This window comes from Phymastichus coffea, unplaced genomic scaffold (assembly GCF_024137745.1).
Source record: "Phymastichus coffea isolate CEN01 unplaced genomic scaffold, Cenicafe_Pcof_1.1 PCOF00142, whole genome shotgun sequence".
NCBI lineage: Eukaryota > Metazoa > Arthropoda > Insecta > Hymenoptera > Eulophidae > Phymastichus > Phymastichus coffea.
In genome coordinates, this window is record NW_026706953.1 from 1 (window position 1) to 131,632 (window position 131,632).

The 131,632-nt window shown below is 32.6% G+C and overlaps 9 protein-coding genes and 2 long non-coding RNA genes across 20 annotated transcripts; 8 read left to right on the forward strand and 3 right to left on the reverse strand.

Moving 5' to 3' along the window:
* Positions 1 to 21,929: 21,929 nt before the first annotated feature.
* Positions 21,930 to 23,395, forward strand: LOC131672095 (uncharacterized). The gene is made up of 3 exons (XR_009302596.1): positions 21,930 to 21,978; positions 22,322 to 22,567; positions 22,633 to 23,395. It is a non-coding gene; the product is annotated as an uncharacterized LOC131672095 (long non-coding RNA).
* Positions 23,396 to 23,606: 211 nt separating this feature from the next.
* LOC131672096 (uncharacterized) lies at positions 23,607 to 24,486 on the reverse strand. The gene is made up of 3 exons (XR_009302597.1): positions 24,438 to 24,486; positions 23,849 to 24,094; positions 23,607 to 23,783 (listed from the first exon to the last, which is right to left on the reverse strand). It is a non-coding gene; the product is annotated as an uncharacterized LOC131672096 (long non-coding RNA).
* Positions 24,487 to 36,935: 12,449 nt separating this feature from the next.
* LOC131672094 (uncharacterized) lies at positions 36,936 to 43,320 on the forward strand. 3 transcript variants are annotated; one of them, XM_058949048.1, is made up of 4 exons: positions 36,936 to 37,099; positions 39,532 to 39,802; positions 41,655 to 41,843; positions 42,244 to 43,320. In XM_058949048.1, the coding sequence occupies exons 1-4, from the start codon at positions 37,082 to 37,084 to the stop codon at positions 42,411 to 42,413; spliced, it is 648 nt and encodes a 215-aa protein (XP_058805031.1). In that variant the 5' UTR covers positions 36,936 to 37,081; the 3' UTR covers positions 42,414 to 43,320. The 3 variants fall into 3 exon arrangements, with proteins under 3 accessions (XP_058805031.1, XP_058805032.1, XP_058805033.1); XM_058949049.1 differs by having other exon boundaries at positions 41,661 to 41,843; XM_058949050.1 differs by having other exon boundaries at positions 41,655 to 41,827; positions 42,244 to 42,398.
* A 6,519-nt stretch (positions 43,321 to 49,839) lies between these two features.
* On the forward strand, positions 49,840 to 66,765 carry LOC131672079 (eukaryotic translation initiation factor 4E-binding protein). Its single transcript, XM_058949021.1, has 3 exons — positions 49,840 to 50,528; positions 64,155 to 64,301; positions 64,462 to 66,765. The coding sequence occupies exons 1-3, from the start codon at positions 50,387 to 50,389 to the stop codon at positions 64,509 to 64,511; spliced, it is 339 nt and encodes a 112-aa protein (XP_058805004.1). The 5' UTR covers positions 49,840 to 50,386; the 3' UTR covers positions 64,512 to 66,765.
* A 1,117-nt stretch (positions 66,766 to 67,882) lies between these two features.
* LOC131672085 (macoilin-1) lies at positions 67,883 to 78,245 on the forward strand. 2 transcript variants are annotated; one of them, XM_058949031.1, is made up of 13 exons: positions 67,885 to 68,968; positions 69,864 to 70,005; positions 70,096 to 70,222; positions 70,359 to 70,488; positions 70,554 to 70,620; positions 70,705 to 70,921; positions 71,056 to 71,290; positions 71,367 to 71,606; positions 71,694 to 71,870; positions 71,992 to 72,264; positions 72,552 to 72,745; positions 72,900 to 73,039; positions 74,195 to 78,245. In XM_058949031.1, the coding sequence occupies exons 1-13, from the start codon at positions 68,889 to 68,891 to the stop codon at positions 74,195 to 74,197; spliced, it is 2,025 nt and encodes a 674-aa protein (XP_058805014.1). In that variant the 5' UTR covers positions 67,885 to 68,888; the 3' UTR covers positions 74,198 to 78,245. The 2 variants fall into 2 exon arrangements, with proteins under 2 accessions (XP_058805013.1, XP_058805014.1); XM_058949030.1 differs by lacking the exon at positions 74,195 to 78,245 and having other exon boundaries at positions 67,883 to 68,968; positions 72,900 to 74,186.
* Positions 78,246 to 90,045: 11,800 nt separating this feature from the next.
* On the forward strand, positions 90,046 to 93,708 carry LOC131672089 (protein maelstrom-like). Of its 2 annotated transcripts, none has more exons than XM_058949038.1 (11): positions 90,046 to 90,375; positions 91,184 to 91,323; positions 91,416 to 91,611; positions 91,715 to 92,107; positions 92,185 to 92,348; positions 92,434 to 92,667; positions 92,744 to 92,863; positions 92,936 to 92,981; positions 93,037 to 93,132; positions 93,208 to 93,264; positions 93,335 to 93,705. In XM_058949038.1, exons 2-11 carry the CDS (start codon positions 91,189 to 91,191, stop codon positions 93,355 to 93,357), a joined length of 1,464 nt encoding a protein of 487 aa, XP_058805021.1. In that variant the 5' UTR covers positions 90,046 to 90,375; positions 91,184 to 91,188; the 3' UTR covers positions 93,358 to 93,705. The 2 variants fall into 2 exon arrangements, with proteins under 2 accessions (XP_058805021.1, XP_058805022.1); XM_058949039.1 differs by having other exon boundaries at positions 90,206 to 90,379; positions 93,335 to 93,708.
* Positions 93,709 to 96,092: 2,384 nt separating this feature from the next.
* LOC131672084 (protein maelstrom homolog) lies at positions 96,093 to 100,614 on the forward strand. Of its 5 annotated transcripts, XR_009302595.1 has the most exons (11): positions 96,093 to 96,456; positions 96,893 to 97,147; positions 97,225 to 97,420; positions 97,497 to 97,886; positions 97,955 to 98,115; positions 98,193 to 98,420; positions 99,045 to 99,210; positions 99,295 to 99,354; positions 99,482 to 99,534; positions 99,965 to 100,024; positions 100,322 to 100,381. XR_009302595.1 is itself a non-coding variant. In XM_058949029.1 (10 exons), the coding sequence occupies exons 2-9, from the start codon at positions 97,010 to 97,012 to the stop codon at positions 99,526 to 99,528; spliced, it is 1,386 nt and encodes a 461-aa protein (XP_058805012.1). In that variant the 5' UTR covers positions 96,093 to 96,456; positions 96,893 to 97,009; the 3' UTR covers positions 99,529 to 99,534; positions 100,398 to 100,614. The 5 variants fall into 5 exon arrangements, 3 of the variants coding, with proteins under 3 accessions (XP_058805012.1, XP_058805011.1, XP_058805009.1); XR_009302594.1 differs by having other exon boundaries at positions 99,482 to 100,024; positions 100,121 to 100,386; XM_058949029.1 differs by lacking the exons at positions 99,965 to 100,024; positions 100,322 to 100,381 and adding an exon at positions 100,398 to 100,614.
* A 452-nt stretch (positions 100,615 to 101,066) lies between these two features.
* Positions 101,067 to 105,857, forward strand: LOC131672108 (ras-like GTP-binding protein RhoL). Of its 2 annotated transcripts, none has more exons than XM_058949080.1 (7): positions 101,067 to 101,255; positions 103,510 to 103,773; positions 103,865 to 103,961; positions 104,581 to 104,704; positions 104,786 to 104,900; positions 104,977 to 105,094; positions 105,160 to 105,857. In XM_058949080.1, the coding sequence occupies exons 3-7, from the start codon at positions 103,937 to 103,939 to the stop codon at positions 105,357 to 105,359; spliced, it is 582 nt and encodes a 193-aa protein (XP_058805063.1). In that variant the 5' UTR covers positions 101,067 to 101,255; positions 103,510 to 103,773; positions 103,865 to 103,936; the 3' UTR covers positions 105,360 to 105,857. The 2 variants fall into 2 exon arrangements, with proteins under 2 accessions (XP_058805063.1, XP_058805064.1); XM_058949081.1 differs by lacking the exon at positions 101,067 to 101,255 and adding an exon at positions 101,851 to 103,058.
* A 211-nt stretch (positions 105,858 to 106,068) lies between these two features.
* On the reverse strand, positions 106,069 to 107,343 carry LOC131672109 (nuclear cap-binding protein subunit 2). The gene is made up of 3 exons (XM_058949082.1): positions 107,051 to 107,343; positions 106,607 to 106,927; positions 106,069 to 106,531 (listed from the first exon to the last, which is right to left on the reverse strand). Exons 1-3 carry the CDS (start codon positions 107,105 to 107,107, stop codon positions 106,433 to 106,435), a joined length of 477 nt encoding a protein of 158 aa, XP_058805065.1. The 5' UTR covers positions 107,108 to 107,343; the 3' UTR covers positions 106,069 to 106,432.
* A 7,919-nt stretch (positions 107,344 to 115,262) lies between these two features.
* On the forward strand, positions 115,263 to 121,813 carry LOC131672075 (exportin-2). Its single transcript, XM_058949016.1, has 16 exons — positions 115,263 to 115,599; positions 115,820 to 115,965; positions 116,109 to 116,456; positions 116,527 to 116,634; positions 116,704 to 116,796; positions 116,886 to 117,053; positions 117,398 to 117,527; positions 117,619 to 117,782; positions 117,861 to 118,050; positions 118,162 to 118,360; positions 118,433 to 118,693; positions 118,774 to 118,865; positions 118,929 to 119,232; positions 119,312 to 119,479; positions 119,602 to 119,912; positions 119,985 to 121,813. Exons 1-16 carry the CDS (start codon positions 115,515 to 115,517, stop codon positions 120,128 to 120,130), a joined length of 2,913 nt encoding a protein of 970 aa, XP_058804999.1. The 5' UTR covers positions 115,263 to 115,514; the 3' UTR covers positions 120,131 to 121,813.
* Positions 121,814 to 124,405: 2,592 nt separating this feature from the next.
* On the reverse strand, positions 124,406 to 128,146 carry LOC131672076 (ras-related protein Rab-35). The gene is made up of 3 exons (XM_058949017.1): positions 127,101 to 128,146; positions 126,362 to 126,789; positions 124,406 to 126,288 (listed from the first exon to the last, which is right to left on the reverse strand). Exons 1-3 carry the CDS (start codon positions 127,150 to 127,152, stop codon positions 126,160 to 126,162), a joined length of 609 nt encoding a protein of 202 aa, XP_058805000.1. The 5' UTR covers positions 127,153 to 128,146; the 3' UTR covers positions 124,406 to 126,159.
* Positions 128,147 to 131,632: the final 3,486 nt, after the last annotated feature.

The window sequence follows — 131,632 nt, forward strand, 5'->3', positions numbered from 1 at the left end:
CTTAAAATTTTTTTTTATGAAATATCGTTAATTTAAATTTCTAATTTAAAAAAAATATTAATATATTTATATTTCTAATGATATGCCTGATTAAAGGATTATTTTGATAGAATAAATTATATAATTTTATATTATTATCATTAAAAAAATGACAAATTTAATTTCGACTTAAATAAAGATAATGAATTACCATTTTTATATTATAATAGTTTAATAAAAATATTAAATTGCAAATTTAAAGTTGATAATAATCTTAAATATTATATAATTTGATATAATATTAATAATATAATAAAGTTCAATTAAAAAATATTAATTTAAAATTTAAATTAATATTTAAATTTAATATTTTAAAAATATTTTTATTAATAATATAATAATTTATTATTATATTAAATATAATTCGAAAATAAAAATATAATCTAATTAATGAATTAATAATATAAATTAAAATATAAATAAATTTAATTTTTATTAAAATTAATAATTGAATATTAATTCATTTTATTAAAAAATCCCATAAAAGGAGGAATTCCTGATAATGATATAAATATTATTATTATAATTATTAATAAATTAATATTTTTTAATTTAAAAAAATTAAAATTATAAATATAATTAATATTAAACTTATATAAAAATATATAAATAATTAAAGAAATATAATTATAAATTATAAAATAAATTGATATAATTAATTCATTTAAATTTATTATAATAATTAATCAACATAATTGAATTATTGAAGAATAACATATTAATAATTTTATATTTATTTGATTAATTCCTAAAATTGAAGAAAAATTTATTGATAATATTATTAAAATATAATTTAAAATATATATTAAAATTTATAATATTTATAATATTATTAATAATAAATAAGGGAATAATTTTATTAAAACTGAAAAATATAAATATTTATCCAATTTAAATTTATCATAATTTTTAAATATCAATAATGGAAAGGTATAATTCTTAATTTTATTAATATTCTAATATTTATAATAATTAATCTTATATTTATTATATTATAATAATTTATATTAATTGTATTAAATAAAAATAAATAAGAATTTAATGTTTGAAATATAAAATAATTTATTAATAATTCCAATTTTAATTAATTTATCAAATATTATTATTATTAATATACTTAATATTCTTAATTCTATAATTATTCATATAGAAATTCAAGAATTAGAAATTAAATAATTAAATTAGAAATAATAAATATTGGTAAAAATAAAATATAAATATAATAATTTATATAAATAGTTAAATGTCTGAAAAAAGTAATAAATTGTAAATTTATTTATAGAATTGTATTCTTTTAACTAAAAAAGGATTTTTCCTTTAATATATTTTAGAAATATCTAAAATATATATGACTTTAGGGTCAAATATAATGAAAGAGGTAAGGTAACTTCATTTCACAGCTTGTGAAGAAGTATGTTCCGTCGTGACGAACCGATAGAGCGCGCGTGTGCCGCGGAACGAGTGTGCTTGGACTTACGTTGATGAGCACGAAAATACAGGTTGCAGCAATGCACTTCGCGTTGCTCGTGCGAATTACGCCAAAAGTCAGCACCCGTGCTGATACCAGCTTGAATGCACGTGTATAATTTTTGTTAAAATTTCGTCTTAACAGTTTTCCCCAGTGGCAACAAAAAAAAAAGACGCAGGAAAACGTACTGCACAATCCTCCATTATTTCCTCGTTGCAATCGATAATGAGTGAGTGAGTTGGTGAACCACTTTTGTGTATGCATTGGGTGTGCGTTGTACGTGTATCGAGTGCATATTAAGAGAGGTTTTTCAACCTCTTTTTGCCCCACTGCCCAGTGTAGTTTGCCTATGCCTTTCCGAGTCGTTTATTCTACTATTGTTTTTCCGAACAATTTAAAGCGATCTCCTCAATGGTGCGCTTATCAACTCCGTGTTGGTTTCTTGTATGATCGCTTCAACGGTGCGCCTTCGATATCCTTTTATTTGTGATAAAGTGTGTCTCCTATGCGCTATCAATAAATATGTGTGAGTATGTCGTGCGCGTCCATCTCTATGCGAGCGTAATTCCTTTTTCTCTTTTCATTCTATTTATTTTTATTACATTAACTTATAAATTCTCCTTTTCATTTTTATAACATGGTTTTTATGCCGCAATGCTTTTTTTTATTAAATAGTATTTGTTTTTAATTATCCTACTTTCTATTAATTTTAATAACCAACAACGGATGCTATGAATGTTTTTCTGCACTACCGCATTTATAACTATTCAGGATGATAATAACTTACATACCGTTTCAATTAGCTTCGCGCATTAAAATGATTCCGAAATTGCGTGTATCGAATCGCCTCTCTGTCTCAGATATTTGATGTATTTTGTACATTTGGCTCGAATCATCCGACAACGCTGGTTTACGACCGGCCGCCTTCAATTGCGAGGTAAGATAAACAGAACAATCAACCGCGTCCGGATGCTTGATGACGAGATCAAGTAACGTTTCAGAAATCGGCTACCGTGCGCTCGGCCTCGTGTATGAAATTGATAACTTAAATGTAAGCTAGATTAAGAATAAACATGTATACGGAATGCGAACGTTGATAAGTGTAGGCTTTAATAAATAGAAATTTGAATAAGATGAACGGAAGAAATAAAATGTAATGTGGCTGATGGAGCGATCAGCGTGCGTAATAATTATAAATTCAGTAAGATACATTGTATAATGCGAAGGGAGTATGTCCGTTTTTCGCCATTACATGAGTCTGCCTCACGCTTGGACAAATGTGACCAAAAATTCGCATAGCCTTGAAGCCGTGGAGCGCGGGTGAAATAAATTTAGTTGGTGTGAGAATATTCGTTTTATTAATCCAAACTTGGACTTACAAATATAGCGCGACTCGGCAGAACGTAAACCGCGAAGCTGGCAGAAGGCCGAGCTGTTAGCTGGGTCTCGAGTTCGCGGCTAGAGTGTCTAAAACTCGCCGCAGCTACTTGGCGCTTCTCGAAAAATCCTGTGAAAAAGGCAAGTCCCTCCACGAGGTCCCGTGAAAAGGTAGCTGGGACCGCGGGTTAAGATTAATAAAACGAAGTTGGGGTGTACGTTTTCCCTTAAACAAACTCATCAACGCGGACGCGCGACCATCGACCGTTGAATGTGTTTATTGCAAATGGCCATAAAATCTCCGGCAATTCGTTCAAGAATTATGAAGTTTTTTTTGTACGGTAAACTTCTGGCCAACACGTGGAGGGAAAGGGCACGCCACAGTCTGTTCCGTCTTTCAAGTTTGCCTCACGCGCATAGGCATGAAAAACATATCAGGTGTTTCCAAGTTAATAGTGATCGAATCGAGAGGTATAGTAGGAGGCAATTATGTCTCACTACTATAGAAACTACGGGGCGGGGGCCAGAAAGGCCTCACGGAACCAAATCGGAAAAGAGAGCGAGGACGGACACAAAAAAGTGGCCTGTTAATGTTCCAGGGCAAGGAAAGTGACGCCCACGGCTCTTGGGCTTGGAGTGGGGTATTATCAGTAAGGGCAAGAAAAATCAGGTGACTGGACTCCACGGCAAAAAAGAAGAAGTCAGAACGTCTTTAGCGATCAAAAAGGCAAGTTCAATTGCATTTTACAACGCGCATTCCGAATCTCTCTGTTCGCCGTAATTACGTGGTTTGTCGAGCGATATTTAAGTTTACTAATAATTAAAGAATTTTGTACACTTCTCGCGATTACTTTGTCATTTTTAGTTAATCAATTATATTGTTCGTTTAAATTAATTTAGTGTCTCAGCCTAAGTTCACCATTGCGCTTAATTTAAGTCGTCATTGTTTTTACAGAAATTCGAATAAAATACAAGTTCGTCTCGAATCTAACCCTCACGACTAACACTCACTTCCCCTTACCTCAACGATAACATTAATATTTTCATGGCTCACTCACGCAGTGCAGTTTTAGAACTGGGCTAGACTAAAAATATGACCGACATCAATTTTCACATTCTTAAAATTCGCATTATTGAAATTTCGTATATTTTAAATATAGTAACCATTAGAGAGAGAGAGAGAGAGAGAGAGAGAGAGAGAGAGAGAGAGAGAGAGAGGGAGAGAGAGAGGAGAGAGAGAGAGAGAGGAGAGAGAGAGGGAGAGGAGAGAGAGGAGAGAGAGAGAGAGAGAGAGAGAGAGAGGAGAGAGAGAGAGGAGGGAGAGGAGAGAGGAGAGAGAGAGAGAGAGAGAGAGAGAGAGAGGAGAGAGAGAGAGAGAGAGAGAGAGAGAGAGGAGGAGAGAGAGAGAGAGAGAGAGAAGAGAGAGAGAGAGAGATGAGATGAGAGAGAGAGAGAGAGAGAGAAGAGAGAGAGAGAGAGAGAGAGAGAGAGAGAGAGAGAGAGGAGAGAGAAGAGAGAATTGAAAGTTAAGTGCATATAAAATTTATTTTTATACAGGATATTTAATTTACAATTTGCTGTTTTGTATTAATACGTGTAGTCATTTCTTTATTGATTGACATAAAACTTTGATGAAAAGTCAATATCATTTAATTTAACTTGATCGTCAATACCCAATATTGTGCTATGGTGATAGAAAATTAAATGTGAGCAAGACCAAACTAAAGTATATACCTCTCAAAAGATATCAATATTTTTTCTTCGAACATGTGTGTGTCTGGTAAAAATATGGTATGTCCTTTTATTATATATCTTTATTGATAGTCTACTGATTTGAAAATAAATTTATTTGAATTCTGTAGCTTTGTTTAGTTACAATATTAACCTATGCAAATCTAAATAATTAATTTTAAATGTTCTTTAATATCTACAGATATTATCAACAAAAAATAAACAGATTTATTAGACCTAGATAATATTTCTTAGATTTCATTATATGAAGTTCTTTCCAAGACTGATTCTGCTAAATAAAGAGAGCGCAACATCCCGGCCTTCGAACAGTAAGCGTGACAATATGATAATACCTCCACACGGTCTCAACTATCCGTGTATGGCACGAGATATAAGTTTACCGTATATTAATATCCCCTTATTTCGATTATACGACTTACTTTAATCGGGATAATTTACGAAGCCCTACAGTTCCACATCTAATTGATATATCCAAATTGATAGTCAAATAATATTGCTTAAAATATCATGACCGCCAGAACGGGACTCACTTTCAGTCACAGATTGCATACCTATACATGTTGGTCGCTTAAGGCCCCCCCTGACCACTGGATGGCATATAAAAATATATATAGTAAACGGGGAATCCTTTGCGCGGTCTTTTCTCTCCGGTGAAGTAACGTAGCGGTCTGAAAAAATTATTAGCGATAGATTTTGATATCCTGTTTGCGCTAAAGTAGTTTTGGACGATTCCATCTAGTCGTTTTATCAGAAAAAAATTATAAAATTTTCGTTGAATCCGCCTGTCATTGCCGCTATAAAAACAAATGATAACGCCTGCTCCAAAACGAATGAGTGTCTCTCAAACCTCAAAATATTGACAATTTTACTTTAAATATGTTATCAAGCGTAATTCCGTTTGGCTTATTCCATTGGTAATGATGAATGACTTCACTTGAGCAAAATGATGATGTCGACGAAGAGAAAAAAAAGGAAAAAAACAATCAACGAAAAAAGAGACGTAACAAAAATAAAAACTATTGGAGTGGTAGTAAAGCGCCTTCCCGCAAAGCAAAATATAAAAAAAAGTAATTTATGTTAATTTTTCATTCCCCATAAACGTACTACTTTGACCGTGAAAATTATTTTGATTTATTTTTGATGAATTTTCTCCCCTCGAGATGAGATATCTATGCAATGATATAGCGTATATGAGTACATAGAAAACATGACTTGCAGGCGCCTTGCTAGAGCATGCGAAACAGAGAGTCTTTCACGTGTCGATGACAGCTTCGAAATACAAAAAGAAAATTCCCTCTTCTTAAACCTGCTTTATTTGAGAACTTTTACTTTGGATGTACTAAATAACGCGTAAATCGTTGTTGGAAGTTTCCCTTTCTGAGTAGTTTGTAATTAGCAATATTCATAATACATAATATTCATAATATTCATAATACTCCATAATGTGCAGCCAGCCGACCAGTCTGACGAATTTACCACATGCTATGGTAGATACACACATGTATACACACATGTATTACCTAACCCTACCACAACCTCCTCTCCGACTCTACGTGCCGATCCACCAATGCGAAAACAGCCCGACACAAATAACATTTTATTAAAAAAAATGATCACATCTCACGTATATATAATTGTACTTCTCGAAAAAATAATTATTTGTTATTGTACCATTATATTTCTCCTAAAAAATAAAAAATATCGTTATCGATAATTCACCTCCTATTTATTCACATAAAAGACATAATTAAGCAAAAATAAATTCACAGAAAAATTGTACCTTCTGTAGTCTAAATTGTACAATCAGTACAGTTCTATAAATTTGTTTCTAAAAGAAATAATAGGACAATTACAAAGCTCTACGCCTGCGCAAAGTGCATTTCCGGATGACATCCTTGTAAGTTGTAACAATTAGTGGTAATTTTCAATTGTCCTATCATTTCTTTTAGAAACAAATTTATAGAATTGTACTGATGGTACAATTTAGACTACAGGAGGTACAATTTTTCTGTGAATTTATTTTTGCTTAATTATGTCTTTTATGTGAATAAATAACAATTATTATCGATAACGATGTTTTTTATTTTTTCTCAGAAATATAATGGTACAATAACAAATAATTATTTTTTCGAGAAGTACAATTAGACATACGTGAGATGTGATTATTTTTTTTTATAAAATGTTATTTGTGTCGAGCTGTTTTCGCATCGGTTGCCGATCCTAATATCTAATATCTCTATTCGGTACACGAACTGTAGCGCGAAAAATAAAAACTTATTATAAGATATTGCATACAAGTCTTATCTTTTATAGTATTAATTAAACTGGGACATCAAAAATGTCTCTACTTGTTAGCATCATATTTACAACATTTTTTCTCTTCGTCGACATCATCATTTTGCTCAAGTGAAGTCATTCATCATTACCAATGGAATAAGCCAAACGGAATTACGCTTGATAACATATTTAAAGTAAAATTGTCAATATTTTGAGGTTTGAGAGACACTCATCCGCTTTGGAGCAGGCGTTATCATTTGTTTTCATAGCGGCAATAACAGGCGGATTCAACGAAAATTTTATAATTTTTTTCTGATAAAACGACTGGATGGAATCGTCCAAAACTACTTTAGCGCAAACAGGATATCAAAATCTATCGCTAATAATTTTTTCAGACCGCTACGTTACTTCACCGGAGAGAAAAGACCGCGCAAAGGATTCCCCGTTTACTATATATATTTTTATATGCTATGCAGTGGTCAGGGGGGGCCTTAAAACATTCACCATTCATTTATCATAAATACATCTTCATGCACGCTCGCATAACCCACACTCGTATAAGTGCTTTAAAATCGCTATTTTTACCTAATATTCACTATGAAATCACAATTCTAGGATGACTAAATCTGATATATTCACACTCTCATCTTAGACAAGTATATCCTTATACTATCATAATCTTATTAAACATATATACTCGTATAATTTTGTTTGACATTCATTCGTCAGCATTTTTTATACTTTTAAAGAAGTCATAGTTTTGACACGTTGAACTGTCTATGCTCACATATTATGTAACCAAATACATGTTTACATTTGTTCGCGTGCCTTGCGCTCCGTGTACTATTGTACACTGACAAAAAAATGTAGGCAAAACAATGTACCCGGAACGATAAATACGTTCAACCCACCCAGGAGTGTTAAATTGACTGAAAACTGTATCGAAACAATTGCTTGCTTATTGAAACAAGACAGCGTTTGTTGAAATAATAAATATTTTAGTTAATTTATTATTTTTACGAATGTTGAAGTAAGAAATGGGAAGTTCATTGGGTGAACGAAAAAAATTATTGCAATAACAGGTTTTTCTATTGAAACAACAATGTTATAGTTGGAATAATAAGTATTCTAGATTAATTTATCAAATGTCAATGTCGAAATAATTAATACAACCGTAATTGATTTAATATACGACTATTTCTTCAAATTAATAATAAATTTGTTGAAATAACAAATTAATACGTCATTGTAACAGAATTTTTTATTGAAGCAACGCATGAAACAGAGGCAACTGTTCAAAAATGTTGAGTAACGCAATGTCGTATTTAATATCTACTAATAATCAATTTCACGATGGAATTACTTTTTTAACTTAGTTAATTAATTCATCTGTCGTTAGCGTTATTGCATATATCGTCATTTTATTACTCGGACAATAAAACAGTATCCTACACGTGCAGCGGCATGCGCTTGCGCTACGCACGATCACGGCTAGTCTGTATTTGTTTGTAGTCGGTTCAGCGCGTATATTCTACAGCCTGCTTGTAGAAAAGCTATAATTTTACGGGACGTGTGGTTGATAATAATCGGCATAAAGTTCTTTCACTGGTCGCTAGAGGTCCTGTTACTTACTCGCGAGTGGTGGAAAACAACATCGTTTAGTATATAAGGCCAATGCAGTCTTTCTTTTTTAATAATGTGTGCGAGCGAATGGTCTATCTGCGTGCGATAGGCAGTGTCGAAAAATGCGAGCAAAATTATAAGTTTAGGTTAATATAGAAAAATGGTATATGTGATTGCGATTTATTAATAAGATTCAAATTAACCCTCTCGATAAGTACATAATTGCTTCTGTTACAGATTACACAAAAAAAAACTGTCTTTCCTTTCGGTATTCAAATGCATTAGCGGAATAAAATATTTCATTTTAATTTTTATTTGAAAACTTTCATCGCTATGGTTGAATTAATAAATTTCGTGTTTACATTGACAATTTTTAATCCATTATTCCAAACCTTGATTATGTCGATTCAATAACCATTTGAATGGATTCAATAATGCATTCCATTGTTTCAACATATTTAATGATGGTTCAGTTAATGGCCCTGGACAGTTAATTTGACGCTAAATCCTAATTGGTATATACATATGTTTCGGGACAGTTGTTCTAACTGAATTTTGATTCCAGTGTAAGCATGCGCGCGCGCGTGCGTTCTATTTAATCTTAGCAAAGAGCCTTCGAACATGTACGTAACGTTTGTTGGAAGGAAACACTAGCTTCTCTGAATCTCAATTCCTTTTTTCTTTGTCTGGATGTCGTCATTAAAAATTCCCAATGTTGTTCATTTTGTACCGAATGAAAAACCGGATTAGTCGCGGGATCAAGTAGACCAACTCATGCATTAGGAAACCTACCGGCCGGCCATTGGCTTGCTACGCTTCATCGCTTAGAGAAAAGCAACTGAGTGCACTGGATGAGCAGTTAGTCTCTTGAAACAATCCGTCTCCTGCAGACGTAGAATCAAATACTAATAAATTACTAGTGTAACTTCTCTAGTCGCGAATTCACATGTATGGTGTTTTATTCCGTTTATGTAGTCGTATTGACTCCTCTCTTTAAGTGACATGTGGATCACAGCGATACTCACATAGAAAAAAAGGGTTAATGTCAGATGTGCCTGCTACACTTGCTGAGGGCTTCGTCTCCTCTGAGGTGTTACTGAAAAACCGCTGCCTTCAATCCGGCAAATTTAGACGCATCATAGTGAGGGCTGTTCCATCTCCGAGATGTCGGAACTACTTGTGTCACAGTTGTCACCGGAACTACCTTCCTTCTCAATCATAATTATGCAAGCGTCGCCTACAAAGATTCATCAACGGCAGATGCATCAGTGAGAAAAAAGCAAACTCTATTGCCTGATATTTTAGAAATAAATTTAATGTTGCTAGAACTGATGAAACTTTCGAGACCATCAATGTAGTCATCAATGATAGAACCTACGATGGGATCAATAACAATAGCATATTTTCTTACGTCAATGTTAATTAAGTAGTGACATTGGCGTAGCTTGTGCTATTCTGTGAGGGAGATTTACTTTTCATTAGGTCTTAAGTTAAGGCGTTGGTGCAACCGCAGCTTGGAGCTTCATCGGATTAGTAGAAGAGGAGAGAAAAAAAAAGAAAAAAAACCTGACACTTGTCGCTTGAATTAATATTATTTGTACGCCCACACGCTATTCTAATCACCTCATAAATCGTAAGTCCAAATCATATGATTTTGTTGTAGCAATTCATCTTTAACAACTAACCGTTAAAACAACATTATTATCACATTTTATTCACTATTCCTAAAGATATTTTTGAAGGTTTAAGCAGTTGTAAATGCTAACATTATTTTCAATCATTAGGATTACTCAAGATGAACGCATTTTTATCAATTCTACCAGTTATCATGTAAAGACCTTTAAACAGATCAAAGAACTCTTGCATTTCTCTCGTCTCTCCCTATAGGCCTCAAAAACTGCCGAGCGCCGCCACCTACACACACATGTGCGAATTATACTAGGCAACATCTCTTTTCTCTCTCTCTTGTTCTCACTTGTAGCCCTCTTCTCGCTCCAGCCGCTCCGACCACCGACGCCGATCAAGAATTATACCTGAAACAAAGCCACATCGAGCGTCGATACTCGGTTCGAATGACCAAGACACCGATGCGACAGCGGTGAAGGGGAAGGCACGCGGAAGAGAGAGATAGGCGATCCCAACAATCACTTCACCCATTACAAGTAAAGGTAATTTAAATGATAGAAGCGCGAGTAATATTTATTAGAGATACACGAAAGTTCGGTAACAATTCACGCAAATTGAAGTTTTAAAAAAATTTTGCAAGTTAAAATTAAAGTTAATAATCGACCAAAACAATAATAAAAGAATATTAAATTTCTAAATCGCTATGAAAAATTCACGCGTCTTAGGGACATGACACTTGGCTGTTTGAGCGCTGAAACTGAACTGGATGAACGAACTGCTAAGTTAGCAGAGCCACTGAAAAATTTCTTTTACATTTCTTTTCTCACCAGGCCCAAAGGCCCTAGGTGTTGCCATTTGACTTATCACTGGCAGCAAGTTCAAACCTGCTACACTTCTCCATACTTTAGGTTATTATTGTTTTGAGATAATGCCGATGTATGTATGGCCCAATAGATTAGCTTCGGTCGTGGTCTATATAGCTCTTATCGAATACATTGATTGCGTCAATGTCTGGCCCATATATAGGTTTATTTTGATCGTGACGATATATGGCGCAAAAAGATAGATTGACGAAAGCTCAGTATCTATGGACAGTAGTCAGCTTCGGAAACTAATCTCCTAATCAGTCGGACTATCACAGCGTACTTAAACGTCAAGTTGTAGCGACGTAAGTGTATTTTGCGAGCTTGGAAAAGTGATAGCGCTTTAACCGCTAGTTGATATTTAAGATTTAAAATAATAAATTTCATTTAAAAAATCAGATTAGATATCATTTTAAGTTATTCTGTTATTACTAAGTTTATTCAAATTAATCAATTTAAAAAAGAGTTAAAGGCTTAGTTAGTTTCAACACTAACGCTTCCCATACACGTTTAAATGCTTATTTCGATGATTTGATTTACTTAAAACGCACAGACGTCTTACTATATCAATTTGTAATTTTGGGCATTACATTTTCGAAGAAGCCGATAAAATCCGAGATAAAACAAAGAAAAGAAAACGTTTGATTGCACGTGACATTTCTGCACAAGCGCGTAAGCGGTAAATCTTTCTAAACCCCTATAGGCGTCAACAGTGGCACTTGGCCGCACGGCTTTGAAATGAGAAATATCTAATTACTCGTCGATACTTGCGCCCCAAGAAACACTAATCCGTGTTAACGTCCAGAACAGATAACAACGAATATATTTTTCTTATCCTAATAAAATAATACATTTTGTTTACGCATACAATTATTACATTTGTTTTCATATAGAGAAATATAAAATATTTTGTCTTGCCATCACAATAGAATATAACTGCTTTTTCGAGATAACTTTTTTCGACGCATGTTATTTCTAGTTTTTCATCAACATCTATAGGTTTATTGGAAAAACTTACTTTGTAAAAAAAGTAACGTTGCATTTCATGTATTTCTGTTAAGTAAATATAACAGCAGTTTTTTATACTCGTACATCACAAGTAGCAATAGTATAGTGCATATTTTAATAATCCAGTCAAATATTATTATAAATTATAAATATTAAAAATGGGCACATATAAAAATCATTATAAAAATCATCAGTATAAAAATCGGATTAAAAAATTTGTTACTTGACAAGCCAAATGGATTCTATGTTCTAATAACTTTTCTTATATATAAGAATAATAAAATTTAAGAGACGCATCGTGCCAACTGTAATTTTTCAAAGCTGAAATTTCTTAAGTAAATAAACAACATCTGCATAATTGAGAATCGAGGGTGCATGTTCAATTCATTATATATAGGGCAGACACCGACTGATCAGCTAATTGTCATATACGCATTGTTTACCATCGGTGTTACGTATTTATGAGGTTGCTGATTTTCACAGCAACTCTGCATGGTGACTGTTTATTTTTCTTGGATAAAATTGTTGATTCCATTTTCTGTTAGAAATATATTTTTTCGATTTCGTCAACGAGTCGACCATACTTCTCTTTATTACCTAACAATAAAATATTTTCCTATTATGGACGTTTTCCGCCATAGACTTTTCTATAATTTTTAAACAATAATTTATCTACAGCTAGGAGCAGAAGCTCGTTCTCTACAAATAACAACTCTTCGTGCGGGTCTTCGTCAGATTCATCGAATGTTTTACACGTTCGGTCGCAAACCGTCACTACCAACTTAAGAGGGTGCCATACCTCTGTTTTACTGACTTATTTTTTTTTAAAGGTGGAGAGGACGTATTTTCTATCAAAGTACCGAACAGATCACGTAGAAACTTTTACGAAAGCTTCATTTTTAAAAAAGAGAGCGAAGTACGGGCATTATGTTGGTGAAATTATAAAAAAATTTTCCAATAAAAAAATTTGATCAATAATTCAGTCCGATGAAAAAAAAAAGCGTCACGACGCTGCGTTGATATGCGTGATCAACAAACTGTATGATCATTGCACTGGTAAACGATGCGTACGACGACCAGTTGATCGATCGATGCCTACTCGTCTCTAATAATCATGCCTACTTCTTGTTCAATAATAAACAAAATGCAGATTTTTTTTTCAAAAGTTGAATAGGTGTGTATAAATATATTAATTACCGACAAGTACATGTGTATCGTATTTATTTTACACGATATAATCATGTAAGCTCGAATACGTTTCTGGTAATATTGATTTATTTGAAAATATTTCCATGAATAAGCGCATCATTCATTGTGATGTAATAATACATATACAGTCTAAAAACAATATATAGTTGACATACTATATAGAAAATACGGTAGAAGTTTTATTGGCCAAAAAATAATTAAACGTAATGTTCTATTTTGTTTTGTTTCCATAAAGTAATCATTTTCGCATGTTGTCGTTATGAATTAGAGATATTATGCGTCGTAGAAAGTTATCAAAAAAGTAGCTTATATTGAGCTGTGAAGGTACGACAAAATGTTTTACATTTCTTAAAAAATCAATTCATTTTTTGGTTACAATATATTAAATATTTTCATTTATTTTTGTATTTCCATTGATCTTCGAATAATCAAGCTTGCAAAATAACGTCTATGGAGTTTTTTTTCGATTTTTTTTATTTTACGTAACTCTGTGAAACTAACAATTTTGAATATTTTCTAAACATAAAACCAAAGGAGAATTGGTGAACAACAGCTTATATGATGCGCGAGTTGACAGAGCAGGTCGACGGACACAATCCTTGTTTGAAGTGTTCATTAACACATCTTGTTAAATTGAACAAAGATCAATAATTGTTACCATGAATTTAGTTTCATGACGGTAAAGTTTATAGACTCGCGAATGGAATTAACCGAAGGATATGTATTGGAAGCAAATAGTGCTGATATAGGAAACTCGTGGGTAAATCAATTTTTGGCTTCGATGGCTCTTCATGGCATAGCTGAAACGTCTTATTCAAAGGCCGAATCGGTTATCCAAGATGAAGTAGAGGAAACAGCTGATCTAGAATTAAAAAACGCAGCTGGAAGATCTAGATAATCGGCTACTAGAAAGGGATACTATGTCATATACAAAGGGGAGAAAATAGGTATTATCGGTGTGACAGGGGATGCCATATGAAGCAAACGGACATATCAAAATGAGCTATATAACTCACTGTCAGGCACTATAACTCTTATTGATCTTGATAACAAATTAGTTAACGATAGCGATCTTCGGAATAAAATATGTGTTTTATGTGACTGATATCCAAGACACAATTTACCAGCTCGACTACATAAATGCTATAAAAATTTTGATCGGGCAGCATCTTTTACTGCTATATAAAAAAATATTATTGTCGAATTATTCAAAAGAAGCATTGAAAGTAACAAATTAATTTATGCGACTTTCGTTGCGGACGACGACAGTAGCGTATACAAGGCGATTCTTGAAAGTGACCCTTACAAAGAATTAGGAATTAAAGTTCAAAAATAATTTGTTACAATCACTTATATCGGAATTTGACAAGAAGAATAAAAGAAATCTCGAAAACTACGCCTCGAAAAATAGACAGAAAAAAGAAATTAGTCAAGCGTAGCCCTTATAGTATCAGAGAATTCGTTGAACGCGCTATAGCTTTCCATCGTGAGCAGTTGAACGAGTCTACAAGTAAAATGATAGATCAAGTACAAGAATTGAGAAACGATATTTCACATGCTCTCTACCATATCTTCGGGGATCATGCACATTGTAATTGTAAGATTTGTAATGAGAATATTAGTTATGAAAATTGGAAATTCGTACCTTGTTCAAAACGGGCCGGACTTTTCGTTATTCTACAAGATGTGATGATTTATTTCGTAAATTTTTCTTATAGCTTCATAAAACTTCTTTCAACCAAATTTTAAAATGATCTAAAATAAAAAAATGTCAACATTTTTTTGTCATTGCATTATAATAAACAAAAATATACTAACTTGTCGTTAATTTTCCAGATTTAGATGCTTCCACATGCACATTTTCTGATCTAAATAATGAAGATTCCACTATGGGACCGAATTGACCACTTTTTTCTTTTAATACTATAAAAAGTGGTGATAAAAGTTTCCCGGTTGCTGATATAGTTGGTTGAATTGTATAACTGTGCGTTGTCGATGAAACCGACTGTACCAGACATTGCACCTCCTTTTCTCCTTCAACTACTAAAGTTCTTCCCGAGTGCACTTCTAATTGGAAACCACTCTGATCTCAAATATAAAAGTTTGCAATGCCGATTTCTGGTATACATGATTTACATTTACATCAGCTACAAAAGCATCAGTATTAGTTTGTAGTTCTTCTTTACTTTTTAATGTTTTTTTGGTGATAAATTTATTTATTTTTCTATATACTATTCTATAAGCTTTTTTAAATTTTAGTAACCAATTTTGAGAAGCCTTAAATCTTATATCTTCATGGCCAACAATTTTTTGAGCTTGCAATGCCCATTTCCGTATATCTCGATTATGCACTATCGTACCAGCTGCAATAGCGACTTTTAAATTATCAAACGTGTATTGGCAAATTTGCGCAATTTTTTCTCGGTAAGTTCCTTTTTTATTAATTGTTTTCGCCCAACGTTTAAGTTAACTTATAGATGAAACTTTTTTGAATCTATGTTGTACAGTATCCAGTTTTAAGTTTTTGTTTTTTTCGCTCCTCCAAAATTCTACGGCTCTGTTTATAATCAAATGTGATTTCTTTATCATCATTTGTGCACTGATTTGTTGGTGCAAAATCAGGATCAGGAAAGTGATGTTGAACTTCATCTTCTATTATTTTAGCATCAGTATCTTTATAATTTTCATAAAAATCTAACGTCTCTTCAACAATCATATCAATATCATTAAACTCATACACGGCATCTATTAATATTTCTTTCAACTTTTCTGGCAATTTAATTTCTTTGAAATTAATCTCGCTATCTGGTATTTGTAAACTTTGAAAATATGCTAATAATAAATTGACTACGTTCAAAGGATTGATCTTCATATTTTAATCTAAAACAAAATCAAGATATAAATACTCTTTTTTGCAGTTGAATAATTTTACAAAAGATAAAAGAAAACCTAGTCTATAGATAGAATTCGATCATACGTTTTTAACAGTTATATTTCACATGTTTACAAATCAAAATATTTGAATAAAATTATATATGATAAGTGACAAATACTTACATAGTAGACAAAAACTTTTCTTCTTGTTATGTACTATATTTTCGTGTTCGGGAAATTTGTATGTAAATATAGAAATAAGTTTATTTATAAATCCAGCACTATAAAAAAAACTTTAACTTTTTAAATACTTGACTTTTCTTCAACTACTATGAATAATGAAATATATATATCGGATGTCTTATTATCGTGAGGGGCGTAGATTTTATATAACTAATCTTCTTCGAGCCATTGATAAGACAAAATTGTAAATAAGATAAAGTGTACAGCAAAGTAAAGTACCAACAAAAAGTAAACTAAACCACAAGTGAAAATTGAAAAAAGTAAACAGTTTATAAGTATAGGAATTGAGACTATAATAACTATTTATAACTATTAATATAATCAAAAATTTGTTATAATTTCTTTTCTCATTGACAAATTGTAAATGATTAAAAAAGAAATAATAACTATATTAAACTTCCACTTTTGAAATTAATAATTTTTAACTGTTATTATTTGTTATTTTTCTTTATTATGAATTAACTTTACGTTTAAAAAATAATAACTATTATTATTACTCTTTTATACACAGCTATATGTAATACAATGCAAATAATATTTTTAAAAAAACTGATACTATAACTATTATTAATTTCGAAAAAACAAAATAGTTAATAATTATTTATAATTTATTTTAGTCTCAAATCTTATATTTATAAGCCGTTATTAATTATTTTTATCCTTTTTGTATTTATAACGAAAAGAAAATAATAATTATTACATAAAATTTATAATACTTGGGGCATATTGTTATGCAACATGAATGTTATTTAAGAAATACATTTACTTTTACGCTATTTATATAAGGTTAGCCCGCATGTGGTTCGGTAAGGGTGGTTTATAAGGGTGGGGGTTAGATAGGTTAGGGGTAGGTGAATAAGAGGTATGTGATTCAGCTGGGATAATTCGTTTATGGTGTAAAATTCAATTATTTCAAGAAATAACAAACGACTAAACTTGTTTATCTCAGGGTTAGGTGGATTAACCTGCTGATAGTTTGACGGGGGTGGTTTCTAGGGAGTGAAACACCCCTTAAACATATTTTTTTTTAAATCCGGAAACACGTCAATTTAATTTTGGTATTTTCTCATTATCAGTGCGATTTTTAAATCATTCGAGCTGATTTACTATATTACATGTCGTAAAACAGTATAAAAAATAGTGTATTTACCCCTATTAAAAAGGGGGTTGCAACCCTTCGGTATAAATGTTATGTCCTTAAAAGCTCCTTTTTATAAGAAATTTTTTAACGTTGAGTTTACTGAAGAATATTCATTTGATGCTGAGAAATATTAAAAAACTAATTTTAGGGGTTGATTTTCAGGGTGGATTTCACCCCTTAAAAGCCCTTATAGGCAGATAAAAAAAACACGTATCTAATTTTTTTTCAAGTACTACAACATATCCCAAAATCATTCAAATCGGTGAGGTCGGGTTGGGGTGGTTTCCTTGTAAGGCAAATGCTAGTGTTTACAGGATGAGAGAGCGCGACGCACATATAACGTACCAACCTAACGTTAGATCGGCCACGTCGATAAGAATCGAAAAGACTACATATTTGATCATTTCGGAAAAGGCGCTTATACAATTATGATAGAACTTTACTCACAGGTTCATTTAATCATGTAATTTTTATTATTTTCTTTTATTCGGCAGTATAACAACAGTATAAATAATTATTTTTCTAATGTGATGTAGGGCCAACAAATAATGACAAAATAGTAACGTTATTATAGTTATATAGTTATGTGACTAGTATTGGAAATACACTGTTTTTGCTCAAAAGCAGTGTTGCTGCATTCATTTCATTTATAATTGCTCTACTTGTAGAAACGTTACTTGCATACGTAGTGGTGGTATAAGTCCGAACTTGCTTAACAATTATGTGACGGGGGAGGCATCGAGGAAAATAATTCATTGAGTTTCTCCTTCCTTGCGGCTGTCACCAGTAGAGCAGCCAGTTAGTTTGCGGCTTTTCATTTTGTTGTTAAGCGCCAGCTACCGACTTTGCACGAGGAAGGCGGTTAGCGCCGCGAACCGACTGGTGCTGGGTTACTGTAAGCGGGAGGGCGGCTGCCTTGTTCAGTTTGCACTAGCCTCGCTGGCTACCTGTAAACATGGAAGGAGCGCAAAACCCCTAATCCATTCAGGAACAGGTAGTAAGAAAAGGGAGCTCCTCAGGCCTCCCTGGACAGTGAACGGTTGCGAAACGATTCCAGTAATCAAAGTGCTCGGCTTACGAACAAGATGGCACCGACGTTTCGACGAGCGCTAGCCTGCCCTTTGTGATCCGATCGCGATAGCTACGGAGGATGTGTAGGTTGTAGGTTACGTCAAAGAAGAGACTATTAATTGACTATTAATTAATAGTCTAATTGGTCATTAATGATTAATAGACTATTTATTAAGCCAAGAAAAAGGAAATTCAAACTTTCCACGGTCTGCCCAGGTCAATTTCCATCGCTATATGGAATTATTCGCTATCGGTCTGCGCTACTAATCCTTAAATCTTCAGCCACAATTTGTCTCACAATCCATATCACGCCTATTTGGTCAACGTATCAGCTATTTATTTGCGGTTTGCACGAGTTAATCGTGTCGACGCCATTCCCCATTGCGCAGCACACAAGCCATTTTTCTCTATAGGTGCATCGCGACGCGATCGCAACCCGCACTTGTGATAACTACAGGTCAGGTCGGCCGGTCGGCCTAGGAGCACTTGAGAACAAAAGGCGGGCCACGTACCACGCACCATTGATTAGTCGCGGGTCAATCGGTTTAGGTCGTGGGTTCACGAGGCTTATGCTGATTCGCGTACTCCCGACTACGATATAAACATAATGCGGTACTCACAGGTGATGTGTTATCGTCCGGTCCGACGGGGCTCTTCTTCTCTCTCTCTTCTTCACCGTGGCACACAAAAGAAAAAATATGACTTCTTTGGTCGCTTGTTTAAAGGTCCGATCCGGGCTTGGCTGCGACTTCCAGAATAGGCCGCGGCTAAAACGGTGTCGCGTCGCGTCTCTTTCGCTTCCCTTTCTTTTCGGTCGCGAATTCTTATCTTATTGGCCCTAGTGGTATTACTTCGATTATCAGCACCGTCTATTTCACTATTTTGTCCCGCGTAATTTTACTAGGTGATTAATTGGCGCCTAATTATTCTATTTGTCGGTCTACCCTTATCCTATTGGTAATTAGTCGGTCAAGGTGCGCGCGTCGGTCAATCTACTCGTTATTAGTTGCCTATCATCCGTCCTTTCCCTACCGATCGCTTCTACTAGTGTATCGGTATCCCCTCTCACGCCTCCTCTATCTGTTATCTCACTCGCACGCACACTCTCTCTTAGTTCCCGTTCGCGCCTATTCATGCGCCTACTCGGTCGTCTCGCTCTCGCTCCCTCCCCGCGCTCTTGTGCTCACGTTCGTCGCCGATCGTGTCACAACATGGCCCCGCATCGATGTCGCGTCTTAGACCCCGGTCCCATAGCTACGTATGAATGGCTGATCCACATAAACGAGCCCGATCGGACCTGACCCGACTTAGGGTCTGTCTCCATGAGTTCCCTCCCGGTCCTAGATTTTGTATGCGGACGCCATCTCTATCATTTCGAGTTCAATGGCGAGTTTCATACGGAATGCGAGAAACGCATCTATGAAGTTGCTGTATCCGTGGTTTGAAGTTTCCTGTGCTCAGTGCTCATGAAATGACTACATGTTCCCGCTCCAATTTTATTCAACGCATACGTGCAATTCGGTAAGTTGATAATTACAACTAATTCCTACATTTATTTGTAGAAAATTGCAAATTACAAAATGCCCAAAAAAGGTACGCTATCATAGTTATAATTGTTATATTCTTTGTATAGTCATAGTTATATTTCTTTGTGCTCGCTACAATGCTATTCTGAGACGCAGTTACTCCAAAATGGACGGCCATATTAAATAGTTTGTTCATTAATGCAAACTGTAACGTCTACATTAAAAATTTATGATAAAAAAATTTTGTGTGTATATATATAAATATTTTACATTTTGTGAATAAAACAGTTATGATTATAAATATATAAAACATAATTATTATTTCATTTTGTTTGCAGAACAATCATCGTTAACAAATGTATCACAGGCAATGGTTGCCATGTGAAAGAAAGCAAAGCTAGCTAGGAACTTCTGGCCAGGAAACTTACGAGCAACTTGGTTATATCTATTCAAAGCAAAAGACTTTAGAGATGCTACAAAGAGTTTACAATGAGGATGTCGTGGATGATATTCTGACCAAGATACTGCGGAATGCTGATGAGGATTATGATTACAAAGTGGATCTTGACTCAGACGTTGAAAACATACTAATAATGAAAATTTTGGACTTCATAAAATGCTCGTAAAGTTTGGCCGAGCCGAATCAGTTCGAATTGGTGAACTCTCGAGGCGAACCTCCGAATGGTACAGGAATCCTCTTCCAGCAAGAGGACAAGAACGGTTAGCTGATTAACGACCTTAGCTCACACGCTTATATTAGTATCGACTCGTGACCTCGCGAAAATCATCTCAAGCACTGTTTGACCTACACGTACTAGCCTCATACCGACACACTCACTCCCATACTCAGAAACACGGATCGATGTTTTTCCAGGACGCCAAACGACGTGGTAGACTGCGGCCGATATCAGCTGATCCGGATAGCTGGCCAATGGGGAACACCGCATACATTGGTACTAAATAGCGTTCAATCAACGCATTACAAAAACAGTCCCAATACACAAACACGCGCAGACCGACCTCGCGAGCACCAGGAGGGGACCAGGGAGAGCGGCTATAAGGCCCCGGTCCCATAGCTACGTATGAATACGGACGGATACGGACGCGAATCGCAACTCTAGTAACATCACTAAAAATATCTAGTTCGATTATTTAGTACCAACACTACCGGTAGTGAGCAAAAGTAACCGTTGTTTAAAACTGTAGCGCCGAACGTACCACATTTAATGTAACGCCTATCTAACCTTATACATTATTGCCGTCTATAAGATGGCAAATGATAGAGAATTGATAGACTTTCAACTACAATTAGTGGAATTAGGCCTTAATTTTATGGAAGTACTTGAATATATGAGAAGAAGAAGAAAAAATATATAAATGATATGTATTAATCACCCCAAAAGCTTTTTTACATTAGCATACTCATCAATAAGCAATATTCATGAGAATTTGAAAAGTAAATTGTAGACCTGACATTTGAACATTAATTGTGGTACGTTCGGCGCTACAGTTTTAAACAACAGTTACTTTTGCTCACTACCGGTAGTGTTGGTACTAAATAATCGAACTAGATATGTTTAGTGATGTTACTAGAGTTGCAATTCGCGTCCGTATCCGTCCGCATTGGCTGCGTCCACATAAACGAGCCCGATCGGACCTGACCCGACTTAGGGTCTGTCTCCATGAGTTCCCTCCCGGTCCTAGATTTTGTATGCGGACGCCATCTCTATCATTTCGAGTTCAATGGCGAGTTTCATACGGAATGCGAGAAACGCATCTATGAAGTTGCTGTATCCGTGGTTTGAAGTTTCCTGTGCTCAGTGCTCATGAAATGACTACATGTTCCCGCTCCAATTTTATTCAACGCATACGTGCAATTCGGTAAGTTGATAATTACAACTAATTCCTACATTTATTTGTAGAAAATTGCAAATTACAAAATGCCCAAAAAAGGTACGCTATCATAGTTATAATTGTTATATTCTTTGTATAGTCATAGTTATATTTCTTTGTGCTCGCTACAATGCTATTCTGAGACGCAGTTACTCCAAAATGGACGGCCATATTAAATAGTTTGTTCATTAATGCAAACTGTAACGTCTACATTAAAAATTTATGATAAAAAAATTTTGTGTATATATATATAAATATTTTACATTTTGTGAATAAAACAGTTATGATTATAAATATATAAAACATAATTATTATTTCATTTTGTTTGCAGAACAATCATCGTTAACAAATGTATCACAGGCAATGGTTGCCATGTGAAAGAAAGCAAAGCCAGCTAGGAACTTCTGGCCAGGGAACTTACGAGCAACTTGGTTATATCTATTCAAAGCAAAAGACTTTAGAGATGCTACAAAGAGTTTACAATGAGGATGTCGAGGATGATATTCTGACCAAGATACTGCGGAATGCTGATGAGGATTATGAGTACAAAGTGGATCTTGACTCAGACGATGAAAATGTACATTGACTGAGATTGTATGTAATAGTTTTGAACAAAGCTCATCTGTTCTTTTTTTATTGCAGCTGCGACTTCTTTAGGAAAACGTCTGAAAAACATCAACTTGGATAATGCTGATGAATTGCGGTCTGCACTAACACCATCAGAGAGACAAGACTTTGAAGCAATGATCAGTAGTGGAGAGGCTTTAAAGTTACTTCCTCAGTGGAATCCTTGGTGGAGGTACACTACTAAAGAAAAGCTGTTTCAAGATTTAACCAACAACGATCAGGACCAAACCTTTTCAGGTAAATTGAATACTATTTAAATGAGATTTCATGAAATATTTTCTTTAGTGCCTCTTTATAGGTGATGTTCATTTTAACATTTATCAGTCCTTCAGTTTCATTAGAGAACCACATTATGCATTTCGAAAAATTATTGCTGTCTACATTTTCTATGTTTAGACGGACAATACGAAACGCTACCGGCACGTAGCGACGAAAATCGTTTTTCATGATATACTTAATGTTGAATTTCATGTTTTCATTCAATACTTTATCCTGAATCTCATCAATTGGAGGAAGCGGGTGTACAGCATTGGGAACAATGGAGGACAACAATGCTATCACTAACAACTATAGCATTAACAAATGGTCTTTATGGCAAACATATTTGTTTCGCAGTGTCTGGCCAACAAAGAAGAATTTTATCAACGTATCTCTGAAGAAATTGAAAATATCGCTGGAAAAACGTTCGTCTCAGGTCATTGACACCAAGGACCTGCTTGACGAATGGCATGCTGCTTGCGTAACCAGTAGACACCTGTGGAAAGACGCCAAAGATGAAATACGGGATATTATTTTGTCATCCGATTGAGTAATTTAATCTCTGTCAAAGATGTATCAAATAAAATTAAAATAAAATAATATGTATTGCAGTTAGTTATTTAAAATTCCCATTCATTGAGATTGAGGTTATAAAAACGCGTTTTTTTAAATAGTATTCAATTTACCTGAAAAGGTTTGGTCCTGATCGTTGTTGGTTAAATCTTGAAACAGCTTTTCTTTAGTAGTGTACCTCCACCAAGGATTCCACTGAGGAAGTAACTTTAAAGCCTCTCCACTACTGATCATTGCTTCAAAGTCTTGTCTCTCTGATGGTGTTAGTGCAGACCGCAATTCATCAGCATTATCCAAGTTGATGTTTTTCAGACGTTTTCCTAAAGAAGTCGCAGCTGCAATAAAAAAAGAACAGATGAGCTTTGTTCAAAACTATTACATACAATCTCAGTCAATGTACATTTTCATCGTCTGAGTCAAGATCCACTTTGTACTCATAATCCTCATCAGCATTCCGCAGTATCTTGGTCAGAATATCATCCTCGACATCCTCATTGTAAACTCTTTGTAGCATCTCTAAAGTCTTTTGCTTTGAATAGATATAACCAAGTTGCTCGTAAGTTCCCTGGCCAGAAGTTCCTAGCTGGCTTTGCTTTCTTTCACATGGCAACCATTGCCTGTGATACATTTGTTAACGATGATTGTTCTGCAAACAAAATGAAATAATAATTATGTTTTATATATTTATAATCATAACTGTTTTATTCACAAAATGTAAAATATTTATATATATACACACAAAATTTTTTTATCATAAATTTTTAATGTAGACGTTACAGTTTGCATTAATGAACAAACTATTTAATATGGCCGTCCATTTTGGAGTAACTGCGTCTCAGAATAGCATTGTAGCGAGCACAAAGAAATATAACTATGACTATACAAAGAATATAACAATTATAACTATGATAGCGTACCTTTTTTGGGCATTTTGTAATTTGCAATTTTCTACAAATAAATGTAGGAATTAGTTGTAATTATCAACTTACCGAATTGCACGTATGCGTTGAATAAAATTGGAGCGGGAACATGTAGTCATTTCATGAGCACTGAGCACAGGAAACTTCAAACCACGGATACAGCAACTTCATAGATGCGTTTCTCGCATTCCGTATGAAACTCGCCATTGAACTCGAAATGATAGAGATGGCGTCCGCATACAAAATCTAGGACCGGGAGGGAACTCATGGAGACAGACCCTAAGTCGGGTCAGGTCCGATCGGGCTCGTTTATGTGGACGCAGCCAATGCGGACGGATACGGACGCGAATCGCAACTTTAGTAACATCACTAAAAATATCTAGTTCGATTATTTAGTACCAACACTACCGGTAGTGAGCAAAAGTAACTGTTGTTTAAAACTGTAGCGCCGAACGTACCACAATTAATGTTCAAATGTCAGGTCTACAATTTACTTTTCAAATTCTCATGAATATTGCTTATTGATGATTATGCTAATGTAAAAAAGCTTTTGGGGTGATTAATACATATCATTTATATATTTTTTCTTCTTCTTCTCATATATTCAAGTACTTCCATAAAATTAAGGCCTAATTCCACTAATTGTAGTTGAAAGTCTATCAATTCTCTATCATTTGCCATCTTATAGACGGCAATAATGTATAAGGTTAGATAGGCGTTACATTAAATGTGGTACGTTCGGCGCTACAGTTTTAAACAACAGTTACTTTTGCTCACTACCGGTAGTGTTGGTACTAAATAATCGAACTAGATATTTTTAGTGATGTTACTAGAGTTGCGATTCGTGTCCGTATCCGTCCGTATTCATACGTAGCTATGGGACCGGGGCCTTATAGCCGCTCTCCCTGGTCCCCTCCTGGTGCTCGCGAGGTCGGTCTGCGCGTGTTTGTGTATTGGGACTGTTTTTGTAATGCGTTGATTGAACGCTATTTAGTACCAATGTATGCGGTGTTCCCCATTGGCCAGCTATCCGGATCAGCTGATATCGGCCGCAGTCTTCCACGTCGTTTGGCGTCCTGGAAAAACATCGATCCGTGTTTCTGAGTATGGGAGTGAGTGTGTCGGTATGAGGCTAGTACGTGTAGGTCAAACAGTGCTTGAGATGATTTTCGCGAGGTCACGAGTCGATACTAATATAAGCGTGTGAGCTAAGGTCGTTAATCAGCTAACCGTTCTTGTCCTCTTGCTGGAAGAGGATTCCTGTACCATTCGGAGGTTCGCCTCGAGAGTTCACCAATTCGAACTGATTCGGCTCGGCCAAACTTTACGAGCATTTTATGAAGTCCAAAATTTTCATTATTAGTATGTTCGTATACCCCATATTATATTATTCAAACAGCTAATGTCAAATGTAATATTTTTATGCTAGTGTCACTATAAATATATATTACTTTAACACGATATATATTTTGAAAAAGTTTTGTTATTCTTGACACTCTCCATTTTGCATATTTTGAAAAAATTATGAAAATAATAATAATAAATACAATCATTTGCAATTATCTAAAAGATTTTATAAAACGTCTGTATATTTGCAGGCCAGCAAAGGAGCGTTTACGCGGCTACTTTCGCTTCTCAAATCGACGCCATACGCGAGTTTGTCGAGAGCACAGTCGTGGATCTATCGGGCATTTACCACGATACTCTTGTCCAAAAGCCTATTCTACCAGTTGTACACCGCGATCACGGGCTGATAGTGGAGTTTCAGGTAACGGTAACGCCAGTGACGAATCGAACACTTGCAAGTTATATAGATCTTGCATTTTACCATCACGTTTAGATTAAAATATATCTGTGGTTAGTATAAAAAAAAATATTCTTCCTAAAGAAAATAAAACGTAAACTTCAAATTCATTACTTAACCAATATTTCAATTTTATGCAATAATAAGAAAATTATAACGCATATTGTGCATATTTATCATTTTATACCCTCCTAATACAGTTTTTTTCATAAATGCGGTATTTCAGATTGTCCAAAGAAATTTACATTTCTTTTGCACTTATAAATTATACAAATATCTTTTTATAAGACGTCTATAACAAAATTCTCTAAGTATTTTGCTTACTTAAAATTACATTTTATCAATACTAATATATTACATGGTTTATGTCTCTTGAATCATTTAAATTGTTGCAGTAATTTTGTATAGATTTTGCAACGAAAATCATCAACGTGACTATGTATATGGATTCTTCTAATGATGTTTAAAAAATAGTTTTATAAAAAACTAATTTCGAAGATTCACAAAAATCTTAATTTTTATTAAACATTTGAATCAAGATTACTTTTTTTTCCGAGTAATGAATGATATTTTTTAGTACTTTCGATTGTTACTTCTATATATTAAAGCTTTTAAATGATCATTATATATAGCACAAGTATTTCTATTTATCCTATATTACCACAAATAAATAATAAGTTTCGAGTTATGTTTAGTACATTTCAAATAAATAATTAAAAATATTGAATGTAATAATAATAGATGTATAAGAAGTAATAAAGTACTAAAGTATAAAAGTAAAGTATAAAAGTAATAAAAATAAAAAAAACGTGATTGGTGGATGTACCTAATATTTGTTATAAAAAATAACTTGATGCGAAAAAAGTCATACTGATATCATACCATGGTTCATACTAATAATAAAATTCAGTGTAAATTGTTTTATAGGTGTAATTATATATATACACACACACACGAACACACACACACACACACACACACACAGGGTCTTAAAAAAGTTCAGAAACACCAAAAAATTTTCCAGACAAAGTAATTCTTCAAAATGGTCAAGATCATTCTTGAAGTAACTTTTTACAAGGAATCCATTGGTGATCTTGAATGTGACCTCGAGCGTGACTTTCAAGGTTATTTGTGGGTCAGTTTTGTTTTATTTTAATGAAAAACCCTATTTTTGACCCCGAATTCGGAAAGAGCGGGAAATTCTATATTCAGATAAAGTAAAATAGCTTGGGTCTGAGTGATCCCCAAGGTGACCTTCCAATAACCTTGAGCATGACCTCCAAGGTCAAAGGCAAAGTCATAGGAATATGGCTTGGTCGAAATTGAGCAATTTTTGTCAAAAATATTTTTTGTTAAACTTTACCCTTACCCGATCATTTGGGTGAAAAGATTAAGAAAAAAATAAGGCTTATCTCTTACACATGACCTTGGAGGTCACTTAGATCCCAACTATTTTACCTTATGTGAATGTCATATTTCCTACTATTTTTTAATCCCGGGTCAAAAAGAGAGGTTCCCATTAAAAAAAACAAAGCTGACCTTAAAATAACGTTGAAGGTCATGCTCAAGGTTATATTCAAGGTCACCAATGGATTCTTCGTAAAAAGTTACTTCAATAATGATCTTGAACATTTTGAAAAATTACTTTGTCTGAAAAATATTTGGGTGTTTCCAGTCTTTCTAGACACCCGGTATATTACTTAGCATAAGGAAGTCATGAAAATACTATTTAGCACTAAGTTCTCTTTATAACTACGTAAGATGTTACGAAAAATATTAATTAATAGAAGTTTCTAAGAAGACAAATTACTAAATGTATAAGTATAATAAAAATTAAATTACATATATTTTTACAACGTAAATATATTACTCTATTACAGTTTCTGTTAGTTATTAAATATGTTGTATCTATATAATTGATAAATAAAGTTATCTCTTTATGTTGAAACACTCTATGTTGAAACCAATATTTTCATTCTAATTATATATTTTTTTATGTTAAACCTGTTGAAATTTCATTTAGAGCTATTATTAGAGGATTCTTTTGTTTTTTTGTATACGAGTATTCTTTTTGAGTTCTTATGTTATTACTTACAAATTTTTTTGAGATGAAATATAAAAGCGAAACTAATGCCGACATTACAATCAATTGCTTTAAAAGACATTATTTATGTACATAATTTGAAAAGGGTACTTTGTAAAAACATTTAGTCAATCTTCAGTTGCTATTACTGAAGGGAAAAACATACAAATTTAATTGTGACTTTAAAAAAAATAATTAGAGATTTTTTATTACGATTTTTTATATTTTATTTTTGTATGACTTTTTAACTTAACTAAATCTTTTAGCTATAACAATTATATATTATTACCATTGAGATAGTGCATAATAGACAAGATCTATTACGAAAGTTATCAACTGAAATATACTTTAGCGGTAAAAACGTTTACAGTAGTTTGATTTACCTTAATTGTAAGATATTTAAGAGAAAATGATGATAAGCATCTGAAGTTTGCTAATCAACTGAATTATTTAATAAGTACTTTTGAAACTATATTTATTTGTTATAATCTGAGCTTTGTTAAAAAATATTGTCAAGGTATCCGTTTAGTCAAATTCAAATGGAAAATGTTACTTCACCTTTATTGAACATATTTCGAATTGACCATTCATGAAGACATATAGCCCTGCTTCATGGTAATATATAGAGTCCTGTTTTTACGTGAAATATGTTATTAGACCGAAAATAGTAGATAAACTAGGCAGGCCACAGATCGGGGGGGGGGGCCTCAGATTATGGGGAAGGGGCTTCAGATCAGTGATCTGAAGTGCATGATCTATAAGATCAGCACTCTTAGATCACTCATAGCCCCCCTCTCCTCCTGAGATCTATGAGAGCAGGGGCCCCCGCCGCCGCCCCTCTGTAATCTGAGGCGTATGAGCTATCAGATCAGCACTGTTAGATCATGCGCAAGAGCCCCCCCCCCCCCACCCACCAAATGTGAAATGCGTTTTAAATATTAAAATAAATTTATGTATTTAATTGAATTTAATTAATTTGACGCAATCGATTTACGTGTAATGCACAGATTTAGTAAAAAAAATTATATACTGATTATTAATTCATGAAATAGTGAAGTAGAGGAGGAAGGTAATAGTAAATATACACATTGTTTTTTTTAAATAAAATTTTTTTTATTGATAAAAAATAAATCTTATTCGATAAGTCATTTACATTAAAAGAATATTCATAGAAATCCTTCAATAATTTCATCGCTCTCTTCCCAATCCATACAGCAACCACTTAAATAAATCTTTTTCATAAATTTGACATTTTGATGTGCGCACTTCGTTACGTATTTACCGTTATGATTAGGACACACAGTAACTAATTTCATATTTTCAAAAGGGGAATATCCCCAATCATTCAAGTCGAAAACTTTGAAGCCATATCGTTCTAACCACTCTTTTTTCAGATCTCCGAAAACAAAAATTTTTATAGCATCTTTGAGCATGTCTGTGATGATGAATTTATGCTATTCGTACTTGAAATCACCAGAGTCCCATTCTAATCCATGGTAGTAGATTTCCATCCAAAGATTATAACGCTTACATTTTTCAGTTAGTTTTCGCCATGGAAACGGAGGTTTGAGTAATCGTACGAGTGGTTCTTCGTCGTAGTTAAGTGGAAGTATCGCTAGCTCCTTTAAGGCATACGCATTGCCAGGCATCATGAAACCTTGCATATCCACTACGTACTCCATTCTGGCTGCTACTGAGTTGCTTGAGGGAAGAGTCATCTCTTTAATACATCAATCTCCACTCCCTAAATAAGTTTCTTCACATCCCCACTTATTGGATTGTATTAAACGATGCGATCATGTAAAATGAGACAATACGCTGAAGTTCCTTCAGGAATATTTTCCCTTGTTTCAAACTTCATGCATACATCCACTGCAGAGTTCTTCAATGTTTCATTTTGTTTAGAGCAATCTTAGTTGAGTAAAATCCATCTGTAAAAGAAACAAATTAGTAATAGCGACTTAACTTGTAGAAAGGAAAAAAATGACTTGTAGAATATTTTGTATTTAGCTCAAAGGTGAAATAATTCTTTTTCTTTTTTCTTTCAATCACTAAACTTTGAAATTTTAGCGAAAAATCTAGCTTCTAATAACTTTCTTTTCCTTGATGTAATTTGACTTAGAATATAATCAGAAGACTGTTGCTGCTCACTGGTTGCTGCTGTTGCTGCTGCTGCTGCTGTCGACGACTTTTTCTGGACGAGAATGAGCTGCAGTCCGTGGTTACGATTGATGTAACGTTTCTCCCATCCTATTCTCTGCTCCCTTCTCCAAATTCGTCGGCGGCCCGTTAGCGGTGACCAATGCTGTAGTAACGGCGGTGACGGCGGCGGCGGCAGTTGGCGGCTCGACGGCAGCGACTGGAATGGCAGCTAGGGGCTTTATTGAAACCATTCCCAATGCTTAAATATTATTATTTATTTACAACACCTTCACAATCGAAAAAAACAATCAACATTGACTTAACATTGCTCCGACTTTGACGTGCTTTTTTTGATCTTAGCGATTCAGAATGCTTATACTGTGAAGATTGTTGTATTGTTTCAGGTCCTTTAACCATAAACCCATGATTCATCACCTGTAATGACTTTTCTAAGCACATTATCATCATTATTGACCATTTCCAGATTGTCCAGAGCGATTTCTAAGCGAATGTTCTCCTGCTCTGCTGTGAGCAATTTTGCACACATGCGTTTCATTCCTAAATTTTCGGTTGAAATTTCTGAAATGATAGTTTTTGGTATCCCAAGGTCTTCTTCTAGTTCTCGCACAGTTATACGACGATCTTGTTCGATTGCAAGTCGCACCCGCTCAATATTATCTGCGGTTTTTGTCGTCGAAGGTCGGCCGGAACGAGAATTACTATCGACAGAAGTGCGACCATCCTTGAACCGTTTATACCACTCTTTTATTCGTGTTTTGCTCATACACTCGCTTCCGAAGGCCTTTTGCATCATTTCAATAGTTTCCGAACTCGTTTTTCCGAGTTGAAAGCAAAATTTGATGCAAATTCGTTGATCTTGTTTTTCAGTCATTTTTGACAATATCAAAATCAGACGAACGCGAAAAAGGCACTGTAAACAAAGACACGCTGCGCATGAACTATACGTCCGGCAGGTATCAGTAAGTCACCAATAGATTCGTGAGGCTTTACTGTTGACGTTTCTGTCCGGTAGAGGTCTCTCGAACACTATGGTGCGAAGATATAAACGTAGGCCTGATACTTTCCGCACAGACCTCGTATATATATATATATATATATATGATATTATTTTATTTTTTAAAGAACAACTGTGATGAATGTTAAGGAATTGGGTTGTCCTTCACTCAAGAAACTATCAAATCAAACTTTTTCTTCATGCAGTAACCACACTCTTTATATGAACAAATAAATTGAAATTTTTTTATAATATATCAACTTATTCTTTCATGATAGTCATATCCTTATACCCTTCCATTTGAAGAACGATCGATTAACCCTTAGCTGGCACACCTCATTTTGGCCACGTAACTGCTCGGTGGGGTAATTCTACCCTAGCCCGAAAAACTTCAAATAAATCAGAGAATTTTAGATATTTTGCTATGAAAATTTTTTCTAGTATATTTCAAACCTTTTACTACAAAAAAAATATTCAGTTAACAATTTTTAATGTTACATACACTGAAACAAATTGTTGAAAAAAAAAAAAATTTTATTTATTGTTAAAAATTGTCTGGGGTAAATCTACCCCACATAGCAGTTCAGGATTAAATCTCTAACAGAAAAAAGATATTATATATTGAATTATATTTAAATATTTAATTATATTTAAATAAATAATTCTTAAAAATAAAACGATATCTATCATTAATTACAATTATAGTATTAATAAAAAAATATATATCAATACTACAAGGGGAATCGAACTCGCGCTCCTTATGCGTTCGCCCGACTACGCTATGCCGCTTGAACCGTAGCCATTCTTTCAGAGAGTACTAGTCATTATGCGCGTTTTGTATTCTATCGATTTATCATCTTTAATAAATATTCATATTCTGTAATATAATTAACCCATTAAGGACGGGACGGCCACTTTTTCGTGTCCAACTTCAAGCTACCATCAAGCCAATAATTTAATTGCAAACAAATTCGCGAACCACCGTTTCCTATGTTTTGGAGTATGTTCTTTCCGATTATGACACTTAATTTTTTCTAAAATGAGTTTTTTCTTGTACAATTTGAAAATTAAAAAAAAAAGCACTGATTTTTTGGAAAAAAAAATTTTTGTGATCGAAATTTGTTTGCCTTTCGATTTTTTTTTGGGCTTAAAATTCATAAAAAAGGTGTCCATGATACCTTAACTAAAAAATATCGGCCCTACAAAAACCCAAATATATATATTTTTTAATAAATTTGCGTAAATAAACAAAAATTTTATTCACTAACTTCACCGATTTTTATCTCGAAAACTATCGACTTTCATGAAAAGTTTATAAGAACAAAAAATGCTTAGAATCAGTCAAGGAACACGTCTGAATTTTTCAAAATTATCAAATATCAAAAATTTTTTTCAAAATTTTCAAAATATCAAAATTCCCGTAGTTTTCCAATGTAAGCAGGTCATATATTCCTGCGTGATTTTGAAAAACAGATTTGTACGCATATTCTTCAAAAGATTACTCTAAAGTAGGTTTGCCAGTTCCTAAAGTTGTGAAACAGTACAATGATTGGAGTACAATGGGTGGAGTTGATCAACATGATGCTCACTGCAGCAATTTATATCCTTCTTTCAGATCGAAAAAGTGGATGTGGCCTATATTATTAAGATTGGTATAATCATTAATTACTAATGCGTCAATTCTTCGAAATTTAGTTCATGATGATAAAGTAGGAACAAAATCGATCGCCTTGGAAATGGCCATTTTCGAAAAAACCAAAAATGGTCCCCAAAAATCTAAAAAAATTCAGACGTGTTCCTTGACTGATTCTAAAAATTTTTTGTTCTTATATACTTTTCATGAAAGTCGATAGTTTTCGAGATAAAAATCGGTGAAGTTAGTGAATGAAATTTTTGTTTATTTACGCAAATTTATTAAAAAATATATATATTTGGGTTTTCGTAGGGCCGATATTTTTTAGTTAAGGTATCATGGACACCTTTTTTATGAATTTTAAGCCCATAAAAAAATCGAAAGGCAAACAAATTTCGATCACAAAAATTTTTTTTTCCAAAAAATCAGTGCTTTTTTTTTTAATTTTCAAATTGTACACGAAAAAACTAATTTTTGAAAAAATTAAGTGTCATAATCGGAAAGAACATACTTAAAAACATAGGAAACGGTAGTTCGCGAATTTGTTTGCAATTAAATTATTGGCTTGGTGGTAGCTTGAAGTTGGACACGAAAAAGTGTCCGTCCCGTCCTTAATAGGTTAAATCTATAAAAATTGGTAAAGATTGTTCAAAAATGTCATTTGTGGCCATGTATATGTAATTAGAATTTCTTATAAAAATAAGACAGACTTTCAACGAAACGGTAATTAAAAAATACCTACCTTATACTTATCTATTGACTTTGCTGCAAATTGGATTGGGAAAAAGAAAAAACACTAGACAAAGTTTTTAATAATTTTTTTTTATTTAGCACTAAAAAGTACTGTTTTATGGAAAATTTAATAAATTTTTCAAATATAATTCGTTTATTTATTGAACAAATATTTTTTTCATACGTTATTTAGCACTGAAAAGTGCTGTTTTATATTTTAATTGAACGTTGGAATAGCTGTGCGATCGTCTTGAAAAAATGGTCCTCACAAAAAAAGCCGTTGCAGCTACACCACCCATGGCCTGTTCGTTAAATTTTACGACTGGTCTGCTGTGTGTGAAAAGCCGTTGAACTGACGTTTATGTCTTGCCTGCTGCGTGAAAAGCGTACGCACGACTAAGAACACATTAATATACCCACGCCAAGCTACTCCGCATAATCCCCCTTAGACTTAGCTACTCCCACTACTAATCATATTCGACTTACGCGCGCGACAAAATCAGTGCTCTTGCATAACCCCCACCCTCGACTAGTGAACCAATGAATGATTGAGGATATTCCCCTTTTGAAAATATGAAATCAGTTACTGTGTGTCCTAATCATAACGGTAAATACGAATCGGCGTGCGCACATCAAAATGTCAAATTTATGAAAAAGTTTTACTTAAATGGTTGCTGCATGAATTGGGAAGAAAGCGATGAAATTATTGAAGGATTTCTATGAATAATCTTTTAATGTAAATGACTTGTAGAATAAGATTTATTTTTTATCAATAAAAAAAAATTTATTTAAGAAAAAACAATGTGTATATTTGCTATTACCCCCTCCCCTCTACTCTACTATTTTATAAATTAATAATCAGTATATATGTATGTACCAAAAATAATATATGTGAATATATGCATTCAAACACACACAAACGATAACGCGTGATCTTAAAACACGTGCACATATACAGATGAAGTCGCGGGGGGGGGCGTAGTCCAGTCGCTTTTTGGATGATACGCGAGATGATTCCCTGTGGTGTTTGCTCATTTTTTTCACTAAATCTGTGCATTACACGTAAATCAATTGCGTCAAATTAATTAAATTCAATTAAATACATAAATTTTGTACAGATATATTCATCCTAATTACTCACTCAAAAACGTACTTCGGATTTAGTCTTTTATTGTCTTATATCTTTGCACATTCTTCTATTGAAAGATTTTCTATATCAAAATATTTTATACCTCTCTTTCCGGATTATTTAGTTGGAAATGTCCTTCAACACTGAAAAGTTATAAAAATCACTAGTTTCGTACTTTTATGTCACAATATTTCTAGTAAGTTATTTATGCAATCGTTATGTAATCATGTTCACGTTACTGTTTAATTTTCCAATTATATCAGTCATTGTAAATTCATACAATTCCCTGTAAATAATTTGTGTTCATTAAACAATCTGTTTCTTTATTTAAACATTCGAATCAACATAAACAATAGTCTTCTTTACAGTTTTTCTGCATATTTAATACTTATTAAAATAAATGTTTCTGCTGTTCATAAAAAATTAAGAATTCTGATCTAAGGAAACTAGGGAATTTACAAATGCATAATTGTATTTTTAATTCTGGTAAATATAATTTTATTCTGTAAAGAGATTGACTGAGGAAAATTGTGATAAATAATGTTTCATAGACAAAATAGGTGTATTTAATCGAAGAAAAATATTATTAGGAATTTGAATAAAGAATGGAAACAAAATACATTATTTTAAAGGCCTCATGCAATGAATCCAAAGCAGTACGCTCATGCACTACGGTCGTGGTCGTGCAAGTTTAATTAATCAGATGAAAGTCACTTTCACTAATTTCCAATAGTAACTATAGTCTTTCTTGAGTTTGCATAACTTATCGATTATAAATTGATAATATTGGGGACTTATGAGATAATATTTATACTGCATTTAAGTATAGATTTTTATTTAAAAGGTATAAATATTCCAGATTTTAAAGGTATATATATATATATAAAATGTATAAATAATAATATAATAAATTTTAAATGATATGAATATTCAAAATTTCAAGGTATATATAAAATTTCTTTCATTAAATACGTCAATTACTACAGAAAAGGCAATTATACAAATATTTGTTTTTTATTCGATAAATAAATGTTAGAATTTAATGTTCTGATAATCATTTATAGAACGTCCAGTAATTTTTGAATATTGTCAAAATGTTAGGAAATAAAAGACTAAATATTGAATCAATTGATAATTAAGGTATTAAAATATACAAATACTCGTATTTTATCTGCAACGATGTAAGATTGACTAAACATCGTTTTAATAATTTGAAGATCTATCTCAAAGTTTCATTTAGGCCATGTACATATTTTATTTTTGAAAGCTTCTTAAAGAATTAAGAGTACCGAAAGAACAAAGATTATCATAAAAATTTACTACCGTTTATGTATAACATTAAATCATTTTGCACCGTTATCAGATTATGAAAATACGAAATATACAGTAACAATCTTAATCATGACGTATAAATAGTTAAGTTTAGAAAAAGATTTTTTTAATGAAAGCTAAATAATATTCATTATCAAATACACACTTATCACATTTATCTATTAATAAAATAGGCATGCAAACTGCTTACTATTTTGGTTATAATATCTGAAACTATATATATGTTGTTACAATCAAATAAAGCGTAATGGAATACAATCAGTTAAAAAGCTAAGAACTTGCATAAAGAATCGCGAGGGCTTATCAAAGACAAACGATTATCAAATAATCATACAAAATGCTGAAGACAAGTGCACGGTATTTTGTTAATAAGTGAAACGCACCAGAAAGCTTAATTTCAATGTTTTTGGCGAAACAAGAGATTATGAAAACAAAATTATTTGCTTCTGGTAATAACAGTACAAGACAAACGTAAAATATGCAAAGAATTAGGAAAAATAAGAGGACATTTGATTTGGAGAGAAGCTTGCAAATTTGTCTTTAAATATACTTGTAAGGAGGGGAGGAGGTGGCCGCGACACGGACACGAGAAAGGGGGCAGGGAGAAATAGAGGGAGAAGAGGGACAGACAGATATAGAAAGGCGGTGTGCAAAAGAGAGAGGTTCGAAAAATGAACGGAGAACCCGGACATTCGGATCACGTAGAGGTCGGATAGCTTCCGAGGTATTTAACGTTCCACGACTTGGCCGGCTTCTGGAATTGAGCCTCGATATTCATCGTCGCTGCGAGGCTTAGGAACCAAACTTTATTATCTGCTTGGACGGGTGTTCCGTATTGTTTCGATGGCTGAAAATTTACTGGTGAGTCCACAGCAATGTTTTTCCATATCAGTCTTTCGCCTTGTAACGTCAACGCGGGCTTCACCATTGCTTTCCTACCATCATTGTGTATTTCACTCTCTGTGCAGCGATGTTTGCTTTTGCCGTTCGGTTTTACGTATTTCAAACTGCGGCGTAGAAACGCAACGCGTTGTCGATTTTACTTTTCATCGGAAAATTCATTTGAGACCTCGAGGACAAAGGTCTTTCACGTTTTATCCTGAACGAACTAATTTAATTAAATATCTACCGTTCAATCTTGCTCAGAGAGGACTATTGTTAAAAGTGTATTGCCACGCGTAAATCTCTTTTCCGTTAAACTGCTCGATGTTCTTTATCCTGCTTGCTTTAGTAAGCGTCCGATTGCGAATCCCTCATCAACCTTCCATTTATTTTTAAACTTTAGGTATTTGCTATTTATCTGCGTGTCATTTTGTAATATTCAGATATTCTTTACGACGTTTCGTCGGCTATGATCTACCGAAATTTTTTAAGTATTTTATTGAAAACTATTTAGTAATTATCTTATAAGTATTTTCAAATTACACGTAATAATAATATATGGTTTCTTTCCAATAAAACATCAGAAAGCCGAAGAAACAGCAAAGAATATTTTCTTATTATTATTATATCTATCTGAATAATTTTGCCCTCGTTATAGGTCAATGAATCGGTTTTTTAATGTATTTTCTACATTTACAATCGAGCGCAATATTCAATTCTTTTAACTTGAGAAAATATTCGAATGTAGCTTTTTTTGAACACATAATTCAAATGATGAAAACTATACGAGTGATACGTTTCAATTCTTTCACATTAACTTAACAATTCTGTAATACATTCCTTGTAATAAGTTTAAAGATTTTTTGTTTGGAATTTATTACGTTTGAAAATACAAAACATTTACAAACACTGTAGATGGATTCAAGCTATTCTGATCTGTATGTAAAACTTCGCGTGAAAAAAAAACATTAGTACAAGCTGCTGTACCAAATCTAATAGTATTGTACATTCATTGCTAATTAGAAATGCATGTATTGCATGTTAAAGAAATACTTATGTATTGTTGAGTAAAAAACGTATTGCATACAGTAGCAGAGATAATAGTATTATAATAGAAATATTAATCATAAATTTTCGAATTTTAATTATAAAAAACCGGCATGATAACGGATGACGAATGCAACTGATAATTTTCAAATTCACATGCTAATTAGCATAAAATAAGAGATCCGCGTAGAAATGGGCTAGTAGAATGCTAAATAAATATAAGACAGACAAAGAGTTGAACACATAACTTACACTAGTGTATATTACTTATGCCTAACTTATATTTCCAAGAAGTGACGAGGATCTAAAAAAAGTAATATCAGTGATTTAAAAGCCGCGTAATAAAGCTAAAAAGATGGAAGTGAAGCACTCAAGTGAATTTGCGAGTAGAAAATATAATAAAAAATAAAATTTCGGAGATAAGAGAGAAGCAGTACGATGCACACGTGATGAGATGAAATCTCTTGAGAGGCGAGAATCGCACAGTCGCCAAGAATTTGTCGAATTCATCTCATGGTCTATGTATAGTGCATATTTCGTAAATATAGCCCTTGTAACTATCGTAACGGAATAAAGGTAGCATTTTTACTATGACAGATAATATGGAAAAAGCTTGCGTGAATTCATTTACGATTACCAGAGCTCTATTCAATGTTCAGTCGTGGTTTGTGGTTAAAACATGTCTCGGTTGAATGATTATGCTTTCATGTCAGTATACCGAAAGTCTCTTGGCTTTCCTTTTGCGTTGCCTGAAACATAAAGAATCTATTACAGTACATTCCAAGATCGAACATAGTCACTTGGCGCATATACTTGATGATCATCATAACTTGAACATAGAAAATATAAAGCGTACAGACTTCCTCAGAGTTTGCGATGATCTTATTCGAACGTCTCATTGTACTCGATCAAAAGCCTACGTGAAAGGTAGTTCCACAAATCTCTATTAAATTAGTAGGCTCAATAGATAATCAATAATTTATCAAATCATTCAGAATTCTATAAATCAGTGTCAGTTTGACGATATTATGAAAAAATACATCACATCTATTATGCGTATATGTCATGTAACATGTATACTATTAAGAATTTAGCTCAACAACTCCCATCAGTAACAGTCTCCGGTGGTATTTACACTAAACGTGCAATATATGATTTATTTAACAAGAGAAGCACGAACACAGGAGCAAAGTGAATGTCAAATTAATAATACAATTAGTAAAGCGAATAATGCGATTATAAATTCATCGAAGCGAAAAATTAGCTGTTAACGTAACGTCTAGTGAAATAAAAAAGAAAGTGTTCACAGCAGACTACATCAGGCACGTTGTCGAACGTACTCATTTCACTCATTTATATTGCAGAAGTGTGGGTTGTTGATGCTCGGCGTATTGACGGGCTGTACTAGTAGCGAGCTAGCGTCAGCGAATGGTATAAGGCCGTCGAATGTGCTCGGTGGCTTAGAGCAGCACGCGTCGTTCAGTTTTGTGAGGCCAGGCCTCACGCAGACTGCATTTGCTTTCAACGGGCCAGCGTCGCATCAGTCATTCAGCTCGAGCGTCGGTGATCCACATCTAGCGCACCGAGTGCTGCCCAGTGTCGCTCATGCCCTCGCTTATCGTAATCCTGGACTAGGTATGTATCTCATTTTCACCAAACTTGCTTTTTCGTCATCCTTTTAATACTATTCCATCACTCTATCTTCACGATAACTTCTAGCATACATCACCTTTTTTAGACAGTAGATTATAGCTTCGATTTTCTTTTCTCTGTATTGTCGTGAACTCACTTTGCTAGTTACTATTCGCAGAAGCCACGGGCAACTCATTTGCCTGCAGTACAGACTTGCACTAAATTGCTTTGCTTCTATCCAACCTCCAAACAGTTTATTTTCGATATCACCATTTATAAACACCAATTAGTATTTAATATGTATGACAGAATACCTTTAATGTGAGCTGAAAAAGAATGTACGTAACAAAAATTAGGCATTAAAGCGCGTCTGAGCGTTTATTTATTTATTTAATTATTCATTTAATTAAATAAGAATTTTTATTCATTTAATTTATGTCGAATCAATATTGTTATAAAAAACAGTTCTTTTATTAATTTTATAAAAAAGAAAAACTGGCAAAGTGAAGTTAGTTTATTCGTGATTCGATTCGCTAAAAGATAGTAACATGATCAAATAATGCGTTACATGATAGTTATACATATGTTATGTACGCTCATAAAAGATTACTGCTGACACTCGTAGTCCTTTTTCCTCAAGTATAAAAAAAGAGAACCTAATAAAGTGAAGACAGTTTATTCGCGATCTGATTGGCTGAAAGATAATCACGTGATCAGACGTATTATATGATAGTTATATGCGTTATATACGCTTATAAAATATTTCTACAGATGCTCGCAGACGATTAAATGTTCGAAGGCACGAATTTCATATGAACTATGTGATTTAATTACTAATGATTAAAAAAAAGATTGTAAGTTATTTTTATGAAAGATTTCGAAGAGCAGAATGTTTATTAATTCATTTTAATTTTAATTTATTATTTTTAATTCATTTGATTATTTAACTTGCCTAAAATAAAAACCAGCTGATTTTTCGTTAGAGAACTTAATTGAACTTTACTTTATTGGAAAGTTTAGCTTCAAATGAACAAAATAAACAATACCTAATATAAATTGATAGATTATCTATATAAAAACATTGTACAATGATTTCGGCTTATTTCGTTCCGTAAAATATTAGAAAAATTGTCTAAGGATACACTAAATACTACAGCTAACAAAGTTGAGTCTATCGAAGTCTATTATTTATATTGTGAAGGATGCGCAATATAATTATAGATAACTATAATATTTTCAGAACTTATATTACATTTTTTTCTAGTTTTTTGAAAGTTTTTGATAATTTTTCAACACAGAACATCGTACGATAAAAACTTAAAGTTTCATTTATAGCATTTTTAAATCATGAGTATCAACTGTTAACATTATTAAATTTTTATTTACCAATATATAATATCGACGGCTACGTATCTTTTGAAGTCATGGGAATATTTAATACATACTGCATTTTTTATTTTCAATTATGCTTATAAAGATATTAAAACGAATACAAAAAAATAATGAGTGCGTCACGTGTATTAAACATCACTAGTTTATAAAAATAAGATAGGTGTACCTTGTATCACTATTTTGAACCTCATGAATCATAATTTTTTTGAGGAAGCAAATTTTTAAATTACGAGAGTTCATTCAAAAGCTAGTTTCATAGCTCGCCTAAATTCGAAATATCATGAGATACACTTATTTTAGAATGATGAAAAAACGCGTTTATATTATTTTTATCACTTACTTATTATAGTCTAAGTACATTACTTATACTATTGAAGATAAGCATTTATCTTCGAGGCTCATTATCACGAGACTATAATATAAGACGATAGATAGTAGGTACAAACAATATTTGAATATGCAGTTTCAGGCTATGCACGTATAACTGGTGGACCTATTCTCTCGTCAGCATTTGTTGCAAGTCCACCAGTAGCTGCTTATCATCGACAACAAAATGATTTTCAACGACGCTTTCATCCACAAACACAGCAAGCTTTGGCTTTGGCCTATCAACAACAGTTACAGCAATATCAACAAGTACAAGCTTTTCCTGGTAAATTTACCTTCCAGTAACAAGTATCGTTAGAAAAACTTAAAAGCATTGTTGTTATTGCGAACGCAAATTAAACTCACGTACAGAATTTAATTACCATATTTCTAATTAAAAAGATAATAAATAGTTTTTGATAAAATAAGCCGCTTACTCTCGAAATAAATGACAAATATTTTAAGATTTGTAAAGTTTATACGAAACTGATAATTAGATATTTAAAAAAAAATGAAACCGCGATTGGTGAAATTTAAAACTCTGCTCGGACATAATTAATGATTCGCGTGAATTCGAATGAAAGCTCTGAGATATATTGCTCATTATTCCACATGTGGGCAGTTTTTTTGGCAAAAAGCAAAAGACGCGCTTACTTCAAATAACTGTTTTTTTCCAAATCACACAGATTTTGTCGGCGTAGAATACCCTCAACATGCACACGTGCAAGCATTGCACAACATAGGGGATCAGCAGAGCGTGCATCAAGCTCATATTGCTCGGCTTTTCAATGCGAGATTCGCCAGCCCGCAGCAGATCCAGCTAGGCAACGCTACACCCGAACAAACGCAGCTTTAACAACAGCAACGAGTACAGTAGTGCAAGAGCGGCGTGCATGTCCGATTCTCTAAGTGTAGCTTATCCGTTCACGTTGTCCGTAACTGCGCAGCACATTCAAATAGATATAGCTTTGGATAATATTTTGACTGTTAATCTTAATACTTTTTTCCAATGCAAACTTCGGGACTTTCATTATTTAGCTTTAGCTTGAATATCTTATAAAATTTACGAATATCAAGTCCTACGTTATCTTCTTTATATTAATAAATATTATTAGCTTTAAGATTCAACTCAGAGTAGCAAGCCGATGTAATATTTTTATACCACCTTATTATAAATAAACATAATAAAAGCAATTATCTTTGTATAATAAATAAATAGATATATGCTTATCGGAGGATACATATATTAAATATTTACAGGTATGTTGTCAATACTTAAGATTAATATTAATAATTTATTATAGTTTAGATTATCATACATTACAGCGTTGTCAGTTGTTTGTTTAAAAAATTTTAGTTTAACATAAGCAATAAGACGATCGATTATGAAATAAATATTTTGTAAGATGATATCCTAATAATACTATAATTATAATTGAATTAATCCTTGAATTCCGTCAACGATTCTGACCGCAAACGGTATAAATTGACTGCTACGCTGAGTTTCGCGTAATTTACCGAAATTTCATTGCATCATCGGTTGTGTATCTGTGTATAGTGGAAAAGAAAACCAGACGGAACAAATTAAGAGTGCATCGATGGTTGTTAAAAGATTTTTGACTCACTGGAGAATTCATCTTGAGGATTAGGTAGCAACATCTCCATCGAATTCGGGTCATTTGGCAATCTTGTTGCGGAAGTACCTGTTTCTAATGTTGAAGAAAATCCTGTTGATTTATCGATTTTTTCATTTGGAAAATAGTTCTTTAAAATGCTATGTAACTGTTTAACGGAAATTAATTATACGATTTTTATCAATATGGCTATTTAATTAAAAATTTTTAATTTAATTCAGCTGTTTAGAAAATGATTTATATTAATAAGAAAGCTGATACGTAATAGACAGTTAAAGAAAATGATTGTATATTAAAGAAGAATTATATATGATTAATATATTATGAACCTTTATTGTTGAGTGTCATCGACTGAACAGATTTGTTACAAGTTGTATATGATACGTATTTTTTATTATAAGTATTTATAACACTTTGACTGAAAAAGGTCAAATTGACGAGGCTGGTAATACTATTCGATTGTACGAGTCGTTGAAAGGTGAAGCACGAGATGCGGCAAATTTATTATTCGCTTCTGGGAGCTCAGCTACGGAAGTATAAGAAAGAAGAAGGATATTTGAATAAACAAGTAAATATGTGAAGGAATGCAGAAGAGCTGCGGATGGTAAGACGGACAAACAGACGATACGTACAATATGAACAGATCCTCCAACGGAGAAGTAATGCTAACGCGGTACCACGTTGGAGGGAGGACAAAGGTAGAAGTTAAGATTCCGTGGTTGAAGTTTCGATTTTGGAATCACAGAGTGGAGTGTTTTGTCGGTAGGTCTGGATTCACGATGTTTTAATAGTGGTATACCGGGATTGAAACTGATGATGAAGGGAGTCCGACACAACATCCAATAAGGATTTGCCTTTTGTTACCACCATACAAAATTATTAATATTATTATTATTGTCAAATTGACTAAATTCGTGTAGGAATGTTAAGTTGAGTAAATATTTTTTAAAGGAAGTTTAAAAGATTAAGAGAGTAAGGGTGAATTAGAGAGATACTTGACATAGATGAGTATATTGATTAACGTTTAGATCTAGTAGTAAGTTAGTGATAATGTTAGAACATTCTTCATGAACGATTAATATATATTGTTAAATGTATAGTCATCATTTTGTGGTATATAAGCTTATAGTTTAAACTGTAGTTACTACTATGGTTCATAAGACTTTTTTGATGATTCTTAGGAAAGGGGATCGTGATTTGTTTAAGGCGAAGTAAGATTGAAAGTATTGGTGCTTAGTTTTCATAGTTATATAGGAGTATATGAGGGAACTTGATACGTTGAAGAAGCTTTTATGTACGATTTCTTCGTATGAAACGTAATTCATAGTAGTTCAGAGTAGTTGGACAAGAGTATCTAGAATTTTCAAATTCTTTAAGCTCTGATTTTTATTTTTAATTAATTTGTTTTCCGTACAGAAATTGAATAAAACGTTTATTTATATGCTTTGATGAGGTAGTTGTTAGTAGGAAGATATTTTTGTTGACAGTAAAAACAAATATTGTTTTTTTTTCTTTCATTATCTTAACAAAAATTAGTAGATTGATTGTTACCGCAGTATAACCAGCGAGATATGTTCTGATTTTCAGGCGATTTTTGAGTGTCCGTACCGTAACCATACCGTAACCGTAGTAGCAGTTATATACTAGGTAGCAGTTATTACAGAGCCTTGTATTGGGTATATAGATTTCTGTATATAGTTTTACCTTATATAGGTAAATGAATTGTAGAGGATAAGATAAAGTAAAGTTAACACAATTTAACCTAAAACTCTATTTAATAAAAGAAAAGTGAACAGTGAAAATGTATAAGAGAGCAGAGCAGACATGCTGCGACTGTTGCTCTCGCAAAGCTTGGTGAGAATCTAGTTATTGTCTGTCGCAGCAGACTCAATGATAGTTTAGTGGGTGTATTTAGTTTTTGAATTTTCAGAAAATTCATTTGCCATTGGCTAAATAGTGAAGTAGGAAGGAGGTAGGCGGTTACAATTGAGAATGTATTTGTTGGAAAGGGAAACGGTCAGTTCAACACAGAAACTATTAGTTGAGATACTGTCAAGACCTTTTTTTATTATAGTGGGTATCATAAACGTTCGGAGTGACGAGGGCTCTATTGTCATAAACAGCTGTGTGACATGTGCTGTACATTTGAGAGAGATTAGAATATTCTACTCGTCGGTCAAACATAAACTACAGATAGTTACAAAAAATATTACTAAATTATTAGTCGAACGTGACTAAACATACTTTTAGAAGAGAACAGATTCTTTTTTTTTTGTGCGAGGCTTTTTTTCGCATCGAGGACGAAACAGTTTTATTGGTCTTGTTATATTATATGATTCAGTGAATTTGTTGGTTAGCTTAATTACGTTTTCCATTTCTTCAGTTGATCTGTTTAGCATTTTTTTATAATTGTAAATGATCATTCTAGAGTATGATCTATTATTATGAAGGTTACAATTATTAATTAATTACCTTTAGCACATACGAGGTGTGATCAAAAAGTAAGGTAAATTTTTATTTTTCTCAAAAAATATTTATTTATTCATCAATTTTTATTTTATCTCCTTCAAAGTAATCCCCCTCGGATATAATGCACTTGTGCCAACGCTTTTTCCAATCCTCAAAGCATTTCAAAAAATAATTTTTTGTGATCTTGTTTAGTTCATCCTTCGATGCCGTCTTTATCTCCTCAATCGTGGCAAAACGCCGTCCTTTCATGGGCCTCTTCAGTTTTGGGAACAAGAAGAAGTCACAGGGGGCCAGATCTGGGGAATACGGTGCCTGTAGCATCGTTACTGTGTTGGTTTTAGCCAAAAATTCGCGCACAAGCAACGATGTGTGAGCAGGGGCGTTATCATGGTGCAAAAGCCAATTTTTATTGTTCCACAAATTCGGACGTTTCTGGCGGATTGCTTCGCGCAAATTGCGCATAACTTGCAGGTAATATTCCTTATTTACTGTTCTACCCTGTGGCAAGAACTCATGATGCACTACGCCCATGCAGTCAAAGAAAACTGTAAGCAAAACCTTTACATTTGATCGAACTTGGCGTGCTTTTTTTGGTCTTGGTGATCCAGAATGCCTCCACTGGGACGATTGAGTCTTAGTCTCGACGTCATAACCGTATACCCATGTTTCGTCACCTGTTATAACCCTGTTGAGTAAATCTGGATCATCGTTGACGTCATTCAGTAGCTCTTGGGCGATGCTCATGCGACGTTTCTTTTGGTCGAAATTGAGCAATTTCGGAACAAACTTCGCTAACACACATCTCATGTCTAAAACACTCGTCAAAATTGATTGGCACGAACCAAATGAGATGCCAATATCATCAGCAATTTCTCTAATGGTAATTCGACGATTTCCCAACACTATTTTCTTCACTTCTTCAACATTCTCATTAGTTGTTGATGTGCTGGGGCGTCCAGAACGAGGTCCGTCGTTGGTGTCTTCTCGGCCTTCTTGGAAGAGTTTATACCACTTGTAAATATTTTTTTGGCTTAAAGTAGACTCATCGTATGCCACTTTCAGCATTTCAAGTGTTTTGGAATATTTGATTCCATTTTTCACACAAAATTTAATGCAAACTCTTTGATCCATGTTTTTAGACAGCAGCAAATCGTGGAGCACGCAAAACACTTCTAACCTTGATGCCTCTCACAAACAAACCAAACATACTACAAAGCTGAAATTTGGAACGTATGTTCTAGACGAGTGTACCGACATAACCAAATAAAAAAGTCGAAGATCGAACGGACGTAGCCCGCTAAATTTCAAAATTCACCTTACTTTTTGATCACACCTCGTATGTATGTTCTAATATCTAGTAATATGTTGTTTAGGAAATTTGTATCCTCATGGACTTCCGATGTCGGATATTTAATTCCATTTTGCCATTTTTCCCATGATATGAGTGAATTCTTGCAGTTATATTTATCTTTTTTAGTTTTCTTACTCGGTGTAATAAGTTTTATGGGTTCTGTTATATCTATAATTTGAATTTTGTTTTCCTAGTATGTAAATTTTCTATTGATTTAAGTTCTCTAGGTAATTTATTAAATATTGTAATAGCCCTAATATAACTGTTTTTGATACTGCTTTGTCTCAATCTTCTTGGTACTTGTAGGCTGTTGTTTCTTGTTTTTATTATTGTATGTTATAGAAAGATCATCCTAATGGTATAGTAGTGATTCTAATGAGAAGGTTTTTCCTACATCAAGAGGTTGTTTCTTAATGATGAATTTATTTTTATTAACTATTTTAAGTAATCTGTTTTGTAAATTTTGTAGTCCTTTAATTCTACCACGGTAAGCTCCTCCCCATGCAATAATTCCGTAAAATGCAATGCTATGGAATAGGGCGTAATAGATCATCCTGAGCACTTTCGTGCTCATTATTCTCGATAATTTGTAAAAGATAAAGATTAAATACTTGGTTCTTTTGTATAAATTTTGTAAGTGAAGGTCCCATCTCATATTGCTATCAAAAGTTACACCTAGGTACTTTATGTAGTCTTGTCTGTGAATTGTTTTACCTTGTGTAAAAATATTCAAGTTTTTGTGTGTGCTATTATAGTTATTTCAGTTATTCAGTTGTATTACAGTTATAAGTAGTGAAATATTAACTATATAGGAACTTCGTTTTTTAATAGTATTCAAACGTATTTTCAAAATATATATTTTATTAATATGCATATTATTAATATATATAATTGTTTTATATGTAAATAATAACTATAAATTAGAATTTCTCAGAATTTGCAAAAAAGATTTTTTATTCTATTTTGGTTACAATATTATTCATATAAATCTTCTGCACAATCTCACTATCAAGCCACTGAGAATTTGGCTTACTGATATCTTTGAAAAACCATATTGATGGCCTAAATATTTCATAATAATTTTGTTTATGAACATTTCTTATAAAGAAATAAGAATGATTGAACTAGAACTTTTCCATCCGCAAGTCGTTTCATATTTTTAATTAGATTCTTGTTTTATTCAATCAAATATTAAAAATCAAGTTCAAAATAAATCCAGTTTATTCTTTCAATAAGAAATATAAAGCGATTACTCAATTACAAAATTATATTTTAATTATTTTGATGATTTTTATATTCATTTATGGAATTGTTTCTTGACTAACTCATTTTCCATTTTATTAATATAAAAGTAGACATTTTTATTATAAAAAAAATATTAGCTAGAAAAAAAAGAAGATAAATGATTTGATGAAAGAATATACCTGTTTATTTTAATATTATTTAATTTCACTTCTCTTCTTTACTTCAGCTCAACTTGCAGAGGACTTCTTTGTCACTTTCATTTTCCAAAAGTCAATGATTAAATAAATTAAATTTTTTTTGTTATAATAGTACAAAATTGTGTTGATTGCTTTATTACGTGAAAATCGTATGGATTCATGTAAATTCCAGAATGTCATTTGGCTTCCAACATATGAGTTATTCTTGGCTATTTGGATTGACTTATAACCCTTAGGTCACGGATTTTTTTTAATTTGGCACAATTGTTGCACACATAAAAGTGAGATTTTTCCCAAATTTTGATGTCGATACATTAATTATATTAAAAGTTATTAACAATTAAAGAAAAATTATAAAAAATTTTCCAACGGCTATATTTTAAAAACTAATATCGAAGTCGGATTTTTTTCAAAATACTTATAATGCCTTATAATTACGAAATAATTACAACAATAAACAATAAAAATTTTTTCGAAAGTTATTAACTTTTTGTTTAAACAATTGCTAATATCTCACAAAGTATATTTTTTTTTATTCTTGCACCTACGTATTCCTGAGGATTTTTGCTATCGAAATCAGTCATAAAATTCAAGGGCCCGACATATCGGAAAGCGTAGCCTTAATCAAAATAAGATGCCTCGGTGTACATCGCAACGGCAGCGGGATGTCTTCGTGGTCTTACGCTGAGGCGTTTTCTTATAATTAGGGTTACACCTTCCGATATGTCGGGCCCTTGAATTTTATGATTGATTTCGATAGCAAAAATCCTCAGGAATACGCAGGAGCAAGAATTTTTCAAAAAATATATATACTTTTTGAGATATTAGCAATTGTTTAAACAAAAAGTTAATAACTTTCGAAAAAAAATTTTTATTGTTGTAATTGTTTCGAAAGTTCAAGGTATTATAAGTATTTTAAAAAAAATCTGACTTCGATATCTTTATTAGTTTTTAAAATATAGCCGTTTGAAAATGTTTTATTATTTTTCTTTAATTGTTAATAACTTTTGATATAATTAATGTATCGACATCAAAATTTGGGAAAAATCTCATTTTTATGTGTACAACAATTGTGCCAAATTAAAAAAAAATTCATAACCTAAGGGTTATAAGTCAATCCAAATAGCCAAGAATAATCCAACCTATATATATATATATATATATGTTTAAACTTAGGCGCGGTAAATTGGAAATCTATTTTTGCATATTTAAATACAAGTAATGTATAGAATTATATATAAGTATTTCATTAAAGTAATATTTTTAGAAATATTTTGAGAATTATTTCTCAATTATAACAAAAATAAAATTTATATTATTATTGTACTATTGCATTGTCTGCAAACTATCGGCACATTATCAACGGCATATGAAAACGATATATTGCTGACGTTTTGTTGACGCAAAAAATTTAGATTCAAATTAGCATATTTTTTTCTCTAATCCTGTGCTGTCATATTGACGGCAGATTACCGTCATACCGTGCCGGTGTATGCTCTCATATTTCGTGATGCGCTGCTACATATATATCTGCGGGTTTGTTATACGTAACTGCGCAGTGCGCAGCAGACAAAACCAAGTAGAAAACAACAATACGCTTGCGTACTGCGTGCGTGCGCGCGCACATTAGTTCCCCACACATCAATAAATACATCCAAATGCATGGATATAACCTCGAGTAAAAACTCACAGTACACAAATGCACACGGCTTTGATTCTCTACCGAAGTATCAATAGAGCGACACATCGTGGTCTCTTGTTTTCCTGTGAACACGCACGCCTGTTTTTTTTTTACCACATCGTCGTTGTCGCTGCAGGCTATTGAGTAACATTGTGGTTCAGTTGTTCTGTCTTGGAAAAACATTTAAAAGTTGAGAAACTTTTTTCGATTCGTTCAGTTTAATATAAACAACTATATAAAAATTAAGACGAAATGTCGGCATCACCGATTGCCAGGCAAGCCACGCAGAGCCAAAGTATTCCTGCTAAGAGAGTGGTTATCCACGACGCAAATCAATTGCCCGCTGATTATTCGTCGACCCCTGGAGGTACTCTCTACTCCACTACACCGGGAGGTTAGTTTAATCTAAACAAATTTTTATTTTTATAGAATAGAAACTCTACACTAAACCACATGCATTAATTATCTGCTCAGATTTTTTCACTCGATTAACTCAGAAAAAGTTTGTTTCAATGCCAATAACGATAGGTATTCGAATTGCAACTAATATCAGTTTCTTTTGATTATATTTTTGTTTCTTGGAATAAACAACAATAGCAATATTATGATTTGGCCTTCTTTGACAAAAATCATTTGAAGGTCTCGCTAATTTGTTTATATTTTTTTCTGTTAATTTGTTACTTATTATAATTATTTCAATTATTATTATTAATATTTAATAATAATTAATAATATTCTTCAAGACTGTTGATATAATTATCCGACTATTTCGCTCCGTTAGCTTGGATATTTTAGTTTTATTATTTTGTGTTTACATATATATTAAATCGTGTGAATATTCTCTAGTAAATATATTTAATGCGATATTTTCAAACTGATACATGCAAATTTTGATTGTGTATATTAAAATCGACATAAAAACAAACATGCATATATACTTACAGTATGATACATTACAAGTTACGTATTGATGAAAATCGGTAATATCAGTGGTGATGAGAATCCGATCGTATCGCGTCTATATTATTTATACAACTATGTCCCAGGTGCTCGGCACTGTCGACCATGAATCTTAGGCATAGTTGTATAAACAATATAGGTGCGATACGACTTCATGAAAATGAAATTTTTTTGTAGCGTCATTGGATTCTCATCACTGCGTAATATACACGTGGGTGACTAATATTTAATGGGTACGACGCAAATATAACCTTATACAAATAAATCTTTGAATCCAGCTGATGGCAAAAATAAAAATAGCTTCTTCATGTACGCATCTTCTGTTTCTTACAACGTAAAAATTAATCAGTTATTAAATATTAATATTTGTTTTATAAATTATTCTTTATTATACATAAATATTTATTTGGATTTTAAAAATTTAGTTCGATTAAATAATGATTTATGAACAGCATGAACTTGAAATTTCCATTTTTATTTATTGATTAAATATGATTTTATATAAAAAAATTACTTAATAGATAACGAGAAAGATGTATTAAATAAATGTGCTATGAAAAATTTTAATTCTATTTTTTTTTCGTCATATAAATATTATATATTTATATTCGACATATAAATAATATACTATTTCTTACTGAAATAAATAGTAGGATAAAGTCATATTTTAATAAACGTAAATAATATTATTCATATTTTACTACTTTATCTGGAAAAAATTTTTTTCTTTCTTTTCTCTAGTAAAAAACGTATGATTTCATGACATGTATGTCATGTAATAGCTTAAAACTATTCACTTTGCAAAATTGAAAAAAATGAACGGTGTTCTCAGTTCAGCTTGTTTTTAATGTTTGCTATTTGATATCTTTGGAAATAAATGGTTATATAAATTAACTTTACCGGGATCTCCAATTGGCTACATTTTATGTGAAAAAGCATGTAATTCAGTACTTGGCCGATACCAATCAGTTTACTGTTGATATATAACGTTTGTGTTACATGCATAGTTCGTTTCGTAATAAACATTGATTAATTAAAAAAAAACCGATAAAGATCTAATCAACATTATATTATTCAAGAAAACATTATTTTGTTATGAATGTGGAAATGTATACCATTACTAACTCTATATAAGATCCTTAAAATAAACCTATACACTAAATCAAGTAATAGTACTTGATTCAGTGTTAAGGTGGCTCCGATAAATTATCAGATTCGTAAGAAAAGAAAATCAACAATACCTTTCAAAAGTACAACATTCAAGCGTTTTCTTTAGTTTTTCTAACTTGAAAGGAAGAAATTGTAAAATTTGAGCTCTTACATATGATTTGACAGGAGGTTAGGTTAGCACACCCACATATTTTCTTAAAAATAACAACTAGATTCTTTCAAAATTTTATTATACTATGAAATAACACTTGATGCAACAAGATTTGGAAAAAAATACTAATCATCGACTTAATCATTGAGATGTCTCATAAATATATGTTTTTTATACTTATTTGTTAAAGTTCATAATTTGATAAAATTGGCAAAGAGACTCCTTATAGTACGGAGTAGCACTTTTAATGCTATTAAAAGTTTTAATAAATAATTTATTAAATAAATAATATTTAAATAATAATTTAATAAATAATTTCACTCACTTCGCTCGGGCAAAAAAGGCAAAACGCCACACGAGACAAGTATCTACTTTCCCGCACTTGTATCGTAATGTACTAATTGAATACAATACAAAAATTAGGTGATTAGGTTATTGATTTATTAATTTATTGGGTTATGTTATCAAAATTTATCACACTATTACATAGACTTTTCTAATTCACTGTTTGATGATATAATTGATTACGTTCATGATTTATTGTATGCCGATTCATTTTCATTCAAGTGCTGTGTAGAATATTTACATAGCCACAATGTTTTATCTTATATTAAACGTTATTTTCTTTTGCTTTTAATTAAATTAATAATTCACTATATTGAATATAATATTTTTGAATATTTATATTTAATAAATTATTAGTATTGATTGAGTATCTATATAGCATGAGTTAGTATTTTTAATTGAGGGAAACATATATAAATTTAACATTATACCTTTTGGAACTTGCACAAACACGGCGACTTTAGTGAGGGCTTTGAATCTATCGATTAGCGATTTGAAACAATTTGTTATTCCGTTCGTAGATAATATTTTGTGTATCTCAAAAACATTTAATGAGCATGTGCATCATTTTCGAGCGTAATTTACATGTTTCATACAGATAATTATACATTCAAATTCTCAAAATCAAATTTAGTTCAAAATGAGATAGAATTCTTAGGTCACATTATTACGCCTTCAGATATTAAACACGAATTAGAAAAATTATAAATTTTAAAAACTATAGAGCTCCGAAAAATCTGAAAAGTTATAACGAGTCGCATTCTCGTTATGTCTCTCTCTCCCTGCAGCCAGTCTATTTATTAATCATATTTATACCTTACCATGCATCATAATAATTTGTAATTTGTAGCCCAGTTGAAATGTCAGCGAACAAGGTAAGAGTCGAGCCCTACGATCTATACTATCGATAGTCCTTAGCACGGATGTTGCGGAGAGACCGCGATCGCGAAGGGGAGAGAGAAAGAGAGCGCGCAATGAACCAGTTGGCATGCGAGCAGAGACAAGTACGGACGGTAGCATAGTCTGACAGCAACATCTTTTTTTTGCGTTACGAGAGATTACGAAGGAGTAAGCGAGTACGCAGTGGCGATTATACGAGCCCGAAGATCGCCAGTGATAAGCGAAGACACATAGTTAATGCTGACAGGAATTCCGTCAGCTATAAAGCTTAGAAGCGAGAACGCCCGCGCGAGCGTAGGCTAAGAGTAAGCGTGGTCACGATCTATCGTACGCGCGTTTCTGTCGTTCTAACAACCGACGACAACAACTGTAAGTACCTACTCGATTCTTTTCTCTCTCCCTTTGGCTCTCTCTCTCTCTTCTATTGCTTGCGAATTGCATTTGTTGCTTTAGCTTTTCGCCCAACCTACGCACTCTGTCATTTTGCTCGGCCTTGCGTCTTGCCTCGAGCCGCTTTAAGCGAATTCGTCGTCCGATCTTGCTCGGTCGCTGACAAGATCGGCGCGTTGCGTTTTGTTGTCGCCTCGTTCGCTGCCGCTCACATTTCGTCAACACGCGCGCTTGCATGTATTCGCGAGTACCTAAATACACGATTCATTTCTACTAAAATCCGCAGTGTCTTATTCCGATACACCTGCCTTATTGCATAACCACTTCGCAGCGAGACTCTTTAGGTTGTCTCTCGCCAAGTAACCTGTAGCTCACGACACTCTCCGCGGGCCGAATTTCTATGTAAGGAAGGAGGCAAGCTGATGCAGCTGGACCCAGGCACGTTCGCGCTGGCGCACAGGGTCGCCTTGGATAGCGCACTTCGCTTTATTAAAATATTAATCCGCGAGAATTATTTATTATATAGCTGATTTAGCCCGAAAAGAGCTCGAGCTAAAACCCCGTTATAAAGTTTACAGAGCGGGTTGTTAATTTCTACACAAAATTTACTAAAAATGACGCTTCTGTCTGACGAACTTTGATGGATTTGTTGCAACAAAGTAGAGTTTACCAATAGTTGTCTGAGCATCAAACATATGTTGAAAATATTAAAAAATTATTTATTGAAAAAATTCCACCATATACTGTAGGTGCAGTCATGATGCGTGTTAAACTTTATCCTCCTACACCATTTAAAAATGGTCGAGAAGGTGAGTCTGCATATTCATGACTATAGGGAACCAAAATTAATGCGTACAGGTACTTAGTTTATCTCTGCAGTGTTTCACGTGGACGTAGTTCTTAACGTTCTTAAGTAACAATAACAATAACAATATCCAAATTCAAATAAGCCGTATATTTTGACTACAGATGCTAGCTATCATACGATAGCAGCAGCTCTGTCGTAATTAAATAATGAAGGCGAAGAAGTTATTACGTTTATTTCGTGAACATTGAATTTATTTAAGGTTGTGGAATCAAACTATCTTACAACCGAGAAAGAGCTTTTAGCCGTTGCTTGATTTTGTTTAAAGCTAGATACGTATTTGAGGGATGCAAGAAAAATAATTATTCGTGCTGATCACGAAGTGCTTAAGTTCTTATCAACTTATAAATTCATGAATCCGCATTTAATGCGGTGGTGTTTATTCCTGCAAGATCACAATATAACGTAGGAGTATATTCCCGGAAACAAAAACAGAGCAGCGGATTTTCTTATCAAGAGATTTATTGGACGATCGCAACGGTAACGAGAGCGTGATCAACATTACGTCTTTAATGAAAGGTCCTTCTCAAGCTCTCGTGAAGAACGTCATAAACTGCAACACGATGATTTTATCAATAAACTCAAAAAACAAAGAAGCTTTTGTATATTTTGTAATCGATTCATTACCGAAAACAACTTGATATTTTATAAGGAGCGAAGCAAAAACAAGATCATACTCAGTGATCAAGTTGTCGAGAATTTAATAGTAGAGTAACACAAGATATGAACGAAAGTTAACCTCGTTCATAAACATGATTTGTGCCAACAGACTAAGTATTATAACAAAAAAATTCACACGGTTATGCAACCTATTCTTGTTGATCGTCCAAATGAATTACTATCGACTCACTTTTATGGTTCCTTGCCAATCTTGACGGAAAGCGTTAAGTACATTTTAACCACAACCGATGAATTTAGTAAGTTTGTTGTCATGTATCCTGTGCGATAACTTACACTACAGTTAAAAAGATTTATGAGGATTATATTCTGAACTATGACATATCAAAATCGATCATCTGTGATCATGGCACACAATTGAATTCTAAGTCATAGAAAGATAAATTAACACCATGCAAATCAAATTAATCTTCTCAAGTATTCGTCATTCACAGAGTAATATTGTAGAGCACATGCATAGAATTATTGTGATTTCTAAGAGCATATTTTCGGGAAAACCATAAAGATTGGGCTCATAATACCTAAAATGTAAGATATAATGAACAGTATCTATCATGAGATCACTGTATCGACCTCTATGGAAGTACATTAGGGAAAGAGGCTGCATCATAGCTGGTTACCTGTAATTGATTCAAAAGGCTCGGAGCAAATTGATACTATTAGTCAACAAATACATAACAAGTTCACAAAAAGAGTTGCTATGCACAACACTGATCATCCTCATCAACGTATAAATTAAATGACCTAGTGTAACTGAGAAGCCTTACCGCTACAGATAAAAAGGAAGAAAAAATTAAATTTATTTTTGGATTGGTATGAAGGTCCATGTACAATTTATTGTATTAAAGGATTAGACACCTATGTCTTGAGGTACAAGAATGACAAAATTTGAGGAAAGTTTGCATATATTTGAGAAACATTTGCATATATGAGCCATTCTACAAAAGTTCACATATTGAGCGTTATATCTTGTAGTTTTTATGCATTTCACCAGAAAGGTCTGTAATTTGGTGTGAAAGTGTGTTGATATGTAAGCATTCTGAGAAAAAAAATTACAGAACCATTCATCGTGATATATCTCAGAAGTAATCGTAAATGTGTAATCTCTGAAGCCTTTTTTCTATGTGATTTTCGTAATTTATTAGCTTTCTCCACATTTTTGATCCCAAAAATATTTTTATTGGTATTTTTGGACAGTATCATTTGAAAGGTCTTTACTCAAACTTTCATTTCATGCATCAATAAACTAAAAAAAATTTTTTTTTATTCAATTTTGACTCACTTAAATAAATGTGATGTGATTCGGAAAAAAAATAAAGGGATACATGTTTTTACTTTTTTAAGTGACTTAATGTTTTTTAATCGATTTTTGAACTACACCATCTTGAAGTACGCAAAAAAACCTTCAATTGTATGTATTATAATTATTCAATTGACACATTTTAGAACCATAAAAAATACGTCAAACTTTATTTTTTAATCCGAGTAAAAATTCATTGTAAACTCCGAAGCCTCATTATAGTAAAGATGCCAATATTTTTTCTTTGACCTAGTACGGTTAAAAGAAAACTTTTGGATCATATATGAACCTATCATCGCATTAATAGCATTCAATTTAATTCTTTCCTAAAAAAATAAAGAAATAATCGTTTTTCTAATCTCCGAAGCCTTTTTCGTAATTTTCTATGTACATGTTCTTAAGCGAGGAAGTTACATGTATACTTTTAATTTCTTTATCCTTTCGATAGTTATAATACTAAACATCCCCACTCCAATTCAATTTCACATGTTACATATCGGTATGAAGTCGCTGTAAGAGCGGCGCCACAGCCAACTTTGATCACATATACATATGTATACCTATAATACATACAGGTCACTTCTACAAAATATAAACAAACATTGATTTCAAACGCCGTACTATTTCCTAAATAGATTTCCGCCCATCTGTAACTCGCGTCAGTGTTGAAATTTCATTCTAACGAGTTAGACAAGTTTGTGTTTGAAAATTTCTTTTTTTCTTTGTATAATAAACAAATAGTTAAAGTGAGAAATTAAATAATAATAGTTGTAGTTCTGTTTTATTGGTAAATATATTATTTTGATACACTTTTTTATTTTATTCGAACAAAGTGAAATGACTCGAAATACGAAAAAAAATTCTAAAAGTGCTAGAAAACCAAAGTTAAAAACGAAAAAAAAAACAGATAAAATTGAAAAAAAGGAGAGAAGCCCAAAGAAAAAGAAGATTAGCTATAAAAAACGATCCTGAGAAATATGAGCTTTGTAAAACAAAAGAAAGAATGCGTTTTATAGACAGAGTTTAAAAAGGTAAAGTTAAAAAGAGATCTGAAATATCTAATGATGAAATCAAATGTATTCGAAAAAAAACTCGTGAAGCTGTCAATCGTCACAGGATTCAAAAAAAAATGAGCGAAAATAAAAATGATAAAGAAGTTGATTTGGCAAATTCTTGTGATTCAAATAGTGAAAATCGTATAAATCCGACGCCTGCTCTTAAATCAAACAGAGGTAGAAAACGTATGAGAAAAAAATTGATTTAAAGTGTTGCAGAGAAAATCAAGATTTAAAGAAAAAAAACAATGATCTTAAAAAAAAATTACAATCTGCTAATATGTTATTGTCAAGAACAAAAAATATAGTGGAATCTTATAAATCAAGTGAAATAGACAAATTTGAAGAACAGAGTGGATTGAATGAGCTCACTAAAAATAACTACGTGTCTGATCAAGTTAAACAAAAACTATTAGATGGAGAGGTATTGAAGCAGAAAGTTGTTGCGGCTTATAAAGAAACAAGGAGCGTAAAAGACAAACAACGTATTAGACAGATATTACACAGTAATGGAAAACTATCACTGCCATCAAAAGTTTTAAATAAGGTACGCAAAATTATTCCTTACAAACAGAGAAATAAAAAAAATACAAAAACGTCAAAGAGAATTTTAGTGAGGCAAATCGTTAGCAAATTTTACAAAGAAAATAGTCAAGTAAGACCTGGTAAAAGAGATTGTACGAGGGTGGTCCGATAAGTACTTAGCCTCACCGCTCGATGGCGCCACTCTCGCAAAAGAAATATTCTATCACGTAGTACAATCTTCTCGATGGTTACTGTCAAGATTTCGGCCGGATCGAAGTTGTAGTTTATTTTTGAGAGCGTGTGAATGCAAGTGTGTCCGTTGATTTTGGAAAAATGGAAAAAGAGCAGTATCGGTCGGTGATTCGATTCTTGTTTTTGGAAGGGAAATCGCGCAGCGAAATCAAAAAGCGCTTGGATGCTGTGTACGGTGACTCTTCTCCTTCGATGGCGATCGTTAAAAATTGGTTTAACGAGTTTCAACGTGGTCGCACGTCGATTTTTGAAGAGCCACGTCCAGGTGCTCCGAAAACGGCTACCACGGAGGATAACGTGACAAAAATTCACGATTTCGTATTGGCAGATCGACGATTGAAGGTGCGCGAGATAGCTAAGATCGTAGGCATCTCAAAAGACCGCGTGGATCATGTCCTGCATGAAATTTTGCGCACGAAGAAGCTGTCGGCGCGATGGGTGCCGCGTTTGCTCACTCCGGACAACAAGCGCAACCGTGAGACAACTTCAGAGCAATGTCTGACCCTGTTTAAGCGCAATCCGAAGGAGTTTCTGCGTCATTTCGTGACAGTCGACGAAACATGAATCCACTGGTATACACAAGAGACCAAGAAATAGTCGAAACAGTGGACTTTACCCGGCGAATGTGCTCCGAAGAAAGCGAAGACTGCCCCATCGGCCGGAAAGGTGATGGCCACCGTTTTCTGGGATTCACAAGGTGTGATCTACATCGACTACCTGGAGAGGGGCAAAACGGTCACAGGGCTGTACTATGCCGAATTATTGGGCCGATTCGACGTCGAATTGCAGAAAAAACGGCCCCATTTCGCGAAGAAAAAAGTGCTCTTCCACCATGACAACGCACCGGCTCACACCTCCGCCGTCACCATGGCCAAATTAGTCGTATTAGTCTACGAATTGCTGCCCCATCCACCGTATTCTCCAGATTTAGCCCTGTGCGACTTCTTTTTGTTTCCAAACTTGAAAAAATCACTCGCTGGGCAGAAATTTGAGTCGAATGAGGAGGTAATCGCTGCCACGGAAGCCTACTTTTCAGACCTCGAGGAAACGTATTTTTCAGACGGGTTAAAGAAGTTGGAGCATCGCTGGGCCAAGTATATCGAACTAAAAGGAGACTATGTTGAAAAATAAAACGCCACTTTTCCAAAATTTTCGTTTTTCTTTTGTAGGCTAAGTTCTTATCGGACCACCCTCGTATAACTAAGAATAAAATAAAAAAGCAGAGTTCTTATCTCAACGGTAGTCTTAAATCTCTCTGCGTGAAATTTCTTTCTGAAAATCCAAGTACTAAAATAAGTTATGCGTTTTTTGCGCGATTACGTCCATTTTGGATTGTCCCTCGCAATTCTAACTCACGTGATACGTGCCTTTGCATAACACATGAATTTATTAGTGAGAGCGTTACACATAAATAAAATTATAACAGAAAAAAGTTATCAAGAGGTTATTGCGTCTTTTGTTTGTGATTATAAAAATGAAGATTGTATGTTACGAAAATGCCAAAAATGTAAGAATAAAAGAGTTCGATTTATTACTAATAAAAGCGAAAAGGACAGATTTTCTTACAAAAAGTGGGTCACCGGAAAAGAAAAAAGAATTTCGGCAAAAACAAAGAGATCACTGTTCAAATTACCTCCAAAGAAACAATTTGTACTAATGCAAAAGAAATTAAAGAGGAAATACATCCCTTGCTTGTTGCTTTTATGGGTCACATTCACAGAATCCATCATCAATTTGAAGCTATGAACAATGCCAAAGCTAATCTGACAGATACTGATTTGTATATTGTAATGGATTGGAGTGAAAATTTTCTTTGCAAACATGGCAGTGAGCCACAAGCTATGCACTTTGGTGCTTCTCGGAATCAAGTTTCGTTACACACTGTTATGATTTATTTAAATAATTTTAAGAAAGGCTTTTGCACATTTTCAAAGACTTTAAGCCATGATCCTCCAGCTATTTTAGCACACTTAAAAAGCATTATTGATCATGCTTTAACTATAAATCCTTCTATAAAACATTTGCATTTGCAAAGTGATGGTCCTATGACACAATACCGGAACAAAACTTCATTTTACCTTTTTTGTAAATATTTACCTGAAGTTTACAGTAACTTTGAGAGTATTGTTTACAATTATACAGAAGCAGGGCATGGTAAATCAGTAGCTGATGGTATAGGAGGCGCCTTTAAGCGATTTTTAGATTCTTCAATAAATTACGGTCAGGATATCAGTAATTATGAAATGTTAGTTTCTGCTATTCAAAAAAAGTGTAAAAAGTATTTCACAGCTTCAATTTCTGATGAAAGTATAACCGCTGTCAAAAAAGTTATTCCAGAAAAATTAAAGTCTTTTTATGGAACCCTAGACGTCCATCAATTTAAGTGGAACAAAGTAGAAGACGATTTGGTGAGATTTAATGCAATAAGCTGCTATGAATGCGAGGTAACGCAAAAATGTAAACATTACCATCTAGAAGAAATCCGATTTTCAACATTAAATTCAAAATCTACTCAGTCTACCATAAAAAGCAAATCTTCGAAAGTTCAAAAGAAGTCCGTAAAAGTACCATCTAAAATTGTAAAGAAAAAAAATAGTACAAAAACTTGTAAGACAAGAAACAAAACTGAAAAGAAAATAAAATAAAGTGATATATCTTTAAAGAAAAAAATGATTATTTAGTTCTATATCAGTATATTCCAGATATTCAAAGTAAGATTGTATTTTATTTAATAAAAAATGTATTATTTCATTATCGTTGTTAGTTAAAACATGGTATAAAAACTGTATGTAAAATAAAATTTATGTTATTTCAATAAAAAAACCCATTGAAAATTTATTTTATTATCAACTAATTTATTTAATTTAGTAATTTTTATAATATTTTAAGTATTATTTACATATAGTATACAAAAATAGAAAAAATTAGAAAGTAAAAGAACAATTTTTATCGCATAAGAGGTTTTTTCTTTTTTTTTTGTTAAAAAACGTCTATAAAATTCGTAAATTTGAAAATAAATTTAGCGCAGCTTAGGAATTCCTTCTAAGACACATTTACTATAGTTTAAACATTCAAACTCATACAAATATGCAAAAAAAATTTTTTTTTCAATTTACTGAAATTATGTCAACTTTTGTAGAATGGCTCATATACACGCATGTTCGGAGAATTGATTTAGAATAATTTTTGGCTATGGTCTTTTTCATGAAAGAAAAGACCACTCAAACCGACTTCGCGGATTTACGGGATATTATCCCGTTTCCGCAGGGTCAGCCAATTATCCCTTTAAGCAACCTGGTGCGCTAACTGATTCGCAAACGCACACAGATACCAGCTAGGTTTCCTCAGGTTAATTCACCTCTCGCCACTCCATTAAAAAAAATGGACAAGAGAACCACCTCTGCCCTTCCTCACTTTTATCATTACGAGATTAAACGCACCTGAGTCTGATGCGGACGAAGACACCAGCTGCAAGCAACAGCTGCGCATGGTACTTAAGTGAATACGGAAGCTAGAAGTAAAGATCGCCGCCAAGAAGTAACCACCTCAGAAAATAAAACCACCTACCCCGGGGGTAAGATGACTCAACTCTAATAAACCTGGGGACCACCACCTAAATTTAAGTTTTGTAAAAAAAAGAAAAAAAAACAAATCAGACCATCAACGTGAACATTAGAATGGTTCACTTTATTTCGCCATTTTAATGGCTATGTAACGGTGCAGTCTAATATTTTTTTTTCGTTTATCACTGTATAACGGCAACCCACCACACACCCGAAAATGAGAACAAGTGCTATGAAAACTAAAGCGCTATCTCACATATACGCTTAGATATGTTAGGACACTTGATCAAAATTATTACCATACAAAGAGCGTGACGTCGCATATATGCGACATCCACTGTTTACTATGCAAAATATGCAATTTCAAGTTTTTTCAAAGAATAAAAGAATTTTTTCAGTTAAGCTTAATGCACTGATCTTGAATCTAAACTTGAAATGAGTATTAATTAAATAATATTTAACGAAATTTAATTTACAAGGATAAATCATGAACAAATTTTCAATAAACAAATGCGATATGAATTTGAATATCACATAGTGAAACTAACATGTTAAGAGAGAGAAGTAAGAATTTGACTCGTTGATAACTGATTTTTTAACAAAGTTATCAATAAAAGATTAATAATTTATTAAAATTTTTAAATTGCGTTACGAGATAGCGATCCAACTGTACATACTTGTAAAATTAGTAAAACGATTGTTACCTGATTGTCCATTTTATATTTGCAAAAGAAATAATTTGCGAATTTGTTATTTAATTATTATCAAATTCTATCTATTAAATTGGTAAAGTTGATTTCGAATAATGTTCCGCGTATCATAAATATTTTTTAGTGTAAAACATTCCTATGATTTTATTGTAAATTATATTCCATTTATTTAATAATTTATTTGCTTATAACTCCGTAAGGCGATTTTTCCCCGAGCAGTGATTTATATCATAAAATTCAGCGTTTTTAATTCACTTTCTGTATCACAAACTTTTCACTTCACGTGCGCGATTTCGCAATAAAATTTGTTCAAAGTTTGTGCAAATTTTGCAAAAACAACGTTGTAGGGATAACCCAGCGTAAAAAGGGACCTCTTTCGAGAATATAAATGCTCATCATTGCAGCAAGGAGGATTCTCATCCAACCTTACCTAGCAACGCGAGCATTGTACAAGTAAAATAAAGTCTTAGCCATTTCCTAAGATCTGTTTTCGTTATTCAATGGTTAGTTTTGTTATTCTCCTTTCTTACATGATAGTCTAAGAGCTCAATTCATAAGATTCTTTCTCTTCTGAGAAAAAAGTAGTTTTAAACTATCTTTTCTTACAATCGTATCATTACAGTCTAAAAATTCGGTCAAGTTTTTATTACAGCACTGTCTGGCCTATCCCAGATAAATGTGATAATACTTAGCAGAATTTCAAATCGATATGGCGAACCATGTCGAATCAGACTATGTTCGTTGCTTGATGATTGAAATTTAGTTATTATCGAAATACACTTACTCTCTGTCGTAAGCCACCATAGATTGTTATCCTTGCAGCTTCGACTTTGAGTAGTGAATTTTCGAAGGTTTCAGTAACGATTGTTGACGTTCGTGTAAGAACACTTCAATCAATACTAGTAAGCCATTTTACAACTACCGTTTCTATTTTTTCGATTATATATTATTCTATGTCATCGTCTTGCTTGCTCTCAGAAATTCAATTTGCAAATGTATCTTGAGTTTAAATTTAATTTATTATAACGTATAAATGTGTAAACGTAACAAAAATATAATTATCGAAATGAATAAAAAAACATCAAATATTATGCGTCTATAATATTTCTAATAAAAAATTTGAAATATTCCCCTCATTAGTCTATTTCATTTACAGGTACCCGAATCGTTTATGAACGAGCTTTTTTAATGAATTTGCGTAATTCACCAATTTCACGAACACCACCAAAAATTTCTTCAATACCGACTAATATTCTCAAGGATAGTACGCCAGTCGCAAAGTCATCAAGTCCCGCAACCAAAGGTTTGTACATATTTTTATTACAATATGAACAATTATTTGCACGTGTGAAATCGTTAACATATCGTAGAATAAATAATCAATAAAATTCATTTTTAATACTCTTACTGTCGTTTAATAATATAATTTTCACTCTACTAATTTCTATTTTTATTTATTTCAGAATCACAAGTAATTGATGAATCTGCTGAACAATTTGAAATGGACATGTAATAAATAAGGTCTTAAATATGTCTGTGATTGAGATAATGTGTTTAAAAAACTTCATGAATCACTATAAAAAGCTTGATCCGACATATCGCATTTTATACAAATACTTCAATCTTATGACGCGCAGGACGCTTTCGAATAATTTTTCGCATATGCTGCCTTCCGTTAGTATTTATTGGAGTATGACAAACTCGAAATTATATTCGAGTAGAAGTGCCAATTATTTCGTTGCCATTATTAGTTTCAAATAACAAGAAACGCATATCGAAGTGATTTTTTGTCATCGTTAAACAATCTATAAAGAGTCCATTTGTTTTTATTATAATTTTTAAAAAATTGAAGCAAAAAATATAAGAAAACGTATCAACTTAATCAAATGTATCAATTTATCTACTTTGTGTAATAACTCGTGCTTGTAAGTTATTAATCTTTTTAGATCAGAATTCGTACATTTCATTTTATAATTTGCTATACTTATTATTAAACTAAATATTAATAAAAATTTTAGTAATAAAAGAGTATTTTTGTATGTTTTTTAGTTCTTAATATTATGGTATATTCTTATATAATTGTAAGTTTCCATTGTTTCACTGTAAGGGAATATATCATCAATATTGTATTTATTTGCCAAAGTCAAATTGTAACTGAATGAATACCCAGAAGGAAAGTGAAATAATTTTTATACTGTAGATATATACTGTAGACTGTAGATCTCACGCTACCTAAAAAACTAAAAAAGGTGCATTTAGTTTTTAATTTAATCTTCATTAAGTATATATATATGAGCAATTCCATCAAAAAAGTGCCATGAGGTCATCGTTTTGTCAAATAGCACTGTACTGAATGTTCAAGATATAAGCACTTAATTTTTCTATTTTATCATCTTATGAAGTATAGTATAGTCCAAGCGAAAATAATTAAACGAAGCACCGTGTATCCTGGTAAAACCCTTTTGAACCTCTTGAAGTACTAATATCAATAAAAACAAAAACGTTGTTTGTCATAGATTTATTTTAATGACTTTTAAAAATTCCATGGAAAACTAGTAAAGATAGCATAAATCAGGTTTCAAAATTTGAATTCTACGAGTTAAAAATCATATTTTGGCTTACTTTTTCCTCGAAGCGTTTATATATTTCAAAACATTAATTTCCCTCAACCGAGTCTATTTTATAGTTTCATTAGTTTTGAAAATTTTTTATAGTATTACCGTTTAGAAAATTATGTATGGGTCAAAATTATTGGATAAGACTGATCCAAGATGTGGTTTCCAACGTAACTAACCCGCAGGCATCGAATTTGAAGTCAGATTTATGCACACAGTTTTAGTTTTGTATCAAAACGCAAAAGATCATGATAAATTACGTTTATTTTCTATGATGAATAGAGGAATAAAGATATCATGAGTATCTCTGACAGTGATAGGTTTAATTTCTTTTTTAATTTTAGGTACCACATAGAACGTTAAATGAAAAAATTAGGAACGTACTGCATATATAAATTTTAATTTAGGCGTCAAGTGGGTCCCAATGGTGTTTTCAATTTAGGTGAATTTTGACAAGCACGTTTTATGTATTTTTACACTAAACACGAATTAAATAATTAAATTAAGAGGGATGGGCACTTCGCTCGATCGGTCAGAAAAATGTTTGAACATTGAAAAAATCGGTTTTTGACAAAATAAAAAATATCAAATTTTTCGAGCAATTTTAAGGCGAAAAGTATGTTATAATTTTCATGGTTCCCGAAAAAAAGATCTTAAACTTTTGAAAAATGCGATTTCGACCATTTTTTATCGTCGATTGATTTTTGATTGTACCAATTGCTTTATAATCTAATCGCAGACTATGAAAGTTCAAATCAAGATCTCTAAGTAGCAATAATTGTTTACACTAAAAAGTTTTGTCCAATATGTGTTTTTGAGCTCCGAAAAACAGCGTTCATGCGGTCGCGTGCATACCTCCGTGTCCCATATGGCGAGGCAGAAAACTATCTACAAGCGTATTACAATTTTATGGTATTTGCTGAATAGTAATTGGTATTTGTTTATGCACACATAGAATTTACAAAGAGGATTTAAAAATAGGAGAGAATAAATTGACCATATTCAAATGTTTAAATTTATAGGTTGGATTTGTTATGATAATAAGAATACTGTAGCAGTAGATTTTGTTGTAAGTCATAAGTACAAGTAAACTTTATACTTGAAAAAATATTCGGCAGTATAAATATTTATATTATTCTGTTTATTTTAACATGTACCGTTTGTCCATTTGAATAAATGAATATAATTAAATAGAATAATTAAACAATAAATAAAGAATTTTGAAAGGTACTTTTTTATTAAACCCCTTTAGGGGTCCCATATATATATATTAATATATATATTAATAAAAACACAAATACGATATAACTGCAATGCGCCTGTAGATAGGCTTCCGCTTCGCCATACGACCCGCGGAAGCACATGTATGCAAATCCATGAACACTACTTTTTGGGGCTCAAAAAACAGACGCAACAAAACTTTTTGGTACAAACAATTACCGGTACTTATAGGTCTTGATTTTAATGTCCCTAACCTGTAATTAGATTTGAAAAAAGTTGATTCAATCAAAAACTATTGACGATAAAATATAGCCAAAATCGCATTTTTCAAAAGTTTAAGATTTTTTTTTTCGAGAACTAAAGGTCAGACAAAAAAAACTATAGGATACTTTTTGCCTTAAAAGCGCTTGAAAAATTTGATGATATTTTTTGTATCAAAAAACGATTTTCCATGTTCAAACAATTATTGTTTATAACATTTTTCTGATCGAACGAGTGAAGTGCCCCCTCAGATATTCATGTTCAGAGTCAAATACATAAGAAACGCTTGTCAAAATCCATCTAAATTGAAAAGAGAATTAGGATGCCCTTGGCACCTAGACTATTTTTCAAAATCGTGCTAATTGAAGGAATTTTTTCGGTGGAACTGTAATCATATACTGCGATGTTATTTTTATCAGTTTTCATAGGTGTAATCAATAAAGATAGAGATGTAATATTAGTAAAATAGCTACTATAAAGTTTATATTGCGGAATAAAAACTTTTATACAGTTCGATTGGAAATATATATTTTAAATGTGTGCTTCTGTACGTTGTTAATAGAATACATGGATCGCCAGTACAAAACAAAATTAGTTGTACTTAATACAAAGTATTGAAAAATTTTAACAAAGTTTGTTAAATTTATTTATTTGTTTATATTTGACAAACTTAATATTTTTTCTGTTAATTTTTGTTTTTAAAATTATTTTTCTTCACAAGACGAATAAATAGATAAATTATGATTTGTAAATATGTCTGTTTTCGTGAAACATGATTACAATTTACAAAGTGAATAGAGGTTTGCTAATTCTTTTATGTACTTATCAATTACTCATCTTTTTGTATTTCGCTAGTTGCTATTTTAACAAGTGTTTATCTTTTTTGGATTTTTTATTATTAAATTGCCTTATTTTAATATAGCCTCAATGTTACCAATTGCCCTCCTAAATATATGAGAATTAGCATGCGCAGATTTACAAATGCCTCTCAAACAAATCCGCACGTATAGAAAACAAAAAGCGAGGAAGATAAATAGAATGAAATATAGACAGTGAATAACCTGCCGATAGAAGGATCACATTGAGAGAAGTAAATACTGTATTGTTGATGATCTGCTGGCAATATAAATATTGTCAGCAGAAAATTCGGTTACAGTATACGTATGGAAGTAGTCGTGTGTCTATATTTTAGTCGAACATAAAGGTGCGCGCAGCCATAAGAGGTGGAAATTGCAACGTGTGTGCGTCTGTCCGTGAATGCGTGCGTACGTCTCGTGCAATCTTTTGCAGTCTCGTGCCTCTCTCTTTCTCCTCTCGTTCTCTCGCTTTCTCGGCGCTTCCTCGGGGAAGATGATGGCGGCGCGCGAGTAGTTTTCGCTCCTCTACTGTCTCACTGGCTCTGATGGCCTGCTATATACAGGCGCGTGGCCAAATTCGCTAACAGCAACACACATTCGTGTGTAACAGAAAGAGAGAGAGAGAGAGAGAGAGCGGCTGCGGCTGGCGTTTGTGTGTGTGTGTGCATGTGTGTGTATGTGTGTGCGGGTGACTGCAAGTGCACGATATAGACATAGACAAGAAGCTTGAGGTGCAAGTCGAGCTGCGCGACTCCGGTCCGGTGTGATCAGCCTCGTCGTCGTGGCTATCCTCGCGAGCGTCGCGCTCGCGCGCGTCAACTTCTTCGTTCGTACCTTTGCCCTGGAGTCTTCACCACCGTCATCGTTAGCACTGCTGTTCTTCATTGATAGTAAAGACCATTGCATCCTGGCCTCACTGGAAACTGGCCAAGGAATATGAAGAGAAGAAATGCCGAGTGCGGCAAGCTCCGGAGGCCCTTAAAGCGTAATAAGATCACTGATGGAATCTACGGAAGGTAGGCTTCATCCTCGCTGTTCTCTTGCCCAAGCTTGTTCCTTTACCTTCCTATCTGTCTGTCTGCCTGTCCGTTTCTCTCGCTCTCTCTCTTTCACACTCTCTCTCTCTCACTCTCTCTCTCTCTCACTCTCTCTCTCTCACACAATCTCTTTCTCCTTTTAAATCGCTCTAATGCTGTGCTTATTACTTTCATTACGAATCATTCAGGTTTTGTCTTTCATCTTTGTAAATGCAGGGGTCTACATGTTATTTGTTTCTTTTATTCATGTATGTTGCGAACGGGCAAAATATAACTCTCATCACCCTTTTAAAAATAACCAAAAAACCATCTACCTATGACCGTGAGGACGCTTTCTCATCTCGCATCTTTGGCGCGATCTTTCGTGGCAAGTGACTAAAAGGATACTTTATCTAGCTACTCATTTTCATTTAAAATACTTTATGCTTTTTTCAAGTAAATCAATACTGGCCTATCGACACATCGCTTTTTTAACGAGTTGAACATTAGTTATTGATTTCATATTTGTTCAGCAAGTGCAAGCTCGTGCCGTTTCTGCACTATTGCTTTTAACTTTTAATATTATTTTAAATTGCATGTATTTACTATCCGATACTTCATTGTATATCAATAAGGATTGTATGAAATTGTAAGCTGGTCACCCCTTTTTCATTTTCAATAATGTAATCATTTGCTCACTGTCATAAAACATATCATGTAAATATTTTTTCACATCATTTTTACAGTTTAAATACTACTAAATATTTTATAAATCAATCTAATCTATTGTTGAGATTGTGACCTGTCCTGGTATACATTATCAAGAGATTGCTATTATTATTTCTCTTAGTATTATTTCTTATATAAATGAATTAATTAAAATTATCTTTTTCAGCACATTGTTATATTTGAAATTTTTTCTGCTATGGGCCATGGTGATATTAGCAGACTTTATTTTAGAATTCCGCTTTGAATTCTTATGGCCGTTCTGGCTACTACTTCGAAGTGTTTATGATTCATTTAAATACCAAGGCTTGGTGAGTAAAATTTTATGTTTATATATATATATATACATATATATATATATATAATAATTTTAAATTTACTATTATGAAAATTTATTACAGGCCTTTTCTGTGTTCTTTATTTGTATTGCACTAACATCGGATACAATATGTTTCTTATTTATTCCTATACATTGGCTATTCTTTGCAGCCAGTACATATGTTTGGGTGCAGTATGTTTGGTACACAGGTATGTTGTTACTTCAATAATCTCTATTTATGATGATGTATTTCATGTTTAATCAGACATGTCTTTAAATTCAAATCAAAAATTTATTCTAACTAAAACTTGCACCAATAGCCATTTTTATACTTCTTTAACACAGATAAAGGTGTCTGCTTACCAACTGTGATGTTGTGGTTACTGTTTCTGTACATAGAAGCAGCTGTACGATTAAAAGATCTACGTCACATGCCATTTCATTTAGACCTCTGTAGGCCATTTGCAGCTCATTGGTAAGTAAAAATCTTAAAATTCTTAGAAAACAGTTAAAAAATATTAACGATATTTATTTTTATAGCATTGGCTATCCAGTAGTAACGTTAGGCTTTAATTTTAAAACTTATGTTGGATATAGAATAAGACAGGTTTGTATAACATAATATTTAATTAACATTCTACAATAAAATTGAAAAGAAGCTTCCAATTTATATAATATTTTTATTTTCTAGAGAAAACAAAAAGATGTGGCAAAAGAGAATGAATTTTATGTACAACTTCTACAGCAAGCGCTGCCTCCAGAACAGCAAACAGTTAACTTGCAACAGCAAACACAACTACATATGCAATTGCAAGCACAAATATCTACTTTAATGGTAGAACAAAGTTCGAAATTACAGTCACATAGGTCAAATCATCAATATAATCCAAGTCCTGAAAAAAGCAGAGGTAGTTAATAACGTGCTGTATACTGAACATAATGAGATAAATTTTATTTCATTGTGATTCGTTGTGATACGCAAAATTAATGTCTTAAAAATTTATTAACATATATACTATAGGAGTCGGAAATTTTTGTTTAGATACAAGTTTGCAAAATGGAGGGATTCAGAGTAATACACAAATGTCACCACAAGCACAAAATGCAAGTAAAAATAATCAGAAAAAATCTCTTGAAAGGGGGGAAAAACAGGAGGACCAACACAATAAACATATTGTTGAAAAATCGTTACAATCAGAAAAGAATGATAAAAAGTATTCACACACAAACGGCACTGCTGTACATTCTCATGAATTACAATTTATAGAGAGAATTAGGTACTAATTTTTGTTGAAGCTAACTTTTGTATGTTAGTTTTTATTTATTTTATACTAAAGTTATCTTCCTTTACAGTTCTGTAAATGATTTTAATATAAATGAAATCGAAAAAGATAAGTCTGTCAAAAATTCAAGTCATAATACTGTTAAATCACAATCCAACGGCTCAACAACTGGCAAATGGAGTAATGCGAAAGAAAATAAAGATACGACAAATGCGACGAATAATCAACGAGAAAGAAAAGATAGACGACAAGCTAAAGTAATGGCTGAAAATGTAAACGAACAACAAAAGCAAGATGAATATTGTCAAAGGTAATTAAGTTATTTATTTTTTTAAATAGTTCTTACTTATATTATTCAAAATAAGGAGTAACTTTATGGATAATGTTGGTACAATAGGCTACTTTTGTGTCGTAAACTTGAGTCCGATATCAAACGTTTGAAGTCAGATCTGCAGTCAAGTAGACAAACTGAACAAGAATTGCGATCGCAGATCAACACTTTATTAAATGGCGAACGACAAGCTAAAGATGATATTCAACAATTACAACATGACAATGATCAGTTACAGAGCAAGTAAGTTACATTTGCTGTACAAAGTTTCAAACGTTCGTGGTTGTAATGAAAAATTCCTGATTCACATCACACTTTACTGGATAAGTCTTCTGAAAATAAACGACTGTTTATTGTATTAAAGGTTGCAAGGACTTGTATCAGCTCGTCAACTGGACAAACAGACTATGTCGTCATTGGAGCGACGAATAGCTGATGAAAGAAGGCAGCGCACAGCCTGCGAAGCATCTTTAGCTTCTGAACGAAGAGCGCGGAGGGCCGCCGAAGAAGCACGTATAGTTCCACCTCCGCCGCCACTTATTCGGCACGAATGTACTGATATGTGTAAAAATCGTAGAGCTCAAATAGAACAGGATCTCAAAAGCTTACGCCGAGAATTAAAAGTTAAAGAAGAGAGGTAATTACAAATTATTTGATTTGTTTCGCTCAGAGACGATCGTATGCTTTGTGTACTTTTTCACTTAATACTCTTTATTTTATTTTCAAATTGAAAAATCTTGCATATTTTGTATATAACATTAAAATACGACGTTGATCAACCTAGATATTCATGTTATATCAAGATAGATATGATTTTTTTAGTTCAAATCATAATTTTATATTGCACAATCAAATTGGGTATAAATAGCGTGGCTAAGTACATAAATATTTTTACTTGAGAAAATATATATATTTAAATTTTAGGTGCATAGCTTACGAAAAAGAAACGGTTCGCTGTAAAGAAAATCATGGTGAATCGGAAATCATACTCGGAGCTCTCAATGCATTGCAAGATAAAAATACTCATTTGGAGAATAGTTTAAGTGCAGAGACGCGTATTAAACTGGATCTCTTTTCAGCACTTGGCGAAGCCAAGCGTCAACTAGAAATTAAGGATAGTAAGTATTGTTTTGCAGATCAAAATTTTATTTCAAGCTTGTTTTGCTTGATATTGTTATCATCTATAGGTAATTTAGTTTTATTGTCAGAATATAAACGTCATTTTTAGATAAAATTAAAAAAAGACATATACATTTATATATCTTTAATTAGGCCTAATACGATCACACGAAAAGGAGATCGACGTTTTAAAGGCAAAAATAGCACAAGACTTAGCTGTTATGCCACAGGATTCGTTTGGTTCAACCCCAACATGTACTACATCAAAGCTTCGACTTGGCAACGATGTTCGTGTAGGTGGTTCAAAAATTCGTACAAACGAAAGCCCATGTCCAGGTTGTACCGTGTCAAATTTGGACCCCAATGCTACAGCATATACCCCAAAAGGGTCGTTAGTAGCATCCACTGAAGCTTAGAGATTACGTTTTCAAATTTACAAAGTCAAGTAGAGCAAATGATATAAATTTAGAATTAATTTATTTTGCGGTAAATTCAATAATTGTAATTTAATGAAATTTGAAACAAACCCTTATGATACTCTAGCGTATCGATAGATAAATGAATGAAAATTTTCTATAGTACGGTTATTCCAATGTACCTTAATCTTTCTCAGTCAAATTTTGAATTTTCAATAATTCATAATTTCATTATTACATTGAGCCAAGAATCTCCGTTGTTTGAGACAATATCGAAAATCTTTAATCAATTTGATAATGCAAACTTTATCTGCTAAAATTTGGTATTTATTTTATCATATACAAACTCATAGTGGAACGAGTGAATATCAATATTTTAATCATTTAAATGTGCTTTTGAATCAATTAGTACATGATAAATTTTCCAATTGTTCGTAAATTTATCATTTCTGAAAAATGAACATTTTTTTAGAATTGAATCAATTTCAAAAATAATTGAATATTATTTATGCAGAATCTATTTGAATCATTTATTCGAAATATAGAAACGTCTTAATCTAGTAAAAAGAAAATTTTGAATAAATTGTGTTAATATATTTTTTTATACGTTTGCTCGAGGACTTTGTAATTAAAAATTTTTATAACCCCTTCAAAAATAACGGTATAGTACTTTTATCTATGAGCACAATATGATAAATTTTATTTGAATCAAATCCCTTCGAATACATGCATCTGATATTTTTGTGCTGCAAAAAAGAATTACATTAAGACAAAGGTATCATTTATGCCACTTGATATTTTTACATTCTAGAATATTTTTTAAAATAAATCTAGTAAAATTGTATTTTTATTTATGTCTCTAATAACATGTAGAAAACAGATATTTTTTATTTTATTTGTCTTAGTGCAATATTTCATCTTTGCAGCTGAACTGATATTAAAATTACATTTTGTATAACTTCGCATTGTATTCAATGGATAGGGGGTAAATGAGTTTCAATTAACTACTACCGATTACGCTTTTAATTATAGTGACACTCTTCCATGACTTGGAACGATCGACATCAACAATTCTTCGAATCTTACGCATCGTTTCAAAATTTGAACCGTAGTCTACTAAGTGTAATCTGCAAATAATTTGACTTTAATTTTAGATTCTGCAGTGAACAAAGTGATTTTGTGATCGTTAAATAAAAATGTTTGGGCTGCGCTTATGATATTTGGCGTAATAAGCAAAACAATTAATCATAGTTTTATTGTTAAAAACCTGGTAAAATTTATAAGTTGTTATAAGGTGATCACGGCCAACGTGAAAATTTTGTATGTGATATATTTACTAGCTTCTCCCAGGTTTTTATTTGATTAGGTTGTTAATTTAATAATCGTTTAGAAAAACTCATGTTACTGCATTTGTCCATCTATAGCATTTTCACATGACAATTAACATGCAACACGATGTTATGACATCGAAACTACAACTAGTCAAATCTAACAAAGTTTTGCAAGCACAAATATTATTAGGATACGTCAAATGAAAAACTTCCCATTTTTACTGGCAAGATAACTGTTGACATGTTATCCATTTAGAATTATAATTCATCAAAATATTTGTTTGTATAATTTATTATAACACTTATTTTTTTATCGATAGTCAAAAGCGCTTATAATATATTTTAAGGAAAATTTCTCTTTTTAGCATTTGTAAATCAAAATCAGCAAAGTATCATGCGCAACATTGCCATATCTCGAGTCAAAAATATAAGTTCAAAACTCGTTATTCATTCTCAGGTCAACAATGCCATAAATTATCTGATTTTTCTCCTTACTAAGCACACGTACCGTCAGACTGAAGACTTGCATATTACGACTCGTAAATAATTATACGTTCAGTACAACAAATTGAAAAGCGAGGTTTGCGAATTCATGAAAAACTTATACGTCTGTGAGCGTGCACCTTTTTTGATAAAAAACAGTGGAAATAATAGGCAGATGCAGACTTATTTTTCTATTTTCTAAATAATAATGATACCCGGCGATACGATAAGATGTTAAAAGTTATAAAAACCAAGAATAAGTAAAAGCAAAAAAGAAAATGTAATTTGATTTATAATGAATCACGAAAGTTTATAACATCATTCATTCATTTTTTTATAAAAAAGCTGTAGAATTCAATGAAGAGATTTACGTAAAGGTATTTGCGAGGCGCAATCACGCAAAAGTACAAGGTTGTTATTGTAAAATAAGAATTTGTTTCCTATTAGTTTGTTGTAAGTTCAAGGAATGTACGTATAGCGTTTATTATATCAAAAGAACTGTTAAGAATGTATGATGGCACAAATTCGTTAAACAAAATAATACAGTACGTAATGTAATTGTACTTGCAGTCACTTTTATTTAAAAACAGAATATTCAAAATAATTTAAATTTCCAATTTTACTGACATCACTAAGTTTTATGTAATTTATATACAATTTTTGAACTCTCTTGGTTTTTATTTTGTATTGAAATTTTGTGATATAGTTGTTACATATCGCCTTGTAAATACTATTTTTTTTTCGAAATCTATTTTGGTTTGTTTAACTTGACTGCAATTACAGATACTACGTATTAATTTTTTAATAACAATTTTTATTAGTATTTATAAAAATCATTATCAGTACTTAATTCTTATTATTTTTTCGAATTATTTAATTTAGGCTGGGTCCGTTTCGTACGAATTCTATACAATTTTATTCGCCACGAATTTTTTAATTTTGTTTATGTAATATAATGGTTTTTTTAATCGAACAGAAAACATATAATAGTAAGAAAAAATAAGATACTCATAAATAAATATTTCAAAGAATTGTCCGTTTAAAATCTTCCCATTATTAAAAAGGATCAAATAAACAATTATATCGCGTACAATATTTGGCGGTAATTAACCATTAATTAATTTTTCCTAAAAAAAATATGATTTCAAATAAGATTTCATTTTTTAAGAAAATAGTCTTATCTTTCGTGTTCAATAGAAAAGTATCAAGTTAAATAAACAAAATAAAAAAATTCGTGTTTAATAAAATCAATATCTTTATGAAAAGAACCTAGCTTTTAAATATTTGACACTTATTTATCATTGTTTTTATATACATACGTATTTATTACTTTTTAATCTTTTTTACCTTCAATACAGCGATCGTACATACAGATTTGGAATCTCAGTAATTATTTTCTTCCTTCGAAAAATTGAAAAGACTAAAATAATTATTAGAATTAGTAATTTATTTTTTAATCATAATCATTTATATAATTTATTATGTTTATTTATTATATTCGAATAAATTTTATGTAAAAATCCTTGAAGATATTGAGTAATGCGTCAAATTTCTTCTAATTGTTTAATTTGACCAAGATATTTCTAAAAGTAACGTAAAATTTTTTGTATCAATTAACTAATATACTATTTTATTAATAATAAAATAAAATGAAAAAATGAACGAGGAAGAAAAACGTGAATACAAGTTATTTTATTGCAACAATTCTCTATCAAATTGAAAACTGCATTATATTCTTTCTACAAAGAATGACATATCGAACATGAAAACTATTATAATTTATTTATATACATTAAGCTGTAAGACATATTTAAAATTTCTACTAAATAAAGATTGCTAAATATATAAACATTAGTGCAAATATCAAATTGGCACTTAAACATAGAAAATTGAGCACTTGATCTATTGTTTTAATTACTGGAAAAAATTTGATTTTCAATGCTACCAATAATTTTCATTGAATTGAATCGATCGATGAACGCTTTTAATTATATTGTACTTATGTGATTATTCTTAATTAGATGTAAGTTTATAGCAATACAAATTGCTCAAGTTGATCTCAGATTGCGCAGATTGCCCTCGCAAATTTATTTGCAAGTACCTACATTGAATTAGAAAAATGCAATCCAATGTGAAATTAAATAAATACATATGATAACACACGATCGCCTCTTTTGATTTTTAGCGACACTTGGAAAATAGGCTTTACAAAAATGGGTCAACTTGAATACATATTTTTTTGATATATAATTTAAATATTCAGTCGTGATGACAATGTTTTCATATTTAATTGCGACTTAATTATTACTTTCGTCAATCGTATGTACATACAAATAAAAACTTTCATTATTAAAGTTACATTGTTGTTTAAAATAAATGCTTTAAATTTGAAACAACTCTTAGGCTGAGTAAAAAAAACTGTTATTTTTTTTTCTATTAAATTACAATTTTCAATCTATTTACTTTATTTAATTATACAAATACTTATTAACGCGATATGCAACTAAAGTATTCTTATTATTTATAATAGAAAATTCTTGTAGATTAATTTCAGACTTTAGTTAATAAATATTTCAATCAATTTATAATAATCTTTTTCATAATAGAAGATACGTAAAAAATATTGTATACAAGGAAACTATTATTTAACTTTTCAATTAATTTTACCTTTTTGTATCATGAGAGCTATTTTATTAATATAGTTCACATTTTAATTTTAATTCACCGCTTTACTATTTTTAAGATCGTTTAAATGAACATTAATAACATGTATGTACATACTTATGTTTATAATTGGATATTTTTCTGGCATAATGTAAATTTATTTAGTTTCGGAGTGCTATTCGTAAACATCAATAATATCACAAAATTTTTTTCAAAATATATGACTGATATATTATAAAATGTGATATCGATGAGATATGTATGTAAGTACGTGAGGTATAGGGAAGACATAAATTTATTTATAAATGAACATACTTAATACCAAGTGAATCTTTTCGAATTGATTGTGTGATTATCTAAAGCGATATAACATCGTTCAACTACACTAGGCTACTATTCGTCCTCCGTATTGTTTTTTTGCCAAACGCTATGTTTAGTTTTGACACTTTTCTCTATCCAATGGTCATTTTGATGAAATCTCATCAATATTCAATATAATGAGTTATTTTTATAACATGTCTCTTTTTATATCAAACAAAACTTTGTCATCAAAAATTTATCTGAAAAACTTTTGTTTAAAAAATTTAATGTTAAATAAAACTATTTCAAACTTATTCTCAATGCTTTTCTTCAATTCTACCCTTTCAAACTTTAATAATAAGTAAAAATCACTACACTAATATTAATTGTACGTATCAGGAAAAATAAATTATTTTTTTATATTTAGGTATTTCAGGTCACATCCACCACTTGATTATTTGCGACTAGTGTTACATTTACATGTTATATTTACATTGGTTGACTATGTTACATCAAGCATGAATCTTATAATTACAAATAATACATTTCATTACAATTAATGGAGTTAATATGAGAAATAGTGAAATTATAAATAGTATATAAGTAACGTATACAATGTATAGTATACATTAAACGAATTGTAGTATCTTGATTTAATTACGAAATTGGAATACTGCTTTACCTTCATTTGAAAAAATCTTTTTACAGTCTGAATGTTGAATATTTTTCTTTTATTGTAGAATTTTTTTGCATTTTGATAATATATGTTCGATGGTAAGTTTTGTTTGCCAGTACATGCAGTATGCTAGCTCAGTCTCTGAGATGAGGTGAGAGTGTGTTAAATTTGTGTGTCTAATTTTTATTCTCATTAAGATTACCTGAGCTTTTCTATCTAGTTGTAGTGAACTATTTCGTTCGGAAAAATTTGTTTTAAAAGTATGAATTTTCCATTTTTGTTTGTTTTCAAAAATGGTTCCAAGCATCGTTGAAAGCTTCTATTATTACCTGCTTAGTTTCTTTATGGTATACTACACTGTTAAAAAAAATCATTAATGAAATTTAATGCAAAAATAAATGCAGCAAATTACAAAGCCGTACATGAAATAACTTTAATAGAAAAATAAAGAACTAATGAATATATTATCAAAGTTGATGAATTTTTTAATGAAATTTAATATACGAAAATTATGGAAAATTGAAACATAATAAAATGAAATTTACATCTCGATATTGAATTTTGTTAATAGTACATTAAAATATATTAATTTATGCAGAGAAAGTTAATGTAAATATTTTGAATTATAATCTTGAATACTGAACTTTCATGCACGTGATTTAAAAAAAAATTAATGCATAAAAACTGAAATTAACATCTCAGAATATAATTTTCATAAAAAGCGAATTAAAAATTATTCATTTCGATACAGTAATTTAATGTTAGTATATTGAATATTAAACATAAATGTTAGGGGTGAGTATGAAGAACAATAATAAGGATGTGTTAGATTTGATATTTATACAGACTTGTATTTATTTTAATTTGAATTTACAATCAGATTTACACGAGGCTAGCAGCGACTGAAGAGCGACTTGCTCGTTCGAATTCAAATATTATTCTAGTCGTTGATGACTGGTTGATGCGGCATGGTTTACGACCCCGTTTCCCCTTCTTCCCCCGCTCTATCTTCCGCTTTCTCGTCGTTTTCCTCTCGTCCATATTCTGTCTCTCTCTTTCGCCAGCCTGTTAGCCTAGGGGAGCCTCTGTGCTAGATCTATCTATCTGTTTTACGACCCGACAATACCCGGAAACCTCTGGTAAGACCATCGGTTTCCCATGGGGTCTATCGACTTTCAGGGATTCATCCCTCGGAGTAGTATAGTAGTGTCCGGCGACGATACGCAGACCTTGCGTACGCCCGCGGTCATTGACGAGAGTGAGATTTATAGAGATATGCTGTAACGTTTAAGTCAATCTCGTGTTATCAAAATAATAGTTCGGACTCTTTCTGTTGTATTTGTAATCGCGTTTCCGAGAGTAGCAAGAAGTTGACACGTGTATATTCTAGAAATGAAATATCAAAATTTGTCGAGTAGCAAAAGCAAAGTTTTCTATCTCGATGAACCGTCTTAAAATACAATTGAACGTGATTACATCTATCGGGGAAAGGACCGACAGCGCCGCAACCAATACTTAATCTAATTTCTCAACAATTCATAAATTTGAAGGAAGGAGATCTCTAAGGCTACTTTTTTCTCATAAGAGAGATAGTCTTATGAGTTGAGCGCTTAGGTATCGAAAGGAGAGGAATTAGCAGGCTAACCACTGAATAAAGAAATTAGTCTCAGGAAATTGCTGAGCCTTTATTTCTGATCAATGCTCGCGCTGCTAAGCAAGGTAGGATAGTGAATCCTCTTGCCGCAGCGACGAGCGAATTTATACTTGCGAAATCGGCTCCTTTCTACGCATGGTAGCCCCTACAACGCTATTTTTGAAATTGATACAAACTTTGCACATGTTTTGTCGCAAAATGGCTCGATCGGATTTGCAATTTTATGATTTAAAAAATTAAATATGAAATAACAAGTTTTTTAACATAAATCGTTTCTCGAGAAAAAATCGCCTTTTAGAGTTATAAGTAATACAATTTGATAATCAAATAACGCCAATTTTACAATAAATTTTCGAAAAATTTTTACATAAAAAAATCGCTTGTGATTAGTGGAACATTATTCAAATTAAAAACGATTAATATAGCTATCCAATTTTGAATAATAATTAAACAAAGAATTTGCAAATTTCTTTTTTAGCCATTTAAAAATCAGCAAATTAGTGACAATCATTGTCATTAATTTTACAGATATGTACAATCGACTCGCTATCTAACAACGCAATTTTAATTGTTTAAATAAATTATAAATGTTATATTTATTGATAACTCAGTGAATAATCAGTTACCAAAGTGTCAAATTCTTGCTTCTCTGTTTCAATATGTCGTGGACGTAATCGCATATTCGGATTAACAATATGATTATTTATTGCAAAATAACTGACAATATTAACTTGTAAATTAAATTAAACTATTAAATATCGACTTGAGAATTATAATGACATGAAATTCAGGATCAGCGCATCAAAATTGACTAAAAAACTGCTTTTGTTCATTCGAAAAACTTTATAATTGTCGATTTTACATTGTAAACAATAAATTTCCCACGGTCGTGATATCACGCTCCTTATATGGTAATGTTTTCGCTGAGTTGCTCTAACACATATGTGAGAGAAGCGCCTTCGCTCAATTACCGCTTTTCTTTGATTGTCTCGTGCAGACGGGTTGCTATTTTGCAGAGGGAAAAAAGGGACAAATCAGACTGGACCGTTACAGTGCTGAAATAAGAAGGCCCAAACGGGCAAGGCACTTTTTTGTCGCTGCTTAGCATTACAATTTCCGGCAATTTACATATGTTCGGTGTCTGTCCTACACGTTTACAATTTCCGCGGCTTTCTTCGCTCTTCTTTTTGCGACGAACAAAACAGAAAAACCCGACAAAAAACGAGAGTAGATATAAAGTAATTTATTTGACTGGATCGGTCAGCGTCGATGCGGCACACCTGAAGTACAGATGCGGCCCGCCGACCCTGTCGTACGGCTAACGGCGGGACGCCAGGATCATTTTTTTACTCGTGCTCGCCCGCTTGTTGTCTCGCTATTACGTTTCTTTCCTCTTTTTTAAAGATAGAAAGAGAGAGGAAGAGAGAAAGATACGAAGCGATGTTCGACTGTCATTTACAACCTCCCCGTCTAAGAATTGATGAAATTTTAGATCTATTCCGACGGTCCGAATATTTTGATTAGTTTATTCACTGGCCGGACGTATTCTTTCTTTCCGGAACGGATTTTTACGACTCGAACTACGTTATCAGAAGCATTGGGGAACATTTCTACGACCTTACCCTTTCGCCAGGTATTTCGCGGTATTTGGTAATCGGTAATGATGACGATATCTCCGAGTTATAAAGCTGGAACATCGGCGTTCCACTTTTGTCGCGGTATCAAGGTAGGTAAGTACTCGCGTAGCCAGCTCTTCCAAAATCCGTTCGCGAATTGCTGAGCTAGCTCGAAGTTCTTACGCGGGCTAAAGGTTTGCACTTCGTATTTCTCGAACCGTAGATGACCTGAGGATTCGCCGATTAGAAAATGGTTCGGCATTCATCTGCATGATCAATAGAGACGTGTGTCAGAGGGTGGGAGTTTATCATGCGTTCGACCTCTACGAATAATGTTTGGAGAACCTCTTCTGACGGCGCTTGTTCGTTGAGCGCGTGAGTTAAAGCTATCTTGACGGATCAGACAAGACGTTCCCATGCTCCCCCCCCCCCATGTACGCTGCGCCCGGTGGGTTGAAATGCCATTGAAAACGGTTCATATTTGCGAATTCTCTTTGTCTTTCTTTGTCGATGCTCGCGATCGCGTCTTTTAATTCCTTGTTTGCTCGGACGAAATTAGTGACGTTATAGGTATAGATTTCTCGCGGGAAACCTCGTCTTCCAGCCAATCGCTGAACGGCCATCATTGCTAAACTCGCGCTGAGTGTATGCGCTAATTCGAGGTATATTGCGCGTGTTGTTGTACACGTGAATGGCGCACCCCAGCGTTTCTTCGTCCGTCTACCTATTTTCACAAGTATCGGACCAAAGTAATCCATGCCGCAATGGGTGAACGGTCTTTCTCGGTACGCGAGACGACTCTTAGGTAGGTCGGCCATCGGCGGATTTTCCGGTTTGGCGCGGCGTAAACGACAGATTACACAGTTTTTTGCGAGCCAGCATAGCCTCGAACGAAGTCCGACTACATGAAATTGTTGTCGCAGCTCGTTTATTACTGTTTCATTGTTCGCGTGTTTGTATCGTCGGTGGTATGCGGCAATTAGAAATGTTGTCGCAAAGTGATCTGAGTCGAGAATGACCGGTCTGTTTTGAAACGGCGCGGACGAGAATTTTCTGACGCGCCCCCTCGCTCGTAATACTCCTTCCTCATCTACGTATGGCTTCAAACCTATCAGTTTACTTCCTCTGTGAATCTCATCGTTTCTTTTTAGCGCTCGCAATTCTCTAGGGAAACACTCTGCTTGTATGAAACGATACCATGCTTTTTTGGCTTCTACTACTTTGGTGAGAGCTGATTCTTCGTATAATTGCAACGTGGGTGATATTCGGATCGCGTGCTTTCGTTTTTTATCCCTGCTCAGACGAGTTTGACTGTCTGCCTGTTTAAACGTTTTACCGTACCATTCGTAGAAGCAAATTCTCGCTCGTTCTATTGACTTAACGATTTGATTCCAACCTAGAATTGTAATTTTTGCCGATAAGAAACTACTCTTAGGGTCTTTAGCGAATGTCGCGACAATGTATTCGCGTTGCGTCTCAAATTACTCGATTTCTCGTTTGTCGACGTTTCCCAGAGCTTTCTCTACTGTCCATGCATTAGACGATTCGCAAAGAAAATCCGGCCCTATCAACCACCTATCTACCGTATGCATCGGCTGGTCGGAAGGCCGCGTTACGTCGTCGGCGGGATTTAGTTGTGTCGGTACCCATCGTCATTCGGTTGTTTTCGTTATCTCGCCTATTTCTCCTAGTCGGTTCGCCACAAACATCTGTTTACTCCTCGAGTCGCTCCTAATCCAGTGTAAGACAGTTGTCGAATCAGATCAGAAAATGCTCTAGTTCGTGAAGATTGAAGAAAAAAATTGTAATAATTGCAGAATCGTTTGCAGAATTTCCAATTGCAAATAAAAAAATTGCGGAAGTCATAGTTCATTTGCAATAAATTGAAAACCTCCATCGCTGTTAGAATTAGGGAGGGGGGCATTTATATTAGTAAGGATTATGGAAAAGAAAATGAACCATTGCTTAATAAAATAAATTTCATTGAAAAATTACCATTAATCGTGATAGATTGTTCGAAACAAAATGAATCTATCAAAAGTGCTCCTGTAGAAGTCCGCCTAGAGTTTGACACGAGAGAAGATTTTCCTGATAATACTGTAGCCTATTGTTTAAGCGCAATCCAAAGGAGTTTCTGCGTCGTTTCGTGACAGTCGACGAAACATGGATCCACTGGTATACACCAGAGACCAAGGAACAGTCGAAACAGTGGACTTTACCCGTCGAAAGTGCTCCGAAGAAGGCGAAGACTGCCCTATCGGCCGGGGGGCAAAACGGTCACAGGGCTGTACTATGCTGAATTATTGGGCCGATTCGACGTCGAATTGCAGAAAAAATGGCCCCATTTGGCGAAGAAAAAAGTGCTCTTCCACCATGACAACGCACCGGCTCACACCTCCGCCGTCGCCATGGCCAAATTGGTCGAATTAGGCTACGAACTGCTGTCCCGTCCACCGTATTCTCCAGATTTAGCCCCGTGCCGCTATTTCTAGTTTTAAAGGAACCAAGTAGCAAGTTTGGCCCTATTGTAGAACAAAACATATTTAGACCAAAAAACGTGTACGTGGAAGCATCCAAATCTGGATAATTAACAACAAGTAAGGGAACTAATAACAATTTTTGCATGTAATATCGTTGATTAGTTAATTAGTAAGTCGTTTAATTGCAGATCACTTCAAAATCTGGTTGGAAAAAATATTTTATCCCCATGTAGGCCATCACTTAATATTATTACTTGATTCTTGGAGTGGTCATTGTGACAAAGTAATAGAAGAAACGATACAACAAAATAAAATTATTAACATAAAAAAAATTCTAACTGGAACCACAGGAAAAATACAATCACTTGATGTCTATGGATTCCGTATTTGGAAAAACTTTGTCCGAACATGATAATGTAATGTTAATGGATCATGATATGAATTTACATGTGAGAAATAATATAATTAAACTTCAATCATTGGTTCACAACCAGCTGTCTTAACCGAGATATATAGATTTGTTTAAATATTCCTGGTATAAAAGCGGTTACGTCAATGAAATACCAGATAAATTTGATAATCCTATAGATTTCAGTTTTGGAAAGTCTTGTGCAACACATTGTGAAATAGAAGGGTGCACAAACATTGCAATTGTACGAAGTGGTTGGTGCAAAAAAGCATTGTACTATAAACACTTTTATGAGGACTACCATTATTGTAAAAACTTCGTAAAATAATATATTTTATGCTCAATACAAAAATTGCACTATGGCAAAAGATAAAAGATTGTAGATTATTATTATTATACTCTAATATTATAAACAAAAATACATTATAAGTTAAATTTACAATAAAGAAATTTCAATAACATTCTGATAAAAATTTCTACGGAAATTATAAAACTGCTTCACACACAGAATTTTCTTGTTTACAAATTTAGGAATTTGAGGTGGTTTGGTTAAAATGCACAGGCACCTAGCCTATTTGTTGTTTAGGGGTTTAAGGTTTAAAGCTCTTTAGTTCACATGTACAGGCTACGAAGATCACACATTTGTAAATAAGTTTTTATGAAAGTTAAAATTTTTTTCAACATTTTCGTCCATCGCATTGGTTCCGCCATTTTAAATTTTCAAAATCTGATATCAGATTTGTAAAGAGCGATCGCGAAAACACTTGAATCTTCTACAAAATATTATGGATTGAAGTATATTTATAGTTATTTTGTGTTAGGGGTGGTTAACCCCCCCCCCCCCCTTAGGGGTAGTATCTATGAAAAAACCGAAAAACTTAATTTGTTTATTATAGATGTTTTTTCCAATTTTTTTAGTCACTTCAAAACTTTTTTATTATATAAAATTATTTTTCGATATTTCTGTCGGCCATATTAGTTCCGCCATTTTTAATTTTTAAAATCTTATAACAGATTTGTAATCAGCGACCTTGAAAACCTCTATATACAAACTTTCTACGAAATATTATGTATTGAATTACATATTTACAGTTATGTTGTGTTAGGGGTGGTTTACCCCCTTACGGGTAATATTTATTAAAACACCGAAAGACGTTAACTAAATTTTGTTATTATGGATGTTTAAACATTTTTTCCAATTTTTTTTAGTCGGTTTAAACTTTTTTATTATAAAATTATGCCAAAAAATATGTTTTCAACCCCTAAATAATAGTAGATGCTACCCTTACTCTTCAAATCACCATGAAATACTTGCTCCTTTTGTAAGAAATAACCTCCAATTTATTTCACTGAAAAATATTAATTTTAAGCCGAGATATTAAAAAAAAACGCTTTTTGCGGGTTAACTTTAGGGGAGGTTTACCCCTTAAAAGTGAAAATTAGCCAATAAAACAAAATACATGTCTCTTATTTTTTCAGTTTAGGCGCCCGTAAGCAGCTTTTTACGTGCAGAGCATGCTCAGCGTAGAAAGTTGTTCAGTACAGCGGAGGGGCATCCTGGGCTGCATTGACTCAATACAGCCTAGGACACTGGGCTGTATTGAGTCAATGCAGCCCAGGACCCTGGCTCCCTCTACTTGACAGCATTTAATACGTCGGAGGACTAGTACGAAAAACTTCCATGTAGAGGGCTCTGCATGGAAGTTTTTCCGTGCTGCGGAAAAGTATAGTCTCCGCCTTCAAAAAGTGAGAGGGGATTGTCTAACGTGTCCGAACTTGAAAATCGAGAAAAGTAAAAAGTGCCGGTATTAGTAAAAACTGCAATGTAACTTTTAATAATTAATATATTGATTCTTTTAATTAGTTACAAATATTTTAATTTTATTAAATTTTTATTAATTATTAATTATTAAAACTAAGAAAAAATTATCTAATTATTTTTTTATTTATATATGTAAAAAATATAAAAGTTATAAATAAATATATAAAATATAATTGAAATGTTTACAATATTTATTTATATTACAACCGGCTAACGGTAAAAATCAGTTTACGGGCGCCAAAATTGAAAAATTGTTAACGCACTTCGGGCTAATTCACTCAGCCGCTGCGCGGCCTCGGACGCTCCACTGCCCCCCTTTCCTTCAAAAAGTCCCTCGACGTAATACGACGTGATACAGCCCAAGGTACGTAATAGTTATTTTTAGTTTAGGCGCCCGTAAGCAGCTTTTTACGTGTAGAGCATGCTCAGCGTAGAAAGTAGTCTAGTATAACGGAGGAGGCTCCTGGACTATAATGACTCATGATAGTCTAGCGTCCTGGACTATAATAGCCATTATAGTCCAGGAGCCTGGCCCCTCAACATTACAGCAGCTACTATGTCGCAGGACGAGTAGAGCCCTCTACGTGGCAGTTTTCTGTACTATGAAAAAAGTATAATGCATGCCTGAGAAAATGTTAAAAAGAGGGGAGGAGGAGGGTCAAAGGGGATAGTGAAGTATTGAAGAGTTACGTCAGTCGTAGTGAAAATTGATTTAAAATGGACTTAACGAAAATGTTTAATGCAAACAAGGAAAATGTTGATTCAGCAAGTGACTCGGAGAGTGCTGAAGAAAACTTTTAACAATTAAATAGATACAAATTTTAAGTTATATTTTTATATTTAATTTGTTAAATTTATTTTAATCATTTTATTTTTATGAAAAAGTTTGGTTTTATTTATTAATATTTATAAGAAAAAGTGTATCAAAATCAATCAATTTTTGAAATATAACCTAAATGTTTACCATAATTACATCAATTCCAATTATAACCGGGTTAGGGTTAAAAATCGGCTTACGGGCGCCAAAATTAAAAAATTGTTAATGCAGTTTGGACTGTAGCACGTTGTATTACGTCGAGGGACGCTGCGCGGCCTCGGACTCTCCACTGCCCCCCTTCCCCTTTCTCACTGTGGTTCATTTTTTATTTCTTTCTTTCTTATTTATTTATTTCTTTCTTACCAAGGTGCATAAATAACTATTTCATGTTCTACAATATGTATCAAAATCATCAAAATCGGTGAGTTCGGGTTGTGTACCTTTCCTTGTTAGCGAATTTTTGAGCGATCCAAATAGCTACGGTCGACTTCCCCCACCACTTCGCAGCGCTGAAAGATTGAAAAAATCATTGATTCTGTTTACGTTCGATCGCGAATTTAATGTATGTACAATTGAAGCAAAGTCCAGATATTTCACAGTTAAAAGAACCTTGGCTTTCCGCTTCGGATCGCTTGAAAAATTTTCCGTTATCTATATTAATTTTTTAACAACAGGTCGAAAACTTTAACAACCTGTAATTTTCTTATTAATTGACGAATTTTCATGTGGTTTTTTTCTAATTGAATTAATAATTCTGACCAACTACCGATATACATTATAAAACACTAGAAAAATCTTATAATACGCGGTTAATTTCAGTTTGCAACCAAGCAATATTTTAGAAAAAATTTCCTGAGTCGTAAATTAAAATTTTTTTTTTGTTTAAATTGCAGTTTTCGATTATAAACTGTAACAAGTACTGATAAAAAAATCGGCGTTACTTTGCTTAACGATTCGGACTGCGAACAAAACGAAACAGTTAATTTGTTGTTAACCGTCTGTATAGATTGCAATTACATTAGAGCTTGCGGCTTCAAAGCTCATAATCTTCACGTAATAAGAACTACATTGAGGTACATGGAAAATCTCTATGATCAAATATTTAACGGTAATTATTAAATAAATAATTGACCTTTTTGTGTTAATAACTTTTTATCTAATTAACATGTATTAACGTGCGACACATGCTTTTGTAGGTCTTGCCGATACGAACAAAAAACCATTCGACCATTTTTCGATTCAACTGCTAGTAAAAAAGATATTACGCGAAAACATGAAAATAGATAAAATTTTTTTTTTAACGGCTGGTTAACAATGTTCTGCACCGATTTCAGACTTTGGATGAAGATATGTTATTACACTCATTGTCAGCTATCCACGGTAAAAATTTCGTGCTGTTCCGGAAAAAGTACGCGAAACGCTCTTTTTCGGGCTCGCCTGGACTATTACTTTTCTTTTCTTTCTTGCTCACGTTCAAATGAATCACGTGCGGCCTTTGCGACTAAAACATCCTCAGACCTTTTATTAAAAAATCGTAAAATTGTAGTTCGGCGAACGGAAATTGATAAGCTGTCAAACTTATTATCTATCGAGTTTGAAACTATCGCGTTTCACGTGACCATTTACAATTAACGAACTTGAACCTACTTGAGAAAAACATACTTTTACCACATGTAGAGTTCATATCTTCAAATTTTCATTTCGAAATATTGATGTAAAATGCATTGAAAGGAAAAGTATTTTGGAAAAATAATAAGTACATATAAGGTAAATAGTTACATTTTTTATTATTAAATGCAATAGGCACTGCGATGTGAAAGATATTGAGAACTGCGATTGAGAGCATGGACCGCGACGGCTCGGCTATTCAAACCTCGCTTATCGTCCTACGCTTCTATAAGTTTTTATTTGGCTAATATACCTCATATTTTTGTCGGTAATCAATAATTTTATAATTTCAAAAAACAGGCACATTCTTTCTAAACAAAGTAAAGTTATTTAAACTAATGAATTTTTCAACTAAAAATTCATTATTCATTGTTATACTTTAATGACAATATTTTTTTTCTTTTCAAAGTAATAAATTTCTAATAAAATCTTGAAACATTTGAATGGTCAAAAATTTGTGTAAATTAGTTTGAAAAAAGTTAGAAGCGCGTTCAAACGAGCCCGTAATCGTAATCTTTTATTTATTCATTTGCTATATATTTTCGTTCGGAACTAATTCATATTCTATTTTGTAAGATCCGACTTATTCCTTATGAAACAAAAAAAACTTCGGTTTGTTTACGGAATGTGTAACTTAATTAGTCATAATGACCATTTAAACAATTAAAGTGTTAATAATTTACTAGCCGGGTTTTCATCTGGTCAACTCGAAATTCGGAATCAGCAGTTCAAAATACATTAAAAAATACTCATAAAATTCCATGAACATTCGTCGTACGAAAACCCTTCCGAGTCCTGTATAGACTATTTGTCATCATATATACGAGCGAATACTTGAGATAAACATGTACATATATGCCTACGTGACAAAACCTACATATGCGCATATACGTTTCAAGAAAGTAAGGAGTGGGGAGGATTTCCAAGAAAGTGGCGACAACCATAACGCTGCAACTTGCCGGTTTCTCTGGATGGCCGAGTAGTTGCCGGCTTCGCATTTCTTCTTTGTATCAGTACCTTGTCACTGCATAGCGCTGAGACGAGGCGAATAAGTCTGGAGTTTGTTTCTTCAATCAATTATTTCGTTAGATAACGAAATAATTAAGTGTCATTTTTAATTTTTATTACATTCGTTTGATTTATATATTATTCTTTGCATTTGGTAATATTCGTTATCCGAAAATTCCAATCCAATTGCTAACTAGTTTGGAAAAAAGTTATCTAGACTACGAGGACAAAATCTTACAAGAAAAGAACAAAGGAATCGCCTCGAAGAAAACAAAAACTGATCCCGTAAGTACGTACATAGATGCGCATGTATTAATTTGTTACCACTGTTGGATGCAATGCATTTACCATCAATAATATCGGAACATAACAATTTGTATTAAAATAAAAGTTTATGAGTCTATAATAATAAGTTATGACTGAAAATTTGCGAGAACAATGAGATTATTTGTCCATCTATTTACTTTGGTCGTTACTTTTTTTTGTCTATTCAATGAAACGAATTAAATAGATTAATAACAATAATACATTGTTCAGTAAAGTATGGTAAATTTTATTTCATGAAAGATAGAATTTATTAATTATATTATCACATGACGATTCTGCTAAAAAATTGTATAAAGTGTTACAAATTAATTCATAATTGTATTTTTCTTTATTATACAATTTCTAATTCATAAGTTCATAATTCATTCCAATTATATATTTTTAGTTTTTATACTTCCAAAGTTATCAAAAATGAAACTATAAGCCCTTGTACTATTCAAAAAAATTATATAAAAATAGTGTAGTTTAATTACTATTTTAGAATATGCTTTGCAAGTATTTTTGTATTTTATGAAAGAATTTATATTCTGATAGAATATTTAATTAGCAACTATTAAGTTGTCAATTTGAAAAATAAATATTAAAATGTTAAAGATGTTTGTATTATTATAATAAAAATATATTTTTTCAACTTAATTGAAGATTGAGTATAGTATTGAAAATCATAATTGATAGATGATATGAAAAGATTAGAAAAGAAATATACATAGGCTCTTAAATTTTAGTTATATATGAAATAAAATAAATCAAGTTGATTGTTTTTCAGTCAAAATGCCAAAATCAAAGAATAAGCCTAATGCATTCACAATTTTTTGTCAAGAATGGAAAAAGAAACAAGAAAAACTAGGAAAATATTACTCAATACCTGAAGCAATTACAAATCCTGAATGCAACAAAGTTTGGAAAGTTAGTATATCAATTGCTTCTGTAAAACTAATTTTATGCTTCACTTGTAATCTATTTGTCCTAATGGTCATATCTTCTTGTTACCATATTAGGATTTACCTGAAGAACAAAAAAAGCGGTATAAAACATTAGCTAAAAATGCCAAAATAGATGTAGATATAGATAAAAAAACTGGTTTAGGAGAATCATTGAGTGAAATTACAAAAGCTGAACAAAAGAAAAAAGAATTTATAGATAACATGAAAGAATATATATATTCAATAACCAAGTCAGCAAAGGACAACAATTGTAAGGACATTTCAATGGTTCTTCGATGAATGATTTTTATTCAAGAATTAATTCATGATTAATCGATTGTAAATCCTTACTATTATATGTAAATTTTTAACAGGTGTTCAACAACTAACATTTTATGTAATTCATACAAATTATGCATACAATCGAACACTGATGAATAATGAAGTAGAATATTATCCAGCAGAAATATGTTTAGCACGGTGTTCTCTTCAAAATGGTATAGAAGATGTGTATCATGTTTTAATAAGTGATGTAGTGATGAAAGGTTATAGAAGTGATGCTTTAATTCATAGCAAAGAAACCCACCAAATCCCAATTGAACTTCCCGATGGTAAAAACGATTATCAAGAAATTTTTATGAATTTGTGTAAATTTCTTGAACCTGGGAGAAAAAACAAAACCCTTCCACCATTATACACAATAATGTCAAAGGATGATATTTATTATCCAGTTAAATCTATTTTAGGTAAATTATCTACTGCTAGTGGTAAGTTTTCTTCTTCATGTTTAACATTTGTAGTTTTATTATTTGATATATTTCTGTGATAACAAAATTTGTTCTAGGTGAATATGAAGAATATTTATGTCTTTATGCATTTGAAGATCTATTTGCAGCTATGTATAACGCAGTCCTTGAACAGAGTGGAAATTTTGATTTTGAAAGTATCACAGCTTTCCGTGAAATAAAAAAAGATCCTTATGCTTACAGTCATGACCTGGAATGTGATGTAAATATATTTCATGAATAAATTATTCTTCAAAGTATATCATTTCTGTCAATTAAAAAGATATTCAACACATATTTGTTCACAGTTTCACAAAGCTATAGGAGCTGGTGCACTTCATTGCAGTCAATCTATTGTTAAAAGGTGGTTTTATGTACTATGTGATTTTTGCTGTGATCCCTTAAATATCATTAAAGTAGCTGGAGTGCATACCCCAATTGAAAAGCGGGAGCTAATTCCTCCTTTATCAAGATTAAGTTCTACATTTAGTACATTAAGTTTAAATGATAGTAAATACAGTTCAACTCTTAATATGAGTGAGGTAAACAATCAAGTTGACAAAATGTATGTAATATTACTTTTGTTTTTTTTTACTTAAAGTGGCTGTACATTTTTAGGTAAGCAATGATTATCGGATGCGCTCATTTGGAAAATTGAATCACCAAGCGACCCGTCGGGCAAATGAATCTAAAGCAAAACCATTCCATATTATTGACCACAGTAAAATAAACAAAAAGGTAACTTTTTCTTATTTTATTAAAAGTATTGAAGTAAATTACTATAATATTTAAACATAACATACTTTTTAGATTCCAGAAGTTAGAGAACGACCTCTTCGTCCTCCATATTCCAAAAGTAAGTAGTTAATTTAAAATTTATATTTATACTTCACGAATACACTTTATTTTAGGTACTCTTATAGACGATGACGATGACGACGATGATATTGATGATACTATCGATACCAGAAGTATTGATTACAGTGAAAGAAGCTTTCCTTCTATTGGTAAATTTGTATATCCATAATTGTTTACAGTAAATTACTTCTAAAGAAAATTATTACACATAACATAATTTATAGGTCGCGGAGCTGTGCCAAGAAGAAAAACTCAAGAAAAAAAAAGCTCTGCTGGACATGGTAAGAAATTTAAAAAATGTAATTTAACAAAGCTTTAGAAAGATGGTAATTGCTATATATTTTTACTCAGGTTATACAAATGTTTTGAAATAAATGATGCGGTATACTCTAAATGTAGTCTTCGATTAATAAGTTTCTATGAAGGATGTACAATCAATATTTATTTTTAATATCTTTCTATTCGATTAAATAAGTATTTATGTTTAACACTTTTTTCTGAACCATAAGTTTATAATTTAAAGGTTTTACTATTTGGTGTTCTTATAAAGTAATAATCAACAAATAAAATAATTACAAATTTGAAAGTTTATGATCAGATTTAATTTTATAAGTTATTTTGAAAATTGCGTTATATTAAATTTCGTAGAATACATACATAATTCATAAAATAGAAATAGTATAGCATAACTAACATCAATACTAATTTTTATGTAGGGATTTGAAAATCAAATAAAAAGTAACAATAGACTACCGTACAATATTTTATTAAAACAATGCTATCATAATTTTTGTATAAAAGTTTAGGTACCATCAATAAAATAATCGATAAAACAATAGTTAACAAAATTGACGAACCAATTATTCTTTTTCAAGGCTGATATAATTTTAACATTTAAAATGCGAAATAATAAAGATTAAATTATACAGATTTTATAGAAAAGGTTCTTGACCTTATACCAAAAATCTAAGTTAAAAAATAGGCGATAGATCACTGCATCAGTGTTTGACGCTCATAGACGCACGGATGAGTAACCCCGAAAGATCGTAAATATTACTTAATGTAATTATTCAACATTAAAAACAACGTGGTTTATACTATAAGTAAATGGACGAGTATGATTCGCATGAAGTTATTCAATTGTCGTTGGCTTTACTTCTACGTATACTATTGCGAGACTATTCCTAATATTATCGATCACCTTGGTTCTGGGATGCAACAATATCGTGCCATGTCTTCATTACATTACTCGGTCTATCCGATCTTTTTTGGATTCACAAATCAGTCGAAGAAAAGGTAATCGCTGAAAGAAGTATACTAAAAATATTAATAAAAATAATAGATATGAAAAAATATTGCGTGCGTGCGTGTATGTATGTATTTTATTATATAAAGCGCCTATTAACTCCATAACCGTGTCTCGAACAATACAGTTTCTTTTGAAAACGTGGTAAAATGGTTTTACCATTTGGTTTTATCACCAAAAACACGGATTTGTTCGATTGTACTAAGGTATCAACCTAAGATTAGGAAGGAGATTCCTATCTGATTTCAACAACGATGTTTTCGTTGCAATTGGACGTATCCTCTGAGAAAATATCGTTTTGAAACTTGTGACCCTTTTCAAGATGAAAAAAATTTTATTTTTTTTTTTTTTTGTATCTGTAAGCAAATGTAAATTTTAGTTCATGAAAGTTGACAGTACATGCCCTATTTCAAATGATTTCAGAAAGCCCAACTGGTATAACAATTATCTTTAGGAAATCTATTATGAAAAGTTTGAAAAATGTATTACATATTTGTTATTAATTATGAAATTTTTTTAGGACTTTCTACGTAAGAAGACATCGGACATCGGCTATTAAACATTTAACACGGTGAAAAAAATAGTCAAATAATATGTTATTGTACTGATAATGTTAATATAGTAAATCTATAGTTTTTATCATTGCTTACAGTCTGCACAATCACGGACACATCCTAATGTTAAATAAACAATTTGTTTTTTAACTTTATAATTTCCGTACATGTCCGATGTCTCCCTATGTAGAAAGCCTCTTAATAATTAAGAAAAAAATCAAACAATTTCATTCCAATCAGAAAAGTTATTACTCAATTAAGTTCAATACCAGCCGAGTTTTTTAAGATTACGTATGTATTAGATATTACAATATAGACGACAGGAACCAATAAGGACGTATTGCATCTCAAAAGATTTCTTATATATCCATTTTAACTAGGGATTTTTTATTATTTTTGTAATAATTTACTCTACATTTTTATAGGAGTACAGTTTCATCCTTGTTTTCTTAATATTTATGTTATTATCTCTGGCAGGTATCATTTTACGTCCTAATAAGAGATTAATTGAATTTTACGTCGAAAGTGAAATATATTCAGTTGGATTTGTTGAACTATAATACAATGTAAACCTGTACTCCTACATATTTAACAAGTTTTACCTTCTTGTATTAGTAAATAAAAATATATACCTACCCGTAAAAATATAAATTAATGGACAATCTTAAAATTTGTTAGAAATCATTATCAATTAAAAATAAATCTATAAAATTAATCTGGCAAGGAGAATGATGTTCACATTTGTTTTACATTAATGGCAGCTGAATTAATTTATCAATTAGTTATTTCTTAATTCTGATAAAAGGTTTGAGTATGTACATACATACTTATATTACAACGCAAATGTGATATTTGTTATAATTCTGATTTCATTACGAATAAAGGAACTCTACGGGTAATCGATGAATATTGACCCGATAAAATTATTAAAAAATTGCGCATGATTAGCAACCATAGCAAAAATCATCCGCAATTTTTCTGTACACTGAAATTATTATTATAACTAATTGTTTAAAAAAATCAGTAAATCGAATTATCGTTATTGCTCATTACGGAGTCTGAAGGATTAGTAGACTGAAAATTATAAAGAAAGGTGTGTGTGCGCACGCGCATGTGTGTGTATGTGTGTGTGTGCGCGCGTGTGTATGTGCGTATAGCTGCCCGATACAAGAAAATAGATCTATATTACTGACTAATTTTTCAGATGCGTATTTCATTATAATAAGAAATACTATTTATTTATTTAATTGATGATTATATGATATTTTGGTCAAAAAATCGCGCTTAATTTTTGCTAACGATTCAACACATTCATTTCTATAAAGCCGAATTTATAATTATTTCTATAAAACACTGCAGATTTTATTTCTACTGATCTGGGAGTGTTAAACTTTTGAAATTTTTTCATTGGTGAAAACTAAATTGTGCAGAGTTAGTAATGAATTTTACTATCTTTGTTAATCAAGTGCAATATTTCTGTAATCTTCCCGGGTTGATTTTGAATTTTTGTCCATTTGTCGTTGAAACCCTTCATCCTAATGCAAGGTAAAATAGTTGGTGTTTCAACAGTAATTAATGTTTGGTGTTTATTACTGGATACTGGACAAAACATCGTAAGCATACTTTTCATTCTTGACCCTTACATTGACATTTCTAAAAGAAATTATTCAAATGATTACCCTTATTTAAATTGTAATTATTTTAGCTACAGTATATTTATTACTTTTTTATTTCTTCCTTGATTTTGTAAGCTTTGTATACATTTTGAACATATAAACAACTGCCTGTTTTTATCTATTAAAATGTGTTATGAAAGCTTCGTTCTAATGTGAATTATAATGAATTGTCTGTTCTAAAAGAGTAATAGTAGCTATAATAATTTTATAGTTAAAATTCACTTGATGCTATCAACATTTTTTAGGATTTTGTATTGATTTTCAATTTATACATTATCTTTTATTGTAAAATATATTTTTGAAGAATGCAATATACCACAGATTTTCTGCTAATACTTGACTTTCTCACATTTTTTGAAATTAAATTTTGAAGGTTTTATTTGAAGCTGTGTTTGATTGGTGGAGGTAGAACGACTTAATTCTAAACCTACTTATTTTCAAATACGGAAAGAAAATAACTTTTATATGTTTTTGAACAATCTTGAGTAAAATGCCTTCCAATAGAAACAAGCAAAATGCATTTTACTACTTTATGCTTGATTGGAGAAAACAAGAAGAAAAAAAAGGATGTGTATTTAATAATATGAAAGAAGTGCAAAGTGACCCTAAATTGAATCAAGCATGGAGAGTGAGTAAATTAATTTCATTCTAATTGTACAACCAATTTCATTTACATATATATGTATATATATATATATTTTTTAGAATTTGACAAGCAATGAAAAACTGATTTATAAAGAAAAAGAAAGAAATTGTAAACTTAAACAAAATCTTAATAAAAAAACTAACTTGGGAGAATCTGTTGACGAACTTTTACAGATCCAAATAAGAGAAAAAGATTTTCATAATCGTATGAAAGAATATATATCATCTATTATAAAAGAAGCTAAAAGGAATAATAGTGAGTGGATTTAAAATTAATGTATAATTGAAAGTTATTAAAATTAATTTTAATTGAATGTTAAATTATTTTGCAGGTGTATATACATTGAAATTCTATGTGATCCATGTAAATTATTATTGTATGTATAATTGTGAATCTCCATATAATTATAGCCCAGCTGAAATTGCTTTAGTAGAATTTTCTTTAGGAAAAGGAGTTATGAGATCCTACCAAAAGATAATAAATTCAGAGATAAAAAAAGGATATGCCTATGAAGTAAATATTCATTCAAATAGCAGTCACCAAATTCCAAGAGAACCAGATTTTGGCGAAAAAAATTATGGTCAGATTTTTAAAGAAATATGCCAATTTGTAAGATCTAACAAAGAAAATGAAAGGTTACCCCCATTGTTTACATTGTTTAATGTAGAACAAATAAAAAATTCAGTAATGTCTGTGATAAATTTGTTAGCCAATTTTGATCGTAAGTTTATCTAAATCGTCTTCTAAGTAGTATTAATTTTTGATTTATTGCATTTTTAATTTTTTTAGAGGAATGTAATGATAATTTTGATGTATATTCATTTGAAGAGCTCTTTGTTAATTTATACAACAATTTGAAGGCTGAGAGTGATAATGCAATAGATGAAGTAATTGTTTCTTTACAAATTAAAAAGGATCCTTTTAATTATAAAACTAGTCTTTGTTGTGATGTAAGTTGAGTTTTCATTATCATTGCTCATCACGTAAACTAATAAAACAATTGATAAACATCTTTTTGTAATTTTAGTTTCATAAAATTGGTTGTGGAGGAAACTTCTGTAGTAAATCAATTGTTCAGCGATGGATTTTTGTACTGTTTTCATATGTTTGTTCATTACTGAAAATAAATCTCATTCCAGGCTATCATATGCCAATTGAAAATTTAGATTTTAATGATGGACAGGAATTAAATAGATCTTTTGCTGCATTAAATATTTTTGGAGATACACGTAACTATCGATTACCATCAAATTGGGTAATTACATCAAATCTTTAATTAAAAATATAACAGTAAAATAATGAAAGAATATTTTTTTACATTAGAAGAATGATTGCAATATGTATATGCTATAAAAATTCTTACAACAAAATTAGAAAAGTGACTAGTATTTATTTGCAAAAAAATGTAACATGACAATGTTGATCAGAATTAATAATTTTGAATCATTATGTATTCTCTCAAAAATACCACTTACAAAAATTTTGTATAAATGGTAACTAAATGATAATTATATCGAACATAAACACTTTAGTGAGCCAACCAATATTAAATCTCAATAATAAATAATAAAATAATGAATAAATCACGACAATTCATATTAATAGATTTAAATATCACAAAGTAACTGCACTTAATTTAAAATTAACTTGTTGAAAAATCTTATAAAATTTACATAATTTTACAGTATAGCGTACATTTTTATAAATGAACACATCTAATTATAATTTATTATTTTTCTAAATCATTTGTTTGTTTATTACAATATGATTTTTAAATAAATTTTAAATAAATAAATCTGTGTAAATTGTTTTAAAGACTACCAATTAAAATTATTCTCTCTTAAATTTTTTTAACGAAAATTTATTTGTATTTGTCCAGAACTCTAACAATACTACAAAATCCCCTTCTGAAAGAACATATAGAGATGAAGAAGTACGAAAATCTCAATCAAAACCATTGATTATTTATCAAGGTTCATTCAAACATGGTTCTACAAAACATTCAATATCTTCACACGAGCAATCTTATCCTTTGTCAGTAGAAGGTGAGTTAAATTATTTGTAATAACATACAAATGTTTGTCACTGTAACTAATTTAAATGTTAATTCCATAATTAAATTTAAATAGATTTCCAAAGTGATAGATCAGTTGGGATTCATATACCTGAAAATAAATTTTCTTCAATTGGTTAGTAAAAATTAGGTTCATCATAATTTGTATTCAGCATTTAATATGAGTAGAATAACAATTAAAATTATATAATAATCTAATTTTTGATATATTAAATTTTTTAATAATGTAATTCTTTCTTTAGGTAGAGGGGTAACTCTCAAACGATATATACAAAAAAATAATCTTTGAATGTTGGTAAGTATTTTTCTGCAATTATATACTATATTTTTTAAATATTGAATGCAATTACATGCTCAACATTTTTATGAATGAACTAGCTTGAAAATTGAAAAACTTCTTAACTTATTCCTAAAATTGTAAAAGACAGATTCTAAATATTCATTTTTCATTATTTTTTTGATCATTCCAACCTCTTCATTAAATTGAAAAATTCAATTAGTTCTGCATTACCTTACTGTTTTTTTGTTATTTGATCAGTATATGATGTATTTGATACTAATTCCATCTATAAGACAATTATGTAAATAAGTTATTTATATATCATAAATAACATTTATAATCACGTTGTAAAATAACATAAAATGAATTGAATTTTATCAAGAAGGGAATTTGAACTTCATGGTATTATCTACTAATATTTAATTTATCTAATTTTTTTTGCAAGATCTACATTTTATTTGGAGTGAAAATAAGTAGAAACTTCAACAAATGAAAATTATGACAGGTAGGTCATTTGATATTATAAATGATAATTCGTGTATAGTTTGAGCAGACAAGTTAATAATAATTTTATAATGATACTAAACTTTCAATTTTTCAGTATAATTATCTTCAATGACAATTTATGAGAATTTTATATTTTATATTTTTTTATATTTGTAAACCCTTTTTTATTCCGTAATAGATTTTTTCTGCAGTGATCATACGTGATTAAGTAAATACCATTTTTTAAGTGATTCCTACACATTTGTTAAAATGTTATATACTTTGTAATTTATCCAATATATTTGCTTATTTACAGCATTGTCATTGATATTTTGAAATATTAGTTATGATTTGATATAGTATAGATAATTGACTTAATATAATTTTTATAGATTGGTTTATCTTATTTCTAATTACTAAAGCAGTTATATTTGAATAGAAGAAAGTGTCAGGTGATAATTTTGTAAAATCTTGTTAAATGAATTGATACTGTTCAGCTAGTAAATAACAACGAAAGTGGTATTTTTAATATATTTGTAAACATTATGTACATTATTAAAATGAATTATAAAAATAAGTAATTTTATATAAAATAAAGAAATGTTACGTTTTAACGGAATATAATGATGATTAGTAATTATTTTGGTAATACTATCTGGATCCTCGTTTGGAAACGTCTGTATGTAGAATTTGGTGCATTAACTAGAAATATTAATTGGAAATAAAATCATTTAAACAACCTGCACAAATTGATCGGGAAAAGCGTCGGGTTTGAATAAAATTCGACAATGAAATGTTGGTTTGGGGATGGTCGATTGTTATTCAATGTCTCATGTCATGTGATGAAACTGATATTTATGCAAAATATAAAAGCTAGCCGCGGTGATAGTTATGGAACGAATGGATGTATGTAAAATAATGTAGTGATTCGATTTAAAAAGAAGTAAAGGTGAGAATTCTACTCACCTTTCAATCTGAAAGGAGACTTGGAGGGGCGCCCGCGAGGCGTGCCGAACGTCAGCCTCTTATACGCGTACATACCTTTCAGTCATCGCGCAAGACTCGCAGGAGTCGTGCGGTCCGCGCACATTCTCAGACTTAACTCGTGCATAAAAGTAGCGAGCATACGGAAGACTGCAAACCTGAACCAAACTAGTGTACCGCTTCTTCCCTCAACAGTATCCTGGCTTATTCTTTCAAATCGCCTTTTTTGACTCAGAACTTTGTTGTACGTTCGCGTCATTTCATTGGTGAGTCAGATTTTTCAATAGCTCTACGCCAAGCCTTGACTACATCTGTCTAGGCAGTGACAGTGTCAATTGAAGTCGCGTGTGCCAGAGAAACCGAGAGAGCAACTTTACTTGTTGCTATCGATATTTTAGGCTTTTATAAATTTTACCAATAACTAGATCGACGTCGAAACTATAGATAATGAGTTTCATGACAAATGGTGATTTGGAAACTTCGACACAACACTATCTCATATGCCTTGCTTTCTGCATATCTTATCTTTGCCATTTTATCAGTCCAAAGATGTTCATATATAAGAAATTTCAAAAGAGTCGCTTGCATAAATATAGTTTCAAGTGTATATGCATATATATAATATAGTAATTCCTTCAGCTGCTCTGTATCCATAACAAACCGCTTATTTTTTACTGGCTATAGTGACTCATTCGGTAAGTGTTGCAAACAAAGCGTCATTTTTGCCACTTAAAAATACATTGAATTTTCACGCAGGTTGTCGTCATGTATAAATAACATGTTACTCTCATGAAAGCTTTTGCCATTGTTGATTCGAACATTCGGTCTTTATTGACGTATATCAAACATCGAAGAAAGCAAATGCAAGGTCTCTTACATCTGAAATAGATCCGCGGAAAGCCAGCGAGGATCGACTAGTATTGTGCATGCTTGTCTTGCTATATACAGCACAAATAAGTGCACGACAAATCGGGTGCGCGTACGATAAGAAATGTAGTAAGCTCGTGGCCAAAGACGCAAAAGTTCCGATTTGCTTCCGGCTGATTCAAGCAGGCGTCGGACGCTACGTGACTGTTGAGCTTGAACATTGTGCAAGTCGAGGCGTGCAATTTAGTCAAGCGATAATATAATTTTCAAAGCAAATTAGTAAGAACTGACGCAGACTTGGGATGACGAGAAAAATGTATAGGCAAGGCGAGGCGTCTTTGAAACAGGTGTTCGTGCGCCCTGGCCAGTCGGTTGGTGTTGACCGGTTTTTTCAGCGCCATTAATGGTAATCCGTAATCAATTTCATCTCTTTTACCGAGCCTCTATCAGGCAGAGACAAGCTGAAAAACAATCGCGCTCTCTTTAATGATTCTGATCACACTCCTGAGCACACTAGCAACGGTCGATCGTTAGCCGCTGCACATTCATTCTCCCGCTTCGACTTGCTATTAATGCATTATTAATGTATTTTTTTATTTGAAATACCTAATGCACACCGTATTAATTATTCAATTACTCGAATTTGCTCCTTCATACTTAAAATAACATTCTCAAACTTTGGCATGCGTCTTTTATGTTAACCGATTTCACTCTTCTTGCGCAAACAAAATAAGTTACTTGACAGAAATATGCGTTTGCGTGATTTTTAACTTTGGAAAGGTTGAGACATCACGCCTCACGTTGGAATCAGAGTTGATAAAAAAAAAGGAAAAGAAAAACAAGGGTAATATAATCGTCGGGACGAGATGACGTGACGGCACGAAAGCTTTTTACGACGTTACTCGCGCATATAAATTGAACACACTCGATTTTCGTTTGATCGAAAAGCAAACGTATGCAAGGACTTGATTTTGACGCCAGTGAAGGCAACAGACCTTAAAATTATAAATGAAATTAATCATTAGATTGGATATCCTACTAATTTGTTCTCGATGCTTCGAAATCGATGGCAAAATCGAAAAGCAAAAGTAAGCGGTTGAAGGTGACGACAGCCAAGTAGCCGATACGAGGAGCAAGCGGTACGATTAATACGACGAAGCTGCAGCTGCGCTTGTGCAAACGTGCCCACTAGTGGATTATAGGTGCGTGCAGGTTCGAGGCAACATTTACGCCAGCTCGTCGTGTCGAACGATGACAAGTGTCATTTTTAGTTTTTTATCATGCGTCGCTTGCACCCTGGGGAACGAGGCTGTGCTAGGAGTAGAGCCGCGGCGCCAGGCCTGCGCTCTCGGCCGTGGCGTTTTCAGCTGTCTTACGTAAATATTAAATTGGCGCGCCGCGTCTTCTGGCCTTATAAAAAAATAATCCGATGCGCGTGTTGATGAGGGCAGCTCGCGCATATCTTGGAACCGAGTAGGAACCGTTTTGCCGAGTAGCAAGTCAGCTAATTGGCACTCACGACACGTATTTTAATTTAAAAGTCGACATCTCTTGGCTCTATTTGATTAGCAGAGTACTGTATGCTCGGTCTGGCTAATGCGCTTCCAGTAGCTCTGCCGGTTAGTTCAGAGCTTGGACGTTTCATGTTTGCAGGATAAGCTTGGCTCGTGCGCCAGTAGGCTGTTTCTCGGGCTGACTGCAGGTCGCTCGGCCACGGCACGGACGGGACGAACGGAGGGGAGATGGAGCAAGTGCCGCAGGACGGACGCGTGTCTGGCCGCTGAAGCTGATAAGGCAGACGCGAGCAGGGAACAGGACGAGCCGGCACGGCGATAAGCCGAGCTCTGCTCACGCCCACACGCTTAGACGCCACAGCGGACAAACGCGCTTTCCTTGGCATCGCCGCCAGTTGTCCTTGTAAGCCCAAGCGATGCAACTCGGATGCCGCAGCTTCTGCTCTCCTCTCAACCTCTGCAATCACTGCCAATCTCGTTCTTTTATCTCGTAGGACACGAACGCTTGGTGACTCGGAGACGCTGACGGTTGACACCGAGAACGAGCACCACAGTCAGTTGCCGCAATGGGTACCGGAAGCGCAACCAAAGGTAATCCTACTGTATGAGTTTTTCGGCACGATGAACTTGCAACGAATGGCCTTAGCTCTCTCAGTATGCTACCATTTCGAACAACAGCATGCCAATAAGGCGTCGAGGCTCGCAGTGCCGCGCGAATCATTCAGCAATTTGGTCACGCGTCGGCGATGTTCGGTCGATGTTGCATTGTTGATAAGTTGCAGCCAGCGCATGTAGCCTTGACGAAAATGGAAAGACCGAGGCGCAGTGACTTCTCGTTGGGAGCTTGCGCGATACCGATTATACGCGCGTACAAATGTCAAAGCCGGAAAACGATGACTGATCTTCCAAGAATGGAAAAGATTCTCGAAAAGATGCACCGACCGTTGAAATTGGTCTGGGCCAAGTGAAGTCGCTCGGAGTGGAGCCGAATGCAAGCAGACAATGCAAGTTGGGTCGCGGGCTAGCCTGATTGGTATGCAGTTGAGGAAGCCGCGACCGGATGCCGCTTGGCGCAGCCGAGCCGAATCAACAAATCGCCTTTCCTTTGACCGTAGTTAAAAGCACGCGTCTGCCTGTAACGAAGGAGCATATATCACTCGGTTGCACAACAGTCCTTTCAGCTCTACTCTAGCTTTGCTGTTTGTTACAGACAAAGCCACCTCGCGGCTCAGACCAATCAAAATCACCGCAGTCGGTGACGGCATGGTCGGCAAGACCTGCATGCTCGTCACGTACACGGACAAAAAATTTCCCATGGAATACATACCCACCGTGTGAGTTTTGGCGTTCGATCAACGCCGCTCGCCTGCCATTTGGCGCCAACACTCGATCACATTTTCTTTTGCTTGTTGCAGCTTCGAAAACTATCCCAAGACTATCGAAGTGGATGGTCGAGGATACGATGTCACCCTGTGGGACACCGCCGGTCAAGAAGATTACGAAAGGCTTAGGCCCTTATCCTACCCTAATGTGAGAATCCCATTTCTTTTATACGATGTCTAAATGATGCGATACTCATTCAATATTTCATTGGCATTTCTTATAGACTGACTGTTTTCTGTTGTGCTTTTCCATAAGTGCACGTAGCTCCTACGAAAACATAGCCAGTAAATGGTATCCGGAACTCAAGATTCATTGTCCAAACATTCCAATCATCCTCATAGGTATCGCCTATTGTTAGTTTTGTTCTATCCACCAAATGTAACAACCACTTTTAAACCCACTGCAGGTACCAAAGGTGACCTTAGAACCGAAGAAGCTGATATAATAACACCTCATGAGTGCAAGAAAATGAAGAAGAAAATCAAAGCCTTCAAATATCTTGAGTGCTCGGCAAAAATGCAAGAAGGTTTGGATGAGGTTTTCACGGAGGCCGTTCGCGCAGTTTTAAAAAGACCGACAACCCGCAAATTATGTTGCATGATGTGAAATAATTTAGTACAGTGCGACATTTACATCTTTTGCTGACGTCAGTTCGCACCAAAGACTTTTTTATTATTTACTACGTGACTTGCAATATTTTGTTAGCTGTTTTTTTATCAATTTTTACTATATAAGCTGAATGCCACTTTCTATCTTTTCTTTTTCATCTTCAATTCATTGTAAATATATGTGTAAACTAAATTTCTTTTCAATTTCTATACTTCATCATGTCCATTGAAACGTACTTGTTTTCATTTAATTTTTGTAGTCATTAAGTGTTACTCATATGTACAATTAGACATGAGATATTCCTTTGACAAATGTGCTATACTATATATCAAGATTTTCATAATTTAGCCATAAAAAAACTCTGTTTCTTACATTATATATTTTGCATTAATGTACATCTATTCTTTTGAACTTCAAGATCCACCTATTAAATAATATTAAGAAGGTGATTTTGAAACAATTTAAATAAAACTAAAATATGGCAAAACTTTTTGATTAATTGTACATTTTATAAAATATTTAAGTAATAGGTTTAACAGTGAAATTGAGAAAGTATTGATTAAATAATTTAAAAAATGATTGATCATGTGTTTTCCTCTAAACAAAATTTTTAATAAATAATAGTTTATTTTTAGTTTATGTACAGAGTCAAATTTCCTTATTATACTCAGTAAAAAAATTCAATGAGTAAAAATACTTTTATGACGCATTGAAAAACCTGTAAAGCAAAAATATTCGACACTATGGTTTCATAATAATAATTATGATGAAAATTTTAGAATTTCAACAAAGATATACAATGAATTATTGTGGTAGGTTTTACAGGTTTTTCTGTCTTATCAATTAATTAGAAATAATTTTTCTAACAAATACATTGAATAGACCGTTTTAGTTTTTAATTTCACTAAAACTAATTGTAGTATCAATTGCTTTAATTTCCAAATTATTTAAAACTCAAAATAATATGCCATGATTCTTTAAAACAATGTTAATTTTTGAAATATCTTATATAATAATATATATATACTTATACTATAATTTATATACCAAATATTATCTTTTTTGATAACTCAAAATGTTCCTTCCCCTATAGGTCCTACTTTTTGCTGCAAAATTTTTCCATAACCACCTCGACCACTATCAAAGTCTGACCTATACTCGTCTCTAACCTGTAAAATTTGTTAAATTTGAGTTTTTGTATAGAAAAGTATACAGTGATAACATGAATTTTTTACTTTACTCACTTGACCACCAGTTTTTCCTCTACCATACTGTCTGCCTTCGATGAAACCAGCATCATAGTCTGTCCTAATTATTCGATCATCAAGACGAGTACCATTTATGTAGCGCATACAATTTTCAGCATCTACCCTTAGGTAATATTCCAGAAAGCAAAAGCCACATGGAGTTTTCTTATATTTATCAAGTCCCATAATAATCCTTTTTATGTCTCCACATTTTGAAAATAACTCGTATATTTGCTCTTCTGTTGTGTAAAATGATAAGTTACCAACATATAAAGTTGTAGAAGTTCTAAGAAGTCTGTCTTGCTCTGCTCGAGAACCCTAAAAGTTTTATTTCGTATTTTTCATTATTTAATTATTTATCAATTAATAAAAGCCACATTATTATGGTGAACGTTTTCTTGTGCCTGAATTTCATAGTTCAAAAGTAATAGATATACTAACCTTAAAATGTTGATCTCTGTAAGAACTTAGCTCGACCGATGGTGAACTAATATTCATTTTTATTTATGATATTTCAGTAAAAAAAAGCTAAATTATTAGATAATTAACAACAAATCAAATCACAACAAAGCTGACAATTTTTTTTTTTTACGGTGAGAGATTCTCACCGTACTTTACTTTCAAGCTACAGCTTTAATACTAATGCAAATGCTTCTCCTTTGGCCTTTGGTTATGAATATTATGATATGCATGGCTATTGAGTTTGAGTATCGACAAGCGACAAGCCGAACAATCTCAACTTCTTACATTTCATGGCGTGCAATGCTTAGGCTTTGCCTTGCCACCATCAGGTGTCAGTGTAAAGCCATTTTTCTTCACTCATTGGAGGGAGACTTGAGCTAACACGTGCTGATCGATTAGCCAGCTTTCATTGTCAAATCCTTATATAATTCTGATTGTGTCATTGAGTGGCGTTTCCTGAGACGCAATAATTTTTTGCACGTGTTGTTTTAAACAACTCGGCCGACTTCAATTACAGACGAATCATACCGGGTTCGCCCGGTTAAATTCCTAACCTCTACTAACAGAATAATCAACCACAGCCCCCGCATGACGGGCGGCTTGATCATGTCGAACGAAGATCCGTCGAAGATGGACTCCGAAGAGAACGATGACGGAACCGGGAAAAAAAACATTTTAAAAAGAAACAGACAAGATGATAATGAAAAAGATTTAGAACTTGAAAAAGTTAAACGTTTTACAGCCGACAAAAACGACAGAACTCAACCACCTGGAAATCAAAACAAAACTGCCGACTCTTTTAGCCCGAACAACAGAGGTCCTTATGGTATATGGATAAAGAGGAAGGATGAAGACAAGAAGGTACTCAGTGCATACACTGTAGGTAAATTGATTTTCAAAAAATATAAGAATGTCGAGGATATAGTTAATAGAGGTAAATTCAAAGTCGAAATATTATGTAAGAACAAAGATGAAGCCAACAAGATTTTACAGGATGAGTGCATAAAGGCCCGTAATTTAGAAGATGTTATACCTGAATAACGAAAGACTAGAAAAGGTTTAATTAGAAGAGTTCCTCTAGAATTAACAGAACAAGACATACTAGAAGCAGTCGACTCTCCCATAGAAGTCGTGTCTGCTAAGAGACAAAAAAGGAGAAACCGCGAAACAACGGATGATAGTAACAAGTGGTTGGACACTCAAACCATACTACTAACATTTTCTGGGCAAATTTTACCTGATAAAATCAAACTATTGTTCGTGAGAACTCATGTAGAGCCATACGGTAATAAGCCTATGCAGTGCTATAATTGTTTCAAATTCAATCACACAGCCAAAACTTGTAAGAGTAAAAAGAAGTGTATCATGTGCGGAACAAAAGAGGAAGATCACCAAAACAATGAGGGAAGTTGCCCAGCTACAGCACCGAGCTGTAGTAACTGCCAAGGTTCACACAAAAGCATTAACTCTTCTTGCCGAATTTACATGAATAATGGCAATATAACAAATGAAATAATGGCATATGACAACATATCATTTGTCGAGGTCAAAAAGCTTATTTTCACCGACTTAGAAGCGCCAACTAGAACCAAAGAACACTACCCTGCCTTCTCACAGAAGCAGAGCAAGAATTACTCCAAGGCGGCCAATGGAAACAAAAATAGACAAAGAAATCTCAAAGAAAATAACGAAAACTTTGATGCTAGTGTAGATTCAGAATTTAATGATGACCATATTCAATTACAAAATTCGAACTTTGATTTAAATAATCATGTAGACTACTCTACTAACTACAAAACTTCTGATATTTCCTCTCAAACATAGAAAAGCGCTCATTATATTTAAGCTCCAGCTAGCTCTGGTGCATTCACTACAACTACTAAAAATCAAGACTCTTCAGACAACAAAATCAACGGAGCTAACAGCGGAGCCAGCAACGGGGCCCTTCAGCAACCAGCGCTGCCAGCGGTTACTCCAACCCCTGTATCACCCCCACCAATACCGCCGAAGCCGCCGAAACCTCTCAACTCGGAGCGGACGGCACCTGCGACGATTCTCTCGACAAAGGAATCTCGGCCGCTTGACGGCACTATCAATAGACTCAGTAACAGAATAATGAACAATTCAAGTTTACCTGTAAAAACGTACGGTAAGAATGCATGCAAGCAAACCGCGAATTCCAAGTCTAAGTAGTTTTACATTCGTCTCTTCACGTAATAAGTCATTATTAATATATCTTTTTTCTAAACTAATTATGGATATTTTCAATTTTAATATATTACAATGGAATTGCAGAGCAATTTCAAACAAACTGTGTTTACATAACTACGATTCTGAATACGATATCATTTCTTTTTCCGCTGCGCATGCGCAGTAATACGTTAATTTGAATTGCTAATCTACCCTACGAAAATCTTTTTTTTCTCTATTTTTAGAGAGGGTACAAATTCTAAAAAAGCATTTTTCTGATGGTACAAATTAAAATGAAACTAGTGGTATTTTTTTCTTTTATGATATCAATCATTTTTCTCCCAGGAGTATGAGTTTTCCGCAATATCGTTTTTTTCGCTTTTTGTTTTTTAATTTTGGGGGGGTACAAATTCCAAAAAATGAATTTTCGGGTGGTACAAATTAAGACGAAGCTAATGGTATATATATATATTTTTTTAAATCCATCATTTTTCTGCCAGGGTCGTTTCGATTTTTAAGACCATACGTTAACTTAGGATTTTTTATATTAACATGTCTAATCCAATTTTAGAGCTTAAAAATTACAATAAAACTATTTTCAGTTGGTAAAATTTAAGGTAAAGCTAGAAATATATTTTTTTCTTAAGAAATAAAAGATTTTTCTGTAAAATTTATCAGTATTACAATCGCACAAAAAACATTGTATTATTCAAATTCTACAAGGATACAAATTAGTTTTATGTATTTTTTAGTTGGTACAAATTAAGAAGAAGGCATTCATATATATTTTTTTAAATCGCATATTTTTCTGCTGGAAGATAGATTTTCCGCCGCGCATGCGCAGTAATACGTTAATTTGAATTGCTAATCTACCCTACGAAAATCTTTTTTTTCTCTATTTTTAGAGAGGGTACAAATTCTAAAAAGGCATTTTTCTGATGGTACAAATTAAAATGAAACTAGTGGTATTTTTTTCTTTCAAGATATCTATCATTTTTCTGCCAGGAGTATGAGTTTTCCGAAATATCGCTTTTTTTTAAATTTGGGGGGGGGGGGTACAAATTCCAAAAAATGAACAAATTAAGACGAAGCTAATGTTATATATATATATTTTTTTTAAATCAACCATTTTTCTGTCAGGGTCGTTCCGATGCGTTTGTACGCCCTCGTACGCGCGTATATGTGCATATGTGGCGGGGACCTTAGACCCCGGTCCCATAGCTACGTATAAATGCGGACGGATACGGACGCGAATCGCAACTCTAGTAACATCACTAAAAATATCTAGTTCGATTATTTAGTACCAACACTACCGGTAGTAAGCAAAAGTAATTGTTGTTTAAAACTGTAACGCCGAACGTAACACATTTAATGAACGCTTATCTAACCTTTATATTATTGCAGTATATAAGATGGCAAATGATAGAGAATAGTAAAATCAAACGAACTTGCCGTGAAGTTCGATTTAGATTATATTCCATCTAGTTCGAAGATATTACAATGTAGTTCCCCTTCGCCCTGCGAGATGTCACACCTTTATCGACCGAAAAAAAAGAGCGGCATTGGTGCGGTTTGAGCCGGCACCTTTCGCTCTTCGTACTGTACCTCATATGCTTTAGAGACTGAAGTAAGATTAATAAGAAAAAGAGCGCTGGGATAGCATAAGGGACGAGGGCTTATGATTTAAAGAGTGGGTTGTAATATCTTCGAACTAGATGGAATATAATCTAAATCGAACTTCACGGTAAGTTCGTTTGATTATACTAATATATTACATCTAGTTCACAATATTACAATGTAGTTCTTTAGAGAGTACAATAAATCAACATGCATTTACAGAATTTATTATTTAAGTTCTTAATAATAATACGTGGGACATAAGGTACAAATTTACTAGACTAAGAATCAATAACGTTTCGTGCGAATCTTTGCGTTTCTAAGAATAAAATTGGCCTATTATAGAATCTTGCAAAAACTTGAGATCCCGTTGACCAGCTAGCAGTTCTTCTTATGGTATCTATGTCTACTCCTTTAGAATGCGCTGAAGATGTAGACGCATGTCTAGAGTGAGCAGAAAATATCGTAAGATCAATTCCACTCTTCTCTAGAACTAGCTTTGCCCATCTACTAACAGTCTGAGCAGTGATACCTTTAAAGGGTTTTCTTGTCGCGATGAAACATTTTCTTTCATTGTTTAATCTATGAGATTTAGAAACTTTACAATAATAAAGAAGTGTAGTACCCACGTAGTTCTCTGGTTTATCGATACAAAACGGTAAATAGAGCAGTGGTTGCATTTGGCCAGGAGCTGATGTCTTCATTTTGTCCGTAATGTAAATAAAGACTCCATCTTTAGAAGATGAGATGTTTTCTAATTTAATGCTAGCTATCGTTTGCGCTCTATGGCCAGTGGCTAATAATAAAAGCATAACCGTCTTATAAGATAATTGAGAAAATGTTAATTCTTCCAGCGGATGAAGAGTCTTGAGATAATTGAGGACAATAGCGACATCCCATGTGAAAGCGTATTTAGGTTTCGGTGGACGTAGCTTAGCAACTCCTTTCCAAAATCTGGAAATGTGCTCGTCTGCTCCAATCTTGTCCGAAATCAAGGAAAGTGCCGATCTATCTGAATTGACAGTCCCATAACTTACTCCGTCCTTGTATCTGTCCATTAAGAAACGTAAAACAGAATTCTTATTTGGTTTGTATGCATCGAAGTTATGGCATTCGCAGAATTTGAACCATTTATTGTAGACCACATTGTACTGCACCAATGTTGACTTGGAGACCGAGACTGCCATAATATCCGCCGCTTCCGGAAAAATCCCATTCATAATGTAAGCTATCCTGATATTTTTGCGACTATCATGGACAGAGTTGTCGCTCTTCAATGAGGAATTGTCCTACAAGGCGACAATAACAAATCAGGTCTAGGTTTGAAAACAATTTTCTCTGATATAAGAGAATTAAAAAGTGGATACCAAGGCTGATTTGGCCAGTCTGGTACCACTATAATACCCGAAGCCTTTTCTCTTTTAATCTTGGAGAGACACCTGAGTATTAGAAAAAAGGGAGGAAATACGTAGAAGTAAAAGGCTGACCCTTTAGTAGTAAATGCGTTAACCAAATATGCTTCTGAGTCGGGAAACCATGAGCAGTATTGAAGGCATTTAGTCTTATGTTTATTAGCGAATAAATCGATTTCCAGGTTACCAAAATTACGAACGATCAATTTATAAGCACGGTTGCAAATCTCCCAATCTGTATCGTTATTACTGATGCGAGAGAGAGCATCAGCTTCAACGTTGTCGGCAGATGCGATATATGAGGCGAATAAGAAAATACGTCTTTCTTTAGCCCATTGCCAAATCTCTCTTGAGAGTTTATTATACTTAGAGAACCGAATACCACCCATCTTATTAATGTAGGAAATGGCTGTGGTATTGTCTATGCGAAGAAGAATTTGGCTACCTACTTGGATAATACCTAGATGGAGCAAGGCGAATTTAACCGTAAGCAACTCTTTATAGTTGATATAGAAGTGCCTCGGATTCTCATCCCAGACACCGTAAATGCTATTCATGCCATCTGTAGCACCCCAACCCAAGTTGGATGCGTCCGTGAAAATAGTCTTATCGAAGGTGGTTGATCTGATCGAACTAATAGAGACTCTGATGCTTTTCTGCCACCATGATATTCCTTGATGAATGTAAGATGGCAGAGTAATAATGGCTGCGTAATTATGATTATTTAGTATTAGGGAATTAAACTTGAAGGACTCGAGAATCTTTGTGTACAGCCAGCCGTAGTCAACTGCTGGAAATGAAGAGACCAATTTACCAACAATCTGTGCAAGTTCTAAAATAGAACAGCGAGCTTTACGCTGGAAGTTATCTAGAAGCTCCAAGATGCGATTTCTCTTATCGTCTGGTAGTTCAATTGTAAAATCAATTGAGTTGATGTTAAAACTTAAAAATTTACATTTTCGAGATGGAACTAGAACGCTCTTCCCATTAATAAAAAATCCTAGACTAGTCAGAAGCTCTAGTGCTGTGTGGACAATATGAGAACAGTCAGACTTGTTTTCAGCGATGAAAATAAAATCATCTAAATAAATAACTACCTTGAACCCTCTGATTCTTAAATATTGAACAACAGGTTTCATAACCTTAGTAAAAATAAAAGGGGCTGTACTTAATCCAAAGGGTACACAGGTAAATTGATAGATGTTGCCATTAAAGGAAAATCTAAGAAGTTTTCTAGATTCTACGTGAACCGGAATCATGAGATAGGCATCTTGAAGGTCAATTGAAGACATGTAACAACCGGGTGAAATGAGGTGAGTAACTGACCTAAGATCTTCAAGCTTGAAATGATCAGTCTGAATGAAAGAATTCAATTTCTTAAGATTGAGAATGAATCTATCAGTACCGTCTTTCTTGGGGATTAGAAAGTAAGATGAAAGAAATTGACAATTAGAAGAGGTACAGCATTCGATTGCGCCCTTGTCAAGTAAATTGGCTATGGCGATCTTGTATCGTTCTACATCTCTACTAGGAATGTTAATAATAGGTGGGTGTAACTGAATTGGCTCAGTGAGAAAGGCAATTTTATAACCTTTGATTATTTGTAATACGTGATTGTTAACCCCAATATTCTCCCACTCTTCAGCAAAAAATTTTAGTCTGCCTGCAATACTAACATTTATTTGTTGACCGGAGGAGTATTTTCTCGTTCTCTCTTGGTAATTAAAGAATTATACTAATGGTTATAGAGAATTGGATGCTATAAGCCTCCTTGACCTGATAAGGTATATGCAATTATGATAATAAATGCATGAATTTTATTAACATCAAGAATGTTGATGTTAATAGAATTCATTTTTATTACAATCATAATAAAAACGTTACAAGTAAGTGCATGATTTGGAATTTCCTGGAACACAGCTACGGGACAACGTCTGAAATAAAGAACAATGGGGGAGGGGGTCTCGAGGACTAAGAATTAAAGGAATGTCATGATAACTATATATTACCATTATTATCATCGTCTTCCTTATGTGTACTTTCTGGGACAGGCGAAGTAGGTAAAGACGCGGAATTTTCTTCGCTGACCTTTTCGTCATCAGACGTAAGAGGGCTTCTGTCGAACAAAAGAGGTAGAGTTTCCTTTTGCATTTTCGCAAATTCCGACATGAATTGCTTCCAACGTTCATAGTCGCCTGGACCGGCCTGCCTCTTAGTCATTTCAACCGAAAACAAAAACGATTTCACCAGCACTCGCGATATCAGCAAGACAACGATCGAGAAGATGTAACTCGTACGCGCACACGAAAAGATATGAGGTACGGTACGAAGAGCGAACGGCGCCGGCACAAACCGCGCCAATGCCGCTCTTTTTTCTCGGTCGATAAAGGTGTGACATCTCGCAGGGCGAAGGGGAACTACATTGTAATATTGAGAACTAGATGGAATATAATTGATAGACTTTCAACTACAATTAGTGGAATTAGGCCTTAATTTTATGGAAGTACTTGAATATATGAGAAGAAGAAAATATATATAAATGATATGTATTAATCATCCCAAAAGCTTTTTTTACATTAGCATACTCATCAATAAGCAATATTCATGAGAATTTGAAAAATAAATTGTAGACCTGACATTTAAATGTGGTACGTTCGGCCCTACAGTTTTAAACAACAATTACTTTTGCTCACTACCGGTAGTGTTGGTACTAAATAATCGAACTAGATATTTTTAGTGATGTTACTAGAGTTGCGATTCGCGTCCGTATCCGTCCGCATTCATATGTTACATTCATACATAGCTATGGGACCGGGGTCTTAGAGACGTCATTTTTCAAGAGGAATTGTAAATTCGCTAGAATTTGTAATTTTACTAGTATGAGATAAGGTGAGACTAGCAAAAGTACTACACTCGGAGTAATTTTACTATTGGATAGTTATTATACAAAAGTGTTTTTTATAGTGTGTGTGTGTGTGTGTATGTATATATATACATGACATTTGACATTCTATTTTTTCAAATTATCCCGCATAATACCGGAAGTTTTATTTCCCGCGCGAAACTCATCTGTAACGCCATCGTAGTTATATACCTGTAGAGTGTAGAATAAATAAGGTTAGAAAATTGAAATTTTGTAAAAAGCCGGTGTAGAGCTGATATTCGACCAATGTTATATCAACAATTTATAGAATTGGAATAATCTTAATTGAAGCAACGCAAAAATGGAGCTCACTGACGATAATCTACTTACTTTAAGTGAATATCTGAAGCACACATTGAATCCTGATGTCAATGTTCGTCGTCCTGGTATGTCGCTATAAATAAACTTTTTACTTGAAAATATTAGTAAAAAACTGGTACATAATTTTCTGTTATTACTGTTATAAATTATTTATTATTATGGTTCAAAACTTTATATTTATCAAAATGATTTTTTCATATGTTCCTTTACTAAGGTTATTATCTTATGCCACACATGTTAAAGAATCAACTATACAAAATATTATATATTTATGTATGTTATTAGCTGAAAAATCTTTGGAAGCAGTTGAGCTGAACAAAAACTATCCATTACTTTTATTACATTTAGTTGATAAACCTGAAGTTGATATAACTATAAGGATTGCTGGAGCAATCGCATTTAAAAATTATGTCAAAAGAAATTGGAAAATTGTAAGTTTGATTAGTATTGATATTTATTATAATAATTTATTTATTTTTGTATTTTTATTTCATACTTCAATCACATCATTCAGTATAAAAGTTTTGTTCAATTATCTAATTGATTTATTAATAAATACATACTGTACTTTTAGGATGATGACACTGTAGTTAGAACAGACAAAATCCACAAAGAAGATAGAGAGTCTATAAAAAAACTTATTATAAATTTAATGCTTCATTCTCCTGACTCAATACAAAAGCAGTTATCTGATGCTGTGTCAGTTATTGGTAGATATGATTTTCCTGATCAATGGCCTGAACTTATAGATCAAATGGTGGAAAAATTTAACACGGGAGATTTTCATATAATTAATGGAGTATTACACACAGCACATTCTTTGTTTAAGAGATATAGATATGAATTTAAAAGTCAAGATTTATGGACAGAAATAAAATATGTACTGGATAAGTTTGCCAAACCACTTACTGATCTTTTTTTGGTATACAATTATTTTTTAACTTTTGTTACCTAGTCTTTATATATAATGCTATAAAGGAATATTTGTTTAGGCTACAATGAATTTGACTCAAGTACATGCTAGTAATATAGAAGCATTAAAAGTTATTTATAATTCTTTGACAATTTTGTGTAAAGTATTTTATTCTCTGAACTACCAGGTAATTATAAAATATTAATTAAACTTTTAATGTATTTTTAATATATTCTTCATATATTTTTATTTTTAGGATTTACCAGAATTTTTTGAAGATAATATGGAAGTATGGATGAGCAATTTTCACAACCTTCTTATCGTAAATGTACCATCATTACAAACAGAGGTTCAATATCTATCATCTGTTAACAATATATTTCAATGCTTGTATATTTTAGCAAATCATCAAATCAATTCAAATTCTGTTTTATTCAGGATGATGAAGAAGCTGGTGTTATAGAGCAATTAAAATCACAAGTTTGTGATAATGTTTGTTTGTATGCACAGAAATATGATGAAGAGTTCCAACAATATTTGCCACAATTTGTTACAGCAATTTGGAATTTACTGACTTCTACTGGTCAACAGCCAAAATATGATTCGGTAGTTTACTACAGGGCTTCATACATATCTATAACTAATTCAAATAATAATTAAATTTTTATCTGGTATAAGTAGTTTATTTAGGTAGAAAAACGGTGATACTTATAAGAAGTACTTAATATATATAAATATTAATAACAATGTTTGAATCATTTTAAATATTTCAATTTAAAGAAAATAATAAGAGAAAAGTGGTAAAAATATCAATAAAGCATGAAAGCACGATATTTAACTAACGTTTTTTTCTAAAAATACTATGTTACAAATTTGATTACGAAATCTAATATTTTATTATCAATTTGATATTTGATTAGAAATAAAAATATTTAATTTTTTCTTCTTAGTTGGTGTCAAATGCTTTACAATTTTTGGCAACTGTAGCTGATCGTAATCAATATAGACATCTTTTTGAAGATCCAGCTACTCTCAGCAGTATCTGTGAAAAAGTAATTATTCCAAACATGGAATTTAGAGGTAAGGAAATTTCAAAAAATCACTTGCATAATCTTTCAGCGTTGTCGCGTTGTTATTAGAAAAATAATATTTTTATTTAACACATTCACAGAATCTGACAATGAACTATTTGAGGATAATCCAGAAGAATATATACGTCGAGATATTGAAGGTAGCGACGTTGATACAAGAAGAAGAGCTGCTTGTGATTTAGTAAAAGTGCTCTCAAAATACTTTGAAGTAAAAATAATGGAAATATTTGGTGCATATATTCAGGTTGATAAAATTTAAATATTTATTTTGTTATACATTATTATAAATTATTCAATTTTTATAAATATCGTTAATTTAAAGGCTATGCTGCAAAATTATGCTGCCAAGCCAACTGAGAATTGGCGCAGCAAAGATGCAGCAATTTATCTTATTACAAGCAGCGCCAGTAAAGGTCAAACTCAAAAACATGGTGTAACCATAACTAGTGATCTTGTACCCCTTCCTCAATTTGCTGCTAACCACATAGAACCAGAACTTGCTAAGCCCAATGGTTAGTATATTAATTTAAGTTTTCTTGTATTATACACAAAAATGTTGAAGATTTTTAATATTTTCTTGTAAAAATAGTTATCATTAATAAGAAAATCTTCTTTGATTTTAGTAAACGAATTACCTGTTTTAAAAGCAGATGCCATCAAGTTCATAATGATTTTTAGAAATATCCTGCCTCCAGAACAAGTGATTGGCAGTTTACCTCAAATGATTAGACATTTATCAGCAACAAGTCCAGTAGTGCATAGTTATGCTGCTTGTGCGATTGACAAAATTTTAGCTTTAAGAGATAAAAATAATGTTACTCTGTTAGTGTAACTTTTATATAGTTTAGATAAGCTTATTTGCAGCAAAATTGTTAATAAACATTTCTATTACAGAGTTAAAGCAGAAAGTATTGCACCCCTGGCTGCTGATTTACTCAACTGTTTATTTAGAGTTCTTGATTTACCAGGAGCAGAGGAAAATGAGTACATCATGAGAGCCATAATGAATTGTTTTGTCGTATTGAGAGGAGCTATAGTGCCCTTCTTAGCAGAATTACTTCCAAAATTAACACAAAAAATTGCCGTTGTCGCTAGAAATCCAAGTCGTCCTAATTTTAATCATTATCTTTTTGAAACATTAAGTATTTCCATCAAGTTAGTCCAATTTGTAGCGCGTGTTCTAATGTTTTTAATTGAGTTGTACAAATATGCTATATATGATATTTGTATTTCAGAATTGTATGTAAATCAAATCCAGCAGCTATTGCATCATTTGAACAAGCTCTTTTTCCTACTTTTCAAGGAATATTGGTTCAAGATATTCAAGGTTTGTACAAATTCTAATTTAATCAAATTACAAGTTTATTAAATACTTTATAATATTTTTTAGAATTTGTTCCATACGTGTTCCAAATTTTGGCCTTATTACTGGAGCTACAAACTGGCTCAAATGTACCCGAAACTTATATGGAATTATTTCCTTGTTTATTAAGTCCCGTTTTATTTGAAAGGCAAGGCAACATACATCCGTTAAATAGACTTTTACAAGCCTTTGTAACCCATGGATCGCATCAAATTATCGCACAAGATAAAGTTAGTGGTTTGCTTGGAGTTTTTCAAAAATTGATGGCTTCTAAGGCAAACGATCATGAAGGTTTCTTACTGATACGGGCTGTTGTTGAACATTTTCCGCCGTAAGTTTTACTACTGAAATTTCATTTTTATTTTCATTGATTGCAGAAAATTTATTGAATATTTGTTTTTTTTCTTTAGAAACATATTGGAACCTTACATGAAACACGTTTTTGTCATACTTTTTCAAAGATTATCAAGCAGCAAAACAACAAAGTTTGTCCGGGGTCTCATTGTCTTTTTCTCGTTTTATGCCATCCGATATGGAGCAAGTAATTTAGTTACTATTGTGGATTCTATTCAATCTCAGTAAGTTAATATGTATTATTTTCAATGGAGCTATCGCTTATGTTCAATATTGTTTTCTAAACTTTTTAAAATCAAAAGTAATGCATAACGTCTTCAAACCTATTAAATCATTTTTTGTTTAGAATGTTTGGCATGGTGATTGAAAGAGTAATAATTGCTGATTTACAAAAGGTGTCTGATGAAATTGAAAGGAAGATTGCAGCCATTGGAATTTCCAACATATTAATTGATTGTGCAGCTATGCTAGAAAGTCCCTACAATGTATACTATCCTCGTCTTTTGGCTTGCTTGATTGAATTCTTTGAATTGCCTCATGATGAAACCCAGTTGCCAGAAGATGAGCAAGTTTTAGATGTAGATGATTCATCTGGCTATCAAGCTGCCTACAGTCAACTGATTTTCGCAAAAAATCAGAAGAGGGATCCTTTAGCTTGTAAGTTGTTGATCAAAATTATAATTTGTTAAATGGTTCATCAAATGAAAAATTAACATTTTATTTATTTAGCAATTGCAGATGTTCGCTTACATCTGGCACGAGGATTAGGTAGAATGAAACCTGGACAACTACCTCAGCTATTAGGACAAATACCTGAACCAAATGCAAATCATCTGAGAACTTATTTGCAAACGGCTGGGATTACTGTTACATAATATGAACTTCAAGTTCGGGGCAGGCTAAAAATACACTTAATGTCCCGTAAATTTAATAGAATTCAATTAAACAAAATGTGATTAAACATAGATTGGAAAAACTGAAGTTTTTAAAGAACAAATATACTTTTAAATTCATTTTAAATAGTTGAATACATAAGAAAGGCAGATTTAAACTTCAATATTTGTCAGATATTTTTGATCAAAAGAATTCAGTTCGTACTTTTTTGAAGTTGGAATTTTCGATTGTAATTAGCTGATAATTTTATTTTTTGATTGTATTTATTTTTTGTGCGTCAAATGAATATGGCAAGACTTAATTTAAAAAATTATTTCGCTTATGGCCAATTTCTTTACAAGCTAAGATATGAATGTATTCCCAAATATTATATTGTTCAACAGAATAATAGAATTTTGTACATGTATTTTTTAAATAATCGAATAATACAATGTGTAAAAACATTATTTTATTGTACAGTCATAACTATTTAAAACTAACGTATTTCGTACTCAATATAAAAAAAAACATAGTGTTAACATGTTACGGAAACAAATAATGTCAATTTATGGCAATTGGTTGAATAAAATATTGATTTTGAATATTGCATAACGCAAAAGTGTGTGCGTGCGTATGCGTGCACGCGTACGCATGTATGTATGTTTCAGTATCTAAAATGACGATAAAAATAAAATCGTTTTACTTTAAGCTTAAACGATTCGGTCAATAAATTATAAATTTTAAACGAATCTCCTTGCAGTGGGATTCAGAAAATTAAATGACTATTAGATATATGAATAGACTACACAAATAACATAGATAAGTTGATGACATAAATGAAGATATGGCAATTATAGATTCCTGTCTGAAAGAACTCTAAAAAAAACTCAATAAAAAGGTAAAATTTTTTATTTCTGCTGAGAAGTGGTCTGCAGAACTCAATTTAAGTTAATTTAGATGATATTTTCAAAACCTTTCGAATGATTTTTATAAAATAGATACCCTCCTATAACATTTCTTTAGAGTTTATTAGAGAAACATAAGTAATATTTTATTTACTGCCAAAATCTTTTAATCCTGACAAAATATTGTATATTTTATCAGGAATATTTGTCATTATAATTTTGAAGGACAAAATGAATATACTAAGAATTTAATGTTCAAAGGATCGCGTTGAGAAAGCATAGCTTGTCGATGTATTAGGAAGTAATTGCCCGAGTAAGAATAAACGGGAATGCATTGCATGCTGAAAAATATACTTGGCAATTGCTTTACTGCATTTCCTTGAAAAATTTTAATTTGATTCAAGAATAATATAAAAAATTGAGGGTTTCAAACGAATTTAATATAAAATATTCGTAATAAATTCACCTCGTGTTGTGATGGCGGAAGCTTCGAGTTTAGAGTTTCAAAATAGTCCGTTTAGCTTTTGTTACTCGCCAGATCGCAATTCATAATATAAGCTAAAATTTTATATTTCAGTAATTATCTGATTTTTATCTATAAAAATATTGTAATGAATAAAAAAACTACTAACTTTGAAATCGTCACTTGAAGGCTTACGTTGACAACGTTTTTGCAAGCTCGAGTTTAACATGCATAATTATGTGTTCTATGCCATAATTTATTTTTTATGATTCTTATAGATATACAATGTTATTGCTGTAATAACTGTCGACAATATAATAACTTTAATAAAAATTAATGATAAGAATATAATGAAATTTTAAAAATATTTTACATCAATTCTTTAAAACATCCGTTTTGCGTATAAGTAAATGTTTCAACATAGTACTAATAGACATCTAAGATATTAACATTCGCCCAAAAACTCTTAATCAATAGCGTAGCTCATTGGTCACGTATATGATACATTTCTCACGTACATGACTAACTTGTTAACAATTACCTTGTAAATTTTACTCGTAAACAAGTCAATAGTTCAAAACAGCAATTGTTCGTGAAACTCTCAATATAATTACTTTCAAGCAATGTTTTATATCAAATTTCAAGTAACATGACAATTACAATGAAAATTTGGAAATAGTAGCACACAAATTTTGTTCGATGTTACAACAAATTGGTTTTCGTTTAATATACAAAATTTTTCTCTTCATTCAAAATTTCTACATGAATGGTATATTATAATCTCTTGATTCGTGATGCAGCGGTTTCTCGACAGTTTATTCAACTGTTGATTCATACAACTTACATACTTTATAGAAATGACAATTAGTTCATAACAATTAGGTCGAATCAGTTTGTTGGTAAGTTTATTGGAATAAACAGGTATAGTTTTCGCCTATACCTGTCTAACCTTATCTAGATAAAATCAAACAATAATGGTTTCAGTCATTTGAGTAATTATATCAATGAAAAGAAGTATATATATGGACAATATCATTAAATTGACAATGCATTTTGTGACAAGTAGCCGAAAAACATTATTCTGTGCGCAGGATGCACACACTCCAACGGACAGACACTGAGTTCCGTTATTTATATCGTGAAATGTCTGCGTTGAATACATTATTTATGCTATAACGATCCAATTGCTGTGAATTTCTGACGGTAGACCTGAATAACACCAAAACGTTTTAAAAATGTTTCAAAAACATTTCACTGAGAACCTAAAAACGTTTAGCAATTTTGGTTTTAAAAACGTTTCGAAAACTTTAAATATGACCACCCTATATGTGGCGGTCTCATGATTCGACCATCCACATCTAAACGGTATCGGACAGCCATGAGCGGCAAGAAATACGCTCACTAAATATATAAGTCCGCATAACGATTCGAGCATAATCTTTACATTTTCCTGAATTTTATATAGAAAATCGACAAAAGGAAAATTGTTTCGTAATCCGGGAATAAGGAGCTATCATCCACTATCGATATTATTTCTTTTTAAACAGGAGAAAAATGTTTAATGTATATTGCGCGTTGTCCGAACGCCCGATTTTTTTTCGCAATTTTCTTAAAAACGGAAAATCCGGAAATAAAATTTTAAATGGAGACTTAATACGGAAAAAAGGAGAAAACGTTTTAGCTCACGAAAACTAAAAAATATGTTTAAAAAAATTTTTTGGGCGTCAGCTTCACAAGTCTGATGTTAGTAGTGTGCAAATGTATGTTACGCCAGATTGATATTTCTCTTTAAAAAGCGTGTTAAACAAAACTTCTAAAGGCTTTTAGGTTTCAAAGAGAATAAACTAAATGCCTGATCTATATATATGTATATATATACATACATACATACATACATACATACATACATACATATATGTATGTATGTATTACACGAAAATATAAGGCAGGGAAAAATATAAGTGTTAAGGCAAGCTAACGGATCGGTGGTCGGATCGATATCATTGGTATTGCGATACAGCGTCGAAGCTCCGCTCAATGCTGCTCGCTGCAATCGCGCGTGCATAGGAGGCAAAAGAGCGTCTCCTTTCTGAGTGCTGACGAATTTGAAGACTGATTTCCACTTTCCTTTTCTCTTAACCTCGGTCTCTTTTCTTTTCTCGCAGATGGCCCACACGTGCAACGTTGCTGTTAACAAGACAACACTTGAGCTTTTTAGTAGCAACCTATTAAATTTCGATGAGTTGAGATTCGTCGAGAAGTGTTGTTTTTCTTTTCAAATCATTATTTGACCTGCCGCGTCTTAGCACTCAAGTGATCATTTTATGAGTGTTCGAATTTCGATGTTTTAAGTATTGAAAAGAAAACGAAAACATATTTAACGAGCGTGAGAACTAAAAAACTACGCAGCTAAGAATAATACGTTAAAATACCAAGCAAAGGAGTTTTAAATATTCGCGCGGCTATCTTTCTCTCTCTCTCTCTTATACTACAATTGTGCAAAAACCACGTGACAGGCAGTATGTCACATAACCACTAAAATACAAATCTAATAGAAAATAGACACTAGTGGTCTGCCATATTGGATCTGTTATTTTGAATTTTCAGATTTTTCAAGATGTGATTTTAGATTCGTAATCAATAACCCTGAAAATCCATATTTATTTATTATAAAACGAACTTTATTAAAATATGAAAAAAAATCCGCTATATTGGATCCGCCATTGTAAATTTCAGAATTTACAAATTTCGACTTCAGATTCGTAATCAGTGACCGCAAAAACCTTCGAGTAAGAAAATTCAGACAAAAATATTCAATAGAAAAATGTTTAACTCAAAGGTTAAAATAAAATATTAAAAGCTTGAATATAAAATCACTTTATTGCAAACTATAATTTTATAAACGATTTTATACAAACATGCATACAATAAAGTTGATAAGAATAATTATTAAACTTAATGTTTTGATTAAATAAAATTTTATTACATCATAGCAAATTTTGTCTTACGTTGGCATTATGCAAATAGGGCATATATGAGTTATTAATGAAAAGTAAAAAACTAATTATGTGGTAATAAATCTTAATATAGTAAACTGCAATATTTTAATCAATGAGATTATGAGTATGTCTTCAAAATACTGCCTGTTACTGCTATGTAATTATTTTTCCACGATTTATGTACATTATTTTTCTAGTAGAACAGTTTTCCAATAACTGTTTTAAAACAATTTCTATTTTATATACATGTATATATGATATAAAATCAAAAGTCATAGCAGACACATTAGTTACAAATAAGAGAACATATTGTGTACAATTTTTTCGAAAATTCTTATGATTTGTGCAAAAATGTATTCGTTAACAAGAAAAACTTCAGTCTATTGTTATTCACACAATTAAATTCAAACAATCAATTAATAAAATGACATTTACTTCGACTAACAATTCTCAAACTGCAAAATTTACCTAGGGCTGCTCTTCTTCACTTCACTTTTTACAAGAATTTTCGAAAAGATCTAATTTAAAAATTTCTATTCGCAGCTATTTTTATCAGCATGAAATTCTCATGGTTAGCCTTTTGTACAGAGAAGACGCAATTTAACTATTATCACAGATTAACACAGACAGCTTCTGTCATGGTTGGACACCGTATACGTTCCTACGACCTTGTCTGCCTGCCTCCTGTCATTTTCAAGGACTGAGACACAATTATTACAGTTCAGTTATCAAACACTACACGTGTATGTGAATAATGTTTACAAATTTCAAATTTTTTTAATGAAATGTAATTCCCTGCTTTTTTCACTTCTGGACAATGTAAATTTTTCAGAGAATTGTTGAAACATCTTAGTTTTTAGTATAAGTCGCGACAAAAGTTGATAATTTTTCAGAAATCTAATAAAAAGTATTTTCAATATCTATAGTGATATAAATAGGGCACTATTATATCACTATACTCTAAGGGAATATCTTAGAAATGCAAATAGCACCCTATTTGAAAATATTGAAGTCCTTATATTTACACAATAATCTAACTAACAAACATTGCATTATTATTTGGTTTAGTGATAAAGAGAACATAAAACATTAAATATAGTTTGTGCGACTTTTACTACCAGTAATTAATCGTTGTATTCAAAGTCTTCATACAATACATTTGTAATAATTCTTGTCTTTTACTCTTTTATTTTTAAAAATCATCGACAATTTATAAATAGCACACATAAATCTAAATTATATCTAACGCCTTGTTAGATTATAAAATATGAAACAAAATTGAATTTAGTAAAGATCCCAATATGTTTAGGCGAATATTTGCTTACTATTTTGCCTTTGTGGAAGCTTCAAAAAATTTATAAATAATTTATGCACATTTATAAAATAAATAATATAATTTGCGAAATTGTAATTTTATGAATGGAGTTTAGAACAATGATATATCTATTCCAAAACTTGATTACCATGGTGGGATATTAAACATTTTACCTTTAAATATAATAAGAAATGCATTATTGTTGATTCATGTCGTTTTGGTAACGTTGAAAAGTTTATGGCATTTCATGTCCATTCCCTAAATAACACATGCTCTCTGTCTTACTCTGCTTGACTGTTGTATAAAAACCATATCAGTTTCAGAATTTATCTAACATGCGACAATGTTGCTAACAGCATTTTTTTCTACTTTGTTTAGTACTTTTCCTAAGATTTACAATATCATTTGTTTTTGTAGCCTGTCGTTCTTTGCTTTCTTTTTTAGTGCGAAGAACTTCTCGTGTTATTGCCATAAACATCTGTAAGTTTGAATGAAAATGAATGGTTTTGCCATTGAATTAATTCAATTAAATTTTAGAAATTTGTACATACTTCCTCAACATTAGTATTATCCTTGGCAGAAGTTTCAAATAATTTAATTCCCATTTGATTTGCAAACCGTTGTGCATCTTCTGTTAAAACAACTTTCTGATTGGGTGCATCATTTTTATTACCCACTAAAATCCTATTGACTACAACATCACAATTATGTTCAATTTCATGTAGCCATCTTTTAACATTTGCAAAGGAATCGCCACTAGTCACATCATATACAACTATAACACCATGCGTTCCTCTATAGTATGTGGAAGTTATTGTTCTAAATCTTTCTTGTCCAGCTGTGTCCCAAATTTGTAATTTTACTCTCTCCCCATCTACATCGACAGTACGGATTTTAAAATCCACTCCTATTGTTGTTATATAATTTCCATTGAACGTATTGTCAGCAAACCGCAGCAGCAGAGAACTTTTTCCAACACCTTAAATATTAAACAAACATTAATACACAGTATGAAATTAATTAACTATGTTTAAAAAAATTTATTTAAAATATTTAAGTTTAAAGAAATTAATAGCGTTTATTTATTATAAATATTATTATTGAAGAATAAAACAATTGAGCTGATAGCATACAACTAAAAGTGATTTATAATTCGTTTTAAACTTGATTTATTTATTAATAATTCATTCTTGTTATTTAAAAAAATTATAACATTTTTCAATTAGAAATAGGTCCAAGTGAATTGGTGTATTGTTAAATAGTAGAGAAATGTATATATTTAGTATTTACCACTATCGCCTATGATGAGCAATTTGAACAAATGATCGTAGTCTCGAGCCATTTCTGACGTGTGCGTTTATCTTTTCCTTCGTCAGTATGATACGTATGTTGAGTGTTTTACAAAAAGTGCACCTTTGTTGATGCTTTGTTAAACCAGTACCTTTTCTGCGAGTCAATTTTCACCGTGCTTCAGTGATTTATGAATCACGATGAGAAGAAAGAACGAGAGAAAGGGAAAGAAGCACGTAGCGAAGAAAACACAAGGTAAGGCGAGGCGAGGCAAGGTAGCTACTGGACAGCACACCACATATGCGCCTGCAGACGCACACCCATACACACTCGCACAGAGCCTCCGTCAGATTGTGCGTCAACCGTCAACCATCGATGACGTATGCAGGGAAGATAGACAAAGCAATTACAAATGGCTTTGCGAAAAAGGAGAGAAAAGTTCCACAAGCTTGATATATCGGACAGGATTTATAAGATTTAGTTTTTTCGTCAATCAGTGTTTGAGAATTGATGCCAATGAAGGATATCTTTCAAGCCTCTATTCTAAATGTAACAAAGCGCGCGCATACAGTCACAAATGTCCGCAAAACAATGCTTTCACTTTCAATAAATTATCTGAGAAACAGAGAAATCTCAGCTGCTTCGCTACTACAGCCAGAAACAAGATCTGTATTCCTTAGCAGCCAATCAAGTACATTAGGCAGTTGTAAAATGGAGTTGAGCATATATGTGTACATAAGTACACGTGAATTTGCGAACGGATGATAACGCGGCCTGTTATACGCCCACCGAGAAAAAACTGCACTTCTTTGAAAGGAAAGAACAGGGCCTTTTTTTTATTAAAACACTAATGGCAATTCGCTCTTTACTCAGTCTCCACTTTGACTCTTATGTGCCATAGGGCTAACACGCCTACGATCAGCCTTGACTTTCAGCTTTTTATGACGCCCATAGCATCTGCTATTCTCTTCACCTGCTGCAACTTTCCGATTCTCTTGTCACTATATCCTACCTATCGTACCGCTATAGATATCTCTTTTTGTACCCCTTCTCTCACCATTGCTACAGACTGAAATAAGAGACTAGAAACTTGTAGTAGAAGAAGAATGGTGATTTTATTGGATTATATGAAATATACATTGCCATGTTACATGAAGGTAAGCCTTAAAGAAGGCGCGAAGTTCAACTTATACTATATTGTACAAAGGATATATTTTAACTTATCTTATATTTTACATTTAATACTAACAATGAATTGCGCAATACATTGAATTAAATCAAGATTTTTTTCTGATAATAAAGATATTATGGAGAAGGGCCCGTATTTGTGTATACGTCTAATCTCTTTAAGAAGAACAGTTCTTTGTTTGTTATTTAAGGCACATTCCCAAAAAATGTGTTCAATGGAATCATTAGACTGACCACATTGACACAAGCTACTTAATACAATGTTCTTTCTAAATAGACTCAAGTTTAGAGAGGTGTGGTTAGATCTAATCCTGTTAACGGAAACTATTGCTTTGTGTGGCAGACCTAGATCAAAGAACCAAGGTTTACTGTCAGCTGTATAAAAGTTTTCAAAGAAAATAGAACCTTTTGAGGAATTTAGGCTCATTATTATATTTTCATTCTCTTCTTAGCATATATTTTTAGAAATGTTTAGAAAATCAGACATTGGAACCGGTTCATTGATTAGGTGGCCATTTTTTGGCTGCAGCTTTAGCTTCAAGATCAACAACTTCATTGCCATGGATACCCACGTGAGCAGGAACCCATGCCAATTTTATTAGAATGTTTTTATCGCGCGCTTATGCTAATTTACATCTAAGATTAATGATTAATACTGAATTACATGAATACGACATTAAAGCTCTAAGAACACTTTCTGAGTCTGAAAAAATGATATAGTTGCCGGAGCCTTTATCAATAATTTTTTCTACAATCAATAAAAGAGCTGTACATTTAGTTGTAAAAATTGATGCTGAATCCAAAATTCCATATTCAAAGCATCGATCTTGACATTTGCTCCAAGCAGCAAAGCCGATGTCTTACTGTTTTCTGTAATTTTGGATCCGTCAGTAAACACAAATGTACGATCAGAGTTTTCAGGAAATAAAGTGTTAAACTGATCATTAGGAGATTTATAGCTATTAATTTTCTTACCCTCATCTAACAGAATTGAAGGCATGTACAGGAGATAGTTAAAATCTTTGAGATATTTGATATGCTTATTTGAACTGATCAAAGAATCTTTGAGAAACCAAACTCTTTAATAACATTCAGTTATAAGGGAGCTAGAAAAATTATTCGCAGAAATAAAATAATCATTTAATTGAATAATCTCCTCTAGATTATTTGTAATTTGATACTGATTATAGGCCATACATTTAAGAATATATTTAAAACAGTTCAGCTTAAATCTGCATTGTAAATACGGAATTCTGGATTCAGCAACCAAAACATTGATTGGAGTACTGGTTCTGTAGTCCATCGCAATTCTTATGGCCGAATTCTGGATTTTTTGCAATCTTAAAATATATTTGTCATTGCATGGTAATATAATAAAACCTCCATATTCAATCTTAGATCTAATTAACGCTATGTACAACAAAAAAGACCTCGGGTCAGCGCCCCACCAGGTAGATCGTAAAAAGCTGAGAACTTTCAATTTGAATAAACAGCTATTAGCTAATTTCTTGGTGTGTGAATTCCAATTAAGGCGACGATCTAACGTTAATCCTAAGAACTTAACTTCTTCAGAGAGAGAGTAATTCTGTGATTATCTATAATGATAAAGGCAGATTTATCAATACGCTTCATTGAGTTGTCAAAAGTCATAAGTACACATTTTTCCGGCGCAAATTCTAATCCTCTGGATTTTAGCAAAGTTGAAATTTTGTTATACCCAACTTCTAGTGTAGCTAATTTTGTTATTATTATAAATAACTATATCGTCCGCAAATTCTATAGAATAGACAAAATGTCACATACAATTCGGTAAATCATTCTCGTATAAATCGCATACAGAAGTGGGCTAAGCAAACTACTTTGTGGAAGACCCTTATTGACAATTTTTTCAATAATTTTTGTGAATGTACAAAACGTGACTTTGCGTTCAAAAATAACATTTTTAATAAAGCTAATCATTTTTTTAGGTAACTTCAATTCAATAAGATCGTTAATCAAAATGTCAGGAATAACATCATTGTAAGCACCTTTGATCTTTAAGAAAAGGGCAGAAACTGAATTTTTGGTGAAAAAATTACTTTGAATATCGCTCGTTAGAATGCTTAAATTATCAATGCATGATTTGTTCTTCCTAAAACCAAATTAAAACGGGGACAAAATATCAAATTTTTCTGTCCACCATTGGAGTCTTTCTTTAACAAGTTTTTCCATAATTTTCAAAATATTCGAGGTCAACGATATAGGTTTAACTTTGCAAGAGTTTCCTTTAGGAATAAAAATAACTAAATAGTCACTCTAGTCTTGTGGAAAATTTTTACATTCATAAATATCATTATATATTATAACGGGGTTTTAGCTCGAGCTCTTTTCGGGCTAAATCAGTTATATAACAAATAATTCTCGCGGATTAATATTTTAATAAAGCGAAGTGCGCTATCCAAGGCGACCCTGTGCGCCAGCGCGAACAGTGCCTGGGTCCAGCTGCATCAGCTTGCCTCCTTCCTTACGTAGAAATTCGGCCCACGGAGAGTGTTGTGAGCTACAGGTTACTTGGCGAGGGACAACCTAAAGAGTCTCGCTGCGAAATGGTTATGCGATAAGGCAGGTGTATCGGAATAAGACACTGCGGATTTTAGTAGAAATGAATCGTATATTTAAGCACCCACGAATACATGCAAGCGCGCGTGTCGACGAAATGTGAGCGGCAGCGAACAAGGCGACAACAAAACGCAACGCGCCGATCTTGTCAGTGACCGAGCAAGATCGGACAACGGATTCGCTTAAAGCGGCTCGAGGCAAGACGCAATGCCGAGCAAAATGACAGGGTGCGTAGGTCGGGCGAAAGGCTAGAGCAACGAATGCGGTTAGCAAGCAATAGGAGAGAGAGAGCTAAAGAGAGAGAGAAGAATCGAGTAGGTACTTACAGTAGTTGTCGCCGTAGAATTGGTCTTCTGCGTATAAGACACTCCAGTTGTCTTATTTAACTTGGGTTGAGTATTACTTTTCCAATTGGGAAATGATTCAATAGTATTGAACGGTGCTTGACCTGAACCAAATACTAACTAATGTTTTGCTTCAAAATATAATAAATTTTCGAATGCTATTTTTTCGTTGACTATAGTATTCATTTTGTAAATTCTACAACTTTTGTCAATGGATTTATACGACTCTTCACAATTACAGCATCTTGGAGTGAGGCCTATGCAGGGAGAACCAATGTGCTGAAATTCACCACAATAGAGCATTTAGTTTTACCACGGCAGTTTTTAGCCATATGGCCAAACTTGAAACAATTTAGGCACTGTAGAGTTTTCCTAACATATGGAAATACTTTGGCAATGACA

Bases quoted from the DNA above. Each gene is read 5' to 3' on its own strand.
- LOC131672089 (XM_058949038.1), top strand. From the start codon at position 91,189: ATGCCAAAATCAAAGAATAAGCCTAATGCATTCACAATTTTTTGTCAA. The intron at 92,668-92,743 runs GTAAACAATCAA...GTACATTTTTAG, and splicing joins CAACTCTTAATATGAGTGAG to GTAAGCAATGATTATCGGAT. The intron at 92,982-93,036 runs GTAAGTAGTTAA...ACTTTATTTTAG, and splicing joins TCGTCCTCCATATTCCAAAA to GTACTCTTATAGACGATGAC.
- LOC131672085 (XM_058949030.1), top strand. From the start codon at position 68,889: ATGAAGAGAAGAAATGCCGAGTGCGGCAAGCTCCGGAGGCCCTTAAAG. The intron at 70,006-70,095 runs GTGAGTAAAATT...AATTTATTACAG, and splicing joins CATTTAAATACCAAGGCTTG to GCCTTTTCTGTGTTCTTTAT. The intron at 70,489-70,553 runs GTAAGTAAAAAT...TTATTTTTATAG, and splicing joins AGGCCATTTGCAGCTCATTG to CATTGGCTATCCAGTAGTAA.
- LOC131672109 (XM_058949082.1), bottom strand. From the start codon at position 107,107: ATGAATATTAGTTCACCATCGGTCGAGCTAAGTTCTTACAGAGATCAA. The intron at 106,928-107,050 runs GTTAGTATATCT...TAAAACTTTTAG, and splicing joins ACAGAGATCAACATTTTAAG to GGTTCTCGAGCAGAGCAAGA. The intron at 106,532-106,606 runs GTGAGTAAAGTA...CAAATTTTACAG, and splicing joins GAGGAAAAACTGGTGGTCAA to GTTAGAGACGAGTATAGGTC.
- LOC131672075 (XM_058949016.1), top strand. From the start codon at position 115,515: ATGGAGCTCACTGACGATAATCTACTTACTTTAAGTGAATATCTGAAG. The intron at 117,783-117,860 runs GTTGATAAAATT...GTTAATTTAAAG, and splicing joins TATTTGGTGCATATATTCAG to GCTATGCTGCAAAATTATGC. The intron at 118,866-118,928 runs GTTTGTACAAAT...AATATTTTTTAG, and splicing joins ATTGGTTCAAGATATTCAAG to AATTTGTTCCATACGTGTTC.
- LOC131672079 (XM_058949021.1), top strand. From the start codon at position 50,387: ATGTCGGCATCACCGATTGCCAGGCAAGCCACGCAGAGCCAAAGTATT. The intron at 50,529-64,154 runs GTTAGTTTAATC...TTTCATTTACAG, and splicing joins CTACTCCACTACACCGGGAG to GTACCCGAATCGTTTATGAA. The intron at 64,302-64,461 runs GTTTGTACATAT...TATTTATTTCAG, and splicing joins ATCAAGTCCCGCAACCAAAG to AATCACAAGTAATTGATGAA.
- LOC131672084 (XM_058949029.1), top strand. From the start codon at position 97,010: ATGCCTTCCAATAGAAACAAGCAAAATGCATTTTACTACTTTATGCTT. The intron at 99,211-99,294 runs GTGAGTTAAATT...AAATTTAAATAG, and splicing joins TTATCCTTTGTCAGTAGAAG to ATTTCCAAAGTGATAGATCA. The intron at 99,355-99,481 runs GTTAGTAAAAAT...TTCTTTCTTTAG, and splicing joins AAATAAATTTTCTTCAATTG to GTAGAGGGGTAACTCTCAAA.
- LOC131672076 (XM_058949017.1), bottom strand. From the start codon at position 127,152: ATGGCTCGAGACTACGATCATTTGTTCAAATTGCTCATCATAGGCGAT. The intron at 126,790-127,100 runs GTAAATACTAAA...TTAATATTTAAG, and splicing joins GCTCATCATAGGCGATAGTG to GTGTTGGAAAAAGTTCTCTG. The intron at 126,289-126,361 runs GTATGTACAAAT...TCAAACTTACAG, and splicing joins ATAATACTAATGTTGAGGAA to ATGTTTATGGCAATAACACG.
- LOC131672094 (XM_058949048.1), top strand. The intron at 39,803-41,654 runs GTATGTATCTCA...TTGAATATGCAG, and splicing joins TTATCGTAATCCTGGACTAG to TTTCAGGCTATGCACGTATA. The intron at 41,844-42,243 runs GTAAATTTACCT...CAAATCACACAG, and splicing joins ACAAGTACAAGCTTTTCCTG to ATTTTGTCGGCGTAGAATAC.
- LOC131672108 (XM_058949080.1), top strand. From the start codon at position 103,937: ATGGGTACCGGAAGCGCAACCAAAG. The intron at 103,962-104,580 runs GTAATCCTACTG...TGTTTGTTACAG, and splicing joins TACCGGAAGCGCAACCAAAG to ACAAAGCCACCTCGCGGCTC. The intron at 104,705-104,785 runs GTGAGTTTTGGC...TGCTTGTTGCAG, and splicing joins ATGGAATACATACCCACCGT to CTTCGAAAACTATCCCAAGA.